This window comes from Gastrolobium bilobum, unplaced genomic scaffold (assembly GCF_033153095.1).
Source record: "Gastrolobium bilobum isolate Gb01-03AN ecotype WA unplaced genomic scaffold, APGP_CSIRO_Gbil_v1 utg2703, whole genome shotgun sequence".
Lineage (NCBI taxonomy): Eukaryota > Viridiplantae > Streptophyta > Magnoliopsida > Fabales > Fabaceae > Gastrolobium > Gastrolobium bilobum.
In genome coordinates, this window is record NW_026898904.1 from 453,416 (window position 1) to 588,092 (window position 134,677).

The 134,677-nt window shown below is 34.8% G+C and overlaps 7 protein-coding genes and 1 pseudogene across 14 annotated transcripts in view; 5 read left to right on the forward strand and 3 right to left on the reverse strand.

The window, feature by feature from the left end:
* Positions 1-7,369, reverse strand: part of LOC133285295 (DEAD-box ATP-dependent RNA helicase 1) — a 13,527-nt gene extending 6,158 nt beyond the window's left edge. The window contains exons 1-4 of the mRNA XM_061482514.1: positions 7,232-7,369; positions 6,645-7,131; positions 6,206-6,360; positions 723-900 (exon numbers count right to left, since the gene is read on the reverse strand). Of these exons, the coding sequence (XP_061338498.1) occupies positions 723-900; positions 6,206-6,360; positions 6,645-7,131; positions 7,232-7,344 (933 nt within the window). The 5' untranslated portion in view covers positions 7,345-7,369. The remainder of the gene's footprint in view (positions 1-722; positions 901-6,205; positions 6,361-6,644; positions 7,132-7,231) is intronic.
* Positions 7,370-11,000: 3,631 nt separating this feature from the next.
* Positions 11,001-13,017, reverse strand: LOC133285309 (uncharacterized). Its single transcript, XM_061482528.1, has 7 exons — positions 12,717-13,017; positions 12,400-12,620; positions 12,094-12,300; positions 11,927-12,019; positions 11,731-11,832; positions 11,366-11,647; positions 11,001-11,144 (listed from the first exon to the last, which is right to left on the reverse strand). Exons 1-7 carry the CDS (start codon positions 13,015-13,017, stop codon positions 11,001-11,003), a joined length of 1,350 nt encoding a protein of 449 aa, XP_061338512.1.
* Positions 13,018-29,924: 16,907 nt separating this feature from the next.
* On the forward strand, positions 29,925-38,013 carry LOC133285280 (CBL-interacting serine/threonine-protein kinase 23). 2 transcript variants are annotated; one of them, XM_061482491.1, is made up of 15 exons: positions 29,925-30,453; positions 33,081-33,143; positions 33,294-33,365; positions 33,493-33,600; positions 33,814-33,894; positions 33,970-34,023; positions 34,118-34,243; positions 34,474-34,563; positions 34,702-34,821; positions 34,907-35,032; positions 35,529-35,645; positions 35,879-35,935; positions 36,052-36,126; positions 36,284-36,356; positions 37,709-37,871. In XM_061482491.1, exons 1-15 carry the CDS (start codon positions 30,259-30,261, stop codon positions 37,726-37,728), a joined length of 1,377 nt encoding a protein of 458 aa, XP_061338475.1. In that variant the 5' UTR covers positions 29,925-30,258; the 3' UTR covers positions 37,729-37,871. The 2 variants fall into 2 exon arrangements, with proteins under 2 accessions (XP_061338475.1, XP_061338474.1); XM_061482490.1 differs by lacking the exon at positions 36,284-36,356 and having other exon boundaries at positions 37,709-38,013.
* Positions 38,014-58,520: 20,507 nt separating this feature from the next.
* On the forward strand, positions 58,521-59,587 carry LOC133285310 (uncharacterized). The gene is made up of 2 exons (XM_061482529.1): positions 58,521-58,695; positions 58,782-59,587. Exons 1-2 carry the CDS (start codon positions 58,521-58,523, stop codon positions 59,585-59,587), a joined length of 981 nt encoding a protein of 326 aa, XP_061338513.1.
* Positions 59,588-63,322: 3,735 nt separating this feature from the next.
* On the forward strand, positions 63,323-86,509 carry LOC133285287 (uncharacterized). 4 transcript variants are annotated; one of them, XM_061482499.1, is made up of 8 exons: positions 63,323-63,421; positions 64,708-64,957; positions 68,471-68,594; positions 79,161-79,504; positions 79,610-81,392; positions 82,900-83,153; positions 85,981-86,091; positions 86,215-86,509. In XM_061482499.1, the coding sequence occupies exons 1-7, from the start codon at positions 63,366-63,368 to the stop codon at positions 86,053-86,055; spliced, it is 2,886 nt and encodes a 961-aa protein (XP_061338483.1). In that variant the 5' UTR covers positions 63,323-63,365; the 3' UTR covers positions 86,056-86,091; positions 86,215-86,509. The 4 variants fall into 4 exon arrangements, with proteins under 4 accessions (XP_061338483.1, XP_061338484.1, XP_061338486.1 ...); XM_061482500.1 differs by having other exon boundaries at positions 85,984-86,091; XM_061482502.1 differs by lacking the exons at positions 63,323-63,421; positions 64,708-64,957 and adding an exon at positions 68,692-68,812 and having other exon boundaries at positions 68,492-68,594.
* A 2,448-nt stretch (positions 86,510-88,957) lies between these two features.
* On the forward strand, positions 88,958-90,735 carry LOC133285311 (transcription termination factor MTEF1, chloroplastic-like; annotated as a pseudogene).
* Positions 90,736-91,234: 499 nt separating this feature from the next.
* LOC133285297 (uncharacterized) lies at positions 91,235-98,430 on the reverse strand. The gene is made up of 6 exons (XM_061482516.1): positions 97,969-98,430; positions 93,022-93,575; positions 92,860-92,918; positions 92,200-92,298; positions 91,902-92,078; positions 91,235-91,487 (listed from the first exon to the last, which is right to left on the reverse strand). The coding sequence occupies exons 1-6, from the start codon at positions 98,427-98,429 to the stop codon at positions 91,446-91,448; spliced, it is 1,392 nt and encodes a 463-aa protein (XP_061338500.1). The 5' UTR covers position 98,430; the 3' UTR covers positions 91,235-91,445.
* Positions 98,431-112,753: 14,323 nt separating this feature from the next.
* Positions 112,754-124,081, forward strand: LOC133285290 (putative hydrolase C777.06c). Of its 4 annotated transcripts, none has more exons than XM_061482506.1 (9): positions 112,754-112,997; positions 113,256-113,391; positions 113,582-113,709; positions 119,049-119,196; positions 119,286-119,391; positions 120,143-120,201; positions 121,368-121,445; positions 121,525-121,634; positions 123,947-124,081. In XM_061482506.1, the coding sequence occupies exons 1-9, from the start codon at positions 112,834-112,836 to the stop codon at positions 123,969-123,971; spliced, it is 954 nt and encodes a 317-aa protein (XP_061338490.1). In that variant the 5' UTR covers positions 112,754-112,833; the 3' UTR covers positions 123,972-124,081. The 4 variants fall into 4 exon arrangements, with proteins under 4 accessions (XP_061338490.1, XP_061338489.1, XP_061338491.1 ...); XM_061482505.1 differs by lacking the exon at positions 123,947-124,081 and adding an exon at positions 121,765-122,154; XM_061482507.1 differs by lacking the exon at positions 123,947-124,081 and adding an exon at positions 121,765-122,154 and having other exon boundaries at positions 121,410-121,445.
* Positions 124,082-134,677: the final 10,596 nt, after the last annotated feature.

The window sequence follows — 134,677 nt, forward strand, 5'->3', positions numbered from 1 at the left end:
ACCTATTTCCAATCACCAAATGGAATTCTAAGAACCAGCTTTCCAACAAACCCTATTGCTAAAGCCTTAGATACAGAATTCATGGCCTAACAAGTGGCAACTGCAACAAAAAATCAAATCTCTCCTACATCAAAAGTCCAACTCATAAAGTATGTTTCACCAAGCAATCATTAAGAATCCACCACAATATTTCACAACCTTAGGTCATATCCCGTTTCAAGTTTAAACATTAGAGTTCACTCTGATTTACAAAACACGATATATTCTAAATCTTGCTTTGAGAAAACTAAAGACTCCAGCTTGGTTAAAAATTGATAAAAAAGTATTTATATAAAGACAAAAATACTATAAAATAAAGCATCAAATCCTAAGATCTTGTGGGCAGCTACCTTTCGCTAAATTAGAGCCTTTGCAGTCCCATAAATACTGCCATGAGTCTACTACGTGTGTTCTTGCCATTAGGTGAAAGCATATGAATGATTTTATATTTTATATTATATTTCTAACAGTTATTGAGCTAGAGAGTGAGGAGCAAAAAGGATGCTTACCCCCGTTGGGTGGTGAGGGAAAAAGGGTCCAAATATAAAACAGAAAAAATGCATATCATTGTATGATGCTAGTCTACAATCAAAAAATTATAATTGAAGTGCATGACACTGAAAGCAGCTTAGCTACAATAATTTCTACAAATTAAAAGAGACAAACACCATGCAATGTCATACCAGTTTGTAAGATTCCAAATTTTCAGGTAGCCGATAACGCATTTGCCCAGCTCTCAGAAATAAAGGATGACGCAAATTAAGCCGAACAAGCCTGCCTGGGTCTTGAGTTAATGTCGCAGATAGAACCATCTTTGCCAGCCTAGGGTAAGGCTTATCCTTGAAGCCCCTCTCAACTCCACTACAGAAATAAATAAATATCATAACCATAAAGTTTGCATGTGTAGACACCATATAGTTAATGTTACCAGAATCAAATAATTTTGTAGGGTATAAAAAGGTAAACCCAAGTGCACAAGGCTTTTCAACTTGCAAGAGTAAGGGTGAGGATCGATTGTACACAGCCTTATTCTTGCAAAATTTGCAAAGAGACTATTTCCTAGACTCGAATCAGTGACCTTCCAATCACAAGGAACAACCTTACCGTTGCTCCAAGACTAGCCCTCTTGCTAGGGTGGAAATGATATTTTAAATTCCATCATTTGAACAAATCAACCAACAATTTGAAGCTGTTATGTATCATTAATAAGCAATCAATGGAGTGTAGCTGCATATTGCAGAATAATAAAGCTCCATGTTTTTTTCCAAAAGCAGAATTTAGTGGCACTGACTTCTAAGAAAATAATAAGGGTCTTCATTTATTCTTTTCTTTTAGTCACTCACATGTTTGAGTTCAGCCTGCATAGCACACAGAATAGCTATGAAGCTATTTGTTGTAAATATTATTATTATTTATTTATTTGTTATTTGTTGTATTGGGCTTAGCCCATTAGGTCAAGTATTCTAGGTCTTGTATTCTCTATAAATAGAGAACCCTTTGTACAGATTATACACAATTCAATAATATATCAGAATACCCTTTTTCAAGTTGGTATCAGAGCTCTCGATCCTGAGGGCTCTGCTTCCGCGCTTATTTGCCTTTAGAGCAAAACCCTAATTCCTTTGCCTCTTGCCGCCATCAGCCGCCACGGAAAAAAATTTCCGAGGACTTTTTTGGACCAAGAGGACCACTGTTCATCTTTTCTTTTCCGATCTACACTATTTCTCAGTAGCAAGAACCTCCAATCAGATCTGTTTATCGCGTCTGGACCCGTTTCCGGTGACTTTTCAACCACGACCACCCACAGACAGGCGCGCACTCACCGGACGACCACGCCGGAAAAATTTCAGCCGAAGAAGCCTCCACACGCGCTCTCACGCGTCGATCCTTTCCCCGCGAGTGAAGCCCACGCGCAGCCTCTTTCTCCGGAGCATGGAGGCGCGTGCGACCTTGTTTCTGGATCGAACCACCACCATTCTTCTCGTCTCTGTGTTCTCTATCTGGATCTGTGATTTATTCACTGATCGGAGTTCATTTTCTTTTCTGTTTGGTTGATTCTGTTCACTATGGCCATTTTAGAAGATGGTTCGATTATTATGCAGTCTCCACATGTCTCTCCATATGTGAATATTCAGCAAAGGAAGTTGGATCAGCTTAAACCCGCTATTGATAATATATGTAAGCCATCTGACAGTTCTTTGATCTTATCTAGTATGAGCACACGTTCTACATCTCTTCTTGCTTCTTGCACTGATTTTAAAACCTCATGGATTTTGAATTCTGGTGCAACTGATCATATGGCTTGTCGTTCTGAGTTGTTTTGTTCTTATCATCCTACTATTGGTAGTCATACTATATCCGTAGCTGATGGATCCCATAAATCAGTTATTGGGTCTGGTAACATTCAAATTCAACCTTCCTTGTTTCTTAAAAATGTTCTTTATGTTCCTCAGCTTTCTACTAATCTTATCTCCATTCAAAAACTTACAACTGATTTGAATTGTTCTATCACATTTTTTCCTTCTCATTGTGTTATTCAAGATCTTACCACGAAGAAGACAATTGGAGTTGCTACTGAAAAGGATGGGTTGTATCATCTCCTTCCAGACCATGCTAGCAAAAATCAGTTATTAATGACACATCATCCTTCTACTGCAGAGTCTATGATTTGGCTCCATCACAAGCGTCTGGGGCATCTACCATTTAGTCTTTTGAAGTCTATGTTCCCTTCTCTGTTTCTCAATAAGTCGGTTGAGACCTTTCATTGTGATGTTTGTGAATTTGCAAAACACCATCGAGTGTCATTTCCTTCTAGCACTATTAAAAGCAAGGAACCTTTTTCTCTTATCCATTCTGATGTTTGGGACCCTTCTAAAGTGCATAGTGTTTCAGGTGCAGGGTGGTTTGTTTCTTTTATTGACGATTGTACTCGGGTAACATGGATATACTTGATGAAGGACAAGTCTGAAGTACCAGAGATATTTATTCGGTTTCATCACATGGTTGAGACTCAGTTTGGTAAGGGTATTAAAATACTAAGATCTGATAATGGTACTGAGTACGTCAACCAACGCCTGTCACAATTCATTTCAGACAGAGGTATGATTCATGAGCTCACATGTGTTGATACCCCTCAACAAAACGGGGTTGCTGAAAGGAAAAATCGTCACCTCCTTGAAGTTGCTAGAGCACTACTTTTCCAGACATCTGTTCCTAGTTCTTATTGGGGAGAAGCCGTGTTAGCTGCAACTTTTTTGATCAACCGTTTACCTTCACGAGTCCTTAACAATATCAGTCCTATTCATTCCATGACTTCCTTTTGTTCCCATATTGCAGAGCCTTTCACCAAAAGTGTTTGGATGTGTTGCCTTTGTCCATGTTCATAAACAACATCGGAGTAAGTTGGATCCTAAGGCTCTTAAGTGTGTCTTCCTTGGTTATACCCCTTATAAAAAAGGGTACAAGTGTTATCATCCACCAAGTCGAAAAAAATTTGTTTCTATAGATGTCACCTTTCAAGAATCTGAATCTTATTTCCTGGGTCTTCATCGTCAGGAGGAGAACAGTTCTTCAGAAGACTCGTCCCCTTCTTTCTTTGAGTCTGGATCAGTCTTCTCTCTTCCTAGTGTGTCTGCTCCTGGTGTGTCAGAACCTTCAAATACACCTGAGATACGGAAAATTTTGACACTTGAATTGGTATATCAGAGGAGGAAACAACTCATACTGTCTCACCAGCAACTTCAATCGTCTGAACCACTGGTAAGTCCTGAATCTCCTGTTTCTTCTGAATCTCCTGTTTCTGATTCTAATATTATTGCCTCTCATGATTTGTCTATTTCTTCTAATATCTCTAATGACTTACCCATTGCTTCTGCTTCTGATGACTTACCTATTGCCCTAAGAAAGGAAAAAAGATCTTGTTCCAAGAAATCTTGTTCCTCCTGTCCCTCTTGTACTCAATACCCTATCTCCCATTTTGTTTTCTCTACTAATCTTTCTGTGCAGAACAAAAGCTTTGTTTCAGCACTAGATTCTACTTCAATCCCAAAATCAGTACATGAAGCTTTGAAAGATGGGAATTGGGCTCAAGCCATGCAAGAGGAGATGAATGAGTTGGAGAAAAATAAAACATGGGAGGTTATTGATAGACCCAACGGAAAGAAAGCAGTAGGATGCAGATGGGTTTATGCCCTGAAATATAATTCTGATAGCACTCTTGAGAGATACAAGGCTCGATTAGTCGCCAAAGGTTATACTCAAACAGATGGCATTGATTATGAAGAAACTTTTGCTCCAGTTGCAAAGATGAATATGGTGAGAATCTTGTTATCCCTTGTTGCCCATTACAATTGGGATATAAATCAATTTGATGTGAAAAATACTTTCCTCAATGGTGAGTTAGAAGAAGAAGTCTACATGGAAATCCTGCCTGGTTTTGATTCTGTGAAGGGGGAAAATAAAGTTTGTAGATTAAAAAAGGCCTTGTATGGATTGAAGCAGTCACCTCGTGCTTGGTTTGGAAGGTTTACTAAGGTTATGATGAACTTAGGATACAGACAGAGTCAAGAAGATCACACTCTTTTCTTCAAGCACTCCCAAAATGGGAAGCTTACTGTGCTCCTTGTATATGTTGATGATATTATTATCACAGGTGATGATTTTGTGGAGAGACAGATTCTGCAAACACGGCTTGCCTCTGAGTTTGAAGTCAAAAACCTTGGGAAACTGAAATATTTCCTAGGGATAGAAGTAGCTCATTCAAGCAAAGGAATTTTTATCAACCAGAGGAAATATGTTCTTGATCTTCTCAAAGAAGCAGGAAAGCTCGGGTGTAAACCCTCTAATACTCCTATTGAGCAGAATCACAAGATGAGCTATGAAGAAGAGAGTCCTCCAGTTGATAAAGGACAATATTAACGGTTAGTTGGGAAATTGATATATCTGGCTCATACTAGACCAGACCTAGCTTATGCTGTTAGTGTTGTCAGTCAGTTTATGCACGATCCAAAGGAAAAACACATGCAGGCAATAGAGAGAATCCTTCAGTATCTTAAAGGTACTCCTAGTAAAGGATTGTTATTCCGACGTGATGGCAATCTATCTTTAGAAGTCTACACAGATGCTGATTATGCTGGATCTGTGACTGACCGTCGTTCTACCACTGGTTATTGCATATTTCTTTGCAGTAACTTGGTGACATGGAGAAGTAAGAAACAAGATGTGGTTGCCAGATCAAGTGCAGAAGCTGAATTTCGAGCTATGGCTCAAGGCATTTGTGAGTTACTGTGGCTGAAAATTGTACTTGATGATCTCAAAATAAAATGTGAGGGACCTATGAAGCTGCTATGTGATAATAAGTCCACTATTTGTATAGCTCATAATCCAGTTCAACATGATCGGACTAAACATATTGAGGTCGACTGCCATTTCATCAAAAAGAAACTTGATAGCAGGTTGATTATCACTCCATACATTCCCACTGGGCGTCAATTAGCTGATCTATTGACAAAGGGGCTTCCTTCAGACATATTTCAAGAACTTACTAGCAAGTTGGGAATGATAAATATCTATTCCTCAGCTTGAGGGGGAGTGTTGTAAATATTATTATTATTTATTTATTTGTTATTTGTTGTATTAGGCTTAGCCCATTAGGTCAAGTATTCTAAGTCTTGTATACTCTATAAATAGAGAACCCTTTGTACAGATTATACACAATTCAATAATATATCAGAATACCCTTTTTCAAGTCTATTATATGTAACAAAAAAAATCAGAAGAAAATACAGGATAAGTGATAATTATGAATACATAAAATAATTGAAATTTAATATGAACATATTTGTCATGTGACAAATATATAAAGACACAGCAACACAGGGTTATACGAGTGAGACACAAAACTGGATGGGCTTTAAGAAGTGGGTACTCCTCTACATCAAAAAGACAAGGCAATCCCTATTTATTAAATATACTTTTAATATTTCTTCTAGTTAACATAGTCATTAACACATGTTGTCAGAATTCAGGTAATCAATAAGCAGCATTGTCCATTTGATCCACACATCATACGATTCTGGAACCATGCGTACCATCAGGCCAAGCATACTTTTATTTTTTTTCAAGATATGAACATTTCAAAAGAGAGGTGAAAGAACATTGAACCCACCATCTTCTTCTGGTTCTTAATGCACCAAGAGAATAAGGGAAAACAGAATCAGCCGGTTGATAAATATTATCATCCTCAGATTGGGTCAATTCAAGCACGGTAGGTAGCCAAGATTGATAGGCCTCCCGAAGTAGTCGATCTGTTTCATCAACCACCTGACATTAATTAATTAACTTGTTAACATAGATAGATGAGGGCGAGCCTGGAGCAAGGATAAAGTTATTCCTCTGTAACTCAAAGGTCACAGGTTCGAATCGGAGAAAACTTCTTTGCAATTATGCAAGAGTAAGACTGTGCACAACGATTATCCTCACTCCATCCTCGCTAATGGGGGTGTAATGGAGAGCGATTAGGTTAATATAGATAGATAGTACTAATAAAAGCAAGTGAACAACATATATCTTTGAAGCTAGCTATAGTATATAACTCTAGTGCTTACAAGATAATAAAGGTGCTCAAGTGTGAAGCCTTTAGTAGTATTAATATGATCCATGAGCCTTCCAGGGGTTGCTACTAATATGTCAACCTTACTTTGGAAACCACGTTTATCACGTGGATCACAGCACATGCCTGCCTCATATTGAGGAATGTATACAAGGTTAGAAATCTCATCAGCTATGGAAGATTGACCAACAGCCAAGCCAACACGCAAGCCCAGTGGGGATGCAATGCCATCAAAAACTTGTTTAACCTGCAAGGCGAGATCGCGAGTGGGGACCACCACCAGAGCACGGAGGCACCTAACAACGCGGCTCGATAGCATTTGCACTATTGGGAGTGCATATGCCAAGGTTTTGCCGCTTCCGGTGGGGGAATTTACACAAATGTCTCGTTCGAAATTACCAGGCCCAATTGTTTCTTGCCAAACCGCAACTTGCACTGGGAATAGCTTAGAGATCCCTATATTCTCCAATCCCAATTTCAACCTAGTAAGTAAGTGGAAATTATTGAGTGACGAAATTAAAGAAAGAATAACGTAATAGACATGGATTTGAATAAAATTGAATGGAATTGAATGGGATATACGTAGGGTGCAGGCAAGGAACGCAATCAAGAGGGAGTTCTTGACAGAGAGTGACTTCAATGGGGTCTCGCATCCATGGCAAAACCGGCACGCTGCGTTGCTTTTCTTCCCCCATTTTTCCCTAAAACCCCTTTTTGGCGCCACCACCAAGCAGGGTTTAAGAGCCACACAAACCACGCAACGCAACGCACAACCACGTTGATACAAGTAAATCTCACTTTTGGTTTTGGGCCTTTGCAATATTGGATCATGTGTTTGTGGATTTTATTTTGATTACCCACTAAACGTGTCTTCTTAACCCTTCTCGTGCAAAATTCAAAATATACTGTCAATTTAATATAAATTATTTACTACTCTAGTGCGAGTAAAATATGTATGGGGAGTGTCTGCGTCGCTCCATATTCGACTTGAAAAGTATGCTTGGCACGTGTCGTATGTGATTTGAACGCGCACTATGAAGTTGCTTGTTTTGTATTGTGCTTATTTTTTCACAAATTATGTATAAAGGTGATGCGCGACATAAACATGTATATTTTCCATGCACATTTCACTTATGTTGGATTGATAAATAATTTATCAAAAAAATTAAATTGTTAAAATATTTATATTTTTACATTAGATGAGTCAAAAATCTCAAAACATAAGTAAAAAGAGAAGGCGTCACGAGATTATAACTTAAATCAATGAATATTTTGAAACGTTTTCCTTCAATGAATAGACACAGGTTGATTACTTTTTAAATCAAAGGGGTAAGATCAATTTCATGTGAAAAGTTATATAAAATATTTATTTGAAATTTATTTTTCAATTTTAAAGAATATTGAATTAATTGTGAATCAAGGACTTCGGAGTTCGGACACGAAACTTTTCTTTTTGGCTATAATATATTTATAATCGTTGAAGATTCGAGGGCTTGCAAATCTTATCCAAAGCAAGGAATTTTCTATGATTTTGATATTGGTAGCTAAATGGTGATAGAATCCTTAAAATATTGTCACATTAAGAGGGAGTTGTCAGCTTATATTTTAATGTTCCAAACGAAATTAATTTCGGTGATCCAATCACTAGCTAACTTTTTTTTTTTATATAACACTTACTAGTTAATTTTTATCCGCGTTGACATCGCATCTCCCTACACTCGCTTTTTCAATTTACTTTTTTTGAAACACTGCTTTTCAAACGTTAAATTGAAGTTGAAACTTGAAAGTAGAACAAGGGTAAATGATGAATAGTGACATGCAATGCCATTATACCTGAGGTTGTGATTCTTAAATTATTTCGTGAAAACTTTTCATAGCTAATAGCGATGCTCTTAAAATAGTGTTTTTAGTACAGTTGAATGACAAAAAGCAAAATACATACTAAAAGCATTCCTTTCTTATCATAGGGAAAATTGAATAAAATAAAGTAGAATACAATAACATTATAAATTCCAAAACTCAGAAATAAAATTTTAATCTCCAAAATATGAAAAACATATATTTTATCAAGGAAACTACCGAATATATATATATAAAATGTCTCTCCAAAGTAGTTCTTCATTCACAAAAATGGCGAAACTTCTCTTTCATAAAATGGCGAAATTTATCGACAGCAGTTCCCTGTTTTATTAAGGAACTACCATAACCACGACTATTATAATACGATTTAGGATATTAAATATCAAAATGTCACGGTTATAAATTATTTGTCAATCTACTATGGCTAAATTCTTGTATTAGGTTTAGTCATGAGTCGAGTGGACTAGTTTCGCTACGTGATAGACACAACTGGACTAGCTAGTTCATGTTTGGTGTCTTGGTGATAGACACGTTTTGCTACGTGATAGACACAATTGGACTAGTTCATGAGTCGAGTGGTATAAGTCCAGCTGAGCTGATAATAGACCTCATCATGTTTTGTCACGTGACAAAATCATGGTCGTCTGTCCCCGTCATTATATATAGGGAAAAGTGTTTATCTTTTTAAATGACACATCTTATATCCTTTCACTCTCACAAAGAGGTGGGATCCACACCTTTATTTTTTTGTCAACTATCTCTTCTCCTTTATTTATCTCTTTCTCTCTCTTAAAATGACACAATTTTACATCATTTAAAATGATACACACTTTACCCTTATATATAAGGGTGTGCTTGGTGATCCAATTTTTTTTCCTTGAACTGAACCGAATCGAACTGTTTATTTAATTCGAACTGATTTTATTTTTCTTAAACTGGTTTAGAACCCGTTCATAACCAATTCAGAAACAATTCAAAATTAGTTCATATTTTAAAAACAATTTATGATTCATAATCGGTTTAGAACTAGTCTGGGCATGCAAAACAGTTCTAAATTGGTTTTGAACCGATTTTTCAAACCAGTGGTTTATAAAATCAGTTCATTTCTCAAAACTGGTTCAGAAAAATACAATTTGATTTGGTTCTATTCAGTTTGGTTCGATTATTTTGCACAACCCTACATATATATGCACTCATTCCTTCACAATTTTCCCCTTATTCTCTTATTACTACAAAATCATCCTCCTCTACAAGTCTTCCTTCTAGGATTCTCTCTCAAGCTCTATACCAAGTAACACTACAAGAATAAATGTATTTCGTGGCGGTTAGATTGTATTTCTGCGTCGGTTCAAACCGCCTCCAAAATCGTTGGGTAGCGGTTATACAACCGTCGTGAAAATAAGCGTCGGCAGGATATCCACGACGGTTGGAATCAACCGCTGGAATAACCGCAGAGAGGTATACAACGACGGTTTGAAAGGCGGGTATGACCGCTACATACCTCTGATCAAGTTTCTCTGCAAGACGTATTTCGCGACGGTTGCAAACCGCCTCTAATTTAAAATTATTATTTTTAAAATAAATTTTAATTATTAAAATTTTGAAAATCCAAATTATTTTAATTTGAATAATAGTGATTTATTATTATTTTATTTAAATATTATTTCAAAAAAATTCTAAATTTTAGAAAATTTAAAATTTTTTAATTTGAATAATAGCGATTTATTAATATATTTATTATTTTAATTAAATATTAGTAATTTGAAATAAATTTTTATATATTAAAATGTGGAAAATTCAATTATTTTAATTTGAATAATAGTGATTTATTATAATCTTATTATTATATTTATTATTTTACTAAAATATTATTTCAAAAAATATAGTAATTTTACAAAATATTAAATAAACTTTTATATATTAAATATTTCGAAAATTGTAATTATATTAATGTAAATAATATTGATTTATTATTATTTTTATAATTTTTCTGGTAAATATTATTTTATTAATTTTATTTTTGAAATTAATTTAATGAAGAATAGTTGATTTTCGACATATATAATATTAGTATCATACTGAATTTATTCAAATATTATTTTATTACTTTTATTTTTGAAATTAATTTAATGAAGAATAGTTGATTTTTTACATATATACTATTAATATCATACTGAATTTATTCACATATATCTTAGTGTTATTGTTAGCAATTAACATCAATTTATGTCATCCAAATATAATTAATTAAAATTGTTAACAAAAAAGGATCTTTTATAAAAATGTCAAAATATCATCCCAAAGTACTGTAACCTAAACCAAAGTAAAGATCACAAAAAGTCTTATAGAATGTCATCCAAAAAAATTGTAATCTAAACTAAAAGTAAAGATCACAGTATATAATCCAAAAGTATTTTAATCTAAACTGATAGTAAAGATCACAAAAAAGTCCAACAAAACATCATCCTAAAGTCTAGAAAACATCCAGAATTCAAATGTCATCCATGAAAAGGTCATCATCAAGTGGAGTTACTAATCCTTCATTTTGTCCATGTGTGGATGGTCTGTGAATATTTGGGTCATAGCTGGCTGATGAAGACCTTCTATTACCGATGGGGGATTCCAAATTTGGAGTCTACAAATGACAAATAAAGACAACATTTTAGTGAAAAAAAACCAAGGCTTTACACAATAGAATTATAGGTTTCACAATAGAATAAGGTATCACTCTTTTTGTGATACCAAAGATACTAGTCAAACAATCAAATTAGGCTTTACTACAACTACAAGTTAGATATAAGACAGTGAGTTATATAACTTAATATAACTATCATTGGGTTATAAAATATTAAATACCTGATGAGGTTCATTAGGTGCAAGATTAGACGGCATTTGGCCTCCAAAGCTTCGAACCAAGTTTGCAACTGTTTCCTTTAGTGATTCAATTTCAGATTTCAACTCCTTAATTTCATTTGGTGAGGCTGTTGAGCTAGAACCAACAAAACTGGAACCAAGAACTTGGGAAGGACAGACACCAAATCCCATTCCCCGTACACGTCCTGGATGCTCTTTCCCGAAAACATGGACATAAGCTTCTTCCGCAGTCCTTCCATCATTTTGAGCAGCTAATAATTGTTCCTACAAATATTTGCATAGCTCATTCAATTACATACTAACATATCATGAATAATAATCCAAGTAAAAAAGGTGTTTAGACTTACATTTTTGTGTCTAGCCTCTTCATTGACAAGTGTACCATCCTTCTTTTTGTGTGATTCAGCGTACATTTGTGCTCTAGTGATAGGGTGACCCAATTGAATTTCCTAAAAATGATTACAAGAAAAGTAGCAAATGTCATATGAAGACAAAAAGAATGATGACATAATACACATGAATTATAATAAATTAGAATTGTACCATTTCTCTTCTTCTTCTAGCAATTGATTTCGTTCCTAAAGTATGTGGGATTGATTGTTTACCCCTATTTGCAATATTCTTTTCAGCAATTTTCTGTAGTATGCCAAAAAAAAATTAGTAATGAGTTTTATATTTTCATTTTTATTATCATTAACATATGAAGTTACCTTTGTTTCGTCATCCATTTTGTATTGCAAAAAAGAAGCCCACTGTTCTCTTGGAATACCATTTGGGCAACGCTCAACACCTTGTTCAAAGGTCAAGCCACTCCTTTGAAACATGCCCCACAACCTTGCTCGGTTATCTTTCCATTTCTTTCCAACATCCATCATGATCCATTTTTCATGCTCATTAATGCTGACATCAAACTTACCCTAAAAAAATGAATACATAAGTAGTCAAAAAATAAACAACAAAGTTTGAGGAAGTTAGGAGTTAGAAAAAAAGATTAATACTTTGAAGATTCCCCAAACCAGAGTCTTGTGATAATCTGGAACCGTAGGCCATTTTTTATAATTGATTGGCAAAGTTTTACAATCAGCTGCAACTGCACCTGAAAAATAACCATACAGACCACCAGAATTTCCAATTGGTTGGCCTCTGTTATTCCACTCCAGCATAATTCTATGGTTGTCAGGAAGCACAAATACATCTTGAACTCGCACTCGCCTCTCCCGCGTTACTCCTTGATCATCTAAGCATTGAAGAGAATTGATAAATTAGAAATCAAAATAAAAAAATATCAATTAATAAATTAATGGGATAATAAATTAAGAGGTAAGATACAAACCTATGACATTCACAATCCAGTAGGTTGGGTTTTTTTTCTTAGAAGCTGACGGTTGGGATTCACTGGCAGGTTCTTGTGGTTGGGATGGTACGGTAGCTTGCACCGAAGGACTTGGTGGTTGCAAATTCCCAACATCCTCACCAAGAGAATGGTGTAATCCGTTGCCTAAATTGGATGGACCTGAGGTCAAAATAGGAGCACTATGTGCTGCTCCACTTACAGTATTAGTCCCTGCAGAAACACTAGGGACATTTCTTGGTGTAGATAGAGGCCTCATACTAAATCGTGGTTTCCGAGGCATTCCTATAAATCCAAATACTCAAGAACAATAAGTAAAAGTAGTAAAAATGGATAATCAATTAAATCACAAAATGAATTCATAAAACATTGTTGACAACTTATAGAAAGAGAGCGATTGATTTAGCAAATTTATAGAATTTAGCAATTGATTTATAGAATACTTTAGAATGAATTTTATTTTCTAGAGTATTCTAGAACACGATGAACTATATTTTTTTAATATTGACTAATATTTAAAAGAATGGTGTTATTCTGTTACGAAAGAAAATGACAAAGAAGAAATAATTCCAATGTAAAGAGCATATCTGCAAATAATCTCCATATATAACATTATAGTATAAAAACAGTAATGCATTTCTATTGGAAAAAATTAATGCAAAGAATGGTGGAGACAGATATGATGAAAGTAGAAAACAATACAAAAAAAAACATGTGAGAGAAACTTGCCTTAATGTAGAAAGTACCCAAGCGTATTAGAGTTTCACGAAACTGCAAACAATTGTATTGAAATCAGTGTTCATTATTACAGCTCATTACATGTCAACCAATAATAATACATGGAAAATACTCAGTGTGTCAAATTAATATGACCTTATAGCCTAATTAAAACCTATAATGGCGTACATGCATATGACACGTCCTTTCTTGCACATGCATATGACCTTATAGCCTATATATTCATCTTATTTCCAACAACCCTGCTAAAATGTGTGCCTAAAGACATAACAATTATGCTGATTCTGCTTGCCTTAAGAAACTAGACTTCAAAGATAAACCATAGTCATCAATGTGTGCCTATAAATCAAAACAAAGTTTGCTTTGTTATGATTTGTCATATCATTATAAAAGAAAACAATCAATGTTGACAACAACAAAAATAACGCGAGATTCCTCTAGGATGATTAACCAAAAGTCCTCGAGAAGCAGTCTTGATGAAAAGGTTTTAAAAGCAACTATGTAAAAGCTGTAGAATGTGTACTCTTGATAAGTTCATCACTATAATCAGCTTTAAATGTAGTTTCAAGAAAGAAAATATTGAAACGAAAAAACAAAAACAAAAAAACAAAAACGAAAAAACAAAGTAACCTCAAAATAAATCATTCCTGTAACAGCTTCAATATTTCTCCTTCTATCTACTATTTCATTTCTTCGAATCCTAAAACCCCAAACCTGCCTCCACCACAGTTACTTCCTCTACCACAAAACGAAAAACAAAATAACCTATACACTTGCCTGCTAAGAAAGGTAGAGACTATGGCGATTCTTAACCTATACACCACAGTTAAAAACAGCTTAAAAATAAAAAATAAAAACTTTTTCCTCTCTTTTAATTAATCACAAGAGCATAATGCGCATACACATTTCACGCACACGGAATAAGAACATGACAAAACCAATTTCATCATTTTGAAACTAATAAAAAGATTCAATTTTTTTATAAAATTAAAAAAAAAAAGACCTATACACTTGCCTGCTAAGAAAGGTAGAGACTATGGCGATTCTTGTAAGAAGCTTGCTCTAGTTGAGAGCCCCCCACCTGTTATGAGATGAGCAGCGAATTAGATTGTAGATTACAGATGAAAAAACCAAAAACCCTAGAGAAAGAGAGTGAGAGAGAAACAGAGAGAAATCGACAAGAAAGAGAGAGAGAGAGAGAGAGCCAAACAAGGTTGTGCACTGTAGTGTTTTGGCAAATAAAGAACAGGATGCAAACACGTTAGAGAGATGTTTATGCACTGTATTTTGGCAAACAGAGCGACGGAGGTTTTGTGAAAAAAGATAACTAAGGGGGAGGTTAAGTGAAAAGGTTTGGTGAAAAAAAGTAACGGGAGGGAGCGGGTAAATGAAAAGGTCGGAGGGAATTGGGAGCGGGTAAAGAAAAATAGAATCAACTGTGTTTTATTTTATTCATTTAAAAATCATTTTTAGTGCATTTTAATTATAATGACTTTATTAAAATTACTTTTTATCCCTTTTATAGTATTTATTTCAAACAAAGAATAGGTTTTATTTTTTAAAAGAAAGAATTTTAAAGTTTTTCTAAGGAAAATAATTCATTTGTATTTTATATTTACATATGAAATACCAATTATTATTAGTTAAGAAAAAAAAACATCAAAAGATATATAATTCAAATATATTATATTTAAATAAAAAATATATTTTGAAAATATTTTGTTAAATTTAATGTATTAATCACAATTAATGTACCAACCACAATTAATGTACCAATCAAAATTGATTGTAATTGGTGCATTAATTATGATCAAAATTGATTGTGATTGATACATTAGCCGGCAATATCAACTCAGGTTTTTTCACCTTTTTGCCCATCATTAATTATTTAATAACCATTTTGCCCCTTATTGTAAAATATCTAATAAGGGGCAAAAGAGTGAAAAAGCCACCAACCTCATCCATATATTTGTCTTTTTTTGCTGAACAAAGAATTTGATAATTATGGGAAATATTTGAGCCACTAATTAATGTATGCTCTTTTCTAATACGTGTATTGAAATTTTATAATTGATTAATGTACTAATCACCAATCACAATTTGTGTACCAATGGGATTAACTTTTGGTTGTTTCAATCACAATTAATGTACCAATGAGCAATCACTGCGGAAGATCATAACTTTTGATTTGGATATCCAAAACAGATAATTTTTTATTTTATTTCACTTAAATTTCCAAAATCTACGCAATGACACCTCATTTGGCATATTTTATCCCTCACAATTTTTTTTGAATTTATAAGAATGGTATCACAAACAATTAATGTACCAATCATCAATCACAATTAATGTACTATTGAAAAAATCAATTGGTGATTGTTACATTAATTATGATTGGTACATTAATTAAATAGCCCTTTTCCTCTGTTTTCTTTTTTTGATTGTGACATTAATTCTGATCGGGCAACATGATTGTGCCACATAGCGCACCCAGTTCTCTATCCTGATAGCAAACTCAGTCCAGTCGTAGCAAAGTTCAATGCGTGGCGGTAAATTTTACTATTTGTGTGGTAGTTTGGTATATAAATGCCAAAAACATGGCACATTAGTCAATGTTCCATGAATTAAGTTTTCATCATTCCAATTGATAGCCCATATATTAGGGCAAGTATAGCACTTATGTAACCATCATTTAAAAAAATGGATATTTAAATTTGATTATGAATCAATTCAAATAGATATAAAAAAATTATATTTATATAGATTAGTAAAAATCAAAAATTAGATGCTAAAAAAATGACGATTTTGTTGATTCATTTTTGATCGAATGGATATATATTATTGAATTAGGACCAATGCTTGAGAATATAATTAATAATGTGTGTGCATTTATATAGGTATCCAATTTTGTTCATATATCATAATCATATATCTTACGATAAATAACAGAAAATATAATAGATTTCCGAATTTTAAATAGCCGATACATACATATCCTAACTATACTGATTAGAATTTAAACAAAAGTGTGTGATATATATTATTAATAATAGCCTATCACAAAGAATTTAATGGCACAGTGGTTGTTGTTATTTAATTCTTACAATGTATACCGTGTTCAAATCCCGTTATCCACAATTATGTTTAAATATTTTTCACATTTCCCCAAACCGTCGCAGAATGCCATAAACGGTCGTGAATCTCTTTATTCCACGTCAGTTTCAAAATGTCGTGAAATTAAGTATTCTGCGTCGGTTCAAACCGACCTTGAAATATATATTTAGAGGCGGTTACCAACCGCCTCAGAATAACCGTCGTAGAATTATAATATTCAACTACGGTGGAGTCAAACGTCATCATAACCGTCGTCATATTGTATTCTGCGACGGTTTGCCCCTAACCGTCGTGAAACGTCGGTCGCGAAAAACACATTTTCTTGTAGTGTAAGTTTGTAATCCTTCGCTGCTTAATTTTATAGTGTAGCATATTTTGTACGTTGTGTAGCGTAGCATATTAATTTAACTAATTAGGTTATGTGTAGTGTTAAATATTAAAATAATAATTCATTAGTGTAAAAATGAATATTATAATGTAAATAATACATAATTAATTTTAAAATTAAATATTATTATAATTAATTGGTTTGCAAATTAATTTGTGTAGGTTATGTGTCTAGTGTAATTAATTATAGTAATGTATTAATTAATTATTATATGCAATTACTATTGTAGTGTAAATAAATAAATAATAATTATTGTATGAATTAATTTAATCTGTATTTTACTTGTTAATTTTGTTGGGCTTCCTCCTTCAATGCTAAGCTCAAGCCCATTTGAGGGGTTTTCTAAACCCTAACCCTAATTTTCACCTCCTCTATATATACTCATTAGTTGTGGGTGGAGGCTAGGTCAGATTTTGAGAAAACAAATTTGAGAAAATAATTATTTGATTGTTTGAGTAAAGCTTTATGCTTTGCATTTAAGATATCTCTAGAGAGAGTTTGAGTGAAACATCTCTAGGGTAGTTTGATTATCACCATTGTTGGAAAGGTTGAGTTAACCACCACATTGGTGTATTTGATTCTTTGTAACCGTTATTTTCATAGTGGATTTTTGATCTGGACTAGGTCCCGTGGTTTTTTACTTCTTCATTGGAGAAGGTTTTCCCACGTTAAATCTGGTTGTGTTCTCCTACTCTCTCTCTCCTGTTTTTTGTTTTTGATTTTTCCGTTGCGCTGCCCGACCTGTTGAAGTTCAGGCCGAGGTATTGCCGAGATCCGAGATCAGGATCTTGTTGATTGACTTCCGCACAAAGGTTGCTTAGCCGAGGTTGAGGGAACCGAGTTTTTCCCAATAGTGGTATCAGAGCCCGAGTTCGACGGGTTCTGATGGAGACGAGATGGAGACCAGTGACATAACTCATGATGGAGATATGTTCAAGTTGACCGCAGACAACTTCACTTATTGGAGACCGATGATGGAAGATCATCTCTACTGCAAAGATCTACATGAGCCTATTATCCTTGATGAGAGACCGACAGGCAAAATTGATAAGGAGTGGGAGATCCTGAGTCGGAAGGCGGTAGCCACGATCAGGAAATATATTGATAAAAGCCTCTTTGAGCAAGTGTCTGAGTTCACGAACGCGTATGAGTTGTGGACGAAGCTGGAGTCCATGATTCAAAAGAAGACTCCCAGGAACAAAGCACACCTGGTTCGCCGACTTGTTAAGCTTGAATACAAGGATGGCATGAACATGATTGAACACCTGAACACCTACAAAGGTATTGTGAATCAGATGTCAAAGGCTGACATGAAAATTGATGAAGAATTGCAGGCATTGCTGCTGTTGAGCTCACTGCCAGAAAGCTGGGATACTCTGGTGGTGACCCTGAATAACTCGATTCCAGATGGAAAATTGAAGATGGATGTCGTGACAGACAGCCTCCTGAGCGAAGAATCCAGGAGAAGAGAACGAGGTACTTCGAGCACGTCTGAGGCCAATGTTGCTGAGAACAAAGGGAAATTCGACTCCCGCGATAGAAGCAAAAGTCGAGGTAGAGGTCGTGACAGACGAGAAAAGTCCAGAGGTCGGTCAAAGCCGAAATATGAGTTGAAGTGCTTTTACTGTGGAAAGACAGGCCATAAGAAGCCAGACTGTTGGACCCTGCAGAATGATGAGAAGAACGGCTCTGTGAAGCCGGATCAGATTATTCCCAAGAAGAGGGAAGACAAGAGCACCACTGCGATGGCTGCCAACCCGAATGCCGAGATATTCCTCTTTGGTGAGGATAATTATTTGAATGTTGCATATGATGACTGCACCTGGATTGTTGACTCTGGTGCCTGCTTCCACGCTACTCCACACAAAGGTTTTTTCTCCTCTTACCGAGGTGGTGATTTTGGAGTCGTGAAGATGGGAAATCAGGTGACCAGCAAGATTGTTGGTGTCGGTGATGTGACCCTGACCACAGATGTCGGATGCCGACTTGTGTTGAAGGATGTAAGGCATGTTCCTGACATGCGTTTGAACCTAATCTCGGTAGGCAAGCTTGACGATGCCGGGTTAGTGAACTACTTCGGTAGTGTTAGATGGAAGCTGGCCAAGGGAAACTTGGTCGTGGCCCGAGGTAAAAAGGAAGGCTCCTTGTACGTGATGCAAGGAAAGATCAATGGCGGAGAAGCCAATTCTGTTCGAGATGAACCTAGCTTGGAGCTATGGCACAAGTGTCTCGGCCACATGAGCGAGAAAGGGCTCCAGATCCTGAACAAGAAAGGATTACTGACCGGGTTGAAAGGCCAAGCGTTGGAGAGTTGCACGCATTGCCTAGCTGGAAAGCAGCACCGGGTTTCTTTTGTGAGACCGGATCAACCCAGACGACGCAGGTATATTCTTGACCTCGTCCATACTGATGTCTGCTCCATGTCGGAAAGATCCCTTGGAGGAGCTCAGTACTTTGTTTCATTTATTGATGTCCACTCCCGCAAAGTGTGGGTATATTTGTTGAAGTCTAAAGACCAGGTACTCCAATCCTTTAAAGAATTCCATGTGATGGTTGAAAGGGAGACTGGCAAGAAATTGAAGGTGGTCCGATCTGATAATGGTGGTGAGTATTGCGGCCCTTTTGATGCATACTGCAGAGCGGCCGGGATTCGACTTGAGAAGACGCCCCCCAAGAAACCTCAGCTGAATGGACTGGCTGAGCGGATGAACAGAACTATTGAAGAGAAGGTACGAAGCATGTTATCCAATGTCGGGTTACCGAAATCATTCTGGGGAGAAGCCGTCAAAACTGTTGTTGACTTGATCAACCTCTCACCATCACGGCCACTTGAAGGAGAAATTCCAGAAGAAGTCTGGACAGGTCGGAAAGCGGCCTATAATCAATTGAAAGTGTTTGGATGCCGAGCTTTCGTGCATATCCCTAAAGATGAAAGGGCTAAACTTGATGCAAAGACCAAAGAATGCATTTATCTTGGTTCGCCGAGATGTGAGTTCGGGTTCCGACTTTGAGATCCAATCAATAAGAAGATCGTGAGAAGCGGAGATGTGATCTTTCATGAGCATGAGAACATTCATGACATCTCGAAGCCCAAAGTCCGAGTTACTGTCAGACGTGAAGAACCCATCCCTCCTGTCCGAGCTGAAGTAGGGGGAGAAAATCAAGAAAACGATGATCAGCAACAATCTGAAGATGACCAAGACACTGAGGTCCGAGTTGATGATGAGATCCGGGATGAGAATGATGAACCGGGTTCTCAAGCTGAAGAACAATCGAGATATCCAACTCGAGAAAGAAGACCCTCTACGAGATACCCATTTGATGAATACACTGTTGTTGCTGAAGACGGTGAGCCTCAGAGTTATGATGAGGCTGTGATGAGCTCAGAGAAAGAAGAATGGAAAAAGGCAATGCAAGACGAGATGAAGTCTCTGCACAAGAATCACACTTATGAGCTGACTGAGTTGCCAAAAGGAAGACGAGCTCTGAAGAATAAAAGGGTCTATAAGATTAAGAATGAAGAGAACGGGCAGAAGCCGAGATACAAAGCCCGGATTGTAGTGAAAGGCTGCAATCAGAAGAAAGGAGTTGATTTTGAGGAGATTTTTTCTCCTGTGGTGAAAATGACCTCGGTCCGAACCGTGTTAGCCATGGCGGCTTCGATGGACCTCGAGGTAGAACAAATGGACGTGAAGACGGCATTTCTTCACGGTGATTTAGAAGAAGAAATATATATGGAGCAACCTGAAGGATTCCAAGCTCCAGACCAAGAAAACTTGGTATGTCGGTTGAAGAAGAGTCTCTATGGCTTGAAGCAAGCACCTCGACAGTGGTACAAGAAGTTTGAATCATTCATGACTGATCATAAGTTTGAAAAGACAGAAGCCGACCACTGCGTATTTGTGAAGAGGTATGAAGCCGGAGATTTTCTGATATTGTTGTTATATGTTGACGACATGCTTATTGTAGGGAAAGACAAATCGAGGATAACTTCCCTGAAAAAGGCGTTGAGCTCGTCCTTCGCAATGAAGGACCTCGGCCCTGCAAAGCAGATTCTCGGAATGAAGATCATCCGAGATAGACAGAAGAAGCTATTGTGGCTGAGTCAAGAGAAATATATTGAGAAGATTCTGAAGAGATTCAGCATGGACAAAGCCAAAATAGTAAGCACCCCCCTAACCGGACACATAAAGCTGAACCAAAAGCAATGTCCGAGATCTGATGAAGACAAAGATGAGATGATGAAGGTCCCGTACCAATCCGCCGTCGGAAGCTTGATGTATGCAATGGTTTGCACTAGACCCGACTTGGCGTATGCTGTTGGAATGGTAAGCCGCTATTTGTCAAACCCCGGCAAAGAGCACTGGGAAGCAGTGAAGTGGATCTTCAAGTACCTCCGAGGTACGACTGACTTATGTCTCCGATTTGGAGAAGGCAAAGCCGAGTTACAAGGCTATTCGGATTCTGATTTAGGGGGAGACGCCGACTCGAGGAAGTCGACTACATGATATTTGATGAGATTTGCCGGAGGAGCTGTCTCTTGGCAATCAAGACTTCAGAAATGTGTTGCATTATCAACAACTGAGGCTGAGTACATTGCCGCTACTGAGGCAAGCAAAGAGATGTTGTGGATGAAGAAGTTCCTCATGGAACTCGGCCATGATCAAGACAAGTACGAGCTGGGTTGTGACAATCAAAGCGCAATCCATCTTGCAAAGAATTCGACCTATCACTCCCGCACTAAGCATATTGATGTGAGGTATCACTGGATCCGGGATGTGGTGGAAGGTGGTGAGCTCGAACTCGTCAAGGTGCACACTGACCAAAATTGGTCCGACATGATGACAAAGCCGGTTCCAACAAGAAAATTTGAAGACTGCTGTAAAGGAGCCGGGTTGATGCTGAAGCCGACTCATTGAAGTCGGAGGGGGAGATTTGTTGGGCTTCCTCCTTCAATGCTAAGCCCAAACCCATTTGAGAGGTTTTCTAAAAACCCTAACCCTAATTTCCACCTCCTCTATATATACTCATTAGTTGTGGGTGGAGGCTAGGTCAGATTTTGAGAAAACAAATTTGAGAGAAAAATTATTTGATTGTTTGAGTAAAGCTTTATGCTTTGCATTTGAGAGATCTCTAGAGAGAGTTTGAGTGAAACATCTCTAGGGTAGTTTGATTATCACCATTGTTGGAGAGGTTGAGTTAACCACCACATTGGTGTATTTGATTCTTTGTAACCATTATTTTCATAGTGGATTTTTGATCTGGACTAGGTCCCGTGGTTTTTTACTTCTTCATTGGAGAAGGTTTTCTCACGTTAAATCTGGTTGTGTTCTCCTACTCTCTCTCCTTTTTTTTTTTCCGCTGCGCTGCCCGACCTGTTGAAGTTCAGGCCGAGGTATTGCCGAGATCAGGATCTTATTGATTGACTTTCGCACAAAGGCTGCTTAGCCGAGCTTGAGGGAACCGAGTTTTTCCCAACAAATTTGTGTTGCGATTAATTTTTAATAATTATGAATTACGAATATGGCATCCCCTTTAGGATTTCCCCTCATTCTCCTGGTGGGTTTTCTCACCAGTCACCGACACAGTCCCTACAAGGTTGGATTGATCTTGGCCTGATTGAGACCATTATGTTGATATTGCAGGACAAACATGTTTCTACCTACGTACGTAATGATGCAGATGATTATATTACCAACGTGAGACAAGTTGCATCCCACGATCATTGTCACAAATTGGATGACATTCATGAATATCCAAGGCATGTTGGTTTCCTACATGTGGTCCGTCTTCGAAACCATGAGGTTTGTATAATTAATTGATATTATTAGTTTATCATTACTTTAATATGTTAAAACATAATTTATACTGTATTTCGTATTGATCATGGCTTTGTGGAGTGTTGGCAAAGATGCAAACGTTTATATGCCACAAGGGGATGTGACTATTACATTGGAAGATATACACCATTTGCTAGGTCTTCCCATAGACGGTGAACCAGTCATAGGCAAGACTGGTGGCCTTGATTAGCAACATCTGGGGGTCGTGCCATATGACAAACAACAGTTTGAGAGTTCACTTCTCTTATATTAGAATCAAGCTGAGACTGAGTACGTGAACATTTGATACACACACGCCTTGATCTTGTGCATGTGCAATATGACTTCATATATACAATATTGTTTTATCTCCATATGCACATCACGCTTGGACTTAAACTCTTGTCCTAATTGTCAGTTCCCCTTATGCTCCCCCAATGATGCCAAGCCTCTGGGTATAAGCTCAATTAATATATGTATAATGTCCACTATACTAGCTCAAAATGAAATATTAATAGTACTTACACATTCACATAGATCAATTAGATGCGTAAACCAAATAATCCAAATAGATTCAATAAATGATGCATTCCATAAATTAACGTTCCACTTGATGTTGATATCCACCAACAAAGCGTGAGGGCATATCACCACATTTGTTGGCACGTCAAGTAGAAATGATTCAGCATCAAAATCACCCTTTACGTAGGTATCGGATGAGTCATTATTCGAAAGTATACTTTCATCGACGTCATTCTTATCACTGTTTGTGGACCACATAAGATTGCATTCGTCTTCAATGAATGTCATTAGAAATAAAATTTGTGGAGGTGGAGGGGAGGAGATATGGTTCTATTCCTTATCAAAATAAAGCGTCATATATATATATATAAAACGATGATACTTTGGTATATTTTTTAACAAAATGTGTCAAATTGTTGCCCACAATTGTTGACCTCTCTAAACACGTGGGGAATCTGCATGTCCCATTCTAGGACCATGCTATTATTGATGCCTGTTAGCACGCTGCACTAGTGATGGAAAACCTACACCTACCTCCACTTCCCTTGTTAGCATGTTCACCTCGTACTTTGCAATTAGTGCATGCTTGCTTTGCTAATAACATAGTTTTAAGAAGAAAAAATATTGTTTTAAGTTTTATTTTTTTTAGAAAGTAATGATTTTCTTCATTTCAGAATAAATTGATAATAAAACCCCAAATCAGTTTCACGTTGTTTTAAGATTCGTTTGCTTGTGTTTTAAGATTTTTTTAATTATAAATTATTTAAAAAATTTATAACAGTTTCATTAGTTTTAAAAAAAAATTAATAATTTTTCAGAAATTAAAATAGTAAAATCTAAAAAATTCCAAAAATAAAAATTATTTATAATATATTATTTTGAAATATAATGAAAATTTTATAAAAAAACTTAAATAAGTCAAACACACTTCATTGATCTTAAAATTTAATTCCATGTTTCTAAGAAAAAGTATCATCAGCGTGTAGTTAATAATCATATTTTATTTTTGGATACCAAAAAAAAATTAATAATAATCATATCTTATATCATCAACTAAATCATCATATTAACTTTCAGGTTTTAAGGGAAAAATAATTTTCGTGAGAGTATTTGTCCCTCTTATTGACCATTCGATAACCCTGTAATCATTTAAGAAAAAGTTTACTTGTAGACCCTACCACTACGTGTCTATAATAGTAGGTTTTTCCTTCATGTTGCATGACAGTCGACAAGCCCTTTAATTAATATTTTAGAATCATTAATATTTTTATTTATAACATATTATATCATCTTTAACGTGATTATGTCACTGGTAGATTTTGGTTATATATGCATTTAAAGAAGTCAATAGTTGTGCTGACTTTTTAGTTAATTTTTCCCTCAATAATTCTGAATTACACGATGTTGTTATCTTTGACAAATCTTCTAGATGGCTGAAACTTCTTCTCTAAACAGATGTGACAGGCATTCCTCACTACTAGAAATGCTATTTCTTCGACGGAATTTTTTCATCAAAAAAGGTTAAAATTTCGTTGAAAATGACATTTTTGACAGAATTTTCGACGGAAATGAAGCCGTCGAATATGTCTTGGTGGCTAACAATTTTTCGACGGAATTAGAGATTCCGTTGAAGTTTTTCGACGAAAATTATTTTCGTTGAAAATATTCAACGGAATAATTTCTGTCGAAAGTTTCGACGAAAAAATGATTTCGTCGAAATTTTTCGACGAAAAATGAATAAATTTCGTCGAAAAATCTTTTAATATTTTTCGACGAAAAACAAATTCGGTCGAAAATTTTTGACAAAAAATGAGTCTAATTCTGTCGAAAAATCTTACAAGATTTTTTGACGTAAAACAAATTCCGTCGAAAAATCTTGTAATATTTTTCGACGGAAAACAAAAATGAATCAAATTCCGTCGAAAAATTCCGTCAAAATTTTTCGACGAAAAATGAATCAAATTCCATCGTAAAATCTTGTAATATTTTTCGACGAAATTGCTTTTCCGTTGAATTTTCTTTTCTCTACAAAATTAATACCAATTTATGCTTCACACCTGATAAACAAATTAATATAATGAAAGTAACATATCAAACTTATATGATCTTAATATAATTATGTGTACAAAAGTCCTTGTCATATACTAATCGAAAGAGGCTTATATGTATAAATGTCCAAGACATTCTAATCAAAAGAGTGTTATACATGTAAAAATGTCCACGGCATATACTAATCAAAACAGACATAGATATACAAAAGTCCCTGTCATATACAAATCAAAAGAGACTTATATGTATAAATGTCCAAGACACATATATAAACAAAAGTCCTTGTCACACTGTCATATACTAATCAAAAGAGTCCTATATCTATAAATGTCCAAGACATATGGTAATCAAAAGGGACATACATATACAAAAGCCCTGTCATATACAAATCAAAAGAGTCTTATATCTATAAATGTCCAAGACATATACTAATCAAAAGGGACATACATATACAAAAGTCCTTGTCATATACTAATCAAAAGAGTTATATATCTCTAAATATGCAAGACATATGCTAATGAAAAAGGACATACAAATACAAAAGTCTCTGTCATATACAAATCAAAAGAGTCTATGTACAATAGTCCATGTCATATACATCCAACAAAGATACAAAAGTCATGCTGGTGGATGACCTGCATGATCATGGTTATCACCTAGGTCCTGAGACGGGGGCTGAGTCTCGCCGTCATCCTCAGTATCTAAAAATGCCTCAGGAAGCCTTTGCAAAAGCTTCTCCATTTTGTCCATTCGCCTTTGCATCATAACCATGAGACTATCTTGTTGCTCAACCTTTTTCTCTTGTTGTGCAACCTTCTCCTGTTGTTGTGCAGCCCTCTCCTCTTGTTGTGCAACTGTACCCTGCAACTGGATAATCAATGTGCGTATCCTGTCATGCTCCTGCTGGGACACTCCAACTGGTAGCCTTTTGGAGAGTCGAGATTGCTTATATGTTCTAGCATGTGTACCTAAACCGTATACCCGTCCTTTACGGTTAACCCCACCAACTACCTACAAGATTAAATCATTATATGAGGCAACACTGCTAGCATCCTCTCCTAGAGTGACTTGAATGTCTCTCTCTTCCCTCAGTAGGGTGAAGCCATCCTAAAATTTACATAGAAAGTATTGATGTGTAAAAGTTAGGTGCACTAAAACTAATCAGCTTTTGAAAGTAAACATTTGGTGTAAAAATAAATAATACTCACAGCTATTGCCTTTGCCTTGTCATTGCACCACTTGTCACGATCATCTTTAGATGTGTGTGTATGCTTGAACAAAGCCCAATCCATGCTGGACGGATCCGTGACCCCATCTGACTGCTGAGTGATAAGATATTTACATAAAACAACAGGAACATGAATTCTGTCGTGCTAAAAAAGGCTTACCATTTTATGAATCTACATGCATATGCAATTATAAGTATTCTTACCAACCGCCTTGCATGCTCAGTAAATGGAAGAGAACCTCCAGAATGTGAAGGTCCGTCAAATTTGGACCTGTTCCTCTTATTTGCTTCATCCATTTCTTTCATTTTTCATTAGACCAGTGAACCTTCAAACCATCAAGAACATTTTGTCTCATCCAAGACATATCGCCCTTTCCTTATCAAATTCAAGTGATTTCTGATTATGTCAGTGGCTTTGGTCTTGTATGCTTTATCAAAAAGATATTGGTCAGCCGGCAAGCATTTATATTTTTCCTACAAAGATGAAACACGACAATAAGACAAGTTAGTAAAAATATCAACATTAACTTGAAAAACCTTGAATCATACATAAATTGTTCTATGGTTTAGTTCGGAAGGCAACATTACCATCAATATGTTGAACCAATTCTCCTTGACGTTTTCTGGAACTGCCTTATATGTAGGGTTTGAACCGTCATAATTGCGCTTGATTATTGTCCACACTTTGCGCACTACATCACATGGTTCAAAGCTGAAATACATTGTAATGTGATTATACTATGACCAATTATGTCAAAAAATTATTAGCCAACACTGACAAGAATAATTACAGAAAAAATAGCACAACCACCATTAACAATTGTTGTACTTACTTGCTGCCATCGACGGTCGGTCGTACCCATATACGATTGTCCATGGGATCTTTCCCCCCCCACCATGGAACAAGATCCTGCATGACAGGCGGAGGTGGACCATAATATGGAGCCTCTGGTGGGGACAAAGCGTGATCCTGTTTAACAAAAACAAGAGAAAAAGCCAATAAATTTGCTAATACTTATATTTATTCTACATTTCTTTTTAGAATTTACAATGTAGAATATGCTTTGCTTCTTCAGTAGAAGCTACAAACGAATCCGGTGTCTCTTGGACTGTCGATGATGGTGATTGTGCATCTGGTGATGTTGTTTGCAGACGCAAAGAGAATGACGTGTGGTTTTGCCCTCGACGGTTAATGGCCCTCGTCCATATGTACGTACAGAGGAACTATCCCTACCTCTGGCCCTACCCTGTGTAGGGTCAAATGCCTTCATCTGCATAAGAAACATTCATGATTAATATGGGTATTCCAGTACAATGTCCATAAGAATTGATCATAAATATTTATGTATACACATTCTGCATCAAAGAACTTGAATGGCATCCGATGTTACAAAATACGTCATCAAAATGAACAATACATCCAAAGATAAGTATCTGATATATCAAATATTACAACAATGATAACTACATTGACATATCACAAGAAATATGACCACAAACAAATTATGATGATCCTACACAATTGTCTAATGATTGTTTATAATTGGCATTTCAATCTGATTCTTCATTTTGAACTATATCTTCTTCTTCAGTCTCCTCATAATCGTCATGTTCTGCTTCAGATGATGACAAGAATTGTGGTTCCTCAATGTCCGTGTCATCACTATCAATACTTTGAGCGGGGATTGTCTCTAATTCAGCTGTAGTGTCAACAAGGATCTGAAGGATGTCATCATCAGCAATGTGTATAGGAACCTCCACAACATAATCATCTTGGTAAGGATTGTCAATTTGATCGGTTTCTTTTACTCTTGTCACTAGGATAATGTTACGTGCTTTGGTTTTAATTACCCCCAGCCATTCTTGTTCATCCCCGGGATAGGATGTATAATACACCTGCTCGGCCTATTGAGCAAATATGAACGGATCGTATCTATTGTATCCCCAGCCATTTTTTATAAAGGTTTTCGACGGAATTAGTTTTTCGTCGAAAATCTTCGACGAAACATGAATTCCGTCGAAAAATTCATAAACATAATTTCTTTTTTATTTCTTTTTTTGTAATGATTTTCGACGAAATTAGTTTTTCGTCGAAGATTTTCGACGGAATACGAATTAGGTCGAAAAATTCATAAATATAATTTCTTTTTGATTTATTTTTTTGTAATGGTTTTCGACGGAATTAGTTTTTCGTCGAAAATCTTCGACGGAACATGAATTTTGTCGAAAAATTCATAAACATAATTTCTTTTTGATTTATTTTTTGTAATGATTTTCGACGGAATTAGTTTTGCGTCGAAAATCTTCGACGAAATATTAATTCCGTTGAAAAATTCATAAACATAATTTCTTTTTCATTTATTTTTTTGTAATGGTTTTCGACAGAATTAGTTTTCCGTTGAATATCTTCGACGGAATATGAATTCCGTCGAAAAATTCATAAATATAATTTCTTTTTGATTTATTTTTTATATGGGTTTTCGACGGAATTTTTTTCCCGTCGAAAATTTCCTAAATATAATTTCTTTTATCGTTTATTTTTAAAATTCTTCTACGGAAATTTATTTTCCGTCAAAAAATTTTGACGAAAAATTATTTTCGTCGAAAACTTCGACGGAATAAAAACTCTGTCGAAAAATTTGCTTTTTCTAGTAGTTCCTCATCCTCAAAAAAGAAAGAGCTAGTCTTTTATTTTATCTCGTGCTTTGTCTTTTACTTCTTTTCATATAAAAAAAGTCATAATTATTAGAGGATGAAATTAGGAGTGGCAAAAAGGTTATGACAAGCATGTCGACTTGCAACTTAATATATCAAAATATGTGTCGTTTCGGCCCGCGAATTCAAATGAATTGTGTATGGATTCGAGTTGTTGACATGAATTAATCTCGTGTCAAGTCATTAGTTGATGTGCACCGTTAGTTGATGTGCACCGTCCGCATATCAACAACTATTGGGAATATTTTTGATAATTCACATTATAAAATTATATTCATACATGTTGTGCCCATTCGTGAATTTACATTTCAATTTTAGGTTTTTTTGATATTTTTCTATTTTTTTTAAAAATAAATTTTTAATTTTTTCATGTTGTGTTAACAACCTAGGACGTGTCGATTCGAGTTTTTGACCCGTTAACAAAATTATGTTGTATACGAGTTGAGTGGTTTTGTGTTGTAATCGACCGTTTTGCTACCCTAGGTGGGATCTGTCTTCCACATAAGACAAACAAAATAATAATAAAAAAGTGGACAATCATATTTATAAAAATAAAAATAAAAAAATCAATACAAGCCCTTAAATTCTCCTATCTTTTTCGTCTTCAGCCAGTCAAAGAGGCTACAACCCAGAAAATATAAGTTCCTTTCCACCAACCCCCAATTCCATAAGAATCTCTCTCCCGAAAATAAAAAGAACTCGTTTTTCCGACCGTTGATTGATGGGGTACTCATTCGATCCAACGGTCAAAGATTCCCCAACTCAGTTCTTCTTCTTCAGTTACAAAGTTTGAGGTTGTTTCCTTTGCAGGGTTCGAGAAAGAAAGGGAAAGGAACAAAATGAGGATGACAAAGTCTCGGGTGTGGCAGCCATGCAAGAAGAAGAGGTCTTGATAGCTCTAGAGAGAGAAAGTCAAGGAATTTAGAGAGAGAGATTAACAAGAAGAAGAAGATGAAGATGACGTCACGGTCAGGGCATTCTATCAGCGGTGGCAGGACCCGAGTGGGAAAATATGAACTGGGTCGGACCTTGGGTGAGGGAAACTTCGCTAAGGTGAAGTTTGCACGGAACACTGAGACCGGAGAGAACGTCGCCATCAAAATTCTAGACAAAGAAAAAGTTCTCAAGCACAAAATGATAGGCCAGGTGACTTTCTCTTTCTCATTCTATGCCTTATTTTATTCTTCGTATAAAAAAGGTTATACTCGAAACGATACAGTGATTTTTTTAGGGGTTTAGTTTTTCTTGTATAGTAGAAATTATTTTCTCAATTTTATTCTTCACACTCACACCTATAAAACTGAAGTGTGTGGAGCTGATTTTTTTTTTTTTTTCTTAATTTTCTCTTCATATCATTTCATTGTGAGTTCATATATTTTTGGATTTTATAATTTTGAAGTTACATGAAAATTGAAATTTATTTTGTGGAGACAAAGAAATATACGAGACTCCTATGATAAAAAAAATTATACTAAGATCCACGGAAAAGTAGTTGGAAGAAGGTTTTTTATATGATACAATATTCGAATTTATAATCTAAATTTATTTAATTTTTTTTATAGCAACCCTAATTATGTTTTGCGATAAATAGGTTTTCCTAAATATCTTTACAAGTTTCAATTTTTTAAATCAACTATAAAATTAATCTTTAGTTCAAGGCCGATCAAGGATTAATATTTTATCCCTCCAAAAATGACATTGACGAGAATGGAAACAAAATCCTTCTCCACTCACTCAACTCTATCGCACCAACTTATTCAAATTCTATATTATCCATGTTTATTTGTTTTACTCTTTTCTAAGATAATATTATATATTTATGGGTAAAGGATTTTTCCAGTCAATGGAGATAAATTATCTCTAGTGAACACAAAACGACGTCGTTTTGTGACGAAAATCAATGTGTTTTTGTAATTCTAATTTATTGCAAGGTTATATTAGTCTTTTAACATTATAATTTTTTAATCTTACAATCCATAACGACGTTGTTTTGGATTCACCGAAGAAAACTTTATCTCCATTTACCGGAGAAAACTTCATTTCCAGTGATTGAAGAAATATTTTCTCATATTTTGTTTATACTTTTATTTTATTTTATGTGAATTATATTAAAGTCAATTATATTAAAATCTAAACCAAACGAAATATGTTTTTTTTTTGGCTTTTTAATTTTTGGATTTGAAATTGTGGACCGGTGATTTGGATTTATTGGCAGTCGAGAAAGCGTGCACGGGTTTGGTTGCTACTTTTTATTTTATTTTTCCCCATTCCTACCGGAAAAGTCAAATTTGCATTTGTAACAATTGAATATGTAATTACTCTTCTGGGGTGCGCTGTTGTTTTCTTCTAGATGAAAACGAGTGAAGGTCCAATTTACAACAGTGTGTGTGAGAAATCACATTTATCAAACTCTGAAGTGTGTACAGTTTAACGATTTACTTGGAACTTTGGAAGAATAGTGCTCTTTCCTTGCTCTTTATTTTATTACTAATTGTTACTTTCTCTCTTGGTTTTTGCTTCCCTGGAAAATATAAATTATGGAGCTTTCGGTCCATCTGTCTTACTTGGATGTACCTAGTACCTTTTATTGGATTCATTTAACTTTATTTTTCTTGGAAACAAATTTTGTTAAAACTATAGTTTAGGGAAAAATCTACAATGCTATGGATGCTTTGAGTTTTAGTGCATCCCTAGTTCATTTTTATTAAGATATGTAGGCGGATCCTGGGATCCTAAAAATTTGTGTAAAATCTATCTACGTATCTTAGTAAAAATGAATTAGGGATGCACTGAACTTCAGTGCATTAGTTGCACTGTAGTTTTGTTCATAGTTTAGGGAGGATAATATATGCTTTATACAAACAAACAAAAAGAAACAATGAGTATTGGAAAATAATAACTAATTCGAACCCAATTTTATTATAGGTTTATGGGTAAAGAGACACCTCTAGAGAAGCCAATTTATAAATTGGTTGAAGTACAGTATAGCTTAGCCAATACTGTGCTTCCACCAAATACACCAAGGGTTATATAAACTACGTTCCATGTTATAAAATGTGAGGAGCTTAAGAAATCACCAACATAGAAAACTACTACAAAGTAAAGTAGCTGACATACAATGCAAAAATAAATGGTGTATTTTTTCTGAGCTAATTCTGCTCATAACACACATGACAATGGAAAAAGTGCGAGACCTATGAATTTGCAATGAATCAGTTGTAATTAATCCCTCATTGTCCGGTCAAACCTTTGATGGTTAGTACTTAGTAGAGTGAATTAGAAACTGAAAAAAAGAATTTCCAATGTTCAAACTCTCCTACCTGATTTGACATAGATATATTAAAGAATCAACCAAAGCCAAAAGGGAATGAAATTCATTAGTTTCTCTATCACTCAAATTTCTACAGAAGTAAAAATCCCAAGTTAAAAACTGACCAAGAATGGAGTGAAAATTTTGATGGGTAAGCTATGCAAGGTCTCTGATTGCAGAGACAAGGATAAGCCTCTATGAAAGGAACATTCCCCACCCAAATGTGCCCCCCAAAACTTGATACCGAGTGACATCACTTGTTCACTTAGCCCAAAAGAACCATTGGTCTAAAGGTAATATATCCCTGAGAAAATAAATAAACTTATAGGGACTAGCATGATTAGATTGTTTTATTCACTTTTTATGACATTATTCTGGCCAAGAAAAAGTTAGCCTCTTTGGAGCATGACTATTATATTTATATACTCTTACCTGATGCTTTTTGTTGTTCACCATTATGCAGATAAAACGTGAAATATCAACAATGAAACTGATTAGACACCCGAATGTCATACGTATGCATGAGGTTAGAAAGAATGATTACTTCCATTTATTTTTTCCATTGCATGATTTATTTCTTTGTCTTCAAATTCCCCTTAGTTTTATGTTGTAAGGCTATTATAACTACCCTCTCCATTGTAACTTGTAAGTGACTTCAGCTGTATTCCTGGTGTAGGTGATGGCTAGCAAGACAAAGATATACATTGTATTGGAACTTGTGACTGGTGGGGAACTGTTTGATAAAATTGTAAGACAGTTTTACCTTTCTGTTTGATTCCTAACTCCCACTATTGTTATCGGATTCCTCTATATTAATATTGCCTTTCTATAACCCTACCTTTTTTGGTTTTTTACTTGCTATTTTCTTGAGCCAGGCAAGCCGCGGAAGACTGAAAGAAGATGAAGCAAAAAAATATTTTCAGCAGCTTATATGTGCTGTGGATTACTGTCACAGTAGAGGCGTTTGCCATAGAGACCTAAAGGTGTATCTCTTACCTCATTAATGTAGTTCCATTGTTTCCCTTTTTTTAGAGGGTAATTTTGAAAAGAGCTTATATTTTTCAAGAGGGAATGTACTTACCCAGCCAAATTTGTGCATAACACACACACACACAGAGAGAGAGAGAGAGAGAGAAGCAAGGGAAATAAACAAAAGGGGAACAAGTTAACATGTTACTGTGCTTTATCTATTACAGCCGGAGAATTTGTTGCTGGATGCTGATGGAGTGCTTAAAGTATCAGATTTTGGATTGAGTGCACTACCTCAACAAGTTCGAGTATGGTGACTAATTTTTCAAAAAATAAAAGAACATTTTTGTTTAATTGGTAATTGATTATCCTATCTTTATTAGGAAGATGGACTGCTTCACACAACATGTGGTACACCAAATTATGTTGCCCCAGAGGTATATTAGCCAATACTGCTATTAACCATATCTTTTTTCTGATAAACTTCTTCTTCTTCTTCTTTGTTTCATCACTGCTTCCCTTATCATCTAGGTGATCCATAACAAAGGCTATGATGGTGCAAAGGCTGATCTCTGGTCATGTGGTGTTATTCTTTTTGTTTTAATGGCTGGCTATTTGCCCTTCGAAGAGAGCAACCTTATGGCTTTGTATAAAAAGGTGATTCTCTCTAAATGTTTTTTATGCTACTGTTGGTGAGCAAAACACGTTTATATTCGGGACACTAATGATAAAAGGAATTTTTTGGGATGCTTGTATTTTCATAATTCTATATGCTTTCTTTAAGAAGCTGCTGTTCAAGAATTAGGTAATAAGCATACTGTATAGTGTATCATGAAATTTTATTGACTTTTGTGAGAAGTGTTAGTTTAACTTACTGTAACTTACAGATTTTCAAGGCTGAGTTCACTTGTCCTCAATGGTTTTCTACAAGTGCGAAGAAACTAATGAAGAGAATCCTTGATCCCAATCCTGCTACAGTATGCTCTTGACTTGTACTACTTTTGTTTAATCTATTTTAACTCTCTTACCAATCTGTTTTTTTTAACAAATATTCTTTTTTTTCCTTTCATCTCACCAAACATGTTAGTATCACCTTCTTTGATGGAATGAAACAGCGGATTACAATTGCTGAGGTCATTGAGAATGCATGGTTCAAGAAGGGGTATGAGCCTCCTAGATTTTCGCAGGCAAATGTTAGTCTCGATGATGTGAATGCTATTTTCAATGAAGCTACCGTAAGACTCTTTGATTTAGCTTCTATGTTGATTAACTTTTGTTCTGATTCTATCCTTGATCTCAGTTTTATATTTTGGTGCACAGGATTCACAAAATCTTATTGTGGAGAGGCGAGAAGAGGGGCCAGTGGCACCTATGACTATGAATGCGTTTGAGCTTATCTGTACATCTCAGGGCCTCAACCTTGGAAATCTTTTTGAGAAGAAGATGGTATGTTTGTCTTTATCAGAAAAAAGAATGGTATTCTTGTGTTTTAGTAGAGCCTGGCATCCTAAAAATTTGATATGGAATGGATTGTAGGGAATGAAAAAACTAAATTTAAATCTGTTATGAACACTTGTCAAATTAAGTATACATTTTCCTGTTGATATTCCTTGTAAATAAGTGGTGATATCTTATGTAAATAGAATAGGAAACTGATTATGTGCTCGCTGTATTTAGTTTAGTCAATCCCTAAAACTAAAAGATTTAATTGTGTGTATTGTAATTATAAATTCACGAGGCTTAGTGAGGATTTCTCTAAAGTTATTCACATAAAAAAAGAAGAAGCTCCATTTCAAGTTTCCCTTTTCACACTATTATGATAGATTGTTGATTAGTAATTAAAAGCTGCATGATTTAAGAATACATAATCTCTCCAAAGTTGATGTAACTGAATTTGTTCTTAAATATTGTGGCTAAGATCAGTTGACTTTTTGACATCTAGGGACTTGTTAAAAGGGAAACAAGATTCACATCCAAATGTTCAGCGAATGAGATAATTTCAAAAATTGAGCAGGCTGCAGTGCCTTTGGGTTTTGATGTTAAGAAGAACAACTGCAAGGTAAAAAAATTTGCTTATTCTTGTCTCCAAGTTACTTCATATTTTGTTTCTATTTTTAACAATACATTTCCATCTTTCAATGTTCTGGTTTACTTTTTCTTTGCCTTCCATGCCCTTCTATGAATCCAATTGTACACAAGCATTAAAAATAACTGTTACTAGGGCACCTTCTAACAGTAATTCCTTGATGTCAAGTTTCCACTTCTGATGATATTTCTTATTATGCATCTCAGTTGAAGATTCAAGGGGAAAAGACTGGGCGTAAAGGTCATCTATTAGTAGCCACTGAGGTACATGTTTTTCAAAGCTTGCTTTGTTGATATGGGGTTTTCATGTTAAGTTAATTGCTCTTGCTAGGGAGGGGTGTTTCTACTTTCTAGTGCTTTTTTAAAATTTTGCTTTTCAGATCTTTGAGGTGGCCCCTTTCCTTAACATGGTTGAACTCCGAAAATCTGGAGGAGATACTCTGGAATTTCACAAGGTAAGTTCTAAAAACCTTGTATAAACTTAGTATTGAATCCTACTTAGTATAAACTTCACTTAGCTTCAATGGGCTGAACCAAACATGTATTTTTCATACAAAAATAATTTTCCTTGTTTATTAGCTTGAATTAGAACTCGGTTATGTATATTTACAGTTCTACAAGAATCTATCTACTGGGCTGAAAGATATCATTTGGAAAGCAGAGCCTATCGACGAAGAAACAGATGGTTAGTTTTGTAGAAATCATGGTACTTATAAGGGCCCGTTTGGATGGGCTTTTTTTTCTTCAAAAGCTGTTTTTTTCTTAAAAAAAAGCACTTTTCAGTTTTAGTTCATTTGGATGTCTGCTTTAAAAAAAGCAGAAGTCACAAAAAAAGTCAAAAACTTACTTTTTCTAGAAGCTAAAAAAAGCAGAAGTCACAAGCCAAATATTTTTTTTCAAAAACTAAATATTTTTATAAAAATATAAAGAGCTTTAACTTTTGTAAAAAGGACTTCTAAAATAAGGAAGAGATAAAAGTTACTTTTTTTAAAAGTGGAAACAAAGAGGCTCTTAAAGTGGTGCACAGAATGAGTAAATAGAAATTTAACATATTGGTCTTGGTGGTGGTATGTTGCATTGAACCTAAGGTTTTTTTGTTCAATGGTTTTTAATTACACTTTGGTAATAATTTTGAGATTTCATAAAATGTCATTCATAGGCTTCAAATGATTGGAGGGGTTTGACACTGCTGACCTGTGTTTTATTTTCTCTAGCTACTATGGTTTTTGGTAATGCCATTACATGGGTAATATAAATTCGATTTCGTACTAGAGCTGCTTCAAAATTTTCATTTGGTATCTGAGCAATTTATTTATTTATTGTTATATTTCATGTTTGTTTAAATTATAGTTTAAAGACTTAATATTTTATTGTGTATTTAAATTATAATTTAGCATGATATAAATATATAACATGTTATAAATTAAAACTCTTTAAATTATGAACATTTTATTTTCAGATTATATAGACAGACTGTTCAATGGAGAGAGACATAAAGAGATAAAACAATGAACTTAGAAAAGAGATAAATGAAACGTTGGTGAATATAGAATATACTAACTAATACTATGCATTTTTTTTCTTGACATTTAGATACAATTAATACCTGATTAATTTTTATAAAAAAAACTATATGCAATTAAATAAATAAATATGAAAAAGTAGATAAACAGGGAATTCAATTAATTAAGTAAATAAAGTTATGTTCTATTAAAAAATAAATAATAAATAATCAAATTTTATTTTGTAATTAATAAGGAGAAAGGAATAAGATAGTGAATAAAAATTATTAAATATAAAAAAAATAATAAAGTAGAAAAAAAGAACATGCGGTGCCATTAAAGACAGTTTTTAGGTGCTCAATATCTTACTGAATCTGCATCTCTGCTTGGAGTGTAGAAAGTGGAAATACGACTCTGAAATCTGCATCTCTTTTTTTTCTGTGTCTTTTTTATACTTGTATATTCAGCAATTTTTTTTTTAAATTATTTATTTGGACTTCTAACATGTAGTGTCTCTTCCAATTTCTATGTACAGGTGCAAGTACATCAACATAATTTGTTTCTCACATCTCTCTTCGTGCATACACATGTTGTGTTCTTGACTGAGTGGGGGCAGTTGCTTGAAGGATTCTATCATTTATCCAACTTGATAGATATACTGGGGGCGTTTGGTAGAGGAAAAAAAATTTAGTGTCTGGGAATCATGATTTTAAGAAATATGATGAGAAAATAGATTACTTAGAAATATTGCAAAAAAGTTGTTTGATATGACAAAATTTTATCAGGATTATTTGGTTAAATTTACTGTGTTTGGTTTATGGTTTAATATTGATGGGAATGTTGGCCAAATTACAAAATAACCCTTCCTTCATCTCTCTCTCTGATATTTCCAGCATCGTATGAACCATACAAAGGAAAAGCAAGTTTTAGAGCAAATCTTTCTGTTGTTGTTTCATCAACATTTTCGTTGCATCTGCAAGCGGTGGGTTGGGTGAACAAGGCAAATAACGTACAAAATAACCATTAACCCAAAAAGAGTGAAAAATAAATGAACTTCTGCAAATATGGTTCCAAATCACACATAAATCACAAAATACAAACCATGGACACAACTCAAGAAAACTCACAGAGATCTAAGGAGGTGAGTATGTCGAAGGAGGTGAGTAGACAAGTTGTCAAAATGAAAGAGCAGACATGTTCAAAAATTCTAGACTACAATTCCTTGTTTCCGGTAATTCACAAATATCACAATTTCGGAGGTAATTTCAGAACGGAAACTGATCACAATTTCTTCACAACTTTATTTCCTAGGTAAATTGGATACCAAGGCAAATAATGACAAATCTCCTACCAAACATAGGTAAAGGCAATACCCACATCACTTTTCCTGACATTTTCACAAATATACCTCTACCAAACAGGCCCATAAGGTTGCCTTTATGTGACACTGTATATGTGAATTCGTTGGGATCATTACATCTGTCATGGCATATTTGATAGACATAAATTAAAAAGAAATTTTCTTATATTCATTTTTGCTCTATGTGGAGTTTGAATGCAAATTTTTTTTATTTTATTTTTTATCTGCCTACTGTTACTAATGTATTTGATGGGTGCACGTGCACCTATACAAGTTATTATTATATTTGGTTTTTGATAAAGTATCATATATAATTTTACTCTATTATTCACTCGTGCCTTTTTATACCATTAAAAAAAGTATGATTTCTGAAATAATTACTTTGAGAATTAATTTTTTTAATGATATGATAATATATAATTGAATAATAATGTAAAAAATTTAAATGGATGGTATGTTAGAATGATATCTTTATATTGATATTTGAATGGTTTATATTATGTCTAATCTTAGGTCTCCTTAAGTATAAGTGGATTTTGAAATATATACATGAATTGTACGCAGCGCATCACGTATTGAGCTAGAAGTTTAAACAAACCATATACAGAGATGCTTTTTATTTTCTTTTCTTTTTATGGGTTAAATACTTCTCACTAATTTCTTTTTCTACGTACACACAGCAAATATGTGATATGTGAGTTTTACTGAAATTTTTTTCTCTCTTTTTAATAGAATTCATATAATTATTGTGTATGTAAGAGATGTTGGGCTTCCTCCTTCAATGCTAAGCCCAAGCCCATTTGAGGGGTTTCCTAAAAAACCCTAACCCTAATTTCCACCTCCTCTATATATACTCATTAGTTGTGGGTGGAGGCTAGGTTAGATTTGAGAGAACAAATTTGAGAGAAAAATTATTTGATTGTTTGAGTAAAGCTTTATGCTTTGCATTTAAGAGATCTCTAGAGAGAGTTTGAGTGAAACATCTCTAGGGTAGTTTGATTATCACCATTGTTGGAGAGGTTGAGTTAACCACCACATTGGTGTATTCTGATTATTTGTAACCATTATTTTCATAGTGGATTTTTGATCTGGACTAGGTACCCTGGGTTTTTACTTCTTCATTGGAGAAGGTTTTCTCACGTTAAATCTGGTTGTGTTCTTCTTCTCTCTCCTGTGTTTACGTTTTGATTTTTTCGCTGCGCTTCCTGACCTGGTGAAGTTCAGGCCGAGGTATTGTCGAGATCCGAGATCAGGATCTTGTTGATTAACTTCCGCACAAAGGCCCCTGAGCCGATCTGAGGGAACCTAGTTCCCAACAGTGGTATCAGAGCCCGAGTTCGACGGGTTCTGAGGGAGACGAGATGGAGACCAGTGGCATAACTCATGGTGGAGATATGTTCAAGTTGACCGCAGACAATTTCACATATTGGAGACCGATGATGGAAGATCATCTCTACTGCAAAGATTTGCATGAGCCCATTATCCTTGATGAGAGACCAGCAGGCAAGACAGATAAGGAGTGGGAGATCTTGAGTCGGAAGGCGGTAGCCACGATCAGGAAATATATTGATAAAAGCCTCTTTGAGCACGTGTCCGAATTCACGAACGCGTATGAGTTGTGGACGAAATTAGAGTCCATGATTCAGAAGAAGACTCCCAGGAACAAAGCACTCCTGGTTCGCCGACTTGTTAAGCTTGAATACAAGGACGGCATGAGCATGATTGAACACCTGAACACCTACAAAGGTATTGTGAATCAGCTGTCAAAGGCTGATATGAAAATTGCTGAAGAACTGCAGGCATTGCTGCTGTTGAGCTCGCTTCCAGAAAGCTGGGATACTCTGGTGGTGACCCTGAATAACTCGACTCTAGATGGAAAATTGAAAATGGATGTCGTGACAGACAGCATCCTGGGCGAAGAATCCAGGAGAAGAGAACGAGGTACTTCGAGTACGTCTGAGGCCAACGTTGCTGAGAACAAAGGGAAATCTGACTCCCGGGGTAGAAGTAAAAGCCGCGGTCGAGATCGAGATAGAAGAGGAAAGTCCAGAGGTCGGTCAAAGCCAAAATATGAGTTGAAGTGCTTTTACTGTGGAAAGACAGGCAATAAGAAGCCAGACTGTTGGACCCTGCAGAATGATGAGAAGAACGGCTCTGTGAAGCCGGATCAGATTGTTCCCAAGAAAAGGGAAGACAAGAGCACCACTGCGGTGGCTGCAAACCCTGATGCCGATATACTCCTCCTAGGTGAGGATAATTATTTGAATGTTGCATATGATGACTGCACCTGGATTGTTGACTCTGGTGCCTCCTTCCACGTTACTCCACAAAAAGGTTTTTTCTCCTCTTATCGAGGTGGTGATTTTGGAGTCGTGAAGATAGGAAATACAGTGACCAGCAAGATTGTTGGTGTCGGTGATGTAACTCTGACCACGGATGTCGGGTGCCGACTTGTGTTGAAGGATGTGAGGCATGTTCCTGACATGCGTTTGAACCTAATCTCGGTAGGCAAACTTGATGATGCCGGGTTAGTGAACTACTTCGGTAGTGTTAGATGGAAGCTGGCCAAGGGAAACTTGGTCGTGGCCCGAGGTAAGAAGGAAGGATCCTTGTACGTGATGCAAGGAAAGATCAATAGCGGAGAAGCCAATTCAGTTCGAGATGAACCTAACTTGGAGCTATGGCACAAGCGCCTCGGCCACATGAGCGAGAAAGGGCTACAGATCCTGAACAAGAAAGGATTACTGACCGGGTTGAAAGGCCAAGCGTTGGAGAGTTGCACGCACTGCCTAGCTGGAAAGCAGCACCGGGTTTCTTTTGTGAGATCGGATCAACCTAGACGACGCAGGTATATTCTTGACCTTGTCCATACTGATGTCTGCTCCATGTCGGAAAGATCCCTTGGAAGAGCTCAGTACTTTGTTTCATTTATTGATGACCATTCCCGCAAAATGTGGGTATATTTGTTGAAGTCTAAAGACCAGGTACTCCAATCCTTTAAAGAATTCCATGCTATGGTTGAAAGGGAGACTGGCAAGAAATTGAAGGTGGTTCGATCTGATAATGGTGGTGAGTATTGCGGCCCATTTGATGCATACTGCAGAGCGGCCGGGATTCGACTTGAGAAGACGCCCCTCAAGACACCTCAGCTGAATGGACTGGCTGAGAGGATGAACAGAACAATTGAAGAGAAGGTACGAAGCATGATATCCAATGCCGGGTTACTGAAATCATTCTGGGGAGAAGCCGACAAAACAGCTGTTGATTTGATCAACCTCTCACCATCACGGCCGCTTAAAGGAGAAATTCCAGAAGAAGTCTGGACAGGTCGGAAAGCGGCCTACAATCAACTGAAAGTGTTTGGATGCCGAGCTTTCGTGCATATCCCTAAAGATGAAAGGGCTAAACTTGATGCAAAGACTAAAGAATGCATTTATCTTGTTTCGCCGAGATGTGAGTTCGGGTTCCGACTTTGGGATCCAATCAATAAGAAGATCGTGAGAAGCCGAGATGTGATCTTTCATGAGCATGAGAACATTCATGACATCTCGAAGCCCAAAGTCCGAGTTACTGTCAGACATGAAGAACCCATCCCTCCTGTCCGAGCTGAAGCAGGGGAGAAAATCAAGAAAATGATGATTTGCAACAAGCTGAAGATGACCAAGACACTGAGGTCCGAGTTGATGATGAGATCCGGGATGAAAATGATGAACCGGGTTCTCAAGCTGAAGAATAGCCGAGATATCCAACTCGAGAAAGAAGACCCTCTACAAAGTACCCATCTTATGAATACACCGTTGTTGCTGAAGACGGTGAGCCTCAGTGTTATGATGAGGCTGTAACGAGCTCAGAGAAAGAAGAATGGAAAAAGGCAATGCAGGACGAGATGAAGTCTCTGCACGAGAATCAGACTTATGAGCTGACCGAGTTGCCTAAAGGAAGACGAGCTTTGAAAAATAAATGGGTCTACAAGATTAAGAATGAAGAGAACGGGCAAAAGCCAAGATACAAAGCCCGGATTGTAGTGAAAGGCTGCAATCAGAAAAAGGGTGTAGACTTTGAGGAGATTTTTTTCTCCTGTGGTGAAAATGACCTCGGTCCGAACCGTGTTAGCCATGGCGGCTTCAATGGACCTCGAGGTAGAACAAATGGGCGTGAAGACGACATTTCTTCACGGTGACTTAGAAGAAGAAATATATATGGAGCAACCTGAAGGGTTTCGAGCTCAAGACCAAGAAGACTTGGTATGTCGGCTGAAGAAGAGCCTCTATGGCTTGAAGCAAGCACCTCGGCAGTGGTACAAAAAGTTTGAATAATTCATGACTGATCATAAGTTTGAGAAGACAGATGCCGACCACTGCGTATTTGTGAAGAGGTATGAGGCCGGAGATTTTTTGATTTTGTTGTTATATGTTGACGACATGCTTATTGTAGGGAAAGATAAATCGAGGATAGCCGCCCTGAAAAAGGCGTTGAGCTCGTCCTTCGCAATGAAGGACCTCGGCCCTGCAAAGCAGATTCTCAGAATAAAGATTATCTGAGATAGACAGAAGAAGCTACTGTGGCTGAGTCAAGAGAAATATATTGAGAAGATTTTGAAGAGATTCAGCATGGACAAAGCCAAAACAGTGAGCACCCCCTAGCCGGACACATAAAGCTGAACCAAAAGCAATGTCCGAGATCTGATGAAGACAAAGATGAGATGATGAAGGTTCCGTACCAATCCGCCGTCGGAAGCTTGATGTATGCAATACTAGACCCGACTTGGCGTATGCTGTTAGAATGGTAAGCCGGTATTTGTCAAACCCCGGCAAAGAGCACTGGGAAGCAGTGAAGTTGATCTTCAAGTACCTCCGAGGTACGACCGACTTATGTCTCCGATTTGGAGAAGGCAAAGCCGAGTTGCAAGGCTACTCGGATTCTGATTTAGGGGGAGACGCCGACTCGAGGAAGTCGACTACAGGATATTTGATGAGATTTGCCGGAGGAGCTGTCTCTTGGCAATCAAGACTTCAGAAATGTGTTGCACTATCTACAACTGAGGCTGAGTACATTGCCGCTACTGAGGCAAGCAAAGAGATACTGTGGGTGAAGAAGTTCCTCATGGAACTCGGCCATGATCAAGACAAGTACGAGCTGGGTTGTGACAATCAAAGCGCAATCCATCTTGCGAAGAATTCAACCTATCATTCCCGCACTAAGCATATTGATGTGAGGTATCACTGGATCCGGGATGTGGTGGAAGGTGGTGAGCTCGAACTCGTCAAGGTGCACACTGACCAAAATTGGTCCGACATGATGACAAAGCCGGTTCCAGCAAGAAAATTTGAAGACTGCTGTGAAGGAGCCGGGTTGATGCTGAAGCCGACGCATTGAAGTCGGAGGGGGAGATTTGTTGGGCTTCCTCCTTCAATGCTAAGCCCAAGCCCATTTGAGGGGTTTCCTAAAAATCCCTAACCCTAATTTCCACCTCCTTTATATATACTCATTAGTTGTGGGTGGAGGCTAGGTCAGATTTGAGAGAACAAATTTGAAAGAAAAATTATTTGATTGTTTGAGTAAAGCTTTATGCTTTGCATTTGAGAGATCTCTAGAGAGAGTTTGAGTGAAACATCTCTAGGGTAGTTTGATTATCACCATTGTTTGAGAGGTTGAGTTAACCACCACATTGGTGTATTCTGATTATTTGTAACCATTATTTTCATAGTGGATTTTTGATCTGGACTAGATCCCGTGGGTTTTTACTTCTTCATTGGAGAAGGTTTTCCCACGTTAAATCTGGTTGTGTTCTTCTTCTCTCTCTCTCCTGTGTTTACGTTTTGATTTTTCTGCTGCGTTGCCTGACCTGGTGAAGTTCAGGCCGAGGTATTGTCGAGATCCGAGATCAGGATCTTATTGATTGACTTCCGCACAAAGGCCCCTGAGCCGATCTGAGGGAACCGAGTTTTCCCAACAAGAGAAGATATTCTCTCACGATAGATGAGAAGTCCTTAACCCTTCTTTTTATATATCCATATACACACACGCAAGGCCATATGTTTTAAGACAATGTCACATCATTCCACCGGATTTTCTACCTACAGAATTGAAGACATGCGCATAAAAAACACAGCTTTCAAATAACGAACATATCTAGATTAAATTACTTTATAAGTTTTTGTAATTTACCAAATGAAATCATATTTCGATGATTGAGTATAAAAATTCAAAAGTCAAATTTATAAATAAAATAAAATTGTCACAATCTTTTCGGTGCATTGGAATAAATAAATAAAAGCAAACCCTCAATGATCGCTCATTTGGCAAGTGAGTGTTCAAAAGATTATTTTGGTCAAGAGTTTATACTTTGATTAAAGCAATTCCTTGAAATTATTTGAGGAATTATTCTTAGAGCCGTATTTTGAAAGCAAAATGGTAGGAGGAAGTTGAATGAAAATACTTGCAGCCTTGCAAGGAGCATGCCAAAAAGCACAACAACACTCCAATCAAAGAATTTTTGTACATGCTAAAAAATCACAATCAAGTAAAATTGTTTAATTATTATTCCTTTACTTCTATATCTGTTTTAGTTATTATTTTTTAATTTAAACCTAGTTAACACTTTATAATTACTCGAATATTATTACTACTAGTAGTATGTTACTTTTGAAGAAGAAAAAAATAAGAATATTCGAATTTTACATGTCTTTTTTATCCATCACTGATACAGTCTGATATATAAAATACCCACCATTTGTATCGTATTCGCAGTGAGGGCCACGCGCCGACACTCGTTGAGTAGCTGAGATTTATACTTGACTTGGATTGCAAAATATATTAATACTAGTGTATTACCCGTGTGATGTACAGGAAAAAAATATTAAAATATTTGTCGTCCACCGTGGTTAGTTAATCGCACTATAAACCTTATATTTAATAAAATCTGTATTGCTATCTTATTTTTTTGCAAGATTTGTGTCGTTAGTATTTAGAATTTTATAAATTTGTATTTACAAAAATTGTAATCTGAATTAGGAATTTAATTATAAAAGAAGAGTAGTGAAATTTTAATTTAATTATTAAAACGTGTTGGTAGGCGGGGCGGGCAGGCACTCTGGGCCAAGCCCAGTTTGCAACCTTTAACTATCAGCATTTTATGTAAATAATTATTTTTTTGCAAGGATTTGTGTCATTAGTATTTTGAATTTTACAAATTTGTATTTACAAAAATCAAAATCAGATTTAAGAATTTAATTATAAAAAAAGAAGTATGAAATTTTAATTTAATTATAGAAATGTGTTTGTGGGCCGGCCCGTTTGCCACCTGTAATTATCAGCATGCAATATATTTATTATGTTTATCCACAAAAAAAGGTTCTTATAGTCACATTTAAGTTTTTATATTTTATCTTAGAGATGGACTTTCATTTATTACAATCAGATTTAAAAAATAATAAATACTTTTTTTTTTGCAAGGATTTGTGTTGTTTGTATTTGAAATTTTACAAATTTGTATTTACAAAAATCAAAATCAGATTTAGGAATTTAATTATAAAAGAAGAATGATGAAATTTTAATTTAATTATAAAAATGTGTTGGTAGGTCGGCCCTCCGGCCCAAGCCCAGTTTGTCACCTCTAACTATTAGCATGTAATAGATTTTTATATTTATTCACAAAAAAAGGCTCTTATAGTTGCGCCTAGGTTTTTATATTTTATCTCAGAGGTGAACTTTCAATTATTACAATTAGATTTACAAAATAATAATAAATAATTATTTTTTTGCAAGGATTTGTGTCGTTATTATTTAAAATTTTATAAATTTGTATTTACAAAAACTGAAATCTGAATTAGGAATTTAAATATAAAAGAAGAAAAGTGGAATTTTAATTTAATTATTAAAATATGTTGGCAGGTGGGAAGGGAAGGCCGTCTGGGCCAAGCCCAGTTTGCCACCTTTAACTATCAGCATTTTATGTGAATAATTATTTTTTATCAAGAATTTGTGTCATTAGTATTTTGAATTTTACAAATTTGTATTTACAAAATTTAAATTCAAATTTAGGAATTTAATTATAAAAGATGAAGGATGAAATTTTAATTTAATTATAAAAATGTGTTGGTGGAGGGCCGAGCCCAATTTTCCACCTCTAACTATCAACATGCAATAGATTTTTATATTTATCCACACAAAAAGTTCTTATAGTCACATTTATGTTTTTATATTTTATCTCAGAGATGGACTTTCATTTATTACAATTAGATTTAAAAAATAATAATAAATAATTAAATTTTGCAAGGATTTGTGTCGTTTGTATTTGAAATTTTACAAATTTGTATTTACAAAAATCAAAATCAGATTTAGAAATTTAATTATAAAATAAGAAGGTTGAAATTTTAATTTAATTATAAAAATGTGTTGGTGGGCCGACCCTCCAGGCCGAGCCCAATTTGCCACCTCTAACTATTAGCATGTAATAGGTTTTTATATTTATCCACACAAAAAGGCTATTATAGTTGCATCTAAATTTTTATGTTTTATCCCAGAGATGAACTTTCATTTATTACAATTACATTTACAAAATAATAATAAATAATTATTTTTTTCAAGGATTTGTGTCGTTATTATTTGAAATTTTATAAATTTGTATTTACAAAAATTGAAAACTGAATTAGGAATTTAATTATAAAAAAAGAATAGTGGAATTTTAATTTAATTATAAAAATGTGTTGGCGGGCGGGGCGGGCAGGCCCTCTGGGTCAAGCCCAGTTTGCAACTTTTAACTATCATCATTTCATGTAAATATTTAATTTTTTCAATGTTTGTATCATTAGTATTTTGAATTTTATAAATTTATATTTACAAAAATTGAAATCAGATTTAGGAATTTATTTATAAAAGAAGAATGATGAAATTTTAATTTAATTACAAAAATTAGTTGGTGAGTCGGCGCTCCGGGCCTAGCCTAGTTTGTCACCTTTAACTGTCAGCATTTTATATCAGCATATAATACGTTTTTTTATTTATCCAAAAAAATTGTTCTTATAGTTACATCTAGATTACTATATATTTATATTTTTTACAGTTGCCTTTCAATCGACTCTTCGTGGTCTATGTATTTGTGACATATATAAGAGAGAAAGAGTTGGAAATATTTGAGTTCGTACATTTATTATTCTATCAAACACTTTATAGTTGAAGTTGAATAGGGTAATATAAAAAGATCATTCATTAGTTTAATTATCTAATATTAAATATTATTAATAGGCTTAAAAATTTTTGATGCAGAAAGTTATAGTATTATTAATAGGCTTAACAACCATCTATCCAAAAAGTAGTGAGATATTAATATAGCTGTTTGACATTCAATTTTAAACTTTTTTTCCCACGTATGAAGTTTAAATTTTAAATTTAAATCATTTTTTATCCACTATAAATATATTTTTATAAGTTTCAATAGGTTTTTTGTGTAATATATAATTTTATATTAAATTCAAATTTATTATATATATATCTTTTTCCAACGGCAGAAACATTAAATGTTTAACTCTTTTTCAACCTATCAAGTTCAAAATTCAAATTAAAAATTTTAAATTTTAAATATTAAATATTTTCTCACAAAATAGTAAATATTATTAACAAACATAATAATTTTTCATACAAAAAGTGGTGAAAAACATTCATAGAAGGTTATGTACTTTCTCCAAATAATAGTTTTTAGTTATTCATTCATGACATAGGAAATTGTGTTAATTATACTCTTGCAATAAAAAAATGAAAGTTTAATTTCTTTGTTTTATACTCAATTAAAATTTAAATTTTTATAGTGATTAAATTTTTATAATTATTTTTTTTAAAGAATAATAGAGGTCATTTAATTTTTATTTAAATTTTAAATTTAAATTCTTTTGTATTAATTATACATTTTTTATATAATTTTTCTCTCTTTTAATTTATGATTTTTATACGGTTTTTTAAATTGGTTATACATGTATATTTAAAATATTTATGTTAAACATTTTTAAAAAAAAATACTTGTATTAAATTTTTTTCTCATTTTGTATTTCGTTTTTAAGTTAAAATTTTAATAAATTTTCTTTTCAAGTATAAATACGTAATTTCTTATTTTTTATTTAAATTTAAATTTTAAATCATTTTTTTATCAACTATACATATATTATATAATTTTAAATATATTTTTTGTTTAATCTATAATTTTATATTAAAATTCAAATTTCTTATATACCTACATACATAGATATATATATATATATATATATATATATATATATATTTTTTTTTTTTTCATTACAGAAACATTAAATGCTGAAATCTTTTTTCACTTATCAAGTTAAAAATACAAATTTAAAATATTTGAATTTCAAATATTAAATAATTTTCCACCTAATAAACATAATAATTAATATTATTAATAGGTTTAATAATTTTTCATACAAAAAATAGTGAAAAACATGTATAGAAGGATGTAAACGTAATAATTTCTAGTTTTCATTTACGACATCGGAAATTGTGTTTTTTTTATACTTACATAAAAAAAATGAAAGTTTAATTTCTTTCTTATATATTAAATTAAAACTCGTATTGTTATTGTGATTAATTTTTATTTTTTTTACAGAATGTTAAATGCCATTTTTTATTTTTTGTTTAAATTCTTTTATTTTCATTGTGCATATTTTTTTATTTGTAACATAAATATAATAAATAAATATGATTTGATACAAAAAGTATTCTACTAAATCGAAGTTTTGGTGAATTGCATTTAATATAATCGAATATTTTTGTATTAATTAGACATATTTTTGAAAACTTTAATTTTTTTCTCATTTAATTTATAATTTTTAATATTAGTTATGCATATATATTCAAAACGTTTATGTTAAAAAAATAATTGTGTGGAAATGTTTTTCTCTTTTTGTAATACTTTTTAAAGTTAAAATTTTAATTTATTTAAGGTATAGATATGTCATTTCTAATTATTTTCATTTAAATTTCAAATTTAAATTATTTTTTATCAAATATAAATATTTTTTATAATTTTTAAATAATTTTTTGTTTAATCTATAATTTAACATATTAAATTGAATTTTATTATATATATTTTTTCACTACAGAAACATTAATGCAGAATTCTTTTTCCACCTATCAAGTTAAAAATTCAAATTTAAAATGTTTGAATTTTGAAATATTAATTTTCCCACCCAATAGACATAATAACAAATATTATTAATAGATTTAACAATTTCACATACTAAAAGTAGTGGGAAACATGCATAGAAGGTTGGGTATATTCTCCACGAAATGATGGGTTTTCCATTTTCAAATAACATTGGTAATGCACCTTTCACCTTCTAACAGAATAATTAAAAATCTTACAATTCCAATATAAAAATGATAGTGGGACATTAATTTGTTGTCTGCCACTAACACTTTAATTTCGAAATTTAATGTACTTAAACCTTAATTTTTAGTTATTTATTTATTTTTAAAATTGGCAAGAAAGTGAGAACACACAAGAGGTAGAAGATTAAGCGTTTGAATGGTTTGAAGGCTATGAAGCACCGACACTTCAAAAATCCTGACGTGTCGTGTCCGATACTTCTCAACACTCTCCGACACTCCGGCACTTCCCGACACTCCAACACGCGTTATAGAAATTCAAAAAAAGGTTCAAAGATTGCGTTGCGTTGAACTTTTAGTTCCAACTGTTAGATTCATTGGATTACGATTATCATTTGATTGAGTTTAATATAAATATTTGGGATATCTTATGTTTCTTTGCAAAATTAATGAATATTATAAGTTTAGTTTCATTTTTTGTTAAATTATTGAATATTAAATATAATATACAATACATAAATTAAAAATACTATTTAATATCAAAATGTGTCCTAACGTGTCGAAATCTAACATATTTTAGAATTAATGTGTCGGAGTGTCGCGTCGTACCATGTCACGTGTTCCGTGTCGGTATCGGTGTTACATAGTTTCAAGGTTATAAAAAAATATCAAAAGATGAGATTTCTATTTTCAAGTAACATTAGTAAAGAACCTTCCATCTTCCAATACAACAATTAAAAATCTTAACGTTCCAATGTAAAAATGATAGTGGGTCATTAATTAGATGTCTCCCACTAATTTCTTAATTTCAATTTTTGATTTAATGAAAAACTTATTATGTAACTTTTTTTAAATCGACATGCAAGTGTGAACACAAAGCTAAAACTGCATGAGAGTTTGACACATCAGTTTTTTTGGTTCCCCTTTTAAGTATATAATAGTTGGAAATTTAATACATTTGTCTCCTGCTAAAAGATGTTAAACCCTTTTTCGCACCTATATCAACTTCAAATTTCGAATTTTAAAAAAGAAGTAGATATTAATACACTTGTTTGTCACTAATTAATGTTAAACTTTTTTCGCACTAACTATTTAGTTTAAATATTTTAAATTTTGAATTAAAATAAAATGTTTTTCATTCATCTGTGATTTTAAATTTATATCTCGTATAAAAGCGTAATTAATGCTGAACTCTTTTCTTTGGGTCTTTTGATTTTTCGATAAATATGAAAAAAAAACATTAAATGTTTTTTATAATGAGGGTTAACAATTCCCATGTAGAAAATAGAGAAAATTTAATACAACTGTCTCTCACTAAAAGATGTTAAATTCTTTTCTCACCTATATCAACTTCAAATTTTGAAATTTCAAAAAAAAGTGGGATATTAATGAACATGTCTGCCACTAATTAATGTCGAACTCTTTTCTTTGAGTCTTTTGGTTTTTCGATAAATATGGAAAAAACATTAAATGTTTTTTAAAATGAAGGTTAACAATTTCCATGTAGAAAATAGAGAAAATTTAATACAGCTATCTCCCACTAAAAGATGTTAAATTCTTTTCCCACCTATATCAACTTCAAATTTCAAAATTTCAAAAAAAAGTGGGATATTAATGAACCTGTCTGCCACTAATTAATGCTAAACTCTTTTCTTTGGGTCTTTTGGTTTTTCGATAAATATGGAAAAAAATATTAAATGTTTTTTAAAATGAGGGTTAACAATTTCCATGTAGAAAATAGAAGAAATTTAATACAACTATCTCCCACTAAAAGATGTTAAATTCTTTTTCCACCTATATCAACTTCAAATTTCGAAATTTCAAAAAAAAAAGTGGGATATTAATGAACTTGCCTGCCACTAATTAATGCTGAACTCTTTTCTTTGGGTCTTTTGGTTTTTCGATAAATATGAAAAAAAAGCATTCAATGTTTTTAAAAATGAGGGTTAACAATTCTCATGTAAAAAATAGTGAGAATTTAATACAGTTGTCTCCCACTAAAAGATGTTAAATTCTTTTCTCAGCTATACCAACTTCAAATTTCGAATTTTAAAAAAGTGGGATATTAATGATTGGTTACAATGAGGGATATAGAGAGAGTTGAAAATTTTTGTAATACCAATATTAATTTATATCAACCTAACAATAGTTGGTTACAATCAATGTTGTCAAACTCGAGTTTCTATGTAGAAACGAAAAAGGATAGTAGAAACGTAAAACGTAGAAACGACACGAAACGTAAAGTTTTTATTTTCTACTACTTAAGGTCAAGATACAATATATATATATATATATATATATATATATATATATATATATATATATATATATATATATAGGTAGGATCCTTTGACACCGGTGTCAAATTTGAAATTTGGCACCTCATCTGAGAGCCGTTAGATCAAAAAAGATCAATGGTGTCACATGGTTACGAATCAGAGTCGTTGATCTTTTTTGATCTAACGACTTTCAGATGAGGTGTCAAACTTCAAATTTGACACCGGTGTCAAACGATCCTACCTCATATATATATATATATATATATATATATATATATATATGCATGTAAAAATAATATCACATAATGAACATGTGTGTTGAGCCACTTATCTATCTAAAAAGGAAAAAAAAAATTATAACCAAGTATCAAAATTATAAAAAGTGATAACTAAAGTGCAACAAGTAATGGATAACAAATATGCTCTAACTGCTTCATACACTCTGCAGATTTTGGATCATCGCTCATCAGGATATAATTTCACTTCTTTCAATGCACACAAACAATGATCCAAAAATAAAAAACGATTCTCATAGCATAACTTATAATAGAATTGCAGCTTTATAAGACATAATTATAAAAGACATATATCTAAACAAAAAGATATCAAGATATTGTGCATATGATTTGGGGAAAACGAAAATTGGGTTTTTTTTAATTTCTTTTTTGTAAATCTTTTTTTTTTAAAAAAAAATCGTTTTAAGTAAAAACGGTTAAAACGGTAAAAACGTAAGTTTTTACCATTTTTACGTTTTTATACGACGTTTTTACCAATTTTTACCAGTTTTAACACGCACCACTCTAGTAAAAACGTAAGTTTTTACGTTTTTACACTAGTTTTTGATAACAATGGTTACAATGAATCTCATAATCATCATTTTAGAGAGAGTTTTATTCAATCACGATTTTGAGTCTGATAGGTTAATCTATATTTTGGTTAAAAAATAAAACATACCTATTATATATAAGGATTTAATCTTATCATGTCTTATCTAAGATCAAATTATGTAAAGTAATTTCTGCCAAATATAGAGTAACAAAATATAATTGACAATTGAAATAATCGCACATAAATAAGAGAATTCATTAACTTATATTATTTGATACTGATTTAATAACTAAAATTAAAAACATTAAGCTTAACCTTAATTATGGTTAGGTTAAATTGATCACTTTTTAACTCATGTTCTTCTTGCGTGACTCACGCCTGAAAAAATTCAAGTTATTGTTCTGAAAGCTAACTTTTTTTTTTCTTTCCACAAAAAATTAATTAGGAAGATTCGAGCCCATTTACGTATCATTTAGGAGATATATTATTGGTATCCATATATGTGTTTAGTCCAGCTGTATACTGCAATAATTCAATCATGTAATAAAAAACACGAAAACATTATAGGAAGAAATGGAATAATAATAAATTAATAACAATAAAAAAGAAAACAAAGGAAATAGAGTGGGAAAAATCTCAGTTCGTTCTCCCCTTTACTTCTTATCCTTGGTTCTTAACATTCCTAAAACGTGAAATTCATATATGAGATGCAATCGTGAAATTTCTCCATTAGTTACACATTTCTTTTCAGCAGCAAAGTGCATACTTGTACAACACGAAGGCTCAAAGCTTCAAGAGCTCATGTATCTTTTGTAGTGGGGACAAAGAAGACATAAAACCATAGATAGAGAAGAATTATGGAGAAAATACTTGTAGAAGAAAAACAGATAGAGAAGAATGTTATACCTTCATCTGAGGAAGTACAGAAGTACATATTTTAGTGATTCCAAATCATCCTGTCGGCTTTGCTCTACAATAGAGCTGCCAAAAAAAACAAAAAACAAAAAACATTACATGTTCTTCTAATAGAAGAACAACTTGACAATAGCATGGATTCTTTCACCCTACAAAGCGCATACATACAGTAGTTAAAAAAAAAAACATATCACAATAGAATTGCAAATGGTAAGAGAAAAATTATTACATGTTCATCCAAAAGAATCATCTCCACATTGTCGTCAAAACCTTTATGCTGAAAATTAGAAACCGTCTAAGTCCTAACCACCTAACCTTAATCCTCCATTCCTCCTTAGACGGATTAAGATCCTTTATAAAATCATATTTGTAGTAATAGATAATGTAGAAGAATAGGTTGAGAAGATGAAGAAAGTAGTGGAGATAAAAAATGTGAGCACGGACGATTTCTCAAAGAACAACTCCCATCCAATATATCTTCTATTTATACACCATTGAATTTGGCTTGCGAATTAAATATTTAATTTATTTTTTTCAGTTTCCAATAAGGTTCAATTTAAAAAAACTTTTCAGCTCCCAATAAGGTTCAATAAATTGTTGCAGCTTCCAACTTTCGCAGCTTTCAATAAGGAGATAGTGAGAATTTAATTGTGTTTGTCAAAATTGATTTTTTAAAATTTTAAGCTTAAAAAACAATTTAAAAAGTTAATATAACAGGAAACATTTCAAATTCCTTTAGGTGTGAACATAAAGCTGAAATTGAAGGAGAATGTGATACGTCATCAAACTTTTCAACAAACGATTTTACTTTCTAATGTATAAGATTGTTGTTGGTTCAGTTTCCGGTTCAACTGGCTGTTACTGATCGGTCTTGATAACACTGGTATTGGGTGTTTACATTTCCTTGCAAGTGGGTAACGTCATAGTTGAAAAATTGATAAACAAAGTATTTGCACTTTACTTTTTCGACTCAAACTTGTGCTTTGATCTGCTTTCTGTTGACTGTTTTTTGTGTGCTAACTTTCTATTTTTTTTGGATACCAACTTTGATGGGAGTAAGCTCCATGTACGATTCTTTAAATTGATTATGAGACTAATTCAAAATGCACAATAATTTTGAAATTAAAATTTTATATCCTTTCTAAAAATAATATTGATTGGGATCGAACTCAGATCTTTTGATCACTCAGCTCCTATACTTGGTGTGCTAGCTTTATGCATGACTCTAGGCATATTTGTCCAAACTACACATGGTATTCTAGGCATATTTTAAAGTCCCTAGCTTGGACTTCAGTGAGGTTGCAGCAGACTTGATGCTTTTCTCCTCCCTTTGCACATGCAAATGTTACAAGACCAATTTTTTTTATTACACAACTGTTTGCTTTAAAGACATGTAATTTGAGGATTAGATTGTAAATACTGGAAATGCCACTTCTTTTATGTCATAAAGTTGCGTTTAGACCTTGGCCTTTGGCCCTTTTGTAGTGTGTATGAATTAAAGCATAAAATGATTATTGGAAATTTCTCGTAGATTTTGTTTTCCCATTTTTTTAGAATTAAAAAGGTATGCATTTTTGCCGCTGAATAACTTGGAAAATGTGGATTTTATTATTGGGATTATATTTTCTTATGCAACAAGAGATATGATATGTCAAGTTGCACTTACAATTTTATGTGGGTCCCATTGTATATGAAAGGAGAAGAAAAAAATTAAAGTGAGAATTACGTCTTTTTGAGTGTGTAGGAGAGACTTGTTGACTCTTATTACATAAGATTAATATTTTCCACATTTATTGACTATGGAAATCATGTATCAAATTTAAAATAAATTTGGCATTTATTTGGATAAATCTGTCATTCATAATTATCTATTATAATAGTTGGCATATATATTGTAAATGTATTCAATCCCAAGGAAGTTTGTTTCTTAAACATTTTTATTTTTTACTCAATGTATTTTCGAATTCTTTAGTATAGGTTCCTTAAATCGAGACGATTGAGATTAAGTGTTGGTAAGTTGCAATGGTAATTCTCTGGCTTCCCTTTTATGTGGGGAAAACCATATTGATGAAATTTGATCATCTAGGTTCCATCTTCCGTAGTGAGAAGTTAGAAAAGCACTTCTTGGAAGTTCTCCCTCGACATGTAAAAGGAACATTCCCCACCCAAAACTTGATATTGAGGACCATCACTTGTTCACTTAGCCCAAAAGAACCATTAGTCTAGAAGTAATATTGTTACAGATTCGGGGCCAGAAAGTGCTCAACATATAATCGGCTGCAGTTAAAGAGATGGGATTTCAATAGTGTGAGAAAAGATAAACAGAGATCCCTGTTTGTGGTGGTGACGATGTGATGCGGAGGTCCCTCCTCCTTTGGCACCACCCTCGAACCTGTTGGCATCATCAGGTTTGGCTGTGCCGTCTATCATTCAAATTTGTTTTAATTTAGTATATTGTTCAACTTATAACTAGATTATAAAACTTACCTTCAATTACAACTCTCCCAAACAATAATTAAAACACAATTAAGTCCAATTTACACATTAAATTCCAAATTATCCTCCCCTTCAACTTTTTTTCAAATAAACTTATGTAGGCCCATCACGGCAAAAAAATTAAAATAATGTATTTAAATTAAATAATTACGCATTTAATATTGTTTTGTAAAAAATTACACATATACTGCACAATGTGACGCCCAGAAGTGGCGTCACATGTGTGCTCTATATATTTCCCCACCCCCTCCATTCAATTCACACATCTTCTCTCACTCTTCATATCTCTCTTCTCCACCAACATTCCTTTATCTTTAATTTAGTATTTAAATTTTAGTTCTAATTCTATTTAAAAATGAGCTCAAATCCTGATTCTGTTCGTGTTGTGTTATATTACAATAGTAGGAAGGTAGAAGGTCGACGAGGTGTCATATTCGAAGGTGAAAAAAGGCCGACATGTATCCAACGCAACACAACCATTGGCGAACTTCATCAGAGAATTCGGCAGAAGTTAAGTCTTCAAGACAACCAATGTATCACTGAGATCACGACAAGGGTGTGGCAAGGTGATAAATACATTAGTTTGAAAGTGCTTGACGATGAAGACTTGGATATGACAATGGAAGAATTTTGCAACCAGTCAAGGACAGATTTTCTAGAGTTGTATGTCGACATCGTCGCAACCGAGAATGCTCCCATACCGGTGAGGTCAGTTTATTTAAATTCTCCCCGTCTTCCAGCTTCTCCTGCCGCTCATGCGTCTCCAGTTGGTAACTTTTATGAGGGAGATGAAAATGATCCGACTTGGGAAATGCACGACGAAGATGACGACGATGAAAATATGGCAATGGAAGAACATATTCTGGCGGAGGATGCTAGTGCTTCAGAAGGAGATGAATCTCGTGAGATGGGTGCGTCTGAAATCCCAATATTCCATCAACCAGTCGTCGCGCAAATGCCGCTGTTGAATAACGTTGCGTCTGCTCCGTTTGGTATTCCACAAGAAGGTAATTGATCCCATTTGTATACTGCGTGAATAAATAACTGATTTAATACCTGAAATAGTAAGTTCGTATTAAAAAATTATAATCCGCAATTGCAGGTGACACAGATGTTATTCCTTTTTGGGAAGGAATTCCGCATTATTCTTACATTGATTGGAGTTATCAGAGCGAACAAGAATCATGTACTGATGGTTCGGTGTCTGGATCGGCTTCAATACAAGGTCCGTGGCAACTGGGTGACATGTTATTTGTCAATCAAGAATTTGCGACAAAAAAAGATGTCCAAATGGCACTTAAGCACAACCTTATTAGGGAGCATCAAGAAGCCATTGTAATTGAGAGCACGCCTGCAAAGTTGTCCATGAAATGTTGTGCGTACGATCAAGGTTGTCTGTGGCGCGTAAGGGCGATCAAATCGGTGTTTCGTGAAAATTGGAAAATAACGAGATGGGGTGAAAAACACGAATGTGTGAATGAGCACATTTTCCAGGGTCATAGACAGCTCGATGCGGACGTTATTGCAGATCTCGTGATAGGTACCTTTTTGTATTTTAGATGTGTGAATGAACACGAATGTGTAATTAAATTCGTTCGATGTTATCGAGGCACTGATATCCTCTTCAATGCAGGGATGATAAAGTCTGAACCATCTGTGTCAATCTCTTTGGTGCAAGAAAGGATAACTGCTAAATATGGCTTTCAAGTTTCCTACAGAAAGGCGTGGTATGCGAAGCAGAAAGCGATGGCAATTCTGTACGGTGATTGGGAGGAATCGTATGCTTTTTTACCAAGGTGGTGTGAATACATGCTTCGTTTTTCTCCAGATTCATTTTATCATATACAAACTAATGATCTTTATGCCGAGCAGAGCTTAGTTTCTGAAAAAAAAAAGTTTTTCATCGCATTTTTTGGACGTTTAGACAGTGTTGTGAGGTGTTCAAATTTGCCAAACCCGTCATACAAATTGATGGATCACATTTATATGGAAAGTACAAAGGGAAATTGTTGGTGGCCATAGCCCAAGATGGTAATAATGAATGTTTACCGATCGCATTTGCCATCGTAGAAGGCGAAACTTTGGAAGCATGGGATTATTTTCTCGTTAATATTCGTGCTCATGTCACTACGATGTCAAACACATGTTTGATATCCGATCGGCATCGAAGCATAATATCTGCTGTGGAAAATAACCCTACTTGGCAGCCGCCAAATGCGTATCACGTATTCTGTATTCGTCATATTGCAAGCAACTTCAATCGAAAGTTTCGGAATGAAGATTTGAAGCGGATGTTAAAGAATTTTGGTATACTCATTGACTTAATGCGTAATTATTTCTTTCCATTATGACTGTCAATTTATGTTTAATTCGTTCATGTCCAATTTGTGCAGGTTATACTCCAGCAATGGTTAATTTTGAAAGGAATCTTGCGAGTTTCCGTGAAAGTAGTCCTCAAATTGCTGAGTGGATTGATGCGATTCCTAAGGAAAAGTGGTCGTGTGCCTACGATATTGAAGGACAGAGGTACGATCATATGACAACAAATTTGGTTGAATCTGTCAATAGGGTTTTGAAGGGGGCCAAAAATATGCCTATAACAACATTGGTTAAGCATACATATAGCAGATTGGTTGCATATTTTGTTGAGAGAGGAACAAATGCTCTTGCACAACTTCAATCAGCTCATCGTCACTCCAAACATGTTGTTGAATTGGTCAAGAAGAACCAGGTAGATGCAACAGGCCACCACGTTCGTGCATACAATGTTGAACATACTGTATTCGAGGTTGACGCAGGTTGGGAGCGTTCATATTCTGTCAACCTATCTTTGCGATACTGTCAGTGTGGAAAGTTTAAGGCCTTTAAGTATCCGTGTAGTCACGTCGTTGCTGCTGCGTTAAGTGTTAGGCAGAGTGCGTTCACTTACGTTGACGACGTCTTCTTGATAACTAACTTGGTCGAGGCTTATTCTTTTCCGTGGGAGCCAATCAGAAACGAGGAAGCAATACCTAAAATTAGTGGTGCAAAGATTATTCCTGATTCTACTATGTTGCGTGAAAAAGGTCGTCCAAAGTCAACTCGCATCCGCAACGAGATGGATGAAGTTGAGACAAGCCAGAGCCGTATCAGGTGTGGACTTTGCAAGGAACGCGGCCATAATCGTCGGCGATGTCCAAGTCGTGGGAGAAACGACTGATTTGCATATTATGTCATTATTTTGCTGTTGGTTATGTTATTGCATGAATTGTAATGTCCGTTATGTTGGACTTTTTACTTTCCGTTTATGTATGTTTTTATTCTTGTATTATTAATTAACTGATGCTGTTAGTTACCGTAATATAAATGCGCAAAGGACGACAACCAAAACATAAATAATAACGCATAGTGAATAGTCCAAATAATATAATAATGTAGCGTCCACAAAATAACAACATGCTACACTCATAACTAATACAAAATAACAAAATAATAACAATATGAAACAGTCCACAACATAGTGAATACTCAAAATGGCAATGAAACTACGACCACGGTGGTCATGGCCTATGTCGTGCATCCCTATCTGGCAGTATACGTCTTTCCCAGACTAGGTCACCCGGATGCACCTGTGGAGGTGGAGTGTGGAAGTCATCCATCGCCGCACGGATGAAATCATCTGATGGTCCTGCATTGCTGCCTGGCACATCAAAAGGGGTGGGTCCCTGACTGTGAGAATCCGTGGCTAGAGTCTCCCCACTGTCATGGCTCTCTGTAACAAGGCCTACAGAGCGATACAACTGAATACTTAACCCTAGGTCACTACCAACTTGTCCAATACGTACTAATCATCACACCTAACTAACTACAAAGTTATGCACTCCCGCATTAATAACATCATACATACGAAATTTACGATGTCCCTAACACTATTTATAAATCACTAATTAATATGCTAAACCCTAATGCATAATTAAAAATTAATAATAATAACTACGTAATAATAAAATTACTATATCATTACAACATTCATAGCATGCCACAAAATTTCCAAGTGACTATCCTAATGTTCCAAGTCTCTAATATACAATCAATCCCAACATGTATTACTAACTAGCACTGTAATTTAAATGTATACATATGAGGTATTATGACCTTACCTACGTTGGCAAAGCTTCGCTACGAACCGCGGTTAGAGAGAGGTTGGAGAGAGGTTAGAGAGGTAAATGAGTAAGGAGTGAAAAAAGGAAAGTGGGGTATATATAAGTTGCACATGAGACGCCCCCTTTGGGCGTCACATGTGACGCCCAAAGGGGGCGTCTCATTGTGCAACAGATGTGTAATTTTTAACAAAACAACATTAAATGCGTAATTATTTTAATTAATTACATTATTTTAATTTTTTGCCGGCCCATCACTCCAAGTTTTTTTTTTTTTTTTAATGTACAACATTGTTATCAAATCTAGACCCAAACGGTCAGCCGATCGGTTTATCCGGGAACCAAACCATGGATCAGTTCAAATTAGTCAGGGCACCAGTTATGCAATCAACCTAGCGAACCAGGTATAACTTGTTGTCCAATCAGTATCGATTTTTCAAATAAATCAATTTTTAAAGTTTTAATAAAATATTTTAAGTTTTGCTCTCTATAGGATTGATCCATGACGTGTTGGCGTGTGCCAACAACACTTACCACTATGTTACAATGACTTTGATAAATTTGGTTTAACTGGTGATCAATTAACCCAATATCCCAGTCAATTTATAATTTTTTAAAATGAAAAAAGTTATAATTAAATTTTGATGATGTGAATGCTATTTTCAGCTAAGCAAATGTAAGACTCTTTGGTTTAGCTTCTATCTTGGGAGTGAACTTGGGAGTGAAGGAATCTCCAAGAGCCCTTGGTTTACTGAGATATATGTGTATATCTCACCCCGCATTATGGGAATTTCAGGTGCATGTACTGACAGTGTAAGAACATAACAGGGTACGAGGTAGGGCTAGTTGCCATGACATTGCATAGTTGTAGGATTTGCATTTTGATACACACACACACACACACACACACACACACACACACACATATGTCTCTTCTAATATCTTGGTATTTGGTGAGCAAGAGAGATGTCCATGTCACGTTTGTTACACTGATAGGCATGATGTAGAGAGTATGTATATGTTGATATGATTTATGCATTTCTTTTGTCAAATGATCTATAATGTAAATGATTCATTGGAGGATTGTAAATCATAATATTACGTGTATATGTGATAGTTAGTATTTATTGAACTGTTTATCAGGTTGAGATATCTCGTGTGAATTATCTCTAGATGTCCGAAAAACAAACGGGGTTCTGTCCGTTTTGTTTGAACGATGTTGGTAGGAGATTATCACCTTGTGTGATTAACTATCATCATTGTCGTGTGAAGCCATGTTGTTTATGAGAACTTCATTGTGGTATGATATATTTAAGCGAGATTGGATGTTTCCGTAATTTGTATGAGTTATAATTACATTTTGAATTGTTTATAAATACAAAAATGTTTTAATTAGAAAATAGTATAGTTTTAGAAGAATTTATCCGTGTTTTAATTTACTGTTGTGATTGTAACTGCGCTTAATATCATACGTAATAATAACAAATCGGTTCTAGAACGGGGTGTTACATTATATGTGTAGCCATTATGAGTATGTTTTGTATGATGTGCAGTTACATATGGTTTATTTATGTTATTTATTTTGTGAAAAATATTTATTGACAATATTGAGAACTTGCTTTGTTTTTTATAGGTATGTTTAAGGAAGATCCAACTTTAAAACTAGTTCTGACACAAGAGAGGGTACAACGTCTGTTTGGATTTAAAATAACCTAAAAGAAAGCCCGAAAGGAAAAAATAAAGGGCATTGTGAAGTTATTTGGTGACTCGGACAAATCATATGCATTCTTGCCCAATTGGCTGATGTACACGATGTAGTGTAATGTGGGTTCTGTCTTCAAACTTGATACACATCAATGTTTTGACGAATGTCGATTTTACATTGACAAGGCCATCTTTCATAGGGTTTTTGGACATTTCACTTATGCATTGAGGTCTTCAAATACTGTAAGTTAATACTTCAAATTGATGGCACTAATCTGTATAGAAAATACAAAGAAACTTTTTTTATTGCGACGTCGCAAGATGAAGATGGATATGTGTTGTCAATTGCCTTTGCTGTTATTCTTCTAGGTGAGAAGTTGGAACATTGGTCGTGGTTTCTTAGCTTTCTACGTTTTCATGTGACACATAAGCGAGGTATTTCTCTAATATCTGATTATCACCCCAACATTATAAGGGCTGTCAAAGATCATGCTAGTTGACAGTCTCCATTTGCCTATCACATGTTTTGCCCACGTCACATCGGAAGTAACTTTGTTACTACGTTCAATAATGTAGAATTGAAGAAAATGTTGATGAAACTAGGTATAAAAATTCAAAAGTCAAATTTATAAATCAATTAAAATTGTCACAATATTTTCGATGCATCGGAATAAAAAAAAACACAACCGCATTCCAATCAAAAGAATTTTGTACATCCAAAAAAAAAGAAATTTTATACATGCTAAAAAATACATTCAAGTAAAATTGTTTAATTATTATTCCTTTACTTCCAAAACAAATTATAGCTGTTTTAGTTATTATTTTTTAATTTAAACCTACTTAACACTTAAAAATTACTCGAATATTTTACTAGCATGTTACTTTAAAAAAAGAACACACACAGGAATATTCGAATTTTGCATAACTTTTTTTATTCATCACTGATGTCTGATATACAGTCTGATTCTGATATATAAAAAATACCCACCACTTTATCGTATTCGCAGTGAGGGCCACGCTCCGACACTCGCTTAAATCAGCGAAGCTGCTATTTTACTCTTCCCACTCATGAATTTTATTTGCTTCGGAAACTGAGAAAGTTAGAGAGAGAGAGAGACAGAGAGAGAGAGTGAGATGAGGGAAGAGGTTATCAGCTCCGGAGGCACCATTGATCCTACCCCTGCTGCCAGGTAACGTTCTCTCTCTCACTTCCATGCAAGCGTTGAATTCTTCTCAATTTAGGGTTTCATTTTGGGTCAAATCTCTAGGGTTTATGTAACCGTTGCTTTGAATTTGCTCGGTTTCGCCGAGTAGCTGTGATTTAAACTTGAATTGGATTGCAAAATATATTAATATTGTTGCTGCTGCTGCTTGAGAATTGGATCTAATGGAAAAAAAAGGTGTCGTGCTGTTTGTGCTAAGTGGATATACGCGTCGCGTACCTGACTGACACCATTGTCTGTCGGCTTTTTGTTACTTATTCGTTTGCTTTTTAATTGTTGTGCATATGCCCTTACTTACTATGTAATTTCATGCTTTTGCATATTTGTCCTTTTATTGAATTTGTCTTGTTCGACGTGGTTCATGTCTAAAGAACACTTCCTACCCCTGAATCTTCTTATTGTAGGTCGAAGTGTAATTTTTTGGCCCTTTTTTGGGTCCCTTTCTTCATAGACATAGATATTATGCATACTTACGGAAGTGCAAACATGAGGGGCCTTAGTTTTTTTTAATAAAGTTTATGCTCGTCTATAGCTTTCCATAAATTAAGTCAATCACGAATGTCTAAGCTTGGATAGATTTTTTATTTTTATTTTTTGATTTTACAAACTTGTTGACTCCTATTCCTACAGAACTCTCTGCTGACTTTCCCACAGTTTGAGTCATGTGAGAGAACTATGCTTTCAGTGGCATGGTATATTTTTTTTAGGTTAGGGACAACTCCACCATGGCTTCAGCACCTTGGTAAGGAGTATCCATTGGTGGAATAGCCTTGGTTAGTGTGTGCCATGATCACTTTCACTTCTACCATTTTGTCAATCTCTTCTTTTTCATCTTCCTCATCTTCTTCCACTTACCTCAAACCCTCCTATCCTTTTGTTATTACCATGAACTATTTCCTCCATATTAACCAGAGAGTACCCACTAGAGAAAATGATGCATTTTACTGTTCCATAGACATGAAGGATAAAGCATTGAAGCTTAGGCTCCTAAGCTTTCCTACCAAATATTTCCTTTGGGTGCCTCACCGGTTCTCTCTACCGCACACTAGAGGCTAGAACCTCACGGTATTACATCTCCTTGGCGTAAAACAAAAAGTTGCTTAAAGTTCTATGGATTTAAACTTAATGCACGTCTGATGTATGGCTGGTGATGGTAATTTGTTGTTTTTTTATAGAACATTCAATTGTCTTGTGTAGATTTTGTTCATTTGAATAACTTTCTCAAATGACTAATTATTCGTGCATTTTATCAGTTCTGCTGGGGCATCTTCCCCAGCTGTTCCAATTAATGTTGGCAGCATAGATGGGTCGAGTCATGGACAAGGCTCTAAAGCGGCTTCTCTCTCATGTGTTGGTTCACAACCACCATGGACTTCCTTGAGCACAAGTGCTGGTGGTTCTACTTTTGGTTCATCAAGATCCTCTTGTAGACCTTGGGAAAGGGGAGATTTATTAAGGCGTTTGGCTACATTTATTCCTTCAAATTGGCTTGGGAAGCCTCAGGTTTGAACTGTCTATTCTTTTACATAAATCTCTTGTAGCCATAACTCACACTTATATACATGTTGTATGTACATTTTACTCCTCCTTTTCCTTGTCAGCAGTATGTTACACAGTCATTTTTGCTTCCAATGTCTTCATAATGATATTCCCTAGGCTTAGAGGACAATTAGTTATTTGTCTGAAGGCAACAATGCATACTGCTTGTCTTAAGCTAATAATGATTAGCCTTGTGATAGTTTCTGTTTATTCTTATTATAGGAACTAAAAGTGTTATACAATCTAAATGAAATCATTATTTTGTATCATTTTTTTACCATGATTAAAAAATCTTGTTTCTTTCTTCTTACAGCCTGTAATCTAATTCACTGTGCTGCTGTTTTTTACTATTTTCTTTTGACAAGTGACAAGTATAGCTTGAAATCAACAATTTGAATCTCCAAGTTTTCTGGTTGGAAGTGGGTAAAGAAAGAACCTTTTCTTATGCAGAAACCTTAGCCTAGATTGCATACTATTTTCAGCTTAAAACATAGTAGTTAATTGCGCCGCAATAGCGCTGCGAGCCGCGCCGTATGGGCGTTGCGGTGCCTCGCCGCAAGAAACAGCGCCGCGCAGTACCAGAACGCAATAGCGGCGATTGCAATCGCATTTGCGGCCATATTATCATAAGGAAAAATGTCAATTTTGTCCTAAATTTAAATGTGTAATAGAAAAGATTTAAGGGTTTTGTAGCCTATCCGTGTCTCTCTGTCACTTCTGCTATCTATGCCTTTAAAAAATGTTTCTTTTTGTCATTATTTCTGTCATATATCTATTTCGTTATTTCCGCAACCGCAACCTGCTATAGCGTTTTTCGGGGTTGGCCGCGACATGCCGCAATCCGCATTTGATAACTATGGCTTAAAATCCTTCCATTATGTTTTCTCATACTTTATTCCTTTTGCTGCAGCTTTGTCTCTCTATGTTGAGATATGCCTTCTAGTGTTATAAGTGTTTGAAGCAATCTAACATTTGCTCTTGCTTCATTCAACAGAACTGACTTTACTTTTCGTGTGTAATATTTAACATTCTTTCTCCATTCATCACTTAATTTCTTGACTTATAGTAAGTTACCTTGTCTTCAACATGCTCCCATGCTGTTTGTAATGCCCGGCCGCTGCAAGAATCAATGATTATCCTCTCAAACTAACACGAGACTTTTTGACGTGCTTTGTCCTCTCTCACACACTTCCCGGGAAAACTTCCCATAATTGCTCCAAGTTAAGCACGCTTAACTATGAAGTTCTTCCATTCTAGGCTATCGAAAAGTATATGCATCTTGTTAGTCTAGGTAGTACCAATTAATTCTTATAAGTTATCCCTAACTGTAGAGTCCTATACATGTACAGTCTTTGGAATCCCTCTTTTTCGGGTGTATATTCGATTCATTCATGTACCCCTCTGTTGGAAGCCTGCCAGTAGTCGCTCCTTATCCGTGCCTCTTTGCACCGGCGATTACTCCCCGCCCTCGTCAACCACCGGGATGTTATATGCTCACCAGCTTCCGCCTGGTCCGTCCTTGAACCACAACGTACTAGGAGAGTGGCCCTGCTCTGATACCACTTGTAACGCCCGACAACTTCAAGAATTAATGACTGTCCCTACAAACTAACACGAGACATTTCAGCGTGCTTTGTCCTCACTCACATACTTCCCAGGAGGTCACCCATCCCATAATTGCTCCAAGTCAAGCACGCTTAACTATGGAGTTCTTCCATTTTAGGTTACCGAAAAGTAGATGCATCTTGGTACTCTAGGTAGTACCAATTAATTCTTATAAGCTATCCCCAACTGTAGAGTCCTATACACGTACAATCTTTGAAATCCCTCTCTTTTGGGTGTGTATTGGATTCATTCATGTACCCCTTCCTTGTCTGTGCCTCTTTGCACCGACGATCACTCCCTGCCCTCGTCAGCCACCGGGATGTTACACTGTTTCTCTCTGCTTCCATTATATTCATCCATACTTACATGTCTTCTCTTGAATCCGAGATCAGTGATTGCAATTAAAAGTAATTACTGGAGATTGTGTCAAGCAATTGGGAATGCCAATAGCCCTACCCCATCCTGCATGTCTATCACATCCTGCAGCTGTTTCAGATTTTGTTTTGGCAGTTTTGCTCACTTTCGGAGCATATATGGTTGAAATCATGTCATTTATTTTCTGCAATTAAATCAGTAAGTTTCTTGAAATTTTTTTATGTTTGGTAACACATCCTGTAACTCATGTTAGCCTGTGAAAGTTTATTCCTCAGGTATGTTATTTTGGAAAACTGGTTTCTTCTGTTTGGGAGATAGTACATGTATAAACTATCAAGTTTTGTGAGGGCATATTGGTGGAGAATGTTTCTACAATATAGGCTTTTCGTTGCATAATATTCCCATTAATTTTTTTTAGGGTTTCTATTACCTTGGGGTAAAATTGTTCTCTCTCTGCTCTCCCAATGCCCAGTCATATGCACTGGGTGTTCCTGTTATATCTCATTGCGCTCTCCCTCCCCACTTCCCCTCCATCCAGCTCCATTTGGGGGCCTGAGCTTTGTTGTTGGGCCTCCGCAAACCCAAAAATAAAAATAAAATAATGGATGCTAAATTTCTGTGGCCATATGCAGTTTATTCGTTTCTTTTGTACATTTGGGTGGAGAGGAACCCTTGCATCTTTAAGTGTGTCACTTTGCCTGTATGTAACTTGTAATGGGATAGGATTATGTTAATGGTTTCTCTTTGGTGTTTTGCTCATGGTTTTTGTTTAAAGGAGTGGCCATTTCTGCTCTGATATTTAGAGAGACTGGGCAGCCTGCTGCATTCTTGACTCTTTTTATGTTGAATTTTGTTTTTATCCTGACTTCTATGTTCTTTAGGATATCCTATACTTCCTCTAGTTTTACTTTCCCTCTTTTGTCTCTTAAATTTCGTTCACTATCAAAACATAAAGAGATTTTTTGTCTTCTGTGATTCTTTTTGCCTGTCGAAATAATATTTGTTTATATCTATTTTGAAAAAAAAAAAAAAAGAATCCTGGCATTCTATTTTTAATCTGTATTCTGTAATTACTTTCTTGACATGGCTGTATTTACTTCTATGAATTTTTGAAAGACCCATAATTGTTTGAATGCTTAATTCTCAAGATTTTTTTACAAGCTGGTTTTCTGATCTGCTTATATTATTTTTGAGCAATGATCAGTTTAGTAGCTAACAAATAGAGAAAAGATATCATTTGCATTTGCTGCAATTGAAAGCTTGGCACTGTATTGGATCCGATTTTTTGTGTTCTGAATGTGATTTCCCTATTTATTGCTCTACAGAATTTTTTTTTATCACAATCAAGGAAATTATCTTGATCTATAAGGCATAAACTTCAGCTATTGAGCATGTGTAATGTGTTATTCGAAGATATATTAAACATGCTACTGCAAATGTTCTAAGAATATATGAGGTAATCTCCAGGGATCACATATCCTTTTTAATTTCTTCCAGATCATCAGTTCATTGGCTTGTGCTCGGAAAGGTTGGATGAATATTGGTTTAGACAAAATCGCGTGCGAGTCATGTGGTGCATGCCTGAGTTTTACATCATCGTCATCTTGGACATCAGCTGAAGGTTGGTGATTGCAAATCTGCAATCTAAGTACTTTCAGCTACTTCATCCTGCTTCCAAACTATTTTTTTCTCTAAAATGAGGCATGTTAAATAACCAGGGTAGAAATTATAAGAACAGCCAATGCTTTCATGTGGACCATGGATGTTGAAAGAAAAGGCCTACTTACTCGACCTATCCTATGTATAGGAACGATGTGGAATTCAATGTGATGAAAAGAGGTTGGAGAAAATTATAGGATGAAATTCACAACAGTAAAACTGTGGCCTTTAATTTCAGAGAATTACTATCTGTTTTTACTTGTTCATAGCGTAGTGCGTAAGTAGAATTTGTAGAACATTAGAAGCAGCACTGTTGCCTATATGAGGTTTCATTTGTCAAAATATGAGTATAGCTGTATAATTTGTTTCCCGTGAAATGTGATTCATGATTTGATACATTTTAGTTTACCACTACGTCTGTCATTTTTGACTTCTCTTTTGGTGTTCAGCCCAAATCTGTTTCAAGAGAGGTGCTATTTCTGTATGCAAAGAGACTGGGCTTCGTTGTTACATTCTTCCTTGTTTTTGTCTGTTTTTCATGTTTCAGAGGATTTTGTCCCTCCTGCCAGACCCCAATTGTATTTCCTTTGTCCTAATACTATTTTTTTTTCTATTAGAAAAATGTTTAAAATTTAGTTTTGTTGAAATTAGAAAAATTTAGGTGTAAAGGGAGAGAAACAAATACTTGAAATAGTGAAATAATATTGATATTATTGGAATGATGGGATACAAACTACAAAATACTAATCCCTATTTTATACAAATAGTAGAATCCTAAAATAAGGAAACAAATCATGTAATATAAGGCAATATAGAAACCAATCCTAAGCAATGATCTAGGAAACTCTAAATTATTATAAGATATAATCAAAATATTCTATGTTATCTTCTAGATATTCTAACACTTTCCCTTAAACTAAAGCTTATTAAGCTTAAACTTGTTACGAATAAACTCCCTTAAAAAGGAAAACTAACAATATAATTTGGGCTTCATAAAACATGGCTGGAAGGGCAACTCAGGGATGCTGGACGGAGAGATGAGCATTGTTGGAATGACTACAAAGTAACAACTAAAACTTACCCTCCATGTTTATCAAGAACAATATTTGGAAGTTACAAACCACAAGAAAACTAAGGAGACTGATAGAGTACCAGAATAAAGATTACAATAGTCGGACAATCATAAGGGTAAAATTTCATTCCGCTATCTGATATTGTAACTGTTTCAGAGGCATATGTATGAGAAGAATTATAAAACTACCTAATATGCCCCTTCCTCTCCATATTTAGCTCTCTCTCTGACCCTCAATGTGTTAGTGACCACCTCTCCCACTAATGGGTCATGCATGATTAGTACACGGGGGCGAATCCGTTGTGGCCTCTCCTAGTGTACATTCGCATAATGAGTGTTTTCCTATCATTGCTCTCCCCTAAAAGATTCATCTTGTACTCAAGGTGAGGGTTCCCTTCCCCGGTTACCACTGCTTGAATGTAAGGGCCAACTTATGATTGAAGCATAAGCATTTCCATTGGAGTCCCATTGCCCTTCTTAATGACATCATCATTTTCCAACACTCGATCAACATGGCTTAGCAATTGCAAAATTTTAATGATCCCCTCTTCTGGGAAGATATCTTTTTCAACAAGCTTAAATACCTTAATGAATTCTTCCTCCAATATAGACTTTAAAAACGAAGGCATGCTTCCAGGAGTAATATCCTACTCAAATATCAAATTGAAGAAAGGTCCCATTTGCTGCCTGAATGTGTTGGAAAAGCACAAGCAGAATTGATGGCATTCTTTACAGGAGACACCAGCTTTCATTTCCATCTTCTGACCCATAAAAATTTGTTGCTGTATTAATAGTAGTAGGGCTTTGACGTGCGTAGGCCTTATGATCAATAAATCTCCTATTTGGTGGCAACCTTCCTTGTTTTGATTCTTATTAGATCCTAGTCTTGCACTCCTTAGTTGTTTGCAGTTCCTATATTTCCAATGTTCTCAAATGTCATTGGCACCAACAACCTTGTGGCAGTAAAATTGCGTAATGTCCTCCTTTGTCTCAGAACACCATCTCTACATTCTTCCGTGGAAGCACACTTGTTCTCTCTTGATGCCACTACCAAGTTAGACACCTTTTGAACATTTCTCCAGCCTTCGGATCTATCCGTTTTAGGTTCTTGTACTTTTCTTTTGGTTTAACCCCAAACACACTTGACTCTTCACTTTTAAATAAAGCAATTGAAGATGAATGATCACCTCTTAACATAATTTGTTGAGAACTGCCAGCCATGTTTGTGGCATATCTTAGCCAAAGATCATTATTGTCTACGTTAGAAACATAATCCAATGCAGGAGCATCATCGTTATTTAAAACAATTGAGTATGGAATCCGTTCTTCTGGCAGTGCAAGCATTCTTTTGCGGCCTTTGCCAATGGATAATAAGTGGGGAAGATGACCGTGTTGATGGAACACGTTACCGTGTTGATGGAACACGTTTGCAATTGTTAGTACCAACATTATTTGGGGGGTTTGGTGGCGAAATGGGTCAGCTCCTAACAACTGCACTATTTACAACTAGTGACATATTGGGGGAAATTCCTTAACCTGATTGTGGGCTTGAATAGCGATATTCTTTCATGTTTTTGAGGGGGGCTAGCTGATTAAATTCATTGCAAACAACAACGACCTTCTTAATAGCGATAAAGTTTTCTCTTCCCTTGTCCGGACAAATAGGATCTCAGTGTGCTCTAATTGATTCTGGTCCAACATGTAAAGCAACAAATTGAAACTTCAACTTTGAACCACAACCAGCCGTCACGGTTTTAATGTCAAGCTGAGGTGCTTGAAATATGGCATCGATAGTATAAGTTTCCAACACTTGCTCATAACTTTCAGTGCATCACTTTGCCTCTCTGGATTTATAACAAAAATTAGGTTTTTTTTGTCGATTGTGTTGGACTTGAATAAACTTGATAGTAACTTGGGCGTGACTCCCAAATTGACCCAATTCCATCTGACCTAGAATGAGTCTATGTTTTCGGTTGCTACCTTGCGTTTCTCCAATGCCCCTACTGTGTTTCAGAATGGCAAAAAATGGTGAACTCTCGGCTGCTGATGATTTGTTGAGGTTCGTTTTGAGGTTGTCCATGATGCACTGATCAAGCAGCACACTGGATTCAAGTGTTCGGAAAACTCCATCGAGCTCGTTGACTGAGACATGGTTGTCACCATGGGTGTCAAAAATGTGGAATGCTCTCCCAAGTTCGTCCTCGTTGTGAAGGTTTGATGAGGGTGAAGTGTTCAATTTTGGGTTGAATTCTGTATTGTTTTTGGGTTTGGTTCTAGATCGAATCAAGTTTTGGATCAGTTTCGGTGGATTCTTTGGATTGGGTTTCTCAGGTGCGGGTGGATTCATGTTCGTTATTTGAGCTAGTTAAATGTAAAAGAATACGTTATGTATTGATCTGTGTCAGGGAGTTACAATATATAGAGACCCTAATGGGCTTAAGTGTAAGGCCCAAACCTAATCCAAACCTAATCCTAATACAGTCAGAATACAGTCAGACTATTTACGGATAAGACAGAATCCAATCATATCTAATCATATCATATCTAATATTCTAACACTCCCCCTCAAGCTGGTGCGTATATATTATGAGCACCAAGCTTGTTACAAATGTATTCAACCCGAGGACCTCTAAGAGCTTTAGTGAAAACATCTGCTAGTTGATTAGACGAGTTGACAAAAGCTGTCTTGATTTCTCCTGACTGAATCTTTTCCCGAATGAAGTGACAATCAATCTCTATATGTTTGGTCCTCTCATGAAAAACAGGATTAGAGGATATATGTAGCGCAGCTTGATTATCACAGATGAGTGTCATGGGTTGTTTCTGTTCACAAAGATGAAGCTCCTGAATCAACTGCTTTAACCAGATCAACTCACAGGTAGTATTTGCCATTGCACGATACTCAGCTTCTGCACTAGATCGGGAAACAACAGGTTGTTTCTTGCTTTTCCATGAGATTAAGTTTCCTCCGAAGAAGACACAATAACCAGAAGTAGAGCGTCTGTCCGAGGGTGATCCTGCCCAATCGGCATCTGAGTAACCACAAATTTCTGTATTTCCCTGATCCGAATACAACAAACCTTTTCCTGGTGCTCCTTTGATGTATCGGAGGATCCTCACAGCAGCATCCCAATGTGAATCACAAGGGGAATCAAGGAACTGACTGGCCGTACTGACAGCGAAAGAAATATCTGGCCTAGTCACAGTAAGATAATTGAGCTTCCCAATCAGCCTTCGATAACGTCCAGGATCAGATAACGGCTCCCCCTGTCTGGGCAATAACTTAACATTAGGATCCATTGGTGTATCAACTGGTTTACACCGCAACATACCAGTCTCCTCTAGGATATCCAAGGCATACTTCCTTTGACAGATAGAAATGCCCTGTCTAGATTGCGCCACCTCAATTCCCAAGAAGTAACGCAGCTTCCCAAGGTCCTTTGTTTGAAATGCACTGAATAAATGTTGTTTTAACTGATGGATTCCGTCTTGATCACTTCCGGTGAGGATGATGTCATCAACATAGACTAACAAATAGATGCACTTGTTAGGAGATGTAATCCTATAGAATACAGAATGGTCAACTTTACTGCGAATTAGGCCAAACGCCTGTACAACAGAACTGAAGCGACTGAACCATGCTCGAGGAGACTGCTTGAGACCATATAAGGATTTTCGAAGACGACATACCTTCCCAGACTCCCCCTGAGCAACAAAACCAGGTGGTTGCTCCATGTAAACTTCTTCTTGTAAATCACCATGAAGAAAGGCATTTTTGATGTCAAGTTGAAGGAGTGGCCAGTGACGAACAGCAGCAAGGGCAAGAAATAGGCGGACGGACGCCATCTTAGCGACTGGAGAGAATGTATCGCTATAATCAAGGCCAAAGATTTGAGTAAAACCCTTGGCAACTAGGCGTGCCTTGAGACGATCAACATGGCCATCAGGTCCAACTTTCACAGTAAACACCCAGCGACAACCAACTATAGACTTCTCTGGAGGAGCAGAAACAAGGTCCCAAGTGCCATTGGTATGAAGTGCGGTCATCTCATCAAGCATCGCTTGGCGCCATCCTGGATGGGAAAGTGCTTCACCTGTGGTCTTAGGAATAGAAACAGAAGAAAGACTAGAAACAAAGGTGAAATGAGGAGCAGAAAGGCGATCATAGCTCAAGAAGGTATAAAGAGGATAAGGGTTACGAGTAGTACGTGTACCTTTTCTTTGAGCAATGGGAAGAGCCTCTGGTGAAGGATCCGGAGGGGAAGAATCAACTGCAGAGGGCAATGAGTCAGCAGGGGTCGAGTCGACTGGAGGTACTGTCTTACGATGCTGGTAAGTGAGAAGTGGACGGTCCTTAGGTACTGGAGTAATAGGTGATGGCTTATCTGGAGTAGAAGCACCTGCATCTGGCAAAGACAAGTCAAGAAAAGGAACAGGAAGAACATGATCAACCTGTGACAATGGAGATGGGATAGAATTAAAGGGTTGTTGATAAAAAAAGGTGACATCCGCGGAAACTAAGTAACGCTTGAGGTCAGGAGAGTAACAGCGATAACCCTTTTGAAGACGAGAATAACCAAGAAAAATGCATTTAAAGGCTTTGGATGTTAACTTATCCTTACCAGGAGTGAGATCATGAACAAAACAGGTACAACCAAAAACATGTGGGGATAGAGGAAAGAGAGGAACATCTGGAAACAGTAAGTTATGAGGAATATCATTATTAAGCACAGATGAAGGCATGCGGTTGATGAGAAAGCAAGAAGCAAGGACTGCATCAGCCCAGAAGTGAAGAGGAACATGCATGTGAATAAGAAGAGTCCTGGCAATCTCAATGAGATGTCTATTCTTACGTTCAGCTACTCCATTTTGTTGTGGAGTGAGGACAAGTGGTTTGGTGTAAAGTACCCTGTGTGGCTAAGAAGTGAGAAAAGTCAACAGAAACATACTCCTTAGCATTATCACTACGTAAAATACGAATAGAAGCACCAAATTGAGTATGAATTTCAGCAGAAAACTTTTGATAAATAGAAAACAACTCAGAACGGTTTTTCATTAAATAAATCCAAGTACAACGGGAGAAATCATCAATAAAGGTGACAAAATACTGAAAACCTAAAATAGACACACTACGACTAGGACCCCAAACATCTGAATGAATAATTGAAAAAGGAGCATCAGCTCGTTTATTGACTCGATTAGCAAAGGAGGAGCGTATGTGCTTTCCTTGCTGACATGACTGACAATCTAAAGTTTGAAGACCGGATAAAAGAGGAACCATCTTCTGCAATTTCGCAAGACTAGGATGCCCGAGACGACTGTGGATGAGCTGTGGAGATTCTGTGAGAGAACAAGCAACTGAAGGACTCAGCACATCAAGGTAGAACAGACCCCGTGACTCACGGCCCACTCCAATCATCTTCCCCGTACTCGGGTCCTGCACAGAAACAGAATGGTTTGAGAATGTGACAATACAATTAAGAGAATTGATCAATTTACTAACCGATATTAAATTATAAGGGATGTGAGGAATGTAATAGACAGATGTCAAGGTCAATGAGGAGGTTGGACAGATTTGTCCAATCCCATGAACGGGGGCCTTAGTTCCATCAGCAAGAGTAAAAGAGGGTAAATTATTAGAATATGTAAGGGAAGAAAAGAGTTCCTTATTACCACAGAGGTGATCAGTAGCACCTGAGTCAAATATCCAAGGACCAAGTGATGCAGAATGAGAAACACAAGCAACAGGATTACCAGTTTCTGAAGCAGAGGCCTGAGATTGAGGAGAGGACTTCCTGAGAAGGGCCTGGAATGCTGCATATTCTTCAGAGGAGAGAGAGACTGAACCATTTGAAGCAGTATCCGATTGAGCTACATTAGCAGCAAAAGAAGGTCGCATGTGAGGATACTTGGTGTAGCAGCGTTCCTCATAATGACCAAGTTGCTGACAGTAATGACAACGAGGTCGCTGACCACGTCCGACTGGACCTCCTGGGCCACGACCTCCTGGGCTACGTCCTCCTGGGCCTCCTGGGCCTCTACCACGACCACGTCCACCTCCAATATGCCCGCGAAAATCAGTACGGGAAACTAGAGCACTAGAATCAACAGCAGAAGACGATGCAGGAGCAGATTTCTTATTCAAATTCAGAAGACGCTGATACGTCATGGATAGATCAGGCTCCCCACTAGTCAAGATAGTATCACGAACATTATCATATTCTTCGGGAAGGCCAGAAAGTGTGGCAACCATAAAGAGACGTTCCACCTGTTTCCGATATGCAGTAGCATCAGTAGGGTAAGGCAGCATATCCAAATATGCCTGCATCAAAGAGCGACTCTTGCCAATATATGTCTCCATCTGAATGTCGGATGATTTGCTCAATTCCATAAACTGAGAGATGATGAAATAGAGCTGCTGAACATCATTAGTGTAGAGGTTTTTTGCTTCCTCCCACACTTCAGTGCAAGTTTGAAATGAATAAAAGATATCCAAGACAATCGGATCAATGGATTGCCAGAGGATACTCAGAAGTTGGTTGTCAATCTTTTCCCAATCAGACTTGTCCTCCTTAGGGACATCAGTAGACTTAGTTGTGAGATGGTTCCCATATCCTTGTCCAAAGAACCAAACTCGAACAGAGGTGGCCCAGTTATTGTAATTAACAGATCCCTTCAATTTTGAAGAGGTAATGGACCCAATATTGGTAAAGATGATATTGGGAGAATTTCTCAAAGGAGGAGATGAAGACTTGACCTCCGAATGAATTGGAGGGTTTGCTGCCATATCAAATCACAAAGATACAAACCGAATAAAGAGAAACGAACCTGATCACCAATCAAGAAGAGGTGCGCACAAAAAGTCAGACCCACAAAGAACCAACCACAGATCCAGAAAGAGGAGGAGAAGACGAGCTTCTCTGTCCAAGACCGGCCGGAAAAAGCCGCCGGAATAGTGCTCACGCGCCGGCAGAAGGTGGCGCGTGAAGCCCACGCGCAGAGAAGACTGGAGGCGCGTGAGAGCGCGTGACAACTCCGATGGTGGCCGGACTTGCACAGAGCAGGTCGCCGGGAGGAGAGGGTTCTGTTCGCGTTCGTTCCAGACTAAAAACTCGCCGGAAAAGTACTCCGGCAGCCTGAACAGTGGCTGACGGTGGCTGATGGTGCTCCGGTGACTGTGGACACGTGCAGAAGATGCCTGGAGAGGACTTACAGCCTTTGATATCTTACCGGAAGGACGCACGGCAAAGAAAAGATGACTCCTAAGCAGTGGGCTTAGGTTTTAAAGCGAAGAACAAGATTTCTAAGCGGAAGCGAGGGTTCCCAGAACGAAATAGCTCTGGTACCAAGTTAAATGTAAAAGAATACGTTATGTATTGATCTGTGTCAGGGAGTTACAATATATAGAGACCCTAATGGGCTTAAGTGTAAGGCCCAAACCTAATCCAAATCTAATCCTAATACAGTCAGAATACAGTCAGACTATTTACGGATAAGACAGAATCCAATCATATCTAATCAAATCTAATCATATCATATCTAATATTCTAACAGAGCTATTGAATTTGATTGGGTAGAGAAAGGAGGGTAGTCGGGTGGCTTGGGTGTTGGAGTTGTGTTGGTTACTTCCATTGGTGGCAAGAATGTCATTGGCGTTGTACACCTGTTATTAGAGTCGGGTCATTTATACACAACTCTCTCTTTTTATTTATTTATTATAGAGTTTCTTTTGGTTCGCACATTGGTTAGATCATTTTTTCTCTTCCAACTCCTTATCATTTTACGTATTAATATGGAAGGTCTTTGTCTTCTTCGGTGTAGACTTCGTCATATAAATTTTCATTTTAAAAATCTTTGGTTCTTCTTCCTCCTTACAAAGGTATAACTCCAAATTCATCTCTGGTTGAAAATGCTTGTTGCGTTAGGATGAAGATAACTCCATATATCATAACCAATCCTAGTACATCCTTTTTGTCCCCTTATTGCTTCTAAACCTTCTTTGCTTATTGTGTTCCTTGTTTTTGTAAATATTGTTCAACGTTGATCAGCCACCAATAGCCTTCTTTACTGTCAAATTCTGGAATCATTTTTTGCCCCGATGCTATAGCTCATATATTGAGAGCTTTGATGCCAATTGATAGGTATCAGAACAAAAATTGCAGAAACTAGACAAACATATGGATACAATTGTATTCTGCTCCCTGATATTGTAACAATTTCAGAGGCATGCATATGAGAAGAATTACAAAACTATAGAAATAAGAAAAAAAATACTTCCACTGCTTTGGAGAGGCACATGTCTTTCCCGGTTCCCAAACCTCTACTAACAAACAGCCTACCTAATATGTCCCTTTCTCAGCTCTCTGACCCTCAATTTGTTAGTGACCACCTCTCCTAGAGGGACTTTCAACGATGAATGACGATGACGCCTCAGTTTCACATGGAATCACTTAGTCAAACTAATTTGTGTTGAGTTCGTGACTTTGACAACCGATGACAGCTGAAAAATATGGTTTGTGGCCAGAAAATGTGGTGTTAGTTGTAGGAATGAAGAAGACATGACAATGGAGACCAAAAAGTTGTCGGTGTGACTGACAAAGATGGGTTTCTGGGATCTGGACAATGACAGATTGAGGAGGGACGGTGGCCGAAAGGATATCACAACTAGAGGGATAGTTAATCTTAAGGAATGAAATAATCATGAAAATGAAGAGCTTTGGGTTTTAAGGAACTTAGCACCATAAAAAATATTGGGACAAGTCATTGAGGATGGTCCTGCTCTTATACTATGTTGAAACTATAGAGATTTAGGTATAGAGGGAGAAAAACGAATACACCAAATAACAAAATTATTTTGATTTTGTTGTGAACGATGTGATACAAACTTCAAGGCAGTAATCCTATTTATATTTAAGAGTATACTCCTAAAATAAGGAAACAAATAATGTAATATAAAGGAAATATGGAAACTAATCCTAAGAAGTCATCTAGGATTTTCTAAATTATTTGAATATAATCATAATATTATATGATATCTTCTATATGTTCTAAAAAGTTCTATAGATTAATGTGGGGACTGTCCCATCAGTGAGTATCAGATTTCGTAGTTTTAGTTGGTTGAGAGTTGTTTTGATTGCAGTTAGCATTAAGTATAAAAATAGTTGTAGCACTTTGTTCCAAGTACTTAATAAGAAATTAAAGAAGGTGGGCAACATATAAGTTGTTCATAGAAGATAAGTCAGTACTCTAAACAACTAAGCAACTCTGATTCAGTTCAAATCATTTGAGAATCTTTTTATATATTTTATCTCAAAACAGTTAGACAGATGTAATCTTACTTCGAACTTGTTTGTCAAGCAAACTTTATATGATAACTAGGCTAAAGGAAATTCTCTGTTGTTGCTGATTATATTCACGATTTGTTTTTAACTTATTTTCTTATTGTAATGGCCGAAGCTCAAAATGCCAGCGAATCCTTTGCCAGGCAGCTGGATTCAGGGCATAAAGTTAATTGTCCTTGGAAAGGAAACAGCTGCCCTGAAAGCCTTGTGCAATTCCCTCCAACTCCTCAATCTGCCTTAGTTGGGGGCTACAAGGATAGATGTGATGGACTCGTACAATTTCACTATCTTCCTGTTGTAGCAGTCTCTGCAATTGAGTTGATGCGTGTTTCTCGGGGCCCACAGATTGAGCGCTTTCTGTCACAATCTCAGAATTTTATGTCAGGAGAAGTAGTTAAACCAGAGATTATATCAGAGCTTGAAAGCTCTCAAGATGAAGCATACCGCATATTTTCTCGGGTAAGATATGTACATTTTTCATTTTATTTGTAGCTATATATTTGAAACTTATGTTGCTATTCTGTTATATGCTTATTTTCTATTCATGTATCTTCTTTTTGGCAGGCACAGAAGCTTATAAGCCTTTGTGGATGGGAACCAAGATGGCTTTTAAATATTCAAGATTGTGAGGAACACTCTGCTCAATCTGAAAGAAATGGATATTCTTTCGGCCCTAGCAAGACTCAACACCATCTTACTCAAGATCCAGGGCAAAAAGCAGTTTCTGCTTCTACTAAAATGGATGCCAGAAAGGCAAAGGCAGCTCTTATGGAGTCTAAACTTGACTGTAGGTTGCCTTTGCTTGATTGTAGCTTATGTGGTGCTACAGTTAGAATTTCCGATTTTTTGACTGTTCCTCGTCCTACTCGTTTTACTCCTAACAGTATAGATATTCCTGATACTAGTAAAAAGATAGGGTTGACTCGTGGAGTGAGTGCAGCTAGTGGAATCAGTGGTTGGATCGCAGCTGACGATACAGAGAAAGATCAGACTGAAGACCGTGATGAAGTTGCAACAAATGAAGGGAAATTGTTGGCGAACACAGATTTAGATTTAAATCTTACTATGGCTGGGGGTTTTCCTTTTACTCCTTTGGGCAGGACAGCAACGTCTGAAAACACTCATGATGAGGATATGGGAAGGGATTTAATGATCGGTCAGCCTTCAGGGAGTGAGATTGGTGATCGTGCAGCTTCACATGAATCACGAGGACCAAGCTCTCGTAAGAGAAATCTTGAACTAGGTGGAAGCTCAGATGACAGGCCAATTCTTAGATTGCAGCAGCAGGCTGATAGTGTTGAAGGAACTGTCATTGATCGTGATGGTGATGAAGTTACAGATGGAGGACAATATTCAGCTGGTCCGTCAAAACGTGCTCGTGACTCTGATATTTTTGACACATATTGTTCAGCCCATCACAGAGATTCATCTGGTGCTGGTCCTAGCCATTCAATGGGCTTTGAGGCTTATGCTGCTGGTAATCGAGTTTCTTCATTCCATCAAGGGAGTGACCGCATTATAGGAATCCAATCAGCTAGGGATTCAACTCGTGCATCATCTGTCATAGCAATGGACACATTATGCCATAGTGTGAATGATGATTCTATGGAAAGTGTTGAAAACTACCCAGGAGACCTTGATGATGTTCATTTCCCCTCCTCTAGCACCTATGGTAATGTGGACATGAATGAAACATCTGAACTGAATAACAGCAATCAAGCTCAGCAAAGCACTTGTTTACAAACAGCTACTGAAGTTGTCCCTGGTGAAGTGGGTGTCAGTAGTACAAACTATGGGGAAGAACTTTTCAATGCAGAAACTGTGACTGCTCAGGCTCGAGATGGAATTAGTTTTGGCATTAGTGGAGGGAGTGTTGGAATGTGTGCTAGTCATGAAGCTGAAATCCATGGGGCAGATATATCTGAACACAGAGCTGATAGTGTTGTTGGTGAAATGGAACTCAGAGTAGAAGATGCTGAAAATCAGGGACAGACTGGTGAATCTGTTCCGGATCCAGGTCTAATGGATGAGATTATCCCCGATGATATAAACAGAGAAGATCCGGTTGGTGATAGCCAGGAGATGATGTCTCATTCTGCTGGAAGGACAGACAGTGGGTCTAAAATTGGCTGTTCTACGAAGGCAGAATCTGTTGAAAGTGGGGAAAAGATTGGTCAAAACTGCAATCTTCCACCTGCTAACAGTCGTCGGCCATCTCGTTCTTTGAATGCGAATATGTATTCTGGTTGTGAAAATACTAAGGAAGGGATCATGAAGGATGGTAAATCATCATTCACCAACAATTGCGCTCCCTTTGAATCAGATTTTGCCATTGCCAATGGGATAGGTAAGCTCTGTATTTTAATGATCTTGAGCTTTTTTGCTTGTTGCCCTGCATGTTAGTAGAGGGCGAGGCTGGAACAGTGCTAAAATTGTTCCTTTGTATTAAAATGTCTTTGAATCCAAGGAAAAACCTCGCTAATCGGGTTTAATGGGAGTGGTTTATTTTGGTTTATTTATGTACCCTGCATGTTAGTGCTTAAGAAGGTAAAATCTAGAATGTAAAGACGACTTGAAGAAAGACCAGTATGAATTACAAAGGAAACTTATAAGCCTTTCATTGAAAGGCTCTGGGTTGAGGAAGAGCAACCTCCAAGTTCAAGCTGACTTAACAATTTTCATAACAGTTGACTTCAGTTTCCCATTTATAGTTACACCTTTAGGTGGTAAAGATGAAGACATTGCAGTAGTGGACATACTAGACGATTAGGAAAGAATGCATCATAGAGAAAGTTAGGGTAGGAACCTATTGAGGAAAAGATGGTAGTCTCTTGCCTTAAATGGCTTGGCCATGTGAGAAGACCTATAGAAGCCAGAAGGGCAGATTGGATGGAGAGTAGTTCGATGTGAGGGGGACCAAGAAAAACTATAGGTGAGTGAGACAATTAAAAAGGACTTAGATCTAAATGTACTTTTGAATACTTTTCATGACAGAAGACAATTGATTCTTTTGAGCCATGTAGCTGGCTCCACCACCTAGTGGGAAAAGGCTTTTGTTGTTGTCGTTGAAATGGTATCATGAAAGTAGGGGTGTGAGTTGACACAATACGACATGAATAACACACAATAGGGGTCAAAACGGTAATTGACAAAAAAAAGGGTCGAAATTTAAAAAAGTTAAATAATAATAATAAAATAGTAATAAATATAATTAAAAAAATATGGGTCGACACGAATTTGACACGCAACACGACACGAATTTTTTGCAGGTCATTTTTCTCAACGCGAATTTTTTTTGTGTATCAACCTGAACACGAATTTTCGTGTTATGTTGCGGGTCGACCCACGTGTCATAACCTGTTTTGACACCCCTACATGAAAGTGGGGTGCTGATTTTTGACATAAGTGACTTTTCTCACCAAGTTCAAATTGAGAATCACATTGTAGGAAATTGTTCAAAGGGAATTTTATCTTTATTAATGGTGTGAAAATGATAAAACCTTATATCTCTTCCTAATTTGAAATCTCATTTATATATATTGGGTAAAATGAAAGGGGTTCTATGTTGGGAATTTGGGTTAAAGAAATTTCACTTTGATCAATGACAAGACAAAAAAGTGTTCTTTCTTCCTGTCAGAATGTCATAGAATATCTTTTTAAGATCTTTAGAAAATGTTCTAGAATCAATCAATCCCCTTGAATGACATATTATATATACTCGGATGTCCATAGCTGTTTTCCATCAAACATCATATTGAAAATGGATATTATAATTCTTTCTAACTTCCAAGGTCCAGCAGCACTTCATCAATCAGTTGGTACATATTTTCCGCTGACATTGTTCAATTATTTAGGCCCTCCAAAAGGAGAAAGTAATTATGAAGAAGCTGTAGAATTTGATCCTATTGTTTATCACAACCAATATTGCCCTTGGGTAAACGGTAATGTTGCTGCTGCTGGCTGTGCTAGTTCTCTTCCAAGCACTAGCAGCGATGCAATTGCACTTTGTGGTTGGCAGCTGACTTTAGATGCTTTGGATGCTTTGCGATCCCTAGGGCACAATGCAATTCCAACAGTTCAGTCTGAGTCTGCTGCATCTTTGTACAAGGTTTGTCTGTCTCACTTGTCTTTTGTTTTCTTTATTTTTCAGCCCTTCTAATTGTAATTTTGTTTAGTTGAATAATAAACTGAGTCATGACATGAGCAGACAGCTATGAATTTATTTCAGTGTATTTAATTGGAAGTTTGATTTTCTTGTGCAATCTACAAACTGCTTTTTAATTGATACAATGTAAGCAAACCAATACATCATTTCTTTTACACACGTTGCATATGTCCAATTTGTTTCGTGGATGTGAACCTGCACCCTTATCAGATTGCATTGGGTGACAAACTGAGGTTTCATTTACCATCAATCTTGGTGATTATATTCCTCTTCTGTTTTCTCTAACCTTTACATGTCCTGAAGATATCTATCACTTTGAAACCTGCTAAAGTGGGAAAGAAAAATTCTAGATAGCAAATCATATATGCTGTGTAAGCTGTGATTATTGCATACTATTGGAGGATGAAAATGCATCAGTCATTTTAATGCATTTCCCTTTTGTTTTATTTGCCGGGGGAAGCTGATGGTTGTTTGAAACCTTTTTGGGGATGAAGACAGCACAAAATTTACTTGCAGCGTTGATGATAAATATTCATTATTTTAGATGGCACTCCTAGTGTTGATCAACTTGTAAATAAGTTATTTCAATGTGTCTAGCCTCGAGATTTATCTGGATTTCTCACAAGTCTCAGTAAACTATTGAGAGGCTGACTCCATTTTATTTTGCTTTTATTTATTTAAAGCTGGTTTTCTCCCCCAACTTTTTGCAAACCAAAGCACATCAATTCCATTTTACTATGGCTTTCATTCACTTTTCACCCCTCACTCCTTCTCTTTGCTCACCTGCTTTTGCTCTTGTTCCCGTGATTGGATATCATTTAAAGATTGAACTATGCAATTTCCATTTTTGTTGTTTTCTTGAAAGGACAAAAAGAATCATACAGTGTTTTAAGTAACCAAGGGGAAGTCAAGGGACAAGACATCTAATGACTTGTTTGATTCGTTTTCCCTAATTTGGAGGAGTTACTTATTCACATTCTAGAGGGTAGGACCTAATCCTCTCCATAATGGAGTAGAAACAAGGGAAACGTTTTTCTATTTAAAAATTATAAAATCTCGGACTTCTAATGTACAACTCCTCTCCCTTTTCATGCCAAAGTCTTCCTCCCAACCAAGGAATAAGGTGTCTGTTTCCTCCTTAAATATCTCCTTTTGTTTCCTTCATCTCCCTTCATAATCTTTTCCTTCTTTTGGATATATCCACCAGTTCATTGATTACTTGATTAGTCCGGTTCGAGCATTGTTGAACCCATGATAGGGGGCAGCTCTCCGAAGATCATTTTCTTCATTCCCAGGGCTCAAACTCAAGACCTTTGGTTAAAGGGATTTATGCTCCTGACCACTTGAATCAATGATTGTTGGTTAAAACTTTTCCTTCTTTACCATCCCTATAAATCTCCCTGGCCATTTATTTTCATGTTAAAATAACAGATAGGTTATATAGTAAAATTTTAATAGAAGTTTAATTGAGTAAAGCTGTTTCCAAATAATAGTATTTTGTTAGAGCAGAAATACTGATACACATAGGACCTATGAGATTTAAATCAGAGTTTGTAAGCGTCTCATTCTGGGGTTAATTGGTCACCAATATGTTTCTCTAAACCTAAATTTGGTATAAATTTTGCTTCCTAGAAGTTCTATTTGGTATGTATTAGAAAGACATGACTTTGATACTAAAGAATAGAAAAGGACTTACCCCTGTACATTGTGATACATCCAAAGTCATTGAGGAAGTACACAAGGATTTTGCTAAAATAGTAGTTATTAGTTGTGAAGAATGAGAATCAGAATGGTCGAACTTTTGGCCAGGTTTACATAGAGGCTCTGCTATCATGTCAAAAAGTAACTCTCTTGAAAGCTTTAGATCAGGAACAAAATGTATATATTGGGGTGACAACACAGTAGTTAATTGCGCCGTAATAGCGCCGCGAGCCGCGCCGTATGGGCGTTGCGGTGTCTCGCTGCAAGAAATCGCGCTGCGCCATATCGGAACGCAATAGCGGCCATTGCAATCTCATTTGCGGCCATATTGCTCTCATAAGGCAAAATGTCAATTTTGTCCTAAGTTTAAATGTGTAACAGAAAAAATTTAAGGGTTTTTTAGCCTATCCGCGTCTCTCTCTGTCTATTCTGCTATCTCTGCCTTTAAAAAATTTCTTTTTGTCATTATTTCTGTCATATATCTATTCCGCAACCCGCTATAACGCTATAGCGTTTTTCAAGGTTGGCCGCGACATGCCGCAATCCGCATTTGATAACTATGGGTGACAATTGGAGTAGCATCTATTGAGTAGTAGTTGACAGAAACTTAGGGGGCGTTTGGTAGAGGATATATATTTTTTTTACCAGGTAAATACATTTACGAGGAATATGGTTGGAAAATGAGTTTGGTAGGAAAGTTAAAAAAAAAATAGTTTGGTTGGCCGAAATTTTACCAGAAAAATTAGGTTAAATTTTGTGAGTCTGGGTTACCTTTCCCCATTTACCCGGTTTTATTGAAATACCACATTGCAAGTGGTAAACTTGCAGAGTGTTCCTCTTCGCTTTTTTCACACACATCACGATTTCTGGGCAACACCGTTTGATGTGAAAACTTAGTAAATTTTTTCAAAATTGTTTGGTATAGAAACTCAAACTACTATGACCATACGTGTTTAGAGTAAATTTCTTCATTTCTTGTTTATGTTTCTTTAATTAAATTAACCATAAATGTTTACACCTTCCATCGAATAATTTTTACGTGTTCATGTTCACTCTGAATCTCTTCCAGCAGAATGATCAGCAAGCATCTGGTCAAAAACTCCTACGCAACCACTCTATGAGCAGAAGTCATGGTCAACTCTGAGATTTTGTCTCGAGTATTGGGTGTTTCCATTTCCTTGTAAGTGGGTAATGTCATAGTTGAAAAATTGATAAACAAAGTATTTGCACTTACTTTTTCGACTCAAACTTATCCTTTGATCTCCTTTCTGTTGACTATTTTTGGTATCCTAACTTTCTGCAGGACTCTAGGCATATTTATCGAAACTACAAATGGTATTCTAGGCATATTTTTAAAGTTTCTAGTTAGAGTTCAGTGAGGTTGCAGCAGGCATGCTCCTCCCTCTGCACATTCAAATGCTATAAGTGAAACCAATTGTTCGGCGGAACATTGATATCTCTTGCATTAATCTGTTTGACCAATTAATGATGTAGAAGACCAATTTTTTTTTACAGAACTATTTGCTTCAAAGACTTGTAGTTTGAACATTAAATTGTAAATACTGGAAATGCCATTTCTTTTATAATAGAATTGCGTTTAGGCCTTTGGTAGTATGTATGAATTAATGCATAAAATGATTATTGGAAATTTCTCTAGGTTTTTATTTTATTATATTTTTTTCATTTTTAGAATTAAAAAGGTGCGCATTTTCGCTGCTGAAAAATTTGGATAATGTGATTTCATTATTACATTTATTTACTGTAATAATCAGGTATCAAATTTAAAATTAAGCATTTATTTAAGATAAATCGGTCATTCATAATTATCTATTGTAACAGTTGGCATATATATTTTATAAGTATAATACATTTCAAAGTAAAGTAGTTAGTGTAATAAAAAAAAAAAAATAAAGTAGTTATGTAATACCTCAGAAAAGTAAAATAAAATAAATAGAAATATAATAATGTATATTCTTAAATATACTTAATTTTTTGGGATTAGTATAAAATTGTGTTACGAGCATGGATATTGATTGTTATTAATTGTTGGTGATATTGATTATCATTTAATTGATAATTATTTCTTTTATTTAATTTTGTAAACGTTAGTATATATCAATGATAATTTGTGAAATTAATAGTGATTAAATTACTAAAATTAATAATCATAATACTAAATACATTGGATTATAATGAGTCAGCATTTTTGGATTTAGTAGAATGAGTCAATCATAAGTCAGCCTTGAGTCTATAAATGAGTCAATAATGAGTCAGTTATATTTTGAGCCATAAGAAAATTAAAAAGAAAAGGAAAATAATTCTAGGAAGGAAAAAGAAAATAGTCTAAGAAAGAAAAGCAAAATAATCTTAAGAAGAAAAAAAGGATTTTTTTTTTTTTTTTTAAATCTTACGAAGAAAATAATTGGGCTTCATGCAGGCGAGTTGCAGCCTACAATCCGAACTGAGGACGGGTTTTTGGAGTTAGCTCCCCCTCGCTAATGTGCCTTGGATGATCTACATCTCAGGGTCAGGCGCCGACGAGCACATTGAACTATCCATGTGGCTGAGAGCCCTCACAGTCCAGGCACAACGACGCAATTATCAGGGGCGCGCTCTACCACTGAGCTAATAGCCCGTCATGCAGGCCTCCCGCCGGGGCCCGCTATGCCCAAAACGAGAGAAAATAATTGTATGAAGCCCATAACTGAATCCAAAACTTTAACTATAAATAGAGGCCTTGACTATTAACAACACTTCTTTCCCAAATTGTTTTTACTTCTAGAAGTTATCAAACACGGAGATCAGGTAATCCTAAACCCTATTAGTATTACCTGGTCTCCGTGTTTGATAACTTCTAGAAGGAAAAGCAATTTGGGAAGAGAAGCGCAGTTGGTAGCAAAGAAAATAATAATAATAATTTGAAATAAGAAGAAAGAATAAAAAAGGAGAAGAAATGGAGAAATGCTCAGGATTGGAAGTGATTTGATTTGGTTTAGTTAGACCTCTATCTATAGCTGAAATTTTGGGCCCAGATATGAGCTTCATACGATTATTTTTCTTTTTCTTCGTAGGATTTAAAATTATTTTCCTTTTTTGTTCTTCTTAAGATTATTTTCTTTTTCCTTCTTATGATTATTTTCCTTTTTTCTTTGTAGGATTATTTTCCTTTTCTTTCATAGAGTTAGTTTCCTTTTCTTTTTAATTTTTTTTATGACTTAGAATATGGTTGACTCATGATTGACTCATCCTACTAAATTCGATGATGATGACTCATCCTAATCCAATGCATTGAATATTATGATATCATACAGATAAATATTATTATTAGTATTATTTTGATTTTATCACTATTATTTTTCACAAATTATCATGGATATATCTAGCGGTTACAAATCTAAATAAAAGAAATAATTATCAATTAAATGATAATCAATATCACCAAACAATTAATAACAATCAATATCCATGCTCATAACACCACTTTATGCTAATCCCAAAAATTCTAATATACATAAGAATATACATTATTATTATTATTATTTTATTTTATTTTTCTGGGGTATTACAAGTTCAATGTATTAGTTGATTTTTATATTCTAATAACTTTTTATTTGCCTATTTCATTAGAACTCTAAGGTTTATTTGGTGGACAAGATATGATAAAAATTGATAGGATAAAGGTTATTATATAGGATATTTGAAGCGAATTACATGGTGTCATGATATGATATAACTAGATAAAAATATCATTTTAGTAGAATTTCATATAATTTTTTGAAATTAGTTTTTGAATTATTATTTTTACTTATTTAAACATTAGTCCTTACTTTTAATACTAAAAAAAACATTTTTAAATAAAATATATTAATTATATAAATAAATAAACAAATTTTAAAATAAACAAATTATATTTTCACCAAATAAATTTTAAAAATTAAGTTTTAAAGTGATTATTAATATTATTGGCCGGTGGCTAATGGAGTGGGTATTAGGTAGGGTTGGCTGGTTGAAGTGGTTGCGATGGCGTCCGCAATGGTGGCTGACTGATGGCAGTGGCAGTGATGGCTAATGGTGGCACTGATGATTGGTGGTTGGGAGCGGCGGTAGTTAGTGCAGTAGTGGCTAGTGGAAATTGTGGTGGTGTTGGGGCTGGTGGTGACCGATGACAATTGTGGTTAGTGGTGGTGGTGAAGATTAGTGCTTGGTGGTTATGGACAGCGGTGGCCTAAGTTGGTCAGGGTGGCCAATGACAATGACAACAATGCTGGTGGTCGGTGGAAGTAGTGGTGACGACAATGACCAGTTGTAATTGTTGTGGCTGACTGGCGACAATAGTGACAACAATGGTTGGTGCCTGGTGCATGGTGGTGATGACTTAAAGTGGTGGCGATGACAAAAATGGTGGTGGTTGGTGTGATGGTGGCAGGTGGGGGTGACGCTGCTGTGTGTCACCTGTGGCAATTGTGGGGTTGATCTATGGTAGTGGTGGTGGCTAGTGGTGGTTGGTGCTTGATGGTTGGTAGTGGCTGGTACGTCATGCGGTGGCAATGGTGGTGACTGGTTGGTGGTGGTGGTGGTGGCTAGTGGTGATTGGTAGTGGCTGGTACGTCATGCGGTGGCAATAGTGGTGACTGGTTGATGGATGGTGGTGGTGGAAATGAGTAGTAAAGGTGGCTGATGATTGATGGCATTGGTCGATGACAAGGTTGACCCTCTTGTGCCCAACAAAATTTGTAAGAGAAGAGCATAAGGCTGTATTTGGTATGAGAGGGATGTAATATTTAACATTTCCCATCTTATCATGTCCTTTCCTAAACAGGTTCCCTCTCTTTTGATAGCTTATCATGTCACGGATAAGATAAAATAAGTCTAATAGGATAAATTTATCATATTCTATTAGTTCACTAAACAATGAATAAGAGCAAAATATGATAATTTATCCTATCTTATCCTCTCTGTTTTAACCATCATACGGTCCCTAATTGTTTTTAGCCATTATATTGAAGGAGCTTAGAATCAATAAAAATCATTTAATAAAATAATTGTCAAGGAATGCTTCTTAAATTGACTTATCTGGTTGATTTTGCCAAGTTAGGAAGAGTTTATAAATCTGATGGTTTCACTGATCAAATTTCAAAAGCAAATATCCACGCAAAAGCTTGCTCCAAAGCCGCCAACTTTATTCACAAAATCATGCAAGACCCTAACTTCAATTGAAGGAGAAAATCGTCTTCCTTGAGATTATGGGTGTTGAATCTGTTGTTGCAGTTAAAGCACTGTCCCAGAACCCCTACAGTGGAATCTATTCATTTCATTATCTCCTTCCTTCAATCCAAAGGCATCTAAAGGACTTGCCTAGGATCTTTGGCATGTGCCCCAAGATTCTCAACTCTGATATCAAAACTGAGCTTAACCCAGGTTTAATTTTCTATGACAAGACCTCAAAGTCCCAGATCAAAGCTTTAGGAAGGTTGTCAACAAGTGCCTAAGATTGCTTTCCTCCAATATAGACCAGCCTTGGCTTATCAAGGTTCTGTACCGTTGGTGTCAAGTGTAGAAAAGACCCTATTTCCTAAGGTGAATTATTTGGAGATTTTGAGTTTCTCGAAGGATGAAGCTACATATGTAGTTTTGAGATATTCAGCCCAGGTTGAAATGGAGAGAAAATTGGAGGAGCTGAAAGAATTTTCAAAGTACTTTGCTATTAGTTTGGAGAGTATGTATGATAAAGCCTAGACACTTGGAGGTTGTGCAAAGTGGGATCAATTTAGCTTTGTCATTGATGCTTAAAAGCACTGATGAAGAGTTTAGGGAGCTGATATAGCAAGGAGGTGGATGACCGCTAGTATCATTATTTTTTGTGTTAATTTATGTAAATGTTTTCAGTCCCAAGGAAGTTTGGATCTTAAAAGAATTTTTTTCTATTCAATACATTTTCGAATTCTTTAGTATAGGTTCCTTAAATCGAGACAAATAAAATTGTTGGTGAGTTGCCCTTGCAATTCTTTGGCTGCCCTTTTACGTGGGGGACGACCATGTTGATGATATTTCATCATCTAGATTCCATATTCCATGGTGGGAAGTTAGAAAAGCATTTCTTGGAAGTTCTCCCTCTACATGTAAATGGTCATCGAGATTGTCAATTCTGTAAAACGTGTTGAGAATCATCTTTCAATGGGCGAGCACGAATGTTGAATGATTGTGGGGTTTCAATAGGGGTTATAAGGTTCCATAAGAATAGTAAAAACTAATTCTTGCATCCATGTCATCATATACAAATCAAATACTATAGCTGATTAATAACTACTTCAGAAATAATACCTAATAAAGCATCAAGCAACTTATGATACAAACATGAAACAGTAGATCCATCAGTAACTATTTATACAAAGGAGCTGATGTTTTCAAATTTCATGCATTTAGCGTGTATACGCTGTGCATGTCAACAAACACTTTCGTCATTCCAAATGTCTAGCTTGGTGTTTGTCCACGACTTTCAACACAAAACTGAGTTATCAAGAAGTCATCCACTGGTTAAAAGGAAACTTCTTCAGAAATGAATGCTGCCCACGCATCCTGTTCCAATGTGAACTTAATTTCAGCATTGATCCCTAGTCCATTCCTTATTGACTCAAAAAACAGTTCATGCTATATATATATATATATATATATATGTATATATATAGATATATATATATGGGTTTATATTTCTCCAGCTGCTTGAGATCCAGCAATCAATTATTTACCATTTATATAGGTGATTGTATCAAATATGAAGAATCATAACCATACATTTGTCACTGCTAAACGTCAAACGGTTAGAAAAATGATTTTACTATTATATATATATATATATATATATATCATAGGAGATAAATTTATTTCCTATAACTCAAAACGACATCGTTGGAAGGTTGTAGGAAATAATTTTATCTCATATGACACAGGAGAAATACTAAACTCATATATATATATATATATATTACATACCTGAAGCATGGAAAAAGCCTTCCCGGCTAGGTACTTCTGTAGGAGTGTTGCTCCTTTTTGCTGCAGTTTGTCTGGATGCAGGCATAATCTTGCTTTCTGATAAGCCTTCTTCAACTGTGAGCTTTCTTTAAGACTTGTAAGAGGAATAGTACACCAGCCACTGTCAGGCCATAGAATCTAGCAATGAAAATATATAACCAGGTTAGTTGCAGTTATCTGAATACGTCAAAGGGTATGAAACTACAGAAGATTTCATAAATTGTCAGTGATAAGAAATCAATAACAAAGAGAAACTTACATGATGTAGAGTCGAAAGCAGTAACCGTATGTCAGTTTCCTTGCCAGATGACCACAATCTTATATCTCTGTCCAACTTCTCAGTGTCTGTCTGTAGCTTCTGTATAAAAAGTAGAGCTATCAATATAAACATTTATTCTCAGGGAAAGGAAACAGATACAAATGAAAATCCTAATATGAACCAAAGTCTTTACAAGATATGAAAGTTTTAACTGCTTCAGAAATTAAAACATAATTTTTTGATAGAATGCATATTGCATATTTTTCAATTTTTACTCATTTCTAATCACAAAGTTTTCTTATTATTGTTATTTAATTTATTTATGGATTGTTTTGATTATACCCCCAGTCCAGACATCATGTATAGAATATATTCTGCCATTTATTTTCTTGAACAAGTTATTTTATCAACTAGTAAAATGATCTTGTCAAATTGGAAAGTTGTGTTATCAATCTTTTAAAGATTGGTGAAGCTTGGAATGGTTGAAATTGAAATCATTGCAAAAAAGACTGGTTGTTATTACATTATTGCCTTTTTTATTTTAATTTTACAACCCAATATCATATTTAAAACATTTACTTTCATTAAAAATCTGGTTAAGGTTTGTATCAGTAACATGATGCTGATGCTTATTTACGCTTACACAATACAATATATTACCTTCGGAGGTTGAACTATTCCGATTCCATCTTTATGGTATTTACTTGCATCAGGGCTTCCTGCATTATATGATAAGATACAAACATGAAGTGTCTGTTTCAGGACCAAAATGTGTTAACTTTGTATAAGACAATTTATCTGTATAGTTATTAAGACAATCACCTTCTATTTCAACAGTTTGCTTATTGCCATCATTTCTCATGCTTGATTCTTCATCAGAGTTTAGTGATTGAAACTTCTCTTTGGCCCATGCAATTGCTTCATCAATGGCTGATGCTACACAATCTTCCCTTCTAAGATTGGAGTTGACCTCTATGACATAGGAGCCCAAAAGTTCATCATCATCGTCATTGTCGTCTTCGTCGTCATCTTGTTCTATATTTTGTTCTGAAAGCACGTGATCATGAACTGAAAATTTTGCTTCAGGTTCTTGACAAAGCGTGGATACAACAGAAAATGGGGAATTGAGCTCCCAGTCATCAGTGAATACTCTGATGCTTTGATATGAATTGGATTCGACACTAATGGTTTCTGGGGAAGAGGCTCTTCTTGAGAATCCTGAATGGGAGCTTTTGGAGTTCTCCTTGTATTCATTATCCTGATACTGAATTTCAAAAGACTGACCATTGCATGGAAAAAGCGGCACCCCATGTTTACTTGGGTGTTCCTCAGGCATCATAATGGATGAATTCCATCTCCATGGGATATTGATTGGCCTGTAGCAATAGCAATCACTAAGAATCCTCAGAATTCCCATTACTGCATTACAATAGTTTCAGAAGTTCTTTTAATCTTCAATAGAATTCTACAGAATTAACCTTATTGTGGAAACTGGAAAAGCCTGTATAGTTGAAAAATAAAGCATCATGGGATAACAAAAGCAAGCATAACAATGAAATGTTTGCCACGAATGGTTATGCCAGTTGTTATTTCCCAGGCCAAAAGGGTGAGATGGAATATGATCACTAAAATCAACTTTCAAATTCAAAATAATTTAGTTTCTTTCCAAAGTTAAGTATATAGAGTAATTAACATATTCATATCAATAGCTCTCAAACATACTGGGGAAACCATCATTATTGCCTATAATCTTCAACCTTATCAAGCTCTGCCTTCTAAATAAACTCTAATGAATGTTAGTATCTAAAACTTCTTCACGTCCAATTAAAAGCACATAATATGTCACTGTCTGTGGAATATATAAATATATCCTATGGATTATGAATAAGAAGTGCGTTAAGGAAGAAAAGAAAAGAAAAGAGAGAAGTTGAAAGGGTGTGTGGGTTTTAAGAAGTCCCACATTGGACAACTAGTAAGAGGTGAGAGAGTTTATAAGTTCTTTCATCACACTCCTAAATTGCCCCTTGGGGCACTACACTTTTGTGGAGAGGAGAGGAGAGGAGCAAAGTAGCCTTTGATCCACCACGTTCATTGCAATCTTGTCAGCTTGGCTCAGCTCAGTTTGTATGTGTGTATGAAACAAAAATAAATTTTTATTAAATTATTTTATTAATTTCTTATCCAAAATATCTCTGTCTCTATCCGTTGCTTCCCTCTAGATTCTTCAACCCAAACATTTTGAACCAAACCGGTTCTTACCTTTCGGTTCAAACCGATGCGTTCATTCATATTGGACCGAATCGGTCACCGGTTATACCCGGTCACCGATTTCGCCGCCGGCAGTGGTTCATCGTGACTGGTCAGTGTTTGTATATAGACTCTGATCCCTTCAAAAATTTCATCCGGTTTTCTGCACTGATACTCTGCCGGATTTTTTTCTTCATCCAGTTTTTGCATGCTTCCTTCCGTTTTCCAGTGTAACTCCTCTGGCATCTTGTTGTATTAATTTGGGCTGTTGACTGGTAGTGCCATTAATCTTCAGACGTAATCCATTCTATCCTGGGAGACAAATGTCCATCAACCTTTGACATCAGTGAGGAGGCAAATTGTCTTAAGGAGACACTTTTTGTGGGCTCGGATTTATTTCATTATTCTGCATACTATGTTCATTCCTTTTCTCCAATACTGCGAGTTTGTTTTTAGTTTTACTATTGCACTGTATTTTGTGATTATTAATCTCATCTGTTTTTATACACGAGTTCAAACCTCTTAATGATTTCTAATATCACCCACTGTCTTTTAAACAACACTGTCATCCTAAACATTAATATACGGGAAAAAAAAAATTCAGCTTTGAACATAAACTAAGAAGTGAAAGGAGTTATAGTGTTTGTAAGTATAATAATTGTAAAGAACCAATTCAATCTAAAAGCTTAACTATTGGGTGAGGTTTTTTTAATGATTTATATTATTCTCTAACACGCCCCGTCACACGAGAGTCCCCTTCAACCCAAACATTTTGAACCAAACCGGTTCTTACCTTTCGGTTCAAACCGATGCGTTCATTCATATTGGACCGAATCGGTCACCGGTTATACCCGGTCACCGATTTCGCCGCCGGCAGTGGTTCATCGTGACTGGTCAGTGTTTGTATATAGACTCTGATCCCTTCAAAAATTTCATCCGGTTTTCTGCACTGATACTCTGCCGGATTTTTTTCTTCATCCAGTTTTTGCATGCTTCCTTCCGTTTTCCAGTGTAACTCCTCTGACATCTTGTTGTGTTAATTTGGGCTGTTGACTGGTAGTGCCATTAATCTTCAGACGTAATCCATTCTATCCTGGGAGACAAATGTCCATCAACCTTTGGCATCAGTGAGGAGGCAAATTGTCTTAAGGAGACACTTTTTGTGGGCTCGGATTTATTTCATTATTCTGCATACTATGTTCATTCCTTTTCTCCAATACTGCGAGTTTGTTTTTAGTTTTACTATTGCACTGTATTTTGTGATTATTAATCTCATCTATTTTTATACACGAGTTCAAACCTCTTAATGATTTCTAATATCACCCATTGTCTTTTAAACAACACTGTCATCCTAAACATTAATATACGGGAAAAAAAAAATTCAGCTTTGAACATAAACTAAGAAGTGAAAGGAGTTATAGTGTTTGTAAGTATAATAATTGTAAAGAACCAATTCAATCTAAAAGTTTAACTATTGGGTGAGGTTTTTTTAATGATTTATATTATTCTCTAACACGCCCCGTCACACGAGAGTCCCCTCACATGAGAGTCCCCTCACACGAGAGTAAGGGTGGACAATGCACAGGCCCTCTTACCTGTGCTAAGAAAATTCCACAGAAAGTGGGGGCAGTGAGGATCGAATCCGGGACATGAGGCTTTGATACCATGTAAAGAACCACTTTAACCCAAAACTTTAAGGTGTTGGGTGAAGGTATTTTTAATGGTTTATATTATTCTTAACACTTCCCCTCACACAAGAGCCCTTTGGGCTTGAAGTGTAGATATTGCACAGGCCCAATATTTTTGGTCTTACCTTGTATTTATTTTAATTCCACTCGAAAGTAGGGGTGGTGAGGATTGAATTCGTGACCTTGTGGTCACTTAAGCTCTGATACCATGTAAAGAACCAATTCAACCTAAAAGCTTAAGCTATTGAGTGAGGCTACATTAATGATTTTATATATCTCAACAATAATAACTTGGCATCATAGTGTTTTTTAGAAGCCAATATGTCTTGAAATTCATGGTAACTAGGGAGAAAGTGGGCTGGACTAGGCCAAACTTTGCCCCGAAAAGCCCAAGCCTACGCCAAAAAATTTCAATTTGTCCTGATCCAAGCCTAGTATGAATCTAACTGTTAGCCTGGCTTGACCCGTTTATAAAAAAAACAAATGGTCTGGCCTACCCCGTTGGCCTGTTAATTTTTAACTTCCAAGCAGAACCATGAATCAACTTTACAAAATACTCAAATTCTGTTGCTAAACCAAAAATCATAATTTCAACGTCCAAACAGAATCACAACAAAACTCATGCAATCTGAATTTAAGTCACTTTCAAAAGCAAAATGCTCAAACTAAATAATATATATTTCATCAGATCCAACAAACAAATCCATACTCTGTAAATTAAAATAACTACATGAATCCAACAAACACATCATGATGCTTGTAGTAAGTATAATCTCTCCCAAAAACTTTTTAATATATTCATATACACAATTTAACATGCTGAGATGTTGGTTCCTCCTATATTAGAAATAAAGTCAGATTTCTATTAACATATAATCGAATATAATTAAGTTATAAATAATTGTAATTGATTAAATTTATATCTTTTGTTTTTTCTTCAAGGCATATTTATTATATTTTATTTTATTTAAAATAAATAGTACAATATAGGCCGGCCTGTAGGCTTATAGGCCATATTTTATGAAAGTGGGCCTACGACCTTCTTATTAAACAAGCTTTATTAAGGTCCAAACTCGGACTATTTTACAAAATATATTAGATCAGATCTAACCTGACATAGGCCGAGCCGTAGACCCCTGTAAATCAATCCGACTCATTTCAACCCTAATGGCAACCAGCTACTTCTGGCTGCGGTCGTGCTACCTAGTTTTCATAATTTATGTGCAGAAAAATTTAGCCTAAGTGACTGCATAGTTCAATATATTGACGATTCCAAAACAGGGAAATATTTATTATGTTCCAGGATCACTTAATGATGTAGTGCTCTCTTTCACAACACTAATTTTTTCTTTTTCTTTTTATTCCTGCTATTTTTCTTCTTTTCTAATTTTACCCTCTCATTTACATTGGACCACCTCCGGTATAAATTCTCTCCCAAACGAGAGGGATTCTTAGAAAAGCTGTATACATGTGCGCTGACAAAGACTGCCATGATGGAAGTCCCTTGAACCACATCAGCAATGACATGGAAACCATTTTGGATCTCTCATGTATTAATTGCTTGTTCGAAAATTTTGTATCTATCTTTTTTTCCATAGACTTTAAAATCAAAATTTGTAAATATTTATTAACAAGAGATAAACACAAAATTTTCATCAAATCAATAGTTCAATTTCAGACAAATACCAACAACATCAAGAGCAAGAGGAATACATACACAAATATAATTAATCACAAAGGGCAAAAATGTCAATTTGCAAAAAAATAAATAAAAAAAAACAGTTGCTCTTTTAGTTTGGTTTTTCTAGCCGGGTTTCTTAACCGTTAACAGTACCTCAGCTTTGAAGTAAAAGCAGACAGTGCCACGTCATCTCCGGTCGTCGGCCGGCAAGGGCTTAGCTCCTCGGAACTTAGTGCCGATGAGGAATTCGCCTTTGACAGCGACCCCGATCTCTCTCTCGATTTCCGGTCATCATCCGACCCGAAGATGTCGCTGTAAAACCCCTCGTTTCGCGCCGGAATCCTGAACCCGGGTAAATTCCGGCCACACTCATGCGCCGGAGATATGAACTCCGGCGGCCGGAAAATTTCCTCGTAGAACGAACCGGAGCTCGAGAATTTGTGCGCAAGGAGGGTTCTGGGTGGGCCCCCATAGACGTCAGCGAAGTCGTCAGCGTCAACAGGTTCACCGGAGCCGGAGAAGATGGACCGCCGGGTAGATGACCGGTCCTCCACGGATCTCCGGCGGGGGAGACCCCGCATTAAGCCCGTGCCAATTCTCCATGAGTCGCCCATTTTCCGGCGATACACACCGGAATATTCACAATATTCACAGGAGCTTACTGTTATATATAGAGAGTTGAAAGAGCAAAACACAAAAAAAAACAAAAAAACAAGTTTGAAGAAAGATATTTGTGAAAAAGTGATTGATTGACTTTTTTTTACTCTTATTTTTTTTTCTACTAGAATTCATTTTTCAATTTATATTATATAATAGACCTTTATCAAAAGAAATTATTTATGGGGTTTGCATTTGTCATTTAACATGACACAACAAACTTTTCTACACACAACATTTTGTGGGCACACACTTTTTGAAGAAAAAAAGAAAATTACGGCACGCAAAACGAATCTCTATAACATTACATAATCAATTTTCCTACAACATAACTCTTATAAAACTCATTATTTATTTAGATGTTAAAGAATAGGGGTGTAATGTTTATCATTTTAAATGATATTCTTTATATCATTTTTAATGAAATCACGTCGTTTTAACGTGTTTTATCATTTTTCTAATTTATAAATTAAAAACAAAAAATGGAGAAAAGAGAATATAAAAACATACCAAAATAATGCAGTTTTATTAAAAATGACAACATTTTATGTAATTTAAAATGACAAAATTTTTTAACAAAAAATAGTTTCATGCAATATTTTTTTTGTATCCATTTATGCAATACTTTTGATGCGGTTATATTTACTACTAAAAAAAGTTTTACAATTTATAAAAAAAAAGTTTTACAACTCTTATAACTAAACTAATCATTATTGATTTCTGTATTTATTGAGAATTAATAATTAATTAATAAGTGTATCCAATAAATTATAATCGTTAAATTGACGAAAATTAACGGTGATTAATTTGGTAGTAAGAGTTTGTACAAAATTTTAGTAGTAAATATAACCTCTCCAATACTTTTAAATATTGTTTTCATTTAAATTTAAATGTAATATTTGTGTACTATACACTGAATGATAGAACTCTCATTTGCAAAAAGGGGTAAAGAAAATGAAGTAAGCATAATTTATATATGGTTTGTTTTGTATCCTGACGTTATTTTTGCTTTTTGTGAATAGTTAGTGATAATTGAAGGAAAATGCACAGTGAGATAGACTTGTTTTTCTTGCCTGGAAAGATGATGCATATGCTGCTGGAATTGAAGTCCCCACAGACATTATCATGAGGGGTGTGTTTTATTTTCCTCAGTTTTGCACCATGCTTTTGATTTTCTTTTTGGGTGGGGCATGGGATTTTGTGTTAACCTTTCTGTTGTCTTCATGCTATGGGTTTGTCAAGCCATGATTTTGGAGTGTATTATTTTATACTTTGACGAAAAGAATATATGACGATACAAATCATTCAAGAAAAAGGAGCATGTGTAAGTATCCTAAGAGCATGTGTAAGTATCCTAAGATTGTTGTCACTAATTATCACTTTTAATTGGGGGAAATTGGTGAAAAAAGTCAAAACTGTCGATTTATGTGTATGGCTGAAGAAGAAAAAGTGAACAAAAGGTTGGTGAAGGAAAGAATGGTTGATACGTCAAAAGGGGACAATGCATGCCTTAAATTGATTTGAGATCAGCCTTACCTTTTACTTATTCCATTTTAGAGATCATAATCAATACTCTTGATTTTGTGGATAGAATATCACCAACTAACCGAGTGGTCTAAATGATTCTCTGGTTTTCAATTTTTATAATTTCTTTTAGGTTCGTTTTTTCTAAAGTGAAAGTAGATAGTTTATCTATATTGAGCTCAAAACAATATTGTTTTGAGGCAAAAATTAAGATATTTTTATAATTATAATTTATTTCAGGATTATAATAGTCTTTTCATTATAATTTTTTAATTTTTTAATCCAAAACGATGTCGTTTTGGGAGTAAATATAGATAATTTATCTATATTCACCTTAGAAACGTTAAAACCTTTGTTTTATTTCTCAATTGTTTGGTTGTTCAAAATGCATATCAATGTGCAGAAGAGATAGACTTTAAAAGCAGGATCCCCATTATTTATTGTTTAGGATTGCTATCATATCTAGTTAGAAGTATAAAACATTTTTTAATGTGAAAGAAATCATCCAATAAATTGGACCCCAAAACTTGGTTTACCTATTGTATTAATTATGACGAGGTTCAAAAACATAATTCAGACATCAACTGAATAACTCCACTTCTTTGTGTGGTTGGTAAGGAGAACATGCCTAATTAAAGATGATGTGGGATAATCATAAATAAATACAGTTAGTTCTTTCCAACTTCGGCCATTAGATTGATGTTCAATGGTAGAATGATCTTCTCAATCTGAGCTTGAGTGATTGTCATTCATAAAAAAAACTACTAGGTCCTCCATTCAGGTGTTAATGATGGTGTCCACCCAAATCAATTCAAACCGCGATCACCGAACTAAAAAATTGATAATCGAAAAAAAAATCCGTATATTTTAATTGGATTGAATTGATTGTTGGTTTGGTTGGTGAAAATCGACTTAATCCAAACTGATACAATATATTATGTATTTATTATTTTTGAAAGATGGTGACTTAAAATTTTGTTATTTTGTAGAATTGAAATCTTGGATATTATTGATAGCAAACTATTTTGTTTTAGTTTTTTATTGTCTATTAATCTATTTTAACTCTTCATAAGTTTTAAGACTTATTTTAGATTGAAGACTTGAATTTTCCAATAGTTTGTAACTTTGAATGACTTTATTTTGATATAGCTAGTGATTTGTATGACTAAAATTTTAGACTTTTCAAAAAATTGAAAACCTATTGAATTCAAACCAAATAAAATTGGATTGAATTGGATTAGATTTTAAAAAAAAATCCTAACCGAATGGATAATTAAATGATCAAACCGAAGGGATTGAATCAGATGATTTTTGCTTCAAACTCGATCCAATCTAGACCGCGAACACTCCTAGGTGTTAATACTATATGACTGTAGATATTATATTTATTCTCTTTTTAATTTTTTAAATATTTACATAAACTCATAAAATTAATTACAAGTGCCTCCAAATAAATAAAATGATAATGTGAAAGTGTTCTGCTCTTATCATTTCCAGCAACATTTATTCTTTGCAGTGTGCTTGTTACTTGACCATAGTTATTCCTATCAGATTTGGCAGTAGGTGTTGCTCTGTATTTTGTAATTACGCTGGTTATTGTGTCTTCACAATTTGTTTAGCTTTTTCACCATTAAATTGAGCTCCTTTGTATTTTGTTTATAGCCCTCCAGAAAATTGTTTTGAACTGTATTTTTATAGGTTTTAAGAGTGATAAATGGATGCTAGGTTTATAGGTTTTAAAATTATTGTCACTTTAAAATATGAAAAGTGTATTAATTATTTTTTTTATAAATTTTACAAAAAAATATTTCTGCAGTTATGGCAAACAAGTTATCTGCATTTACTCTCAAAATAACGTCGCTTTGAGATTGAAATATTAAAAAATTATAATTATAAAGACTATAATAACCCTAAAAATAATTAAAATTACAAAAACACCATGATTTTCGCTCCAAAATAACGTCGTATTGAGCTTACTGCAGATAAGTTATCTGCAGTGACCGCAGAAAAAGCGAACCCTAAATTTTATCCTTTTCTTTTGATATTTTCACTAAATGAAATGAAATAAAAAATTAATCGTGTGGAAAGATAATTTACTTAAATGGTATTATATTTTTCTAAAATTAAATGTATTTACTTTTTTTATAATTATGCAGAAATTTAAACTACATTTTATTTTAAAACGAATGAATACTAAATAATGTTATAATGTTCCACCAAAAGTTAATGCTTATTAAATGGTGTCGCCACTTATTTTAAATTTTCACAATATAAAGACCATTATTAATGATATAGATTAACTAGCGTCCGGAAATTCCGTGAATGTATGACAATAGGTTTATTTAAAATACATAATAATTAATTGTGTTTGAATTTTAGAGATAATAAAGTGTGTTGTATTGGTGTTCATACAATCATACCAATTCAATCCAATGGAAATAAAACAAAATCAAACTTAAAATTCACAACCAAAAATAAGAAAAGTAAAATAAAAAAAATTGAAAGCTGCAAAGTCAAAAAATTTAATTGGATTAGATTGATTTTAAAATCGAAAAAGAACTGATATAGTTATTTTCATATATATATTAATTAATTAAATTATCACATAATCTATATATTTTTATGTAAAGCAAATTTAAGTGAATGTAAATAATCATAACTTGTTTTAGTAGTCTGAGTTTGATACGAATAACAATTATATAATGATGTATACGATAGGACATTAATTGGATACTCTTGATTAGTTTTTGCTATATTAATTTATCATATATTTTGTGGTTTATTAATTAGTGCCTCTTCAAACAAAATAAAAATTGATCTATAATCTAAGTTACTTCCGATTAGATCGAATTTGAATTTAGAATTTAACTGATCACTTCTCCAAACCCATCTAATATAATAAGTGAAACTGCCAGTACGTTGAAGAAACTGATTGGAGGCACATGAGTATGTTTCAGATATTCTTTTTCTTTTTTCGGAAGAGATATTTCAGACAATGAGATCTGTATTCATAAGAGCACAAGAAAAATGCCAAACTAAGGAACACCGCAATTGCTATAAATTATAAGTCATGCACCCTGCTCCTCATATTTCAGACATCATATTCATCATATTTGAGAGTATCATATATACATGATTTCCCTCAATTATTTTCAGTGACGACTATGACAAAACTGCATATATTATATCTGATGTCATACTATATAGTATATAGGATGATTCACAACCATCCAGTAAAGGAAAAAGATAATATTGATGTCGGTATACGCCTGATAGCGGTTAGACGATGAATTTTGTTGAGATATTGCCTGATAGCTGTTAGACAATGAATTTTGTTGATTAAATATCTCAAAGTTGCCTTATTTTCAAGTACTTATCAATTCATACATCAATAACTATCAAATAATACTAAGAATAACCATGTCCGCACTTGCGGACATAAGATTTTAGGTTTTTTTATTTTTTTGGTTGCGAGTTTTTATTTGTATCTTGGTTCAATATTTATATTAGGAGTAAATATCTTTTTAAGTCCTTAAAAAAAATACATTCCCCACATTAGTCTTTTATAAAAAAAAATTAGTCTCAAGGTTTCTAAGAAATTCAAAGTGGATCAATTTAGTTAAAATCGTGATCCCTCACAAATTCAAAAAAGACCCACATTAGTTGCTCAAGAGGACTAAAATGTTTCCACTTTGAATTTTATAGGGACCAGGTAACTAAATTTTTTTTTGTAGGAGACTAAAGTAGGGACCGAATTTTTTGTTAGGGACCAAGAAGAGTACAGGTAGTGTTGACTCTTTTATTCACCATTATAAAATAGAATGAAGATGTATGGATGTACTGAAGTATATTCTAATATTTGTTTTGGAGGATTGGTAAGATTTAGGGAAAAATGATTGGTCAAACTATTGCCTGCAGCTTATTATGGAAGCAACTAGATTATGAGCGATTTCATAACCTTGTATATAAAGCGTTAATCTAAACTGTATTTACAAAAAAAAATTTCGGGGGCACTACCTCCGAACCCCACCACTAAATGTGCGGACATAAAGAATTTTTCCTGGATCCGCCACTGATACTATTTGTTCTTTTGGTCCATGATGTGTACTCGGTCCAATTTATGAGAAGGTGTATTATTTCAGTCATGTAAGAAATTATTTCATTTTGAAGCACCACCCAAAAGCTTGGAAGGTATATATGGGTTAGGATCCTTTAATATTAGTGTCAAAATTAAAGTTTGATACTGGTGTCAAATTTAAAGTTTGACATCTCATCTGAGAGCCATTAGATAAAAAAAGATCATCGACTCTGATTTGTAAGCATGCGACATCATTGATCTTTTTTGATCTAATGGCTCTCAGATGAGGTTTCAAATTTTAAGGTTGACACCAGTGTCAAAGTATCCTACCCCCGTATATATATATATATATATATATATATATATATGATTTAGTGGATGTATAGTGATCGGATCTAAGATTTGGTGCGGTAAAAAAATTTTAATTATATACTACGGATAGTACATAGTTATAATATTTGTGTTTATTTTCTCTTTCTGGAATTTTAATTATATACTACGAGTAATACATAGTTAGAATATTAAAGCTGTTTTTTTTTTCTCTCTTAGTAACTTTTTAGACAGTTGTCGGGTGACGTAGGAGAAAAAAAATAACTTTAATATTTTAACTATATACTACGGGTAGTATATAGTTAAATTTATGAAGAGAGAAAAAAACACAACTTTAATATTATAACTATGTACTAAACATAGTTATAATTTTTTAACCGTACCAAACCTTAGATCTGGTCACATGACAAATTATTTTTCCATATCTATATAGGGTCCCCAACTTCTTATGTTGCTACAAAAAAATTTCTCTTATGAAATCAATTACACCTATGTATTAGGGGTAGTACATAGCTGTAATACTAATGTTATTTTTTCTCTATCTGCCACGTCAACTAATAACTTTAAAAAAAAGCAACTTTTAAAATTACAACTATGTACTACCCCTAATACATAGTTATACTTGATTGCTGCACATTTTTCCCCTTATAGCAATATGAGAAGTGATTTTTCCATATATATATATGTGTGGTGTGTGTGTGTGGGTGTAGTAGATGCCCTTTTAAAGGATACAACTTGTATCCTTTTAGTGTCTTATACTATATCTTACCAGTAAAACATAGTTATAATCTGAAAAGTTACTTTTTTCACTTTACACATTAGCTAATGTCACTGAGTAGAGAGAAAAAAAGTAACTTTTTGTATTAACACTATATCTTACCAGTAAAACATAGTTATAATCTGAAAAGTTGATTTTTTCACTTTACACATTAGCTAATGTGACTGAGTAGAGAGAAAAAAAGTAACTTTTTATATTAACACTATGTCTTACCAGTAAGACATAGTGTAAACAAACTAAAATGACACAAATTGTGTCCTTTAAAAGGACACACCTGCCCGCCCCCCATATATATATATATAGGTTAATATTTTTTCAGTCACTTGAGATAAATTTATCTCAAACTACCTCTGTTAACTATGTATTACAGGTTGTATATAGTTATAATGTTAAAGTTGCTTTTTTTTCTTTCTCCTCAGTTACTTTTCAGAACTTGTCTAATGACATGAAGAGAGAAAAAAAAACAACTTTAACATTATAATTATGTATTATCCGTAATACTTGTTTGAAAGGGGTAGCTTGAGATAGGCTTATCTCAAGTGGTTGGATAACATTGTCTCAAGCAGCTTGAGAAATGATAAGCTCATATATATATATATATATATGGAAAAAGTATTTCTACAGTCACTTTAGATAAGGTTGTCTACAGCTACCCTTTTTTCACTAAATACGACCGGTCGTATTTAGTTATAACAATAAAGCTGTTCTTTTTTTTCCTCTTTACTCAGGCATTGTCGACTGATGTGGCGGAGAGAGAAAATGCAATTTTAATGTACGACCGGTCGTACTTAGTGAAAAAAAGGTAGCTGTAGACAACCTTATCTAAAGTGGCTGCAAAAATGTTTTTCCGTATATATATATATATATATATATATATGAGGTTTACATTTCGTACGTGCATCAATTAAATACTTGCCATATATATACTTGAAAGCATTAAATGCGAGAAATCATAATCATATAAAGGATTAAAGTATTAAATGTGGAGAATCATAACTATATACCTATCATTACTGTACGTAAAGCGGCTCCAGAAATGATTTTACTAAAATATATATATAAAGAATCCGCATATAGTATGAGAATAATCGTGAGGTGAACTGCGTGTCAATTATCCACCTCTAGCTCTAAAAAAATTCCTCTCCGGATTTCAAACCTCTAGCTTTTATGTATGAGAATAATCGTGAGGTGAACTGCGTGTCAATTATCCACCTCTACCTCTAAAAAAATTCCTCTCCGGATTTCAAAACTCTAGCTTTTTTTATTATTCGTTCGTCCGTCGTGTATCTTATATTGTCACTTGAACAAATCACGAGGGGGTTTAATTAATGATTTCTTGAAGTTGAAGAAAAGTGTAATTGGCACTATTTAAACAGTCTGTTAGTGACTGGGTTTAATTAATTTTACCAATTTTGTAAATTTGAGGAACAAGGTTACTGGTAAGTGATTTTCTTTCAACTTTTTGGCTAGTTATCCGAAAGGGATATGAAACAAGGTAGAGCTGATAATGTTATTTTTCTTAAAAATAAAATGACCACACGGGAAAGAAAAAGCATAATCATTAGCAATGTAGCCCCTAAGCAAACACGATAAACTGTTTCTTATGGCCTTTGCACATGAAAAGTAATAAAAAAATAAAATAAAATAAAAATTATCATGCAAGTCCTGGGTGCATAAAAGCAAAAGCAAGTCAAAGCTTGCATTACACTCAAACCATAAGTCTTCCACCTTTTCGTTCTTTCATTTCGCCTCTTTTACAATTTTCTTCTCTATTTTGTGATGTTTGAAATTTCAACACGGTTGTAACATGTAATCAAAGTAGGTGCAGAATGGCAAACCAAACATTTGGGGTAGGAGGCACATTGGTACAAAAGTTCGCGTGCCATATTCATGATCAATCACCAAAAGCTAGCTTCTGGTCCCATTTCCATCTTCTCATATCATACTGGAAAGAGAACATCAGCATGTAATTTGTCCATTAAGGGATCAGATGCTTATATCCAACCACGCCTCTATACCCCTTAGAATGCTTCTCATTGGTTAATATTGCAAATAGAATGGTCTCTTTTAATTGTGGCATGAAGTGCATGTGATTATGAATGATTATTAGGGGGTCTCCACCATCATAATTGGTTTAGGTATTGATTTTACAGCCACAGTTTGAGCACTAGTCCTTCGAGTGTGCCCGTTAATTTTCTGATCTCAATTATTCGTATCAAAGTTTCAGAAGCCTATGCTTTATATTTGTTAGTGAGAACTAATAAATTTATAGTGTCCAAATTATCTCACACATATATAAAAATACTAATTGGGGAGTTAACTTTTTGGGGCAGGATATATTTACCAGTAATTAAGTTTATTATTTTTTACCACCAAATCTTAACTGTTGATTTTCATATGGTTATAATTTATTGAGAATTAATAATTAATTAATAAGTGTCATTCAATAAATTATAATTGTCATATTAACAAAAATCAACTAATAAAATTTAGTGGTAAAAATAATTAGCGATAAATGGATCCCTCCCTAACTTTTTATGACAAAATTGGTTAGGCTCTTCCATTGAGAGTACCTGTCATAACAACATTTTTACAGGCACTCTCATGAAGAATAATCATTATAAGAGAACTCTAATCAACGCCCCCGTTAAGTTTCATATTATAGCAAAATCTTAAGGTGGTGTTTGGTTGGGAGCTTTTCAGCGGATATCTATGTTTCTCAAGTATGGCTTTTAGAAACACTATGTTTGTTTCAACGTATTTTCACCAAAAACTCATCTATCCAATTTGTATGGATTTATGAGAAACATATATATCCGCACTGTTTAGAAACCCAATTTGAAGGTGGAATTTTTCGAAAAACCGGTTATTTGGCTTTTAATGCACTGTTGATTTCATAAAGTTACCTAATTTTCCCAGTAAAGTTTTTTCCCACCAAACAATTTTTTTTTACATTTTTCTACCTATCTCACTTTATCTATCTTTCTAATCATTTCTCTATCTATTACATTTTTCTACTATTCCAAAAAAAATTTCCTCAAGCAGGATCTCTAAGAGTATCTATTATAACTCAAAAAAAAAAAAAACTTTTAATTGGCTTTAAGAGTCAAGATCAGGTTAAGGTTTACATTAATGTCATTCAGCTGCACTGGCTTAACATAAAACTAGTTATGGCCAAAATCATGGAAATGTTTACATCTCAGAGTGACTTCATTATTGAGTAATAACGGGGTCTTCTAATCTTTCAACCAGTAAATTGTTTCCTTATTTACCGGGAATAAATCATATACATGAGTAAGGAAAATAATCAGGCATGTTAAACTATAAGGATGGTTATTGGGGGATAAAATGGGTTTTACCCGTGAGATCTGCATGCCTAATTTAACGAGTTGAATTATATTTTCTAATCTGCCAACCCATCACAATCCAACCTGTTAAGGGTGGGTTAAACAGATTGAGTGTGGGTTAGGATGAGATGACCCGACAGGATATTTTTTATTTTTTTAAAAGATAAATTGGGTAATTTAAATAAAATATTTTAATTAAATTTTTCTAAAATACCTCTCAATTTTATTTTATTTTGAGATATTCTAATTGATTTCATCGCTTCGCGACTAGTCCGATTCGAAATGTGTTTCTGGATTAAGGCTTTAAACTCTTTTCAAAGATGGTACTGAGGAAGATCTAAACACATGCTTTTATCCCCACTTGTTCAATTTTCTGGCGACAACTGAACTACCATTATTTGATCTCAGTCTTTTTTATATGGTTGAGATTTTCAACCCACTCCGACAAAGCAGATTGATTCATGGCGGGTCAAATTATTTTAAGAATGGTAGAGAATTGAACTAAAGTACGTTCCCAACCATTAGTGCTTTATCAAATAGGATCAAGTGTGTCAAAGTTATCCTTCAATCTGCCAATTGGGAATTGGGAAGAATGATTAATTCTACTCTTTGAAACAATTATTTCTACTCTTCTTAAATGCATAAAGAATTTTAACGTTCAATGGAAAAGTAAACAACTTGTTCACCACCTAAGAAAATCAGAACATGTAAAATCGAATAGTAAGATTGGTGGCTTCAAGCGTCAAATTGAAATTCAAAATGATACAGATTTTTTGGGCCAGTCCATAATTTAATGGAGTAGTTCATACGCGGATGACAAAAGAAATCAAATATTACAGGTTAAAAAAAAGAAAAAAGAAAAAAGAAATCAAATATTATTGATAGACTTAAATGAATTAAGGCAATTGATATATGAATAATCAATGCCTGCAACTAGGAATAAAACTACTACGATCTGACAATATGGATGAACTAGCCCTTAATATAAAAAGTTATACTCACCTCAAAATATATGTTTGGCACTTTAGTTTAGTACAGGCATGTTAAGGGGACTATTCAGGAAAAGCAAAATATATATAGTTGAATAACACACTGACCAACCTTATCATTTTCTTCAAATACTCCTAGGAAATTTAAATATGAGTGGTAAATAATTATGTCCAACATTAATTAGCAATGAACTAATTAAAGACTATAAGTGTAAAAACTCATAAATTTAATATTTTAAGTTTTTGGATTAAGATATAATGTCTAGGAACATTAATTTTCAAATAATATTGTTTCACTTTAATATTGGGACCATAAATATATAAATTTTACATATACGATGAGAGTAATTTTTAAAATATCATAGAGTTTTTTAATGTATATTCTTAAACCCACAAGTCAAAACAGCCGTTATAAACCTTAAAGCTAAATATTCGAATACGACTTTCTTTTCATTGAAATTTACCATTTTTTAAAGGTTTGTATTTATATTTTGAAATGTAAAAGTTTTAATTAAACTTTTCTACTTAAATTCGTCCGACATTCATTTAGGGTTCGTTTTTTCTGCAGTTATTGCAGATAAATTATCTGCAGTAAGCCCAATACGACGTCGTTTTGGGCGGAAATCATGGTGTTTGTAATTTTAATTTATTTTAGGGTTATTATAGTCTTTATAATTATAATTTTTTAATCTTTTAATCTCAAAACGACGCCGTTTTAGTAATAAATGCAAATAACTTATCTGTGGTAACTGTAGAAATATTTTTTTATTCATTTATTTGTCGATATAGCCAGTCCATTTAATCTTGCTTGAGACATTTTTTTTAACTTAAACAATGTATTGTTACTTTTTTTTTGAAAAATCTCCTTTTATTACCAAAACTTACAAGAATTATTAATGAAAAATACTATTATTATTTTACTTGAGATATATTATGTTCTCTCATCTCGAAAATCTCACCCCCACTTTTTTTTAGCCCTTTAATAATGGGTTTCACCTAACTTCTCTGTATAGTATGTGAGAACTACTCTAATATAAAATGAGAATAATATTCCTCATTATTAATCTAGAGTTTCCATAATTTTTCTCCTAGAACAAAATATGTGAGGCCCTTTTATGCAAGGATGAAAAATTGTAAGGGTGATTTGTACTTGAGGAAGTATTGAAATAATTTTTTTAGAATATAAGGTTATATTTTATGCTGAATTTAAAAAAAATAAAAATAACGGCTAATCTGAAATATTTCCAAACCGTATCATACTTTTGATTTTCACAATTTTTTTAATTAATATCTTTCTCATTTTTAGTTTGATTTTAACAACAAATTTCGGTTTAATTGTTACACTAACGCGGAGAACAATGATAAGATAATGTCATATCCTATGATGCACGGACACGGACATGGGACACGAGACACGACACGACACTCCGACACGTTAATTCTAAAAAATGCTAAATTTCGACACGTTGGGACACATTTTGATATTAAATAATATTTTTAATATATATAATATAATTTACATTTAATACATATAACAACTCATAATAACTCATATACTAATCAAATATACAAATTTCATAACATAATTATTAAAAAAAAAATAGAACATCCCAAGAGTGTAGAGTATAGAAAAATAAAAAAATTATTTCAGTTATGATAACACACAGATCAATTACATATATTCTTTAAGAAAAACCTTTGATTAAAAATTAATTAAAATAAAAATAAAATAAGGGAACATATATTTACTAAATTTTAATGTCACCTAGCTTTCTTAATTGCAAAAGAGAGAGAGGGAGGGTATTATTGTCTTTCTGCAAATGGATACAGGACCAACTTTATAAAGTTGTCTTCCTCCTCGGTACCCTTCTCTCTCTCTCTCTTCAACTTCCCAAACCAGAACCAGCAGCCGACGACGGAAATAAACCAGCATTCAAACGATAGTGGTACATAAACCAGCGTTCAATAAACCAGTGGTCAATATAATTAGATTCAGCTTACAAGTACACCACGTCCTGTACCTTCTACAGTTTTTAATTATAGTTTTATTTTATTTAAAAAAAAAAATCAAAACGTGTCCACATCGTTGACTGCGTGTCGGATTCGGTCAAATTTGCGTGTTCCACTAGTCAACGTGTCCCCAAATGTTGACTACGTGTCGGACGCGTGTCCGAACGTGTCGGAACGTGTCCGTGTTGGATACATGTCCGACACACAAATTTTTTTAAAAACTTCGTGTCTGTGCTTTAGAGGTCGTATCAACGTTTATTATATGATATCAAACAACAAATTAATACAGTACAATAATAAAGTCATTAGAATTGATCTAAATTGAGTAACTTATATATATGAAATCACAGTTGCAAACCTCAATGTTATTATTGTGTTAAATAAAATACAATAACAATAATTTTATGAATAATTATAAATAGAAGAACCTGTTCTGGATAGCCCACAAGCATAGGCTCACTACTGGGCCCAGCCTAAAGAGCCCACTTCTAGAAGGCATAATAGGATGCCCCCTCTTCCCCATGCACACCAGCTGCCCCTGCACAAGGGCAGGGGTTCAGCATGCCTAGCCTGAAAAGGCTAGACTGGCTAGGTTGACTGGAGCTCTTGCTCTAAATACCCCTCTCTCACATTGAGGAGGGGATCCTCTTCTTCTCTATTCAGCTTCATGCGCTGCCACCAGGAGAACAACCCTAGCCATACACACACACTTCTCCTTGAGCACATACATGGGAAGCTCCACTAGTGCCTTGGTCTCTACTATGGTTACTATGGACACCCCTATATTAATATACTTCACCCTCACATGAGACATCTATGTACCACAAACAGTACAGAACCAATTTACAGATAAAAAAAGCCCCCAATGAAGAGGTTAGCTAGAACCTCAAACTAAAGTACGTGACAAGTGACAACCCGCGAGAATTTTAATGGCACAAAATTGTAATTAAGAGATAATATTTTTTTATTCAAGAACAATAAACTGAAAAAAACATATTTAAGTGATTTTTTTATTTTTTTAGTACATTGATTTTTTTTTTCTTTTTTACAAACTCTCATTCTATTCTTTAAAATTAATATAAAATTGTTACAAACATTTATTATTTTGATATTATTTATTTTTAAGGAGAAAAAAAAACAGTGAGAAAACAGAAAACAGAAATACAGTTACGAATATCACAAGAGGGAAGTAATAAACGTGGTGATTTGGCGGGTCAACAAAGTCGCCTTGGAATCTTCCCTCCTACTCCAATTTAACCATTCCTCTCTCTCTCTCTCTCTCTCTGGTGGCGCCGCCGTCACAGCATGGCATCTCTCGGTTGCTCCCCCGAATCGGCGTTGATATTTCTGGGAACGGGTTGTTCTAGCTCCATTCCCTACACAAGGTGCCTCATCCGGCCACCAGATCCTCCCTGTACCGTGTGCGTTCAGTCACTCTCCCTCCCACCTCACCAAAACCCTAACTACAGGTACGTCATTCATTTATTCCTTCATCAATGTCACTTTTCTTGTTCACTGTGAATTGCATCTTATCTTTACTTTATCAAATTAGTGCACGAAAAATATAGCATTTGTGATATTAGTCTTGAAAAATGAAAAGTATCATGTTAGTCAAATTAATCATTCAAATATATGTTTTAAGCTTTTATGTGATAATTTTCATCTTTTCAAAGAACTAAATTAAGGGTTTACTTTCACATTATGTATAATGGATTTAACTTTTTCAGGTGCAATACCTCCCTTTTAATCGATTACTGTCAAAGGGATGACGCTCACAAATATATATTGATTGATGCTGGGAAGACTTTCAGGGAGACTGTACTTAGGTGGTTTGTTTTCCATCACATTCCAAGAATAGATTCTGTAAGTCGCTCAACTTCCTTTCTTTTTTTTTTTTACAAATTTATTTTCATTTATTAGTAAGAATTTCAAAATTTAGATTCAATAGTTCCCGGGTGTACAGAATGTGTTAGTGAACTGAAAACATGTAGAGTGCAATGTTGAAGTTTGTATTCTCTGAAAATAAATTAATTCATTCTTGCTTGGATTGCAGATTGTTTTGACTCATGAACATGCTGATGCAGTCCTTGGATTGGATGATGTACGTGCTGTTCAGCCATTTAGTCCCACCAATGATATCGATCCCACTCCTATATACTTGACTCAGCATTCAATGGATAGGTGCCTCTAGTAGACTTCCCTTTTTATTTAATTTAACTTGCTTGATTTACCTGAAATTGCACGTACCCCTTCTTTAATTTCTAGACCTGCAGAATTATCTCTTAAGATTTTAAATTTAAATATGCACTATAAGTAACAGAACTATGTGTTAAAAACAGTAACAATATTGAATTCATATTTCTTTCGTATATTCATCCTCAATGAGGGGTCTCATATATATACAACTCAGAGCAACAAATTGCTACTAATAGGAAACTAACCTAAACAACTTGATCTCATCTGTTCAAATATACAAAAACAATCAACAACCCGATAACTGTGCAAATGAACAAAACAATCAACAAACCAGATAACAATCTTTTTCTAATTTGAAATTTAAATATCATATTTCAACACTCCCCCTCAAGTTGGTGCAAAGATATCAATCATGCCCAACTTGTCTATTGATTCTTGAAACGTCTTTACAGATCCTGCCTTGGTAAAGTACATCAGCGAGTTGTTTTTCAGACTTAATGAAAGGAAAGTGAATCGTGCCTTCATCTAGCTTTTCCTTTATAAAGTGCCTGTCAACTCCAACATGTTTGGTTCTATCATGTTGGATGGGATTGTGAGCAATCTCTATGGCAGCCTTGTTGTCACAATGTAAGTTCATAGGTTGATTTTGAAACAAACCAAGGTCTTGTAATACTCGTTTGATCCAAAGCAATTCACACACTCCTTGTGCCATTCCTCTATACTCTGCTTCTGCGCTTGATCGAGCAACTACTTTTTGTTTTTTACTTTTCCAAGTAACAAGGTTCCCTTCCACAAATGTAAAGTATCCTGAGGTTGACTGCCTAGTTGTTTTGTCACCTGCCCAGTCTGAATCACTGTAGCCTTCAATGGATGATGTGCTGGTTTTTTCAAACAGTAACCCTTTTCCAACTGTTCCCTTTAAATATCTTAGAATCCGAAACACTGCAGCCATATGATCAATACTAGGGGAATGCATGAACCTACTTACCACGCTTACTGCATACGCAATATCAGGTCTAGTATGGGATAGGGAAATTAATCTTCCTACTAACCTTTGATATTTTCCAATATCAGTAGCTACTTGGTCAGGATAGATGCCTAGCATCTGATTCATCTCCATAGGTGTTTCGATTGGTTTGCAATTCAACATGCCGGTTTCTGTTAGAAGATCTAAAATATATTTCCTTTGAGAAAGTGAGATACCTTTTTTTGATCTTGAAATCTCAATTCCAAGAAAGCACCTTGTCGTCCACATACACAATCAAGGTTGTGATCCTTCCTTCTTGACGTTTTATGAATAAGGTGTGGTCAGCATTGCTTTGACTATACCCAAAGTTCTTCATGACCGATGAAAATCTTCCAAACCAAGCTCTAGGAGATTGCTTTAGGCCGTACAATGCCTTTTTCAATCTGCAAACGTTTGATTCCCTGCCTGCCTGTGTATTAATTCCAGGTGGTATGTCCATATACACCTCTTCCTTGAGATCTCCATTTAGAAATGCATTTTTTACGTCAAACTGTTTGAGTGGCCAATCTCTGTTTGCTGCAAGAGAAAGAAGGATTCAAATGGTGTTCAACTTGGCTACAAGTGCAAAGGTGTCTTGGTAGTCAATGCCATATTTTTGGGTGACTCCTTTCGCTACTAGCCGTGCCTTATATTTGTCAATGCTACCATCGGCTTTCAGTTTTACCGCATACACCCACTTGCAACCAATTGTTCTCTTGTTTTTAGGTAGAGAAGTAAGCTTCCATGTTGAGTTTTTCTGCAATGCCTCCATTTCAATGTTCATGGCCTCTCTCCACTTAGGATCTTCAAGAGCTTCCTACACATTGTTAGGTATGCACACAGTAGATAATTGGTTTACAGATAAGGCATTTGAGTTAGATAACCTGTGAGTTGAAACATAATTGTTAATAGGATATTTTGCCTTAGCCTGTAGGTCTGGTTCATACAATTTTTTTGGGATTCCTTTGGTTGGTCTTAGGGAATGTCGAGTAGAAGGTTCAAAAGAAGAAGAAGGTTCAGGTATGGTGTTGTCAAGGACATTCTGCATAGACGGAAGAAGAGTGTTTGGTTCAGATATTACCTCAGTGAGAATCAGTTGCTGTTCAGGAACATCTTTGGATGCATCTTCGGTTATTGGAGTTAGAAGTGGAGTTTCAGCCTGTGAGGTCATTATGGTGTCTTGATGGATTTCCTCAGATGTAGTTTCGGCTATAGGAGATGAGTTTGAGTTAGAATGAGGACTCAATTGTAGTAGTACTTCTCCTCCAAGATAATCATCAGAAGGCTTCTCCCCCTGAGGAGAAGGACCTGGGACTCCCCCTGAAAAAAAAAAGGTTCCCATTCGTGAAAGGAGACATCCATTGTAACATGTAGCTTATGTAGAACTGGATCAAGGCATTGGTATCCTTTTTTAGAGTCAGAGTATCCTACAAAAACACATTTAGTAGCACAAGGGTCTAATTTGTGACGTAAGGATTTAGGAGTGTGGACGTAGGCACTACAACCAAAAATCCGTGGTCCTAAATTTTGAATATGAGGAACGGAAAAAAAGGATTCAAGTTTTTGTTGAGGAGTTTGGAACCCAAGGACACTAGAAGGTGTCCTATTGATAAGATATGCAGCGGAGAGGACTGCCTCTCCCCAAAACCGTTTGGGAACATTCATACCAAAGAAAGAGGCTCGAACAACCTCAAGCAAGTGCCTATTTTTCCTTTCAGCTAGACCATTCTGTTGTGGTGTATATGTGCAGGATTTTTGATGTTTGATACCATTGTCAAGCAAGAAGGAGTTAAAAGAATGGTGTGTGTGTTCGATTCTATGGTCAGTTTGTAGGATTTGAATTTTAGATTGATACTGAGTGAAAATCAGAGAGTGGAAGCATTTAAAAGCATTGAAGACTTCACTTTTGTGTTTTAAAATGCTAACCCAAGTCATTCTAGTACACTCGTCAATAAACGTAACAAAATAACGTGCTTGAGACAAGGAGGGTTCCCGAGAGGGACCCCAAACATCCGAATGAATAACTTGAAATGGAACAATACTTTTATTGATACTTGGAGGGTAGGAAACACGGTGGCTCTTGGCCAATTCACAGATGTTGCACTTAAAATCTGTTTTATTCAAGACTGAAAAAAAATGAGGGAACAATTTTTTTAAGTAGGTAAATGAGGGATGTCCTAATCTATGATGCCATAACCACACAGAGGCAGAGGCTTGATCAACAGCAGTGGTATTGAAAGACTTGACCGGAGGGGAGATAGAACCGTGACCGAAATCCAAAAAATAGAGCTTTCCATGTCTAACTCCATAACCAATTGTCATCCGGGTTGAGATGTCCTGAAACACACAAAAATCAGACCAAAAAGAAACAGTGCAATTCAAAGAGGTAGTAATTCGTGAAACAGATAAGAGGTTAAATTCTAGAGAAGGAACTACTAATACAGAGTCCAGGAATAAAGAGGGAGATAGGGAAAGGGATCCTTGGCCAGTGATGGGTGATGTGTTCCCATTTGCAGTGGAGATGAAAGGCAAAATAGAGGGTTTACAATTATGTAATTCAGAGGAATCTCTAATCATATGGTCCGATGCACCTGTGTCAATTACCCATGTATGGTTTCTAGACAATGTAGAAAAAGCAAAAGGGTTACCAATTTGACCTTGATGAGCAACCAAGGCTGCAGGGGAGCTGGACGATTCAGAGGCAGGGGAAGCCGTGGCAATTGCAGCAGCGGACGTTTTCCGACGTGGCTGTTTGTTGAAGTCCCACCATTCAGGATACCCTATTATCTCATAGCATCTCTGTTTGGAGTGTCCAGTAGCCCCGCAATGAGTACACGAAAACTGATTTTGTTTTCCAGATGGAGTTTGCTTGCGAGTCTTTGAAGGACCAGAGGCAGGAAGGGTGACCATTGTTGTGGAGTCTGGAGGAAGACGAGCAGAATCCATGGTCTGACGTTGAGTGATTTCTCGGCGAACAAATGCATAGGAGCTCTCAAGATCGAGTTTTGGCTCCTTTCGAAGAATTTCTCCGCGAAGGTGAGCAAAGTCAGGGTCCAATCCGCTGAGAAAAATGTGCACCCTTAGCCGAGCCATGGTGGAGTGGAGATGAACCACACCGGCAACTGTAGAGGCTTGGGATGTCGTTCGATGGTCAATTTCTTGAAAAATGGCAAGAAGTTCGTTGTAGTATGTTGCCAGAGGTCGCCCTTGCTGCTTCGTTGTGAACGATTTCTGGTTCCAAACCTCACATTAGTTGCCCATACAACCAATGTAGGACTATATTTCTCAACACGCCCCCTCACATGAGAGTCCATTGGGCTTGAAGGATGGACAACATACAAGCCCACCTACATGTGAAAAATTCCACTACAAAGAAAGTGGGAGGCGGTGAGATTTCAAACGCTCTGATACCATGTTAAAAACAGTAACTATATTGAATTCATATTTCTTTCGTATATTCATCCTCAATGAGGGGTCTCATATATATATACAACTCAGAGCAACAACTTGCTACTAATAAGGAAACTAACCTAAACAACTTGATCTCATCTGTTCAAATATACAAAAACAATCAACAACCCGATAACTGTGCAAATGAACAAAACAATCAACAAACCAGATAACAAACTTTTTCTAATTTGAAATTTAAATATCATATTTCAACACTATGCTCAAATGCAAAATGAACTGGTATCCATAGTTTGGGAAAATTGGCCAAGGAAACACCCAAATGGGATCATAGATACTCTTATTATAGTTATGATTTGCTTTACTTGGAGAAATTAGAAGCTCTAAGGAAGCATCCCCGCACTAGATAAACTTTTATTTCTCTTAAGAGGATAAAGATAAGCACACAACTTTTTGCTATATTTCTTTTTGAGACTCTTCTCGTTTATGCTTGTATTTTATAATAAAAAATCAATGCAAAATACATCTCATTAACACTAAAATGTAAAAAACTGTACCATTGTAAGTTATGAGGTACTTTATTGATCTGTATGGCTCATCAATTTCCAACATAGATGACTCAACTCATGTTGCTACACAGGGCGATTATATACAAGAATTCAATTAAATAATTACTAACTTAATTGTTCTTTCTGAAAATACTCTAATATGTAACAGTTATAGGTGCATGAGTTTTTGAGATGAAAACAGTGTGTTATGTTCACTTCCCAACTATCCTCAACTTGGGTGCTTGGAAATTTTTTCGGGTTATGACGTAAATCTTATGTCAGCATTATTTCCCTTTCATTTGATTTTATGGATGCCTTATGCTTTACAGTAGTTCATTTCCTGTTTTACACATTTCCAACAGCATGGAAAAGAAGTTTCCTTACTTGGTTCAGAAAAAACACAAAGAAGGGCAAGAAATACGACGGGTAGCTCAGTTTTGCTGGAACGTAATTGCTGATGATTGTAATCAACCATTTTTTGCATCAGGCTTAAAATTGATTCCGTTACCAGTTAATTACCACAAACCTTGTCATTATTGATAGTAATGCAATATCCCTTTTATATTAGAAGGTTTTCAGTGCTTCATTTCTCGATGTAGGTAATGCATGGAGAGGATTACATCTGTTTGGGCTTTCTTTTTGGGGAGAAAAGTAGGGTGGCTTATATATCTGATGTTTCACGGATTCCAGCCAGTACAGAGTTTGGTGCGTTTTGAATTAGTTTATCCATTATGTACCTAAAATATCAATAATCAATTGGGATAGGTTATACTTACCGTCATTTTTTTTACCACCTCTTACTATCAATTTTTTTATCGTTGGATCAAAATCAAATTAACGGTTACAAAATAACACCAAGCGAGAGCCATTGATTTGATTTTGATCCAACGATAACAAAAATGATAGTATGAGGTAGTAAGAAAAAAATGTGATAAGTATAACCTTTCCCTAATCAATTATGCAAAAGTATTTCCATTGCATAAATATAAATTATGTACCTAAAGGGTACTTATAACCCAAAGATAATAAAAATCCTAAATAGATAAATAATCTTAATAAAATATAAATTTTCTTAAACTAGATATCTTGTCAATGATAAAATCCCTAAAAAGGACAGATGTCAATATCGTAAATAACATAATTATGATCAAATCCACAGGTTTAAAATAATATAAATACTCCTAATCTGTTCTGCATCACAACCTGCATTTAGTTTTCAAACCTGAAAAAATAACTCATGGATGTTATATGATCAAGAATAAGCAGTAAGTATTATTTACTTAACCCTAATCAAAACCATATAGCCGCTGAATAGCTTGACTTTGTAGCCTTGTCGTCCTCATTGAAAGAATAGGAGGGCTGCTCTTATAGAACTTTTTGAAGCATTTATACATTAGAAAACCCTCAAATGAAGTGTACTTTTTATCATCTAATTGTAAATTTTCTTTTTTAATAGTCATTTCAAAAAGTGGGGCTGGACAGTTGGATCTTCTTATATTGGATGCATTGTATAAGGTCAGTACTTCTATTTTTAATTGTTGTCCAGGCGTATATGGGAATTACACTCTGCTACAGAATTTGTATAATATACATGATATGCCAGGAAAGGATGTCTGCTTGCACATAGGACATGAATGAAGTTGCTCTCAACATTCAATCTGGCTCTCAATATCTCAGTTCCTCTAAGTCTCTCCTAGCATAGAATTTTGTTTACTGGCATGCGCTGAAAGTGGTTCTTAGTCAGTAGTTCTTTTGTGTGGCTTCATATGATTCAGTCCTTTGTCAATTTGTTTTGTCGAATGAGTTCACGTCTTTTTCCAGGAGTAAATTTTTTCATTGATTTTCTAATACAAGACAGCCAACACATCCTCGTCACAAGTATAATTACTTAATCAAAGAAGCCCAACAATATGATTATAAATGCATACTTACTGGACCTAAATGCAATAAAATTTGTGGTCACCATTTCTTCTATTTTAAAATATAAAACCCTTTTTCCCTTCGTTGCTAATTTTGGACATAAACATAAAAATTTCTTGAATGTGACGAATAGCAAAATATTATTTTATTGTGCTTCAAGTTGCATAAAGATAGTTTCAGCAAAAAACACATGCTGGAATAAATTTAAATTTGTCGCTAATAATAGAATGATCTGGAAGCAAATATTTTCTGAGTTATTGCTTTTCTTAGCTTTTGGAGTTGAAACGTGTTTTGATCAGTTTCTCAATGTACAATTTTGCTTGTTATGATTGTTGTATTCGCGTGTCTCAATCTTCAAAAACGAATTCTTTTGATATTTTTTGCACTTGTTTCTTGCAAGATACACAAACACTGCCATAATTTCCTATACATTTTTCTTTTCTTTTCTTTTTTTTTGGGGGGGAGGGGGTAGTTTAAGGGAGAACTACAAAAAATGGAACTCTTGTTTAAAAAATATGGATAACAAAGTGGCGATTCTCGGCAAAACTGTGGCTATTTTTCCGACATGGTAAATAATTTGTCAGGATTTCCTTTTCTGTAATTTTCCTAAAACAGTTTATGTGGTTGATATTTTAACATGGCCAAGTAATCATGATTTTGAAGTTCCACATTATTTGATTGATTATTCTGAATCTTGCCCTTTCTGATACATGTTTGTCGATTCCATATTTTAGTTTTCTTATTTCTTTACTTTCTCACAGATAGTTGTTTCCATCTTGATATTACTCTCTGTGTTACCACAGACTGGATCACATAATGTTCACTTTTGTCTTCCACAGGTTAGTTCTGCATTTACAAAATGATGTTTAGACTTATTATCTCCCTGATGGTGAAATCTCGCTATTTGTAATTTTACAGACTCTTGAAACTGTAAAGAGGTTATGTCCAAAGCAAACCCTATTGATTGGAATGAATCACGAGTTTGATCACCACAAGGACAATGAGTATTTGATGGAGTGGTCCAAAAGGTACACTTCTTGTCCATTTCTCAAAGTAGTCAAAAAATAACTGTTAAAGTTACAATAGGCAGTCCATTTTCTCTATGCTATATTGTGGATTTTAGAAAATTAGAGAGTTGATTCTTCTATAATTGTTTAGGGAAGGAGTTCTAGTGCAGCTTGCTCATGATGGTTTGAGAGTCCCCATAAACTTATAGGAAGGGGAATACTTGCCAACCTGAATCTCAATTTTTCTCATCAAAAGTAGTACATACAGTAGCTGCACTATTAATTCTTCACCATGATCAAAAGCATGCATTTGTATCTCGTGTCACACTTGGGAGGGCGCGCATACTTAGTTATCTCGTTGTTGAATACTGCTCCCTTTTCTTTTTGTTTTCTTTTCTTCTCTGCTTTATAAAGTTTGCACTGATAAATTGTGGATTGAATGGCATTTAGAGTATGCTTGTTTGAGAAGGTGAAAAATAAGTACCTACAATATTAGATGGGAAATGAAAATAGAATGGGATGGAAAGGTTTTAATTTTCACTTACGCTGTATTTGGAATCATTAAATAATGGAATTAATTTGATTTAGAAATAAAATCCACTCAAATCTGAGTGAATTTGTACATGTTTACAACTAAAATTAGAATGATTTCAAAATCAAATCAATTCTTGTTTTATAACTTTCCAAACAAGTCTTGCTTATCTACAATGGAATAGATTCCTCAACTGGTAAGTCTTACACCAACTTTATAATATTAATAGCAATATCTAATAAGAACTATGGTTCAAGGTTTAATTCATTGCATCAGCAATTGCCAATTGCTGTACTTATACACAGGTTTCTGTTACAATCGATAAGAGCAGCGACAAAGATAAAATCGGCAGAATATCAACTACAATAAAACTAGCCAACAACCTATTAGTTGCACAACAATACAGAAGCAAACTCATAATAAACTCATTTGAAATACAAATTTGAATACAGATATTTGAACCACAATACTATCTACATTTGAATAGCATTGTAACATTCCAATATTCTCCCTCAAGTTGGAGCATGTAGGGAATTAATGCCCAACTTGCCAAGAGCAATGTGAAGTGAAGTGTGACCAGGGCCTTAGTAAAGATATCAGCGAGCTGGTCATGCGATCGGATGAAGGAAAGATCGTCTTGTTAACAATATGATTACAAATAAAATGGAAGTCTAGCTTGATGTGCTTTATATGCTCGTGAAATATGAGGTTCGCAGCTATATGTAAAGTCAGTCGGTTGTCACAAAATAGTCTCATCGGATCACCCTGGTGCACTTCCAAGGACGCTAAAAATTATATCGACCAGATAAGTTCTAAAGTGGTGCTAGCCATGGACTTGTATTCAGCCTCAGCTATGGACCGTGACCCAGTGGCTTGCTTTTTGGTTTTCCAAGAAATCGAGGTAGAGCCAAGAAGGATAAAGTAACCACTTAGGGATTTGCGAGTAAGGAGACAACTATCAATCAGCATCACAAAATTCGTAGAGCTGAAGATCACAGCAGACTTCCGAAGAATACCTTGCCTTGGACTAGATTTGACATAACGTAGGATATATAACAGTGTCATAGTGACCTTGTCGTGGACTTTGTATAAACTGAGAAAGGATGTGCACTACGTAACATAAATTCGGTCGTGATTGTCAAATACACTACACGACCAATTAGTCATCTGTATTGAGCAGGATTATGAAAGAGCTCCCTATCTACCAGGGCCTGACTCTGGTTTTGTTCAATGGGGAGATGGCAGATTTGCAACCAAGTAATCCATACCCAAATAAGATGTCAAGAGCATACTTATGTTGGCTTAAGAACAAACCAGTCTTTCACTGAGCTATCTCAATTCCTAGAATTTACTTTAAAGGACCAAGATTTTTGATTTTCAAACAAGAGTCAAGATACTTCCTCATAGCACAATGTTATCAACAAAACCATTCCCTGTCAGAACAATGTTATCAACATAAACCAAAAGAGCAACAAAAATGCTACCTCGTTGCATGGTGAAAAGAGTGTAGTCAACTCGTGATTGAGTGAACCCATAAGTAGTCAATACGCATTTCTCCCAGAATCGTATAGCAAGTTCGCTTGGAACCTCAAAGCCCTTACATTCAATTTTGTTGCGGAACATTCACACAGGATGTTTGGTAGAGCACTCTAGATTCATGAAAAAAATTCATCAAGTGTTGGCAAGTAAATTTTGTCCCATTATCTAATCTCATTATTTTGATTCATGTTCCAAATTGTCTTTCAATCATGGCAAATAATATGTTAATCATAGTGATGCATTCACTCTTTTCTTTCAACAGATATACATATGTTGCTCGATTGTGATCATTTACGATTGTTAAAAAAATAGTGTGCACCACCAAATGGCGGTAGCTCAGTTGGCGCATGGGAGCTAAGCAGGTGGAGATGAGAGCATGTGTTCGAATCTTTCCAGTACCACCTTTGGGAGGGGTTTAAAGCCTTAATCCTGAACCCATCCCGAATCGGATTAGTTGCAAAACAATAAACCGATTGGAATATTTCCAAAAAAAATAAAATAATGTGCACCATAAAAAGAAATGGTCTTAAAAGGTCCCCACTAATTGCAATGAAGGGGATCAAAACAATTATTGCTCCCTTTATTATTCAAAGGGAAAACATTACGAGTTTGCTTTGCCTTGTGGCATACATCACAAGTCAAATGAGTTAGAAATGTGGCTTCCATACTCAAGAGAGAAGTGAATTGAGTATGTCAAATTGTTCGCAATTGCCCCCCTTCTCTTTTCTAAATTACCTTCTCATGCAAACTTTGATATTTGAAAGACTTATCAATATATTCAACCAACTCATGATACATACACCATCACAATTATAAAATCTATTCTAGTACATACAGGATATCAAATAAGCAATTAAAGTGCTAGAATAAATGAGTTAACGGTTTAGATGATTGCAAACATAATTTATCCTAATTCGATCACCATCATTTGTGATCTACGTCCAAATTAATAGTTGATCAAATGTGTGTTTCACTATTAGAAAGATTTCACGGGTACTTAACAAACCGCCACAACCTCCAAGTTTCCGAGTGCTTGTAAAGCTAATAATCCACTGAGCTTCAACGGGTTCTTAACAAGTTTTCAATGGGTGGGGGTAGAGGGGTGATGTTATGAAATTACATTTTTACATATTAACTCATTGTTTTTCCTTTATGCTATAGTAAGGGTATATAGGTCCTTTTATACAACTACATTTTCTTCCCTCTCGCTTTTCTATATAAACAAACCAGAGAGATTAGTATTTCTCCTTTCCTGTCTTTTCTTCTTCCCTTTAAACAAACATGATTGAGAGAGGAGGCAGCACCAAAAATACATGAGTTCGCAAGATACCATAAACAAAGCCAGGAAACAGTGAATTTAAAAGCTACCAGCATGATTGAAAGATAAACAAGAATCAAAATCGATAATGACACTTGCTTTTTTATTGACTGGACTTGACTGCTCCGGCCCTTCTTCCTGTATGCGACATGACACTTGAAGCAGCAGAAGTAGAAACAGAGCACATGAGTGAGGTTGAGTAAGTATGCTCCGATACAAATTTGAGATGAATTTATCGAGATTGAATAATGAAGCATCAGCGAATTTGTGGTGATGACGATGTGATGCAAGCATCGCCAAGTTTGCTGTGCCGTTTATTATTCAAAATTGTACTAATTTAGTATATTGTCCAAATTATAACTAAACTCTAGAACTTACTTTCAATTACAACTCTCCCAAACAATAAATAAAACACAATTAAGTACAATTTACTCATTAAGTTCTAAATTATCCTTCCCTTCAACTTTTTTCATATAGACTTTTGTGGGCCAGTCACTCCAAGTTTTTTCAAATGTAAACATGGAGTAACAAAGTGTTTGCATGAAAAAGGAATGGCGATAAATTTTCATTTTAAATAAATATTCTATAATTTAGAATTTTTTAAATGAAAAAAATAAATTATAGATTATTATTAGGATTTAAAGTTTTTAAAGTTATTTTAGATAATTTTATTTAATGTTCACCAAAATACACACAAAAAAGTGTGTGGGGATCCATGTGAAGAGAAAAAAGAGAAAAAAAAAAAAAAATATAGGTCTCACATACTTTTACTTTTATATGTATATTTTGGTAAACATTAAATAAAGTTGTCTAAAGTAACTTTAGACACTTTAAACTCAAAAAAAATACATTAAAAAACTCATGACACAATGTAGTGAAATATTAAAGTTTTTAAAACTCATTCAATAAACAGTTAAAAATATAATGACATCAAAACTCATCCAAAAACAAGCTAACATGATATGTTTTCTTCTTATTTTTAATTTGGACTATTTTTCGTCAGTCTACATGCTTTAAACGATTGGGATTAAGGCCATTTATCCCTAAACTTTTTATTTTATGATGATTTAGGATTCAATTAGTCCTGAATATACTGTAAGACACTCTATTAAGAACAAATAATGCTACTAATACAACTCTAGTCCCAACTAGACATAATTGGCATTCACTTGAACTTTTTCTATTGAACTCGATTAGAGTCAAGTCAAGTAATTAATTGTTTGCAATTGTGAGTAAACTGTTGTGTGTACTTTCTCGAACCCAGCTGAGACCTTCAGCCTTCAACTATGACAATAACAAAATTTATAGCTTTGGGTTAGATGGGCTTAGTCATAAGTCATCTATGAAAGATACAACAACACATTAAGTCTGTGCTCACGACGATGTTAGTCTGAGCTGCACATAAACAGCTGGGCCAAAGATTATGCTAATGGGCTGGCTTAACCATCGAATGTGAAGTTTGTACTTTCTCTGTTGTTGGGTCAGTGACCCTTAATCTTAACGAACCCACTCGACCTAGAGCCCCATAAGAACTTGGAAACAAAAAGGAATCACTTAAGAAAATGCAAGCCGTATCTTGTTGGTTAGGAACAATCAACTATGTAACAATGATCTAGTGAGGTAATGGTATAGCCCTAAACTCAACAGGAGAGTCACTTCTCAAGTGTAAGCTGAGAATTAAGGAGAGAGTGTAGGGCATGGTGGCTATGTGAGTGTATTCCGGCAATAGGAGAATGAGGGTTTTTTTGACCCTTATAATCCTTTATTAATAATTAATTATCAAATTGACCTTCATTATAAATTATTTCAAAAATTTAACCTCTTCAAAAAATATAACACCAATCTGCCCCTGTTTGACCTAATGTGTTAATATTATCAAATCTTAAAAAAAACTCAACCTCATTTTGTTGAAGGATATGCGCACATGAAGTTTGGTAAAGAATGCATTGTAAAGAATTTTGGTAAAAAGGGAACAATAATTTTTCTGAATAATTCAGATTTCTTTCTTGCTTTTCATCAAAGGGATTAGTACAATATATAGAGAATAAAGGCTTTACATCAGATCATCCTTTTTGCTAAGATGAAATGTACAATTCCTATAAATCAGCTACACACTAATTAGGAAAGAAATCAACATTAAAAAGGGAAACAAAATTGTAACAGATTAGGAAGAAAATAAATACTAATTCAAAAATAAATAACTTCAGAATAATTTCCAGAAATCAAGCAACGATGATGGAGCGTATTTCTTGGGGCGCAATCAATGGGGATCAATTATTGTGGTGCATAACAACACATTGAGATGCCATAAATATTTGAAATAGTTAAGATAATATTCAAACGGTTTTGGGGTTTCTGGTCGAGATTTACCCAGGTACACCCCTTCCTATCCGGGTAAATAATTCAAGCAATTTTTCAGATGTCAAGAACTATACCCGGTACACCCCTCCCTATCCGGGTAGGAAGGGGTGTACCTGGGTAGGCTTGGTGGTCAACGGTCAAACAGGGGCAGATTGGTGTTATATTTTTTTAGGAGGTTAAATTTACGAAATAGTTTATAATGAAGGTCAATTTGGTAATTAATTATTAATAAAGGATTATAAGAGTCAAAAAGTCGAAGAATGAGTGTGTAAGGTGCCTCCTTAATAGTGATGTGGGATATTTATAAGTGGAGAAGGTTCTTCAATAATGAGTGAAAGAGAGTCATAACTATTTCTACCCTTATGGGCCCCAATAAGTATGAGACAAGTATCATCTCCTAGTGAAAGATGTGAGTAGGAAAATGAGATTTAGTGTGATCAGACAACATTTGCCTCATCTTAGGAATACATGGGTGTAACTCCTTTAATGAATTTTATAGGCTAACTCAATGGAATAGACCGGTATGGCCAGTCTAGAACAAGGCCAATTACATGCCAATTTTTCTAAGATTCTATTCAGATCAAGAATATTAATTAAGGTTGAAATAAATTTAATTCCCATTAAATAAAAAAAGAAGAAGATTTTAGTCTATATCATGTTGAGTTTAGATTAAAAGCTAATTCTCAATTTTTGATTGAAGCTTAAACCGCCGTTATTTAAAGTGAGTAATGATCTTTTAAATCATTTTAACCCATGGCTATTTTGATTCCTTGAAGCATTATAATCTAATATGCCACACTTTTAAGGGTCCCTTTTAGTTTTCGTTGGTAGCTTTGGTCTTCATTCTCTTTAGGAGTAAACTTTATCTCCATTAAATAGTCGGGCCACCCTGATGATGATTCTGATTTTAAAATTCCGTAGTATAGAGTTTAGATTTGCAATTTCGTTATATGCTTCCAAAAGTTTGTGAACCATCATTGACTTCAAAGCCAAGCCAAGTAAAAATCCTTATTGCTTGGCAAAAGGGGAATTAGTAAAAGCATGAGGAAGCAACTTTCCACACCTAAACTGCTTGATTTTTCAAAGATTAGAAAAGGATAAGCAATGAAAGGGCCCCAAAATCAGAAAGCTACAATTCCTTCTTTTTTTTGGGTCAAAATTCATTGTTTTAAATAGGGTCCCAACAAAATTAGTATTCTGTATTATGAAATTTATTCCGAAGGTCCTAGGTAGATACTTCCTTTTTTGTGAGTGTTTTGACAGCAATATCGCAACTTAAGCAAATATGATGTTTCATTTTTGGTTATGCTATTTTCATATAATTCACCATAACTCAATTAACATTATAATTAATTAATTTTTTCTTTTCTCACATAATATATGTTGTTTATTAATTATTTTTATACGTCATTCATTAGTGTAAAATAGCACCAAACTTTAGATCACTTGATTATTAAGACTCTGTTACCATGTCAAAAACCAACTCTCCCAAGAGTTTTAGTTTTCACCATAAGTGAAATTGTAAAGAATCATTTCAATTTAAAAACTTAAATTGTTAAGTGAATATCACATTAATGATTTTATATACTATATATTTAATACAATCCCTGACGTAAGAATTCATTGGAATTGATGCGCGGACATGCACATACCCCTTTTTTATTTTTTATTTTGGTTTATCTTGTAATAATTTTAACTTACCTTTCATTTTTTATTAGAAAATAAGGTGGTGAGAATCGAACTTATGATCACTTGGTCACTAAAATTCTTCATATTATACCAAGAACAATTTCAGCCTGAAAGAATAAGCGATTAAGTAAATGCCACACTAATAATTTTATAGGTTATAAATATTAAAGTTTTTAAAACTCATTCAATAAACAAATAAATATATAATAACAATTAAAATTTTGAGCGATGGATTAATGTACCATTAGCTAAAGTTCTTTTAAAAAGTAATAAGTATGTCAATGGCAAAATATAAATAGAGTTTAGGATAGTTTTGATGGCTTCCCCCTAATTGTGTTCCACCAAGATTCAAATGAATCGTGATTTATTCTTTCATTTAAAGTGATTGTGACATTTATAAGATAAAGTTATTATATGTATATATGCATGAGTAACACGTATAATAATAACTAATGCCTTGTAGTATGAGATAGATATATGAAAGTAATAAAGAAGAATATGATAATTCATGCTATGAGTTTTATGAGCAATTACCATGTGTTTTAAATTATTTGTGTTTGTGATTGTTAAGAGACTTGGCCAAGTAGGAGACTTCCCTTGGGGAGTTAAGCTTAAGAGCGACGATTCTTGGAATTCTTGATATCAATTACATATTCTCCTAGAGGTCAGCTCAAAGAGTAATCTAAGAAGTTTGAGACACCTTTGAGCGATGATGGTTATTATTATATTGTTGTGAACATTATAAGATGCTTATGTTCGATTATGCATGATGATTGTTACTTTGTAGAATGCCTAACTTTTTATGTAGGAAAGTGAAGTAAGGTGAGAATAGGTTCTCCAAATCCTAGGAATTATTGAGATCATATCTCACTCTTTTGGGGACATATTGTAGGTCCACATGGTGAAGGAGCTAGCCACACCCAGGGGACTTAACTTGATGGGTATTAAGAGTTACTCGAAGAAGGACACTTAGTTTATTTCGAGTTTTTGTTATTAGTTATGAAGAAACATACACCTTTATGTTTTATGCTTTGATTGTTAATTAATATGTTTTAGTATGTTGTTAACTTTAAGAATATGTTTAATATTTGATGGAGAGGCTTTGATGTCAAACCTATTGTTGCATGTTGATACTTAATCATGAATTGTGTTTGTTATGTTGAAATCCTCTATTACAGCTGCCAGCTAAGACGCCCAGAAAGGGTGCTAAAGAGAGCTGACCCATTTCCAAGTTCTTTCTTTTACCCGAGTCTATCATTAAACCATCTAGATGACTCGAGGGAGCAAGATAATGAGCCTTAGATCAATTTAACCCTAATCTCTCGTATTATAAGTAGTTAACTATCACATTTCACGCTAACGTTTATTTACGTTGACACCGCGTTTGAGTATAATGATAAGCGAACGCATCAGGTGCACACGACGTGTTACAGAATGTGAAAGAGAGAGTGGAAGAAGTGATTAAAGTGAGAGAAATAAAATTTATATCAAATAATAAATATTGATTTAATTTTATCCGTTGATTACAAGAAAGGTAATAAGAGATAATAAACTTATTTGATAATAAATATAATCTCCTCTTATTATATTATGCGTTATTTTAGATGCCTGTTTTTATAGTAACCTGGATATTCAAATGTACGTTTCTAACGTGGTATATCTTATACAGTATAAGAGATTTTAACCCTACAACAATATTTTTATTGCAAAATATTATTCTATTCAGTTATTATAATTATGTGGAGTAATATGCAAAATAAAGCAGTTCAACAATATTATTCATTGGATACAACTTTTCTTTACCTAGTGTGATTAATGCCTCCCTACTATCCAGCCTGTATAAGTACAACATAATGCCAAGGAGATATATAGTTGATATTTAAAAATAAACCTGGAATATGGTAAAAGGAATAGTTTTGGTATGTTTTGCAAACTAACCACAAATCCACATTCAACGCAATGCCCAGACCATGTGCCTGGATGTAATGTGAGAAAACTACTTGCCTTGTTTTTATGATATTGCTGACAAGATTTAAATTGATTCACGATAACACACGCAGTATATGGAAAGATACGCAACAATTGTCATTAAAGCAAGTACAGCCCAAGCTGAGTGCTGTACTGTAGATTCCGACCTACTTGTGAGGATTTCGGTATTTTCAATTAATGTGACAAAAAATAAAATTGAAGAGACTTGTTAAATTATTAAAAATAAACATGTTACATAAAAAGTATTTAATATATTAAAAAATAATTTTCATTTAATATTTTGTATTCCTTATTGATTGTTTTTGAAATATTCGTTAGTAAATTTCATAATTATTAATTAGATTATTGTTTTTATAAATGGTTAAACTAAATAATTAATGAATTTATAATTAAATATTTTTAAAAAATAAATAATTTAATTTAACTATTATTTAATAATATATGTGTATCCTATCCTAGAGGTTAGAGTAATTACACCCTAATGGGGTGTTTATCAAAAAAAAAAAAAAAAAAATTACACCCTAATGGGGTTCTTTGTTTTGGCTTAGAGCTGGAATCAAGTCTTTCTACAAGCCGGCATGGCAACCACAAATAAAACTTTGACCACATTCCGACCCACCCATGTTTTTTTATTCATTTCCTCTTCTTTAATTGTTGCTTCGATTTTTTCACTCGTCCTTGTAGTGCTTGTTTTTATCGTAATCATTGAAGATAAAATACAAAATTATGATCTTGGCTTGACGAGAAACCACCCAAATCCACAACAAACCGGAAGATATATATATTATGTTGTACGTAGGGGTGTAAATGGGCTGGGCTGGGCTTTGGCCATCCTGGCTCAAGCCTACGTCAAAAAAAATTCAGCCTATCTGGCCTACTGGCCTATTAAAGGCTTTATTTGTAGGCCAAGCCCGGCCCATTTTCAAAAATAAGAAAGTCTGATATGGCCTACAGGCCTTGTAGGCCTCCCACTATATATATTAAGCAAAAAAAATAATTGTATAGAGCAAAAAAAGTTTCATTCATGCATGCACTAGTACTTCTCATAAGAAAAAAATGACAAACAAGAAAGAGTCAACATAATACCTCAGCTCTAGAATGTATATCATAGAGGAATAGAGTCAAAGAAATGGGAAAAATAAGAAAAATACAATTACTGGATGCTGAAATAAAGTCTACAAGAGAATGTCATTCATCTAAAAATCTTTAAACCACCATCAAGACAAGGGAAAGAAGAGTATTATTGAAAGATCTTCATCAGTAACATCATAATCCAACAAGGTACCCATTGCTCCATGGTATTAAGCTGCGACAACATGTAAAATTTTTGGTACTTTGTGTCTTTGTCACATAAAATAAATATTATTTTATTATTTTATTTTAATAAATTAAATAGGCCAGCCTACAAGGCTGTAGGCCGGGCTTGACAAAATTGGCCTATGGCCTATTTATTAAAAAAACTTTTTTATAAGCCTAAGCCTACTCTACTTTTCTGGAAGGCCGGGCCTGGGCTGGGCTCAATGTAGGTCGGGTCGTAGGCTGGGCTGGGCCAGCCTGGCCCATTTACACCCCTAGTTGTACGGATGAGATTTTTATCTTTCAATCCGTTTTTAATTATGTATTCTAGAAAGTACATAGTTATAATATTAAAATTATTTTTTTTACTAACTAAGAAAAGAGAAAAAAGTAACTTTAATATTATAATTATGTACTCTCCGGAATACATAGTTAAAAACGAGTTGCAGAACAAAAAGAATATCCTGTAACAAAATATCCGACATACCCTATATATATACCTTATAGGGTATATATATACCTTATGGGGAAGGATCCGTTTACAAATTTCTGCAAATTACACTATGTCTGACAGGTAATACTTCACTATTGAGTTAAGTATTACCTGTCAGACATAGTGTAATTTGTAAGAGTTTGTAAACAAAAAGTTTATAAATATAATCTTCTCCATACCCTTTAGGGTATATATTGTTGGGTTTTGTTCTTTCACTAAATAGTGAAGTATTACCTGTCAGACATAGTGTAATTTGTAAGAGTTTGTAAACAAAAAGTTTATAAATATAACCTTCTCCATACCTTTTAGGGTATATATTGTTGGGTTTTGTTCTTTCATTAAAACCCAATAGGGCGTAGTGTGTAAGAAGAGCTCAAGAAACTTAAAGCTCATTCTGCTTAGGGTTAGAGTTTTTTGGAACCCATATATATTCTACACTTATAGTCAACAGTCTCTCTAGTCTTCACTTGGTAGTTGCAGAGGCTGAGGTAAGGTCATCTCCTTGAAAGTGAGAGAGTGTCCACACACTTTCCATTCCCCTTGAGACATAGTCTGGAAGATCTGTCACAGTCCAGCTTCAAGGAGAAGTTGTTCGTGCTGCGACGCTAAAGTGAGCAGTTCGTGAAGACGAATTATACATGGAAATGTTCTGCACGAGATCTGCGCACCAAGAGGTAATTGTAAACAATGATGATCCATTACATCCAAATCGCAATGGTCTAAACGCTTCCACATAATCAATTGCTCATATATATATATATAGGGTATATACCCTATACACCGTTGATCTGTCTTGATCTAACGGCCCTCAAATGAGATGTCAAATTTTTTGTTTGACATCAAATCTTAATCGTTGATTTCTTAAATTTAATGGTTATAATTTATTGAGTCACACTTATTAATTAATTATTAATTCACAATAAATTATAACCATTAGATTAACAGAAATCAACGATTGGTATTTGTGTCAAACATTTTAGTTAGACATCAGTGTACGAATGAGATTATTGAGTCACACTTTTTAGTTTGACATAATACTTATAAGGGGTTTACATTTCTGTAGCTGCTGTACGTGCAGCAATCAAATATTTGTCAAATATATACTTGAAAGTATTAAATGCGGGAAATCATAACCATACAAATGATGAAAGCATTAAATGTGGGGAATCATAACCGTACATATGTCGTTACTGTACGTAAAGTGGCTGTAGAAATGATTTTACCTACTTATAATACATATATATAAGTATTATGTTGTACGAATGAGACTTTTGTCCTTCAACTCGTTTTTAACTATGTATCTAGGGAGTACATAGTTATAATGTTGAAGTTATTTTTTTTTACTGATATGGGGAGAGAAAAAAAAGTAACTTTAATATTATAATTATGTACTCCCCGGAGTATATAGTTAAAAATGGGTTGCAGGACAAAAAAGATGTCCAGTAACAGGATATTCGACATATATATACAAGATCCTTTGATACCTCATCTAAGAGTCATTGATCTTGTCTTGATCTAACGACTCTAATTTGTAAGCATGTGACATCGTTGATCTGCCTTGATCTAACGACCCTCAAATGAGATGTCAAACTTTTTATTTGACACCAGTGTAAAACTAAAAAATTTGACACAAAATCTTAATCGTTGATTTCTTAAATTTAATGGTTATAATTTATTGGGTCACACTTATTAATTAATTATTATTCCCAATAAATTATAACCATTATATTAACTGAAATCAACGATTAGTTTTTGGTGTGAAAGAATCCTGCCCATATATATATCTATATATATGTAGAGAGAGAGGGCGAGAGAGAGAGAGAGAGAGGCAGGATACTTTGACGTTA

What these genes read in the sequence shown, in the direction of transcription:
- LOC133285309 (XM_061482528.1), bottom strand. Translation starts at nt 13,017, where the DNA reads ATGCCTCGGAAACCACGATTTAGTATGAGGCCTCTATCTACACCAAGA. An exon ending in CTGGATTGTGAATGTCATAG is followed by an intron (nt 12,621 to 12,716) that starts GTTTGTATCTTA and finishes TTCAATGCTTAG; the next exon opens with ATGATCAAGGAGTAACGCGG. An exon ending in CTAGAAGAAGAAGAGAAATG is followed by an intron (nt 11,833 to 11,926) that starts GTACAATTCTAA and finishes AATCATTTTTAG; the next exon opens with GAAATTCAATTGGGTCACCC.
- LOC133285280 (XM_061482490.1), top strand. Translation starts at nt 30,259, where the DNA reads ATGAAGATGACGTCACGGTCAGGGCATTCTATCAGCGGTGGCAGGACC. An exon ending in ATGTCATACGTATGCATGAG is followed by an intron (nt 33,144 to 33,293) that starts GTTAGAAAGAAT and finishes TTCCTGGTGTAG; the next exon opens with GTGATGGCTAGCAAGACAAA. An exon ending in CTATTTTCAATGAAGCTACC is followed by an intron (nt 34,822 to 34,906) that starts GTAAGACTCTTT and finishes TTTGGTGCACAG; the next exon opens with GATTCACAAAATCTTATTGT.
- LOC133285310 (XM_061482529.1), top strand. Translation starts at nt 58,521, where the DNA reads ATGTCAAACACATGTTTGATATCCGATCGGCATCGAAGCATAATATCT. An exon ending in GCGGATGTTAAAGAATTTTG is followed by an intron (nt 58,696 to 58,781) that starts GTATACTCATTG and finishes CAATTTGTGCAG; the next exon opens with GTTATACTCCAGCAATGGTT.
- LOC133285287 (XM_061482499.1), top strand. Translation starts at nt 63,366, where the DNA reads ATGAGGGAAGAGGTTATCAGCTCCGGAGGCACCATTGATCCTACCCCT. An exon ending in ATTGGCTTGGGAAGCCTCAG is followed by an intron (nt 64,958 to 68,470) that starts GTTTGAACTGTC and finishes AATTTCTTCCAG; the next exon opens with ATCATCAGTTCATTGGCTTG. An exon ending in ATCTTGGACATCAGCTGAAG is followed by an intron (nt 68,595 to 79,160) that starts GTTGGTGATTGC and finishes TAATGGCCGAAG; the next exon opens with CTCAAAATGCCAGCGAATCC.
- LOC133285297 (XM_061482516.1), bottom strand. Translation starts at nt 98,429, where the DNA reads ATGGGCGACTCATGGAGAATTGGCACGGGCTTAATGCGGGGTCTCCCC. An exon ending in GAATAGTTCAACCTCCGAAG is followed by an intron (nt 92,299 to 92,859) that starts GTAATATATTGT and finishes CTTTTTATACAG; the next exon opens with AAGCTACAGACAGACACTGA. An exon ending in AGGCTTTTTCCATGCTTCAG is followed by an intron (nt 91,488 to 91,901) that starts GTATGTAATATA and finishes ACATTGGAACAG; the next exon opens with GATGCGTGGGCAGCATTCAT.
- LOC133285290 (XM_061482505.1), top strand. Translation starts at nt 112,834, where the DNA reads ATGGCATCTCTCGGTTGCTCCCCCGAATCGGCGTTGATATTTCTGGGA. An exon ending in ACATTCCAAGAATAGATTCT is followed by an intron (nt 113,392 to 113,581) that starts GTAAGTCGCTCA and finishes CTTGGATTGCAG; the next exon opens with ATTGTTTTGACTCATGAACA. An exon ending in TATTGGATGCATTGTATAAG is followed by an intron (nt 120,202 to 121,367) that starts GTCAGTACTTCT and finishes ACTTTCTCACAG; the next exon opens with ATAGTTGTTTCCATCTTGAT.